We start from the raw sequence: 144,179 nt of genomic DNA, 5'->3' as shown, positions 1-144,179 counted from the left end.
ATCTTTCTAATTGTTCTTACGAAAACAGAAACCGCCGACTTGTCTTTTGCCACATGTTTGAGTTTCAGCATCACGAACAATATTCACCACAGATTAATTTCAAAATCATTACGTATACAAGAATGTAATTAGCTGAAATGCAAATACGAAATTTCTTTGACTGCTGCCACTGCATCATATCACCACTTTACATATAGCAAATGTAATTACCTTTTGTCATGTCCTTCACGTTTTACATGCCAAACTGTGAAAGCTTATTAGATATGCAATTATACATTAGCTGACGCCAAAATACAAGATATCTTTCACTACTATTATATAATTTTATCATCAACATACATAGCACTTTTATCAACTTTGGTCTAGTTCCTCGAGTTCCCTAGTTAGGAGAGTTCGCTAAATATGCAAATTAGTATTTAGTTGATCTCAAAATGTTAATTGACTTTCATTAAAGGTATACTGTCACCTGTTCCAATTTTACCAGTTACCATGGAAAGAGAAAATCTAACCAATCACAGATTTTAAGTGGGTGGTCGCTTTTTAAAAACAGCGCCCTCACATGGGCATTTTGAAACTCAAGGAACGCCCCTTTGACTATATATGGGCATATTTAGATTACAGGTGACTGTATACTTTACATTACAGTATCTTACTGTGCATAGCAAGTTTTTGTAAACTTTAAACAAGTCAATCCAGATATAGATCCGTAGTTCATTAAATATACAAATTAGTAATTAGCTTGAGTAAAAATGCCAAATGATATTCAAGAATGTTAAATCATAGTATCTTTGATGTATGTAGCAAGTTTCGTAAACTTTTATCAAGTCAATCCAGATATATATATCCCTAATTATGAAGTTCATCAAATATGCAAATTTGCAATTTACTTTTATGTCGCCCTTTAATATCTATTTTTCACAGCTGATATACCCTAGTGTGCATGATCAACATTAGTAGCAAATATCATCAAATTATGTGCAGTCGTTCTCCAGTCGTGCAGTCGTTTGTAAAACAATCTGCTGTGCAAATGATCAAATATGCAGCCATGCCGAGCAAAAGCTAATCAGTTCTTGTCTTTTTAAACAGAATCGTCTTTTTAAACAGAATCATTGTACAAAATTCCAATACTAACCGGCGTTCTTGAGTTATCACGCCAACAGACAGACAGACAGACATCGATGCCACATAAGCTCACATGTGTAACCGTGAGCTCTGCTGTTGAATTTAGCCAGCGACAGCCAATTATATAGCGCTTCTATTTAAAAAGAATACTTCCCGCAAAATTTAATTAAAGGGTGTTTCTCTGCAATCTTTCACGTGACATTTAATGATTTGCTGATGCTTTTCCTTAGCTATGTTTTATCTATATCTCTTGATTAGTTTCAAAACCAACAATCTTCCAATAACTAACTCAGGAGTTTAAGAAGGTCATAATTTTTTTCAAAAATAATTAAACAGTCAATTAAACAACAAAGGAAATATGACCATTGCCAGTAACCGCGGTACGCGGAGGAACGATGTTCAAATTGTCATACTATCAGCGTTCCATTTTCAAATCATAACTTTCAGAAGTGCACGCACCGTGCAAACATAGACCTTAAGGGTACTAAAATGCATCGAAAAAAACCTATATTTATTGTTCCACGGCAAAATGCTCGTGATTTATTTCTTAGTTATTTGACAAATGTTTGTTTGTTTGTTTGTTTATCTGTTATAATTCTACCAAATAAATAGGATGACCTTGCCAATTTGTTATATTAGCTTTTTCTGTTTCTGTCTCTGTCCTATTTCTCTTTATTGGTGTAGTCACAACGAATTTGAATATATTTTGGGGTTTTTTGCATTCACTACAACGCAATATGGCTAAGATCTCCATGGATTATCCCACCTCATTAGCAACTAGGAATCATTAAAACACACGCACGACTATTCAAACTTATCCTATATAGTGGGGAGGGATTTAGCTCAATGCAGATCATATGCCACGGTTACACCATGGGATGCGTCATACTCAATCATTGTTCAGATTTTCTTCCTACCGGTAAATGTTTTGCTGTTCAAAAATATGTATCATATGTACAACAACCCTAGGAAATTCAGATCATTATTTCGTCCTTGGATGTACGCACCTCCTAACTTTAATTTCAGGGGGCTATAGTGTAAGGGTTGAGGTCACAGCCCATGCCCTTCGTTTGCTGAGCGTATTTCAACAATCCTAGCGCCCTATATAAGATCTATTAATCCATCCAAAAGTAAGAACCGAACAGTGCACACAACGTTTCTGGCTATTCAAGCCTATTTAAACGAAGCTACAGAGTTTGTCATCAAAATTGCCATCACCGAGTCACGGCCAAATTAAAATGACAATTGAATTTATGATAAACAAGCCAGGAGTGTTACGATGGTAACTCATTCCTTGATAATTTTTCGCAATATCTTACATCTAGGTACATAAACTAAGCGGTTGCACACATCTGAACATCGAATACGATAATAAAAAAAATAAAACATTTTTATTTAGGGTATCTCAATAAGCCTAGCAAATTAGATTGGTAGGCATGGTCGGCTTCTTTCCATTGAGGCCCTCACACAATAAAAAACAACATACACTCTAGTCAATATACATGTACAGACAAATCACAAAAACAAACCGAAAAAAATTACAAAACTGTCATAAAATAAAATAGCACCATGTTGTGAACTATACACAAGAATCTCTGTAAGAGGTTTTAAAATGTCTAAAAGTTTTGGCCTGCTTTACATATTCTGGCAATGAGTTCCATAGGTTTCCACCTCTGTAGGTGAATTTACGTGTTGCATAATTATTATGAACTGGTTGAATGTATACACTGTTAGCATTGCTGAAACGTGTATTGTACTTATGAATATTGGAAACCCATGTAAAGCAATCTAACAAATATGGTGGGGCTATGCCGTGGTAACATTTATACACCATCGAACAGATATGAAAATTCTGTCTCTCTACTAGCGAATACCAATCTAAAGTTTGCCTTACTTTACATGACGGGGTGTGTGGGTGACAATTTAGAATTAATTTACCTGCTCTATTATGTAATATTTGAAGTTTTGACAGTAGCTTACTAGTACAGTTTGACCAGATGATATCCCCATAATCAAATATTGGCAATACCATAGATGTAACTAACATTTTGGCAGTTTTCTGGGGTAAAGCAGACCTGATTCTGTGAATTATACCAAGCCTCTGTGATATTTTTGCACTTATTTTGGCAATGCGTGACCGAAGTGAAAAGCTGGCTAACCCATAAACCCAAGTATTTAAAAAAGTGTCAACCTGTTCCAATGTTTTATCACTGACTTTGATATTCAAATTATTTGTAACATTATTCATTTTTCTCCTCTGCCCGAACATCATACACTTTGTTTTCTTAACATTATCTGTTTCTTAACCAATCATTGATTGAGATCATGTCCTCTTGCAATTTATTTAAACTTCTTTGATATCTTTTGATGCATAGAACAGAGTTGTGTCGTCTGCGTACAAAACCACTTTTGAGTTGCTAACATATGTAGATCATTTATGTAGATGATAAACAAGGAAGGATCCTTGTGGAACCCCATAATCAACTGAAAGAAGATCAGATGTCACACCATTGATTGAAACACACTGCTTTCTATTGGATAAATAGTTTTTTAAACCAGGTGTACTCATTATCTTGCAGACCAATAGCTGAAAGTTTATTCAAATGAAGTGAGACATCTACGGCGTCGAACGCTTTCTTGAGATCAAGAAAAACGACACCTGTGTATAAACCCTTATGTGTATTTTATGTAGTCAGTGACATCTACAAGAGCAGTAGCAGTAGAATGAGATGGACGAAATCCTGATTGATGAGCACTAAGAAAATTATTTGAAGTTAAATAAAAATACAGTTGTTGGTGAACAATTTTCTCAAATATTTTAAGACATACAGACAATAATGAAATAGGTCTATAGTTTGAGGTTATTTGACTGAAATATGAATAATTAACTGAAACACCGGGATCTCGAAATTGAGTCGATTTACATACAAAACAGACACTATCCATGCAGAGAGACATGTAAGCTGGTGTGTTTTACCAGCAAATAAGTGACTTCATTTCGTAACTATGTATTTACGGACTTGTCATCATAACGAACGAATATGAGAATTCCGCGTCGTGGTTTGGACGCGTCTGTTATAAATAATTGTGACATGTAAATTGCGGCCTTTACGATCATTTCAAGAGCTTAATTGATATTTACGATTGGTTGAGTTCTTTTATCTTAAATTGTTTGTTTTTTAAATTTAATTCTTTAATCTTTAATTCATATCTATTGTATGGTTAAAATGCACCTTTGGCGTATTGTTTAAAAACCAATGCACGAGAGAAGCTGTATGTCGGGCGATGGTTTGTGTAAACTTGGCCACTTGGAAATACATGCTATGTTTTTGTAACAGTCAATGCTTCGGAGAAGATCCCTATAGTACCTCTTAGAAGGCCAAACGAGTAATTCCCAAGAAAGGAGAACACCCCATGTGCCATCAAACTGAATTGTAATTCATAGCATTTAGTAGTATTGGTGAAAATATTCAGGACAGCTTTTCCTGTTGAAATAACAAGACGATACCAAAAAAGAAAGTTTGTCAGACAGAAGTTTAACCGCGGAGTGCCATCCCGATCCTCGGGTACCTCATATTATCATCCTAATCATCGGGGCAATATAACTCATATTGTCATCTTGGACAAGATTTTAATTTTACACGAAAAACTAATGAACAATCATTCTCAAAAACTCAACTCAAAAAGAAACAAATGAAACGAATTTCAAGTTTATATTTTCAAATACCACAAGGTTTATTGGTTATTCTTAAAGTGACACTGAATGAACAAGTGAGAGATCGTACGTGCACAAATAATTCTGTTAAGAAACCTTGTGTGTTTAATATAACACATCTCTACTAGATAACATGCTCTGAAAGACTAGTGTTAATAAAATATATATAAACATGAAATATGTACAATAAAAACGACGTAATATATAGTATTTAGTAGTATTGGCGAAAATACCCGGACGGTTTTTCTTGTTGAAATAACAAGAATGGGCTCCATACCAAAAAAGAACGTCCCCTAACGAAGGCACTACAAAAGAATAATAGCATTTTTCATTATGACAAACAAATAGTTATTGCCATGAATTCGAGAGGTGTCGACCACTTTGAAATGACTATCGGCTCGTCTCCAAAGTTTAAAAAACTTACAATATTGTGTCACCTAAAACGTAACGTACATAATATATATATATATATATATATGGACCAGAGCGAGGCTTACATGTCGGTAAAGTTTAAACTCACAAAGTGTTTAATCAAAGTACACGACGCGGAGTTCGAAATAAACAAGGAAGTAAACAATTTCACCTCGTGCATTAAATATGTTGTGCGTACCTGTGTGTTTAAAAAGTCAGTCATTATACATGTATATGAGATAAACATAGTTTCTGCGCCGCGGGCGTGCCATATTAGCAGCAGCAATAATCCGCTGTCGCATACTTGTATGTAAATATGAATTTTCTGGTTTAAGAGTTTTTGTGTCTCTCTTTATCAATTACAGTCTTTCTCTTACGCACGTGCAAGCAAGGGCGACGTCGACCTGTACGGCGTTGTACTGATACACACCGCCAATACACACGTTGCTGTTACGTAGTACCCACACTCTTGTCGTCAGTTTCTCGCAGCTCCACAGCGGATGGAACTCACTGTCGTCGCGGAGATCGGTGATGCATTTCTGGCATTTGTAACACTCGGCTTCGACAAGAGTCGGCGGGTATCGGCTGCCATCGGTGTTTTCCACGTTGTAGTAAGGGCAGTTGGATCTCATCGACAAGGGAGCGCTGCTTCCGTAAGACACCGGGCAATCTGTAGAAGCCGGGGCGCTGTATGCTCCTGGCGACGTAGCGAAGGAGAGGGCGTTCGGTACATACTGACCTAACATTGCTCGGAGATCGTCCTCGCCCGGATGTCGACATGCGTCTCTCTTGACGGGGGTCGCCGTCGTATTACGTATGAACAGTACAAGGACAAGGCTTACCTGAAATAATATATAAAAATATTTTCATAATGATATTTGCCGACAAATGTGCAGATCATCGCGCCGTTTACGCCACAATGACAACTATTAAAAGGATAAACACGTTGCGTATGTTTTCATGCAGAAACGACCATTCTCATGTTCCACTCCGTGGCGCCTGAAGACTACCAGACGCGGAAATGCATTTCGCAACATGGTAGACTTTGTCATGGTCATTGAACCGTAGCGTTATAACTGCTTGTCGCCAAAGGCTGTCGCAATCATACATCATTTCTCTTCACTTACTTAAGTCTGGGTTTTTTCCATTCGTCTGTCATGCAGACCGAAATACTCCGATAAGAACTTAACTGCAATTGTAATGCATTGCGTCGAGTAGTTGTTGCAAAAGTTGGAAAGAAAATGGTTTAATGCAGTGGTTGTGTTTTTTTTTTGTGTGTACACACACATTCAAAAGCATTCATTAGTATTTTGAGAAAAGCCATCGTAATGAAATATAATTTTTGTGTCTTTAATAATAGCAACTCTCGATATTTCCAGTATAATTTGTTTCACTGTTAGAAAGTAGAATTATTGGACACATAACTGTTGCCATGGTAACTTCATTAGTTATAATTACTCGTCGCGTTTAGATGAGGCACTGTTTTAACACTGAGCCTCGAGCTGCAATCTTGATTGTATTTCAATGAAGGGATAGAAATGTAGGAAAATGCAACGTCTCCCGTCATTTTCATCTGGTAAACCCCCTTCTATATATCCTGACACCGATGCCAACACCGGCACTTTCTCCATCAAATTCAGATAAAAAAGTGTTCCGCTCAGCGTCCAAATGTAGACTTGTTTTGGAGGGAAAGTCGCCGCCCAGTTTTAAATGATCTGATCTAGGTCGATCTCACAAGCGACGTCATTAATCACGAAATGTTTTCAAAAGCTGACTCGCAAAAGATTTGCACGAAAATTCTTCTTCTTTTTTTGTATTTAAGATTGGATGTAAAGGTAATGTAATAGTCTGTGTTTCTTACCGTTGTATAGACCTGTTGCTTCAAAGATATCATGTTGATTTTCGCCGAAGTTAGTGCTCCGAATTCTCTACCGGGTGAAGATACTCTGAAAATCGAGTTCGTAAGCCTCTAGAAAATGCCTACAGTTGACAGCTTCTTGACTTTTGGCTAGATGAGCGATTCGGCATCACTTTTAAAGGCTATCGGAGGCTAATTTCGGAAACTGCAGTAACTTTGGATTTTTAAGCACGTGGACAACATGTGTAGGAAAGGTTGACTCCACCTCGGCCCTCGACGATTCCCGGGATTTCCCCCCAGGAAGCGACAGTGCTCGCTAGGTGAACGACGCAGCAGCGACAGAGATCTCTTCATTGAGAGTACCACGCGGGTAAACTTTTCACCCGTTCAAGAGGAGCCGTAGCGTAGTCCGCTTTCTGCATTGTTGCCTTCCGAAAAGAATCGACGACATCCGAAAATTTGTCACGACGAACATCGGGGTGGTCAAGCCAAACCAAATGTCACGAACTAATTTCTATGAAAATTTAAATTTGTCTTCTCGACAGCAGCAGGGCTCGAGTGCTTCCGCTATCACTTTATTTTAAAGATTCATTAAACTACCGTACAATAAGGATTTCGAGTATTATAATTTACCGGCTCAAACTTTTCACAAAGTCGATGGGTGCGGTCACTTTCATTCTTTTTTCTATAAGACAATATGTAGATTCAGGACTCCAGTCTGAATTAATTAAGGCTTTGGAGCACTGTAATTTGTTTACCCAAACTTTCACAAAGCCAATTTGGGTGGGGTCGTTCTTTAATTGTTTTTGTTTTCTAAGTAACAATGTGCAGATCAAGAACTTTTGTTCAATTTATTCATTCTTTGAACGCAAGAGTATAAGAGCGTTGACCTTTGTTCATGTGCCAACAACGCGGAAGAGAGTTTGTTAGAAGGTTAGACAAGCTTTTGGAGATTTCTCGTACACTTTGCTCACTAATCAAAACTCAAGATTTATTGTTCGAATTAAGACGTTTTCAGGGAAATTTTCTCACAATTAAAACATTATTTTAGATCACCCAGATCGATTTTAATTACAGTCCGTATTTACATACAGTCGCCTGGGATTTGATAACTGTGTTTATTGGACGTTCACCTGTACGCGGAAGAGGGGCCTGGGCAGTTTTGACGTCACGTCCAATCAATGGCAACCTGACTACAAGTAACGGGCGGTTGTTCATTTTCCACTCGGGTATATCTATGGGAGCAAAAGAGCAGTTTTGCGGGCAGAAATAAAGGTGGTTTCATATCACGATTGGGAAAGATATTAAAATTCAGGTACATCGCCCACCCCTCCCCCCATCTCAACCCCGACAAAATTACGTTTCCTGATTACTGATTCAGGGAAAGGGTGCTTTGCGGTCCGTCTTCAAAGATCGCCATGACCTACCCAATTCCTAATGGTTAGTCCGGTACAATATATGAAGAGAAAGACAAAATCAGGAAACTGAATCCAAGTATAAATGAACACATGATTTATATGCTCGTTCTAGACGCGGTTCTTATTTTCATCATACAATGGCCATAAATAGATACGATTCTTATTTTGGCACGATTCACTGTTTTATTCTCTAGGGCAACAGCACATATCGAGCAGTACATGCCTTTCAACTTTCCACGTCGTGATTTAAAAGTTTATTTTTAGAGTGACTGAGTAAAACCGCGAACTTTCTTAGGAATGCAGAACACCTGGGCATGGTGATACGACAGTCTTTGTTACATAATGGTCCATTTTGTCATATTTTAGGCAGACGAGACTATTGCTTGTATCGGCGCTTCATTCTCATGTGACGATCGGTGATAGTCCTCCACGTCAGGATTGGCAGAGAGCCGAGCTCAATGCTGCTTACCGTTGGCGGCGCCATCTACAGCCCCAGTAAGCCATGCAGAAGTTACATAGCAACCCGCGGGAGAACTTTTCTCTGATTATTGGCCGACGAGGAGGAGGGGTAGACGGGTACCCAGGATGTAAGAATAGAATGTCATGTAACATTGACGTTGAAAAAAAGGTATTTGGCAACGAGCGCGCAAGCTCATTTCCCCCCAATTTTGGTTGATAATGTACAGTACTTGACATACCTCCATTCTCAGAAGGGGATCGGACCACCCATTTAAAACATAAGATTAACTTCCGTGATGTAACTGGTAATGAATGGAACGCCTGACAGCACAGCACATCACATGTAAAACAGGGCCTTGGGTAGACTTGGTTCAAGTCTGTGATTTGTAAATGTTTGAGTGGAGTGAACGCAATGATTTGTGTTTTGCTCTCATGTGAAATACGCACGTGAGTGGAGTGGACGCGATGAGTCGGGTGAACGCTATACAGGGGAGTTTCACTTGGTAGAAACTAACTCACTATAGGCCTACTGCGAAGACTCAAAGGTAACGCATTCAATGGGAAAACTTGGCCTAGGCTACCAAATACCGAATAGGTTCGTACGAAATAGGAGAGACACAAGAGCAACTATTATAAGTGATTTGTTTTTTAAATTCAACGACTTGAACCAAGTCTGGGCCTTGGGATATCACGCTAGCTTTATAGATTCGACGGGAGAGTGAAAGATTTCTTACTCTGAAATATATCGTGAATAACAGTTGCGCGAGAGTTCTGCCTTTGCCATCACCATGGAGATCAGCTTAAACGCGCTCTGAAATATTTGCTAAGCTCTCTGACATCCATGCAGTAAGACTTTCTTCATTGACTGTGTACTATGCCTTCATCATAAATATCTAATTCGTTTGTTTTGCCTTAACACACATCCATCTCTAAATCTGATTGGTCTAACATGACAACAGTGTCAGAGACAACGTACATTGGAAAAGTACTTGATTTTTTATATCCGAGAAAGAAAATAAAATCAGTTCATGACTAATATTGCTTCAGCCGTAGAATATAAAAACTCAATGTTTACTCTAGTTTTTACAACTTATTCTGCTATTTGGGGAAAAGTTCTTACAAAATCGAATTTTCCCTAGCTGCAAGATATATTTCGTACACACCGTTGAAAAATGTTTCATCAGTATGGGGTAGAGAAACTTTGCCTTTACATGTATCATAAGGTTTGGAAATGGTAATGGAATATTTAACTCACGCAATGACTTCAGTGCACTTATTTCCGTACTGTAGTTCAATTTTTTATGAGACCACGAGCCGTGACGACACAGGAACGTTCCCGGATTAATTGACAGTCGTTGCTTTCATATACCGCATATCCTGGTCTCAGCTCACACATCCATGTAATATGTATAGTTAACGCACTATCAGCCGTGATTGTTGTTTTTCTTTTTGAGTCCCATGGGGTTCCTCTCTGTAAAATGCAGTTTATTGTTACTATTACAAAAATAACGCCAACTTCCCTAGTGTTCAACCTATACAGTCTGCATATTAGACTTGGTTCAAGACGGTGAACTTTTAAGAAATAAAATTAATTGCAATAGTTTCTCTTGTGTCTATCCTATTTCATATGCACCTTTATGATTAGAATTGGCAGCCCAGGTCTTGCCCAGGTCAGGTTTTCCTAGCAATCGAACGCGTTACCTTTGAGTCTGCGCAGTAGTGAGTAAGTTTCTCCGGGTGAAACTCCCCTGTATCGAGTACATTCGTTAACTATAATTTATCCCGGGTCGTTTCTGTTCGCACATGTGTACAGTATATACCTAGACTTGCTTCGAATCTATGGGCATAGAAATATCAGAGTAAATTGAAGGAATATACATTAGCAGACTGTCGCGTTGGCGGTACTTGCAGGCTGTTGCGTAGATCATGGGGTGAAAGCGATGGCTAGCCCAGCCAGTGACTACTGCCGAGAAAACCCGAGCGACCGGGGTCAGTGTAGATATGTTCAGAGCGATATCATTGGATCATCGGATGGGATAACCGCTCTCCCAGCATAATCAAATCGCAGTCAGAACTTCAATTTTTCAGACCACTTTCTGATATCCACATGCTTTGTTAATTTATTTAATCAATAATGTACCAACTCCCGGCCTATAGTGGAGGACTCAAAGCAAACTTTGCACTACATAATGTACAAGGCGAAGCCGAGTAATTATATGGTGTAAAATTTGCTTAGTCCATCATGGGCGGAAAGAGGGTACGTTATTGCCATCGTATTTTAGATTTGGCAATGCCAATGAATTTCTTGATGCAGAAAACATCTTTGGCCACAATGCTGGATAATCGGGTACATTATCAGGGATGACATCACAAAATCCACTGGTGTTGTCAAAGTTATGATATAATTATCCTTTTTTCTATATTTTGTAAGATTTATCAGTTTTGTTTCCGGTTGATAGGTTTCACAAAAAACGAAGTTTTGTAAGAAAGCAAAACAAAAAAAACAAAAATAAACAATACATACTAATATGATTATAGACGGAAAACCTGCATTGATTGCGACTTAGGTCGCCATCTTAAAGTATGCATAACTTTAACAAAATGCTGCATTTGTTCCAAGATTATTTCATTAAGAAACACAAAGTAGACTATTGACTAGAAAAGTCAAAAGTTTTAAAATATAGGCGACGATGCTTTTGGAATTTGTGAAGTTTAAAGCCCAGTTAGCTTTGCCTTTTTGCATTTATTTTTTTTCGATAAGACGTTTTGAAATTAAATGCAACTGATGTAATATATACCAACACGTGTGACCACAGAACGTACGTTGTTCAAACGCTGGCGACGAACGCACAACTTAGATTCAACTTGACAACTAAATATAATTTCCAGTTGCAACTCAAATAGGGCGGCTGTACTGATAAGCGCGTGAATCGACCAACCCCAGCTCCATGCAATGATTGGAATACTGACATTTTCAAAAACAATATGATGTAATGACAGGAATTCAAACCATCTCTATGAAGATTTGATGTTAGTTTTTTTGGAAAGTAAATAGAAAAAAAACCTAATGGGGCTTTACATGTAACTGGCAGTGTCCTTCATTTTGACGCTGTCGCGGGATCCGGATGCGGCATTCTACGATCAAAGCAAGCCTTGGAACCTTTGTACCCTGAGAGCCCTCCGATTGGGAGATTTCCCCAAAGTCTACGGTGAACTCATTAGTGTTTTAATTTAATAAATTTTATGGATAAATTAATTAGAAAATCCATTGTTCCGTGGCATGAGTAGAATGCATATCATTGCCAATGGCTTATTGTGTGGCACGGTCACGGAAAACGAGCACTAACCCGAGCATACACCCAAACAAGACAAATATTGTGATCCGGAATATTAGGGTGTGTCAAAATTTTCGCCCACGACGACATAGGGATAACTGTGATATGGTTATTTTAGCACGTGTCAGTTGATAAATTCTTTTTTCCTGTCTTTTTATGCGACAGGAGACTGACAGCCAACCTTGCAGAGGCAAGATATGGCACTGCGTCGTTGAGACGCGACAAAAGTTACTCCAGCGACTAAAAATTTACTTTCGCAAAGTAAGTTAGACTCTGTATTCGTGTCTATACACTCTGTCATACAAAGCACCAATGTCCGAGACACCTACAGAAATATCAAATTGAACAATTTTATGAATGCCCGATACTAGAATCAATACATAGCGAAGAACGGAAACGATTCAAAAATCGAAACATTTGTAGAAAACCGACTGAGACTTGTCGCGGACTCACCCAACTCATACCCGCCGTATTGAAAATATAATTTCTTCTTCGGAATTCATAACTGCAAGAAGAACATTAATTAAACTAATAACGACGTCTTTGGCGTCTCCAACCCGGCACGAAGTTCCTGTCACAATTTAATCGTTCGAGCGATATAAAGAACATGCGATATATCGCATGTCAATACGGTATACGCCCTTTTTTGAAGCGTCCCATCTTGTCGCAGATTTTGAGCATGGCAAGTAGGAAATTCTATAAACTTTCTTCGGCGAGAGTGGAGATAAGAAACTACAGACAACTATTCGTAATTAATCACTACTAATCGGGAGTCGTTCGGGTTAGGCTCATCGTGCACTACATAGCTTGAGACCAGGGAAAGGCTGTTATGAAAGGCAATGTTACTGAATCCAAGAAAACATTATCCAGGAAAACATTATGCCAGGCTTCACATCTAATTGATAAAGGCTGTCAGTGTACAACATAAACGTTCGTTTTAATTACTTTGCCATGATTTTGTACTTGAAAGTCATTTCATTAAACCCATGTTATAATATTATCATTACCTGATATATAGCAATCGGTACATATAGCATACAATATGCCGTGCAATATCCTCATCTAGATAGAGCTAATAGCTTCGGTGAACAGTAGTAAGCTTGTGTAGTTTATGAACACACGCATACCTAGTAACATTCTCTTACGAGTGTTACTTTTATGCGTCACCTGTTGGTGTTCATAGTAAGCTTACTGTTTAGAGAAGTGGATGATTATGGGTTAAAGGGAGGCAGACGTCGGAACTCTGCTCAAAGGTTGCCAGGGACCCTATGACCGATGTAAACACTGTATCGAGGGTACGTTGGCGATTGATGAAAGTTAAAGTATGTTTATTAACAATGAATATCGTAAATCTTTAATGTTGCATCTATGTTGACGTGATGCATCTAGATATCATACATGAAATGCATTGTTTGTAAACAAGAAAATCGCACACGCGCAGTTCCGACGACACTCTCCCTTTAAGCAATTCCGGGCTCCCTCCCCTTAACCCTGTGTAACCTGTTATTTTCTATAATGTGGTTGGATCGATGTCTGCAGAAATAAAGGGGAGGTTAAAACCTACATCGTCGCACTGACACGTGGCAGAGTAGAGCTTTACGCTGACCATGGTGGGCGCTCTTCTGTGATCACTCTGGTATGGCCGGTCCTTCGAGCTGATTGCGTGGGCAGCGAACAATGCCAACTACCTTGAAATTGTGTTTGTGTTCGCCGGCGTTAAAAGAATGGCTTGCCGAAAAAGCATATGACAGTGACGTCGGTTTGCATTGTTGAAAAGAACGATTCACACGCGTGCATCGTTGGTCCTCAGTTTAAGAAAGTATCGTTTAGTCGGCGTTTCTGATTTTCCCGATAATGTCATACCATTTACACTATGACAACTATTTGTGAACATCCTCTTTCACCGTTATAATAGCATTGCACATGTAGGTTGATTGATAAGTTGTTCCTCGTAGTTTTGGTGATACACCCATCGCTCTATGCGAATGTTTGACATTCTGCAATAAAATTACCATGTATCAAACATTCTTCGTGGGAAATACAAATTTCGAAATATCGCGGAACAATTTTACGACTTTAAAATACCACTTATTGACTGTCCCACTCTTTGCTTGGCTTTTATCGGGTGTGAACGATAGTTGCTGGCCGTGGGTTTCAACTTTTGTCCCACCATTTACGCGACAGTCCGCAAAAGTATGTTACTTTAGTTTCGCGATCACCTCACCATCAGCGAGTCGGCGAAGTTCATTCCTTTAGTCTACTCTGTTTTGATATGTATTTGCCAAAAGAGTTGGCACTGGTCTATACTACATAGCGTATTATCAAAGTTAGAGGGGAGACTGTGATAATATGAATTTACTCTAAATATCTGGAATCTTGGTCGAACATATCAAACAGTCCGAGCTGTAACACAGAAATTGACGCGTTAAAGTCGGAACTCTGCTCAAAGGTTGCCATTGGCCCCTACGACCGATGTAAACACTGCATCTAGGCTATGTTGGTGATTTATGAAAGTTCAAACATGTTTGTTAACAATGAATATCGTAAAATTTAAATGTTGAAGCTATGTTGACATGATGCATATAGATATCATGCATAAAATACTTTGTTTGTAAACAAGAAAGTCGCACACGCGCAGTTCCGACGACACTCTCCCTTCAAGCAATTCCGGGCTCCCTCCCCTTATAATCTGGTTTGATCCATATCTGCGGAAATAAAGAGGCGGTTGAAATTTACATGGTCGTATTGCATGTATTGGTACGTAGCAGAGTAGAGCTTTTACGCCGATCATAGCGGGCGCTCTTCTGTGATTACTCTGGCATGGCCCTTCGAGCTGCAGCTGATGGGCGGAGAACAATGCCTGCTACCGTAAAGTTGTGCTGTATGTTCGTCGGCGTTACAAAGAATGGCTTGCCGAATAAGCGTATGACAGTGACGTCGGTTTGCATTGTTGAAAAGAACGATTCACGCGCGCACATCGTTGGTCCTCAGTAAAGAAAGTATTGTTCAGTCGGCGTTCCTGATTTTCCCGATAATGTCATACCATTTACACTATGACAACTATCTGTGAACATCCTCTTTCACCGTTAAAATAGCATTGCACAAGTAGGTTGATTCATGTTGTTCCTCGTAGTTTTGGTGACACCCTCGTAGCTCCATGCGAATATTTGACATTCTGAAATAAAATTACCATATGTCAAACATTCTTCCTGGGACATACAAATTTCGAAATATCGGAACAATTTTACGACTTTAAAATACTACGTATAGAATATCCCACTATTCGCTTGGCTTTTATCGGGTGTTAGCGATAGTTGCTAGCCGTGGGTTTCACCGTTTGCCTCGCCATTTACGCGACAGTCTGCAAAAGTATGTTACTTTAGTTTCGCGATCACCTCACCATCAGCGAGTCGGCGAAGTTCATTCCTTTAGTCTACTCTGTTTTGATATGTATTTGCCAAAAGATGTGTTGCTGGTCTATACGTCATAATATATTGTCACAGTTTGAGGTTGGACTGTGGTTATATGAAATAACTCTAAATATCTGTAATCTTGGGTGAACATACCTTGTCAACAATGAATATCGTAAACTTTATATGTTGCAGCTATGTTGACGTGATGCATGTAGATATCATGCATGAAATACATTGTTTATAAACAAGAAAGTCGCACACGCGCAGTTCCGACGACACTCTCCTTTAATCAAATCCAGGCTTCCCCCCCCCCTAACCCTGTGTAACCTTTTGTTTTCTATAATGTGGTTGGATCCATGTCTGTGGAAATTCGGGGGGGGGGGGGGTAAAATTTACATCGTCGTACTGGTGGCAGAGTAGAGCTCTACGTCGACCATAGCGGGCGCTCTTCTGTGACCACTCTAGCATGGCCCTTCGAGCAGATGGGCGAAGGACAATGCCTACTACTGTAAAATTAAGTTTTGTGTTTGCCGGCCTTACAAACACTGGCTTGCCGAAAAAGCGTATGACAGTGACGTCGGTTTGCGTTGTTGAAAAGAACGATTCGCGCGCGTGCATCGTTGGTCCTCAGTTTGGGAAAGTATTGTTCAGTCGGCGTTTCTGATTTTCCCGATAATGTCACACCATTTATACTATGATAACTATCTGTGAACATCCTCTTTCACCGTTAAAATAGCATTGCACAAGTAGGTTGATTGATAAGTTGTTCCTCGTAGTTTTGGTGATACACCCATCGCTCTATGCGAATGTTTGACATTCTGCAATAAAATTACCATATATCAAACATTCTTCGTGGGAAATACAAATTTCGAAATATCGGAGCAATTTTACGACTTTAAAATACTACTTATTGACTGTCCCACTCTTTGCTTGGCTTTTATCGGGTGTGAAAGATAGTTGCTGGCCGTGGGTTTCAACTTTTGTCCAACCAGTCTGCAAAAGTATGTGACTTTAGTTTCGCGATCACTTCACTATCAACGAGTCGGCAAAGTTCATTCCTTCGGTCTACTCTGTTTTGATATTTATTTGCTAAATGAGTTGGCACTGGTCTATACTACATAGCGTATTATCACACTTAGAGGGGATTGTGCTAATGTGAATTTACTCTAAATATCTGGAATCTTGGATGAACATACCTAACAGTCCGAGCTGTAACACAGAAATTCACGCGTTAAAGTCGGAACTCAGCTCAAAGGTTGCCAGTGACCCCTACGACCGATGTAAAACACTGTAAGCTTATCTAAGGTACGTTGGCGATTGATGAAAGTTAAAACATTTTTGTTAACAATGAATATTATAAAATTTAAATGGTGCATCTATGTTGACATGATGCATCTAGATATCATGCATGAAATACATTGTTTGTAAACAAGAAAGTCGCACACGCGCAGTTCCGACGACACTCTCCCTTTAAGCAATTCCGGGCTCCCTCCCGTTAACCCTGTGTAACCTATTGTTTTCTATAATGTGGTTGGATTTGTGTCTTGCGGAAATAAAGGGGAGGTTGAAATTTATATCGTCGTACTGGCACGTGGCAGAGAAGAGCTCTAAACTTATATGACCACTCTGGTATGGTCCTTCGAGCGGATGGGCGAAGAACAATTCCTATACTACCGTCAAATTGTGTTTTGTGTTCGCCGGCGGTACAAAGAGTGGCTTGCCGAAAAAGCGTATGACAGTGACGTCGGTTTGCGTTGTTGAAAAGAACGATTCACGGTTGTGCATCGTTGGTCCTAGTTTGAGAAAGTATTGTTTAGTCGGCGTTTCTGATTTACCCGATAATGTCATACCATTTACACTATGACAACTATCTGTGAACATCCTCTTTCACCGTTAAAATAGCATTGCACAAAGTAGGTTGATTCAAGTTGTTCCTCGTAGTTTTGGTGACACCCTCGTTGCTTCATGCGAATATTTGATATTCTGCAATAAAATTACCATATACCAAACATCTTTATGGGAAATACAAATTACGCAAATTAAAAAGTCGGAATATCGTAATTATCAACAATTTCGCGGCGTTAAAATACTACTTGTAGACTGTTCCACTATTCGTTTGGCTTTTCTCGGGTGTAAGCGATAGTTTCTCCTTGTCTGTGGTTTACCCTTCTATCTACGCGACAGTCTGCCAAAGTATATTGCTTCAATTTCGCGACCACCCCGCCATCAAAGTGCAGTCTGCTGGGTGAACATACCTAACAGTCCCAGCCGTAACAGAAGTTGAGGCGTTAACTGTATGCTGGCGCCCTGCCACGTTACACAGAGAAAGCCCATGACAGCTCTAACCCGATACACCTGAATATACACCGTGGAACTAACGTACATGAATGCCTACCTCCGCATATCACGTTAGTCAGCAGACTGGCCACCTCCATTTTGGTATACGTCGGCATGACCTATTTAGACCAATCAAATCGCTCATTAGATATGCCATACCTAAACAAGTTCTCATAAAGCCCATTGAAAGGGAACTTGAGTATTTGAAAAATCACAACATTGCAGAAATTATTCTGAAATACCAGTATTGCTGTAAATAACATGCCTTGCATTCAATTGTAATTGTTTTTGAAATACTAATATTTTTTTATCTGGTTTTTTTTAAGGAATCTGGTTACAATAAAATATTTCTCCTGGTTCATCCCTTGATAAGCTTTTTGACGACGGAGGAATAAAAAGCGTAGAATGTAAAGGCGAATTTGCGAATTATCTTAGGTGAATAATAGGAATGTACGAAAGATATGTAACAATATTGTCAATTTCAGACGTTTTCACTAGGGGGATAATTTGTGCGTGCTTCCTCGTTTCCGATCAGGTTTCCGATACCTCTCGCATCCACTGAATGTTGACAGTTTGTGAACATCAAACAATGCAAGCGACACGTACAATATGTGATCGGCGGGCGAATTTACACAATAATTATACCCTAACGATTGGCGAAAGTAATGCTTCTCTGATTTTTCAGCAAGACTATGTCAGCGGCGTGCGACTCTCTTTTACTTTTTGCATTAAATTATATTTCCGTAATAGTTCAATACTATTACAGTCACTGTTCGTGTTGGCTGCGGTACACATCGAAGAACAGAAACAAATTTAGAGCATAGACATCCCTCTAGTGGCTGTGTTTATCGTACCGACGGAAGGACAGAAAAATTGCAGTGTTCGTGACTTGCTGTCGAAAACATGTCACCGTTGTCCATAAGGGGGCGATTTTGAGGAACAACATAGTCCTCCATGGTTCAACCATAGACCCCGAGAAAAACTATGGTTCAACGTCGTCTATTATACTTTCAGGAATTGGGTTCAATTCTCGGCCAGTCAGAATCTTTGTAACTTTCAGAGAAGTGCCTGTAGGATATAAAAGTTGCCAAAAGATCATAACCAAAGGCAGGCAGGATTACCATGCCAGTTTACTAAATTTCTGTCGACCATTGAAAACATAATAAAGTAAGAAACAGTTAATATAGCCGCCCTGTCCTAGAGTTATTTTGAAAATGAGTATCTTCCTGGTTTTAGTTTGTTTGTTTGTCTGTTTTTGTTCCACCACTGTCCGAATGTCTCGCCGAAAATCGAAGTTGTGATGGATGATGGTACCTGCATGGTAACAAGTGGTTTCGCTTCCTCAGGACGGTACTAAGCTCATCGTTCCACAGTTTGTCACAGTTTTGGCGATAACTGGCCCTTTTCTCCCCGTTTCGTTTGTCGGCGAGAACTTTGGACAATGGTGTGACTCGGTCAAAAACTTGAATATGCAAATGATGTACGATCCCAATCAACGTCTCGTACGCACTTTTCAGAGAAGGTTCACACCTCATTGAAGCGGTCCTGTGATGTCTCCGCCCAGCTTGTCGGCGATCTGTCAGATATGGAGATACGACCATATCATTGCGGGACCGTAGGGTAAAGTTTTCAACATTTTAATCTCATAAAACTCTCTAAATTTCTCACAATTTCGGCAGAATCTCTAGTTTCAGATGCACAGAAAATGGATCCATTCAGGGAATGGTCCGAATCTTGCATAGAAACAGCCTATAAGAAAATAAAAGTCAACGAATGTATTAGAACCCTCCCCTCCAAGGGAATGGAATGGTCCAGGCATTCGCCTGTGTCTCTTTTGTTACTGAAGTTTCTCAATAATTGCCGAACTTGATCGTGCACATAAATAGATCAAGGAACTGTCCATGGTAATCATTTCGTACAAAATCATTTCGCTCACAACAATGTCAAGCACAGCCTGGCTGTTATGGTCCTCTGCCCTCATTTGTGTCTTGCACTTCGGTGTCTCGTCAGACGGCAGGATGGGCGGGAGCCGACATTCGCCCGTGCCTATGGTTTTCGGCAGACCTGACGACGTACTTCTCTTCGACGGTGACGAAAAGAAAGAGAAAGCGAGGAACAGCGGACTGGCGGGCATGAAGCACTACGGCGGATCCATCGACATCTTCACGACCGAGTTCAACGTGAATCGTTCAGCAGCAAGGCACAGCATGCCATCACCGACCTTCATGCTGGAGTTGTACAACGCTCTGACCAGCAAAGATTCTGCCCCCAACGACTTCGGTTTTGAGAAGAAAGCGATCAGACAGTCTGACACGATAAGAAGTATTACAGCAAAATTAGTCGGTGAGTACATATTCAATTTAAACGAATTTCATCTCCAAGAATCATTTGTTGTTGCTTGTTTTCCTTGCCAACGAAGAGCAAATTAAAATACAATCTATTTTATTTTCTGGTAACATTAAATTGGGGTATCTTTATTAGGGCACCATCCGTTCGTTGAAATGAACCACAGTCGTTGAGTGACTGTGGATTTCAAACTGATTGTTGAATTCACTAATTGATTGGGTGTTTACATTAATATTCGATATAGGTCCACGGAGGTGGTGCTTATTCCATTATAGCTCTAACAGGACAGGGGAATTCTAAACGTCGTATCCCGGCAGCTCGCAAAAGTAGAGAAAGTTCGACCTTGCCGATCTACCGTATTTTGCGGCGCGGTGTTTTGCCATTTGATTTAGGTTATATTTGAAATATGTAAGGTAGAGAGAGGAAGGGTGGGTGGACTGTGCGAATCTGTGCGCAGCTAAATTTGGTAAACTTAGCAAGATTTGTGTAAGGTCAGTGACAGTAAAGCCATGCACGGGCTATTTGGTCATTTCACAAACTAGGTGCAATTTTCCTTCTAAAATATGGTACTTTCTGGTGCACGACTATCGCTGAGCGAAGCTGGAGTTATTTTTTCGCAAGTCGTTGGTTGTTTATCACCCCTCTCTGGATGTAATCTACCTAATTTGATAATAGGGACAAAGACAACAGTGAACAGGGCGATACATTGTGTGTAAACAATTACTACGCCTATTAACAGGTCTCTGTTGACTTAAGAGTCACTTGGTTAAAGTGATTACTCAAAAGGCCACTATTGGTCTCTTTCAAGTCCAAGGCCAGGTCTGCATGATTCCCAGACGCGGACGTGTGAAGTTCTTCGACCGGTACAAACGTGTAGGACATGGCTCAGGGCGCTGTCTGGCAGCTCGCTTCAGATCAATTACACAGTTGACTTGGTCCTAAAGTTCACTGTCGATTCCCATTCAACAGGAATTGTCTACTTTGCCAGTCTGGTTATTTGAAATGAAACAGGCGTATCCAAGAGCTGCCAGACGGTTGTCTAAAAAGCGGATTCTACTCATCCTTTCTTGCGTAACAGGTCACCGCATCGTCGAAAAAAACATAGCAAGTTTTGTGAAAGATTTTTTGTCACGTACGGAATCCATTAAACAGAAAGCTCGATATCATGAAACTGAACACAAAACACCCGCTGATCATTACTTGCACAGCGTTCTGGCACGCCTATGTGAATTTTTTAAATGTGAAAAATGTAGCTTTTCTTGATTGTTTATTGTATATTTATTGATAACGTGACAAAAGTTTCGTCTGCGGTACGGAATGGTTAAACCAAATGCGTTGGAAATTCTCTGCGTGGTATCGCCACGGAAATTGTCACGTTGTGACCGAGGAGAGTTTGAGCTAAAGTTCTAGTCTTTCATTTTTGAGGCGCATGTTACGTTAATCTTCTCAATTATTCAACGAAATTGGACTCGCCATCGTAACGATCGTAATTGTTGAAATTTCTGTAATACCAGTCAGTATATTGACCAGACGTCTGGTGATCGGCTTAACACCTTGGTATCGCGTGTTTCTGATCAAACAGCCCAACGTAGTGCTAGAATCCCGCCCAATCTAGCTGATTTCAATATTCACTATCGGTTCGTTCCGAGTCGTTCATCAGCTACTTTACCCGTCTAGGTTTCTGCAAAACCTTGAAAAGTTCGTGTATACAGGGCATTTTCTTACAGGATGTCTAGCCATAGAGGGCGTAATGTGTTTGTACAGTACAGTATCGCATCATCTTTGGCTAAATCTTGCTATCCCGTCGTGTTAACTAGGTGATTTAATCCGTATAAAGCTGAACGAGAATGTGTGAGAAACATCGCTTCCTTGTTGATATATACTTAAAATGACCGTGGGAAGATATAATTGAAACAGAACTTTGCAAACAAATCCAACAGTCGTGATAAAAAGTGTTAAATGTTTTCGGTATAACCATCAAAATTAAGTCCTGGTCAATTTCACACCTGATATGTGTCCAAGCCTGTTGATTAATCACTATGCGTTTTTTTCTGACAGATTTGTCCCACCACGAGCCATTATCGCAAGTCCTTCAGAGATAGTCTTCGATCTAACGGTCATCACACGGTCGGAGCGGCTGCGACTCGCCGAGCTTCGGATCCCCGTGCCCAGTCGCAGCCCGCGAAAGTCGAAGAAGACAAGAGTGACGCTGTACCAGCTTCACGAGGTGGCGTGCGACCAGGGCACCACGGCAGGTACCTGCTACCGGCGGGACGCCGTGACGTCGCAGAGGGTGAGGCAGGACCACGTGGACCAGAACGACGGCAGCGTAGTGTTCCAAGTGACCAAAGCCGTCAAACACTGGATCAAGTCGACCCGCGGGAGGCACGTCATCGAAGTTGGCATCCCGGAGGACCTGGTGGATGACGTCATCAAGGTGCGGGAAGATCTCATCGACAGCGAGGCGCAGCTGGTCACTTTCACCTTCACCAAGGTCAAGGGCGGGAAAGGGAGCAAGGAGGGGAAAGAAACGAAGAAACGGCAACGAAGCGCGAGGGCGACAGATGCAGAGGCTAGACGACAGAAGAAAATACGCGACAGGAAGAAACAGCTGCGAAAGAAAAAGCTGAAAGAGCTGGCGGAGAAATCGAAGCGCCAGCACCCGTGCAAGAGAGAGGACCTGATCGCCGACTTCGAACAGATCGGATGGGGAGACTGGATCATCTATCCGAAGCGGTTCAACGCCTACCAGTGCGTCGGCAGCTGCCCGGCTCCCATGGACAGCCAGCACAACCCCAACAACCACGCCATCATGCGGGGACTGCTGCACCTGAAGAACCCTGATCTCATCCCACTGCCGTGCTGTGTGCCCACCAAACTGTCATCACTCAGTATGCTATACTACGAGCACGGTAAGATCGTAGTCAAGGAACACGAAGCTATCATCGTAGAAGAATGTGGTTGCAGATAGAACTTACGGACTCTGTTGGAAAATATATAATTTTGTGTACAAATTTGTCCTTATTTATTACTGTACAAAGTATTTGAATTTGTAAATTATTTTGTATATTTTTTTGAAGTTTAAGTTTTACATGAATTTTGCAAGGCCCTGAAACTTCTAGATTCATATGTTGGGCTACAAAACCATTGCCTTATGCACCTTTAGTCAGTAACTGACGTCGACTGTCATCCTTGAAATTGCCCGTTGTAATGACTGAAAATTGACAGCAACATTTTGGTGTGTACTGACAAAATAATTGAACAAATGTCTACAGCTTTTCGACAGGTATCCGGTTTATTATTCTTTCACATTGCAAATAAATGTTGTACATTTAAACAGAAAACCACAAGTGTTTGAAGAATAAATAAACATTGTGATAATTTATAATTATTTCTCGTATGTTTCATTTATTGTCAATTTACTTGTACAGTGATCAATACACTGTCCGTCTGTATGGTTATGTGCACCCATGTGTGCATATAAAGATGTAATTCGTCAAAGGGCTTTACTTTTGCGATGGGATTTAAGACAAAACACTTTGACATTCCTGAACTCAACTTTTCTCTGTGTAAAGCCATAATATTTATCTAAGCAGGTCATAAATGAATTTTCTGATGGAAGTTTTAAGAAACCGAATGACATTCACTGAATATATGTCAGATCATTCCGCTTTTGAGCACACTCTTAACTTTAAAAACTTGAAGAACCACAGCTGCCTCTCATATTAAAGCCCCATCAGCTCTATCTTTTTGTATTTTACTTTACCACAAAATACCATCCAATCTTCAGAGAGATGTTTTGGATTTCTGTTTTAAGCCATATTGTCTTTGAAAATGCCAGTGTTTCAATCCTTGGTGATGGATTTGGTCGATTAAGCTTATATGCATATAATTGGGATGTCCATATCTGATTTGCATCTTGAAAAATTATTAAGTTGTTAAAATCCACGTCGCACAAATGTTTGAAACACGTTCTGTGTTCATTTTTACATAAGTTATATTTGATGTCAAACTATCTTCTCTGAAAAATATGCAAAAAGATACGGCTAACGAGGCATTAATATATCTTTTTGACATAACACATCAAGCCCTCCTTGGCAGTTGAATCTTTGTGAAAAAAAAACAACTGCCTTTTATCAAATTTTAATTGTGAAGAAATCATTCTTGCTAAAATCTAAACAATCACTTTCAACGATATCGCTCTCATCAAATAAATAAATCTTGAAACATTTTCATGGATTGTCAGAGGTATTATGACATATCAAAGTCCAAAATTTCCATATTGCATATGGTATTAAAAAAGTATTAAAACAATTTTACAAACTTGAAAAAAAAAATTTTATTTATGAATTTTTCCTCATTAAGATCTACACAAACTTGGTTGTTCTCCGTTGAAAAAATGACAGTAACATTCCAAAATAGATGGGAGGGAGTTTGGTTAAGGGGGGCTGATATTTACATCATCCAGTGGGGGTGCTTACTCTTGATAAATGCGACGCTTTGGCATCATCAGGGGGTTGGAGTTGCTCTTTGGGATCCGGTAAGGATGTCGGGAGCTGCTGGAGTTCCACATCTTGCTTCGGGGTTGTGATGTTAGTGATGTTGGGCGTGGTGAATCTTGGCGTGGACGGGGGCGAGGGGGAGGGTTGGATGCTGCTTTGTGGGCTGTGTCCCCAGACGTAGATGTCGGTTGTGATGCACTGGAAAACGATTACAGATGCAACTAGGACCAGAAACCACAACTTATCAACTGCCTATTTGGAAAAAAAAAATTGAAAAATTAATTATGTGAGAAGTGATATTTAAGGTAGGAAGTTCATTGAGACTCAAGGAAAATAATTTATTGAAAAAAAAAACAAATATGCCATTCAACCAAAGTTTGGAGTTTTTGTTGTGAACTTGAAAATGGAAACTTGATTCTGATTTGATTTGCCATGACAAATAGGTATAAAAAACTTGTGTAAAGTTCAGGGTTAGGAATCAGAATGGAGCTGACACAGTCAAAAGAAAGAAAATTTGTGAAACAAGGCTTGCAATATAGAGGCAAGATTTTCAACTCACCAAATCACCTCTCTTGTACCACCATGTCTTTTATGCGAAAAAAGAGAAAGTAGACAGAGAATCACTTCTTGGTTTTTAGGAAAAGTGACAAGACAGGTAAAATTGGAAACAAAACATTGTGAAAGCTGCACGCACTTTGGTACACAAAGGTGATATATATCAAAAACAAATTTACGTCTACATTTTAAAATTCCATCAAGGAAAGAATATATTTCTCTCTCCATATAGTACACCGGATCAGACTTGTCAGCTTGATATTACACATGCTCTCTATTGTAACAAATAATTTTATGAAGAATTTGATAACCTTTTCATATTAGCTGCATTATGTTTGTTCACTGGTCACTTCATATTCCATTTGGTAGATTACCTTGCTTAGATGATCTCCACCATAGAAAATACAGAAAATGTTAAAATAATTGAGGCCCAGTCACTTTAATTGTATGCATCTAATCTGTAAGAATGTACTGATAGCAACCTGATGGCATCAATGATTCAAACCTTTTTAAAGCACTTACCACTGCTAAACCCACAAGACTGCTGATGATCAGGTTGACCAGAAGGAGAAAATAATGAGTGTTTTGACTTCCTTTGGCTATACAAAATATCATTGCAAGCTGAAGAAGAGATCAAATAAAGATACATTTACAGATGTACATTTTTGTGAAAACAATGATGAAATTACATTTTCGTAATATGTAAATATTTATTTGGTACTATCGTATGAAATTGAAGACACTATATGTGACAATGTTTTGCCTTGACTTTTAAAAGTGTAAATGCATTTGGATCAAGCTGAATGATCTTATATTCAAGACTATAATAGTGACAGCTATTTCTTGTAGGCTGAGGGCTGTTTGTCTTTGGCTGTTTGTCACATTTTGTATTTTAGATACTCTTGTTTTGTAGCCATTATTCTTTTTTTCTTTGCTTTTTTATCTCCATTAAAAACTTGTGGTGCATATTATGATAGAAACTTTATATACACATGTGTCCGAGGTTAAATATAAAATAATTAATTTTCGTGTTTTCATAAAAGTAAGGTCTGTTTCTAAGCTGGAATAAAAAATATTTTGTCTGATGTTGTATGAGTTGATCGTGCGATTGGAGAATTTTTACTTACGATAACCATGAGGACCGTTACAGCTCCATATATCTTGACGGCCAACAGCTGCAGGCGATAATAAAAACAAAGGGCAACGTATGAATGAATGTTAAGAGGGCGCTGTGCTTAAGTGGCATCACGTCCGAGTATCACCAAGGTATGGCGCATGGCGCGACATCAATGTGAACATTCTGCAGGTACAACCTACGTCACCTCACTCTTCGATACACTAACTAACATATGCAATACTATTTCTTTTCAATTGATTCGATCCTGACTGAGTAAGTAAAACTGTGGACATGGGAAATTGAGGTAGTACCGTAAAATTCGCGTGCCCCTCCTCCTTGCCTTATGTGTACATCAGTCATGTGATATTGACTTGCGAGTGAGATGCCTCACTGCTGAGCTGCGAAAAACAGCATAAAACTGCGATGGTGTCAAATTAGGCAAGCTTCAAGTATAAAATGCAAGGCACAGTTTAGAAGGAACACAACTTTCAGTGATCAGGAAGCGAAAATAGGTACCTTCGTCTTCGAAACTTCGTGGTATATGGCATCTGTCTCCGATGACTTTTGACTACCTGCCGAACTGTCCGCCATTTTTCTGATATTGTTTACACATTGGCAGATCAGATGACCAGGCAGTATTCTTGCAAGGGGTGTTCGTATCTGGAGTTGCTTTGTAATGGTCATAAAATACACTGTAATTCATAAAATTATGTCGGCAAAATGAATTTTTACACTAAATTATGAATATCAAGTTTCTCCATCATAACTCTCAGGTTAAAAATTTGGTTTGATCAAATGGGTTTGAATACTCCACCCCTATCATTCCAATAGTATAAACCAGGAAGTGAGGAGAGTCCCGTTACTATTTAACCTTTCACAGACAGATATTTCGGGTAACGGCCAGGCTTCTGTATGTACGCACAGCGAATGTAAGCAACAAGTAGCCGGATGGGACACAAGTAAAAACTGCAAATCAACATGTCAGATAAGTCGTATTTATTGAGCAAGGACCAGACGAAAGAGGACAAAGCTCCTCCGGCCGGAGAGTCGACGTCACCGCTTTACCACGATAGCTCACAGAGTCCACAGGCTGTAAGTACACATAGGATGTCTGCAGACTACATTCACTTACATGTACTAGTTGTGAACTTGAATTCCGCCTCGGATAGATGTAGATGCTTCGTGAAATTAGCAGAGAGATACACTCTCATGAACTTCAGACTGCCACAATCCGGTTTGTCCCACGTGTATATCAACCCAATATTGTGTGATATACACGTGTTTCCCACGTGTGAACTTGAATTCCGCCTCGGATAGGAATAGATGCTTCGTGAAATTAGCAGAGAGATACACTCTCGTGAACTTAAGACTGCCACAATCCGGATTTGTCCCAGACTGTATACAATATTGTGTTGATATACACGTGTTTCCCTACAGCATTTTATAACTTTATAACCCAAACATTAATTTTCTATCATTTCAGAAAATATTGCAAATTGCGTTTATTGGTGTGGTTGCAGTGATGGTCTTGGTAAGCCCATTTTATTCAAAATTTTACATGTCTAAAGTGAATCAGCTACAACTTCTAAATAATCTTGTGTTCCTTTGAGCGTGGAGGTAGTAGGGGAGACCTTACCTCCATGCTTTGAGTGTGTGTCCGTTGGCCAATGATTTCCTTTTGTACAAGGTATGCACAACTGCAGATATTCGGGGAGGGGGTCTTTACAAACAAAAACATCCTGAACTAGATAGCTAATATGAAAAGAAATCTAACCATAATTCGTATGATGAAGGGAGAAAATATAAAGGCGACAAAACATCCCCTTTGTGCAACTACTTTAAAAAAATTTATGCGCCAATTATTGTAGACAAATCTGCCAAAATTTGAAAATTATCTTTACAGCCGATAGGATATTACGTCAGGCGCTAAACATTCACACTTGTATGTTGTAAAAATAAGTTAGTGCAGATGATACAAAACAGTGCCCCAGAACACAAAGCACATGGGATGCATAGTTTGTGTGAAACTGCATCTCTACTGTCTAATCCTTTATTTATTTATTTATTTATTTATTTTAATTTTTTTTTGACAAATACATGTCATTTTCATTTGTGCAACTTGATAAATACCACCAAACATTTTGAAGCATTATTTTTTAATCTATGCAATGTTTGAATAAATTTATCTAAAGCATTACAACAGACTTTCCATCGCCTTTATCACAATATTTCAAATCTTTATATCGGTATGTGCCCCCACATCTTGATCCAACAAAGGATTTTTCCTGTCAAATTTCTTGAATATTTTGATATTTCTTCAAAAATCATAACTTTCTTTGACTCTTTTTTCCATTTTGTTTTTGTTGACAGATAGCATTGTCATTGAGTATTTATAGATGTGTTGCTGCCAGCGAGGCCCTTTATATACTACTAGCTTTGAGCTTACTAGGTTTTGTTCTAATTCAAGGAACATTGGTAAGTTTGAAGTAATTGGAAAATAACCACAATCATTTTTTCATATCAAGTCAAAATAGATATTTTCATAATAGTGAAAATGATCTTTTTCATATCAGGTGGAACAAAGAGCCGTAAAACTACTCCGTACAGAATTTCTCCATAGATTTCACACATCCTTAATATCTTCAAATATTTCTTTTATCAGAGAATGGTAACATTTGAATTTAACTTTACCATGAAAGAAAAGTAAAGTTGGTGTTTTAAGAAAAAAGGCATTTTGTATTACAACAGGAATTTTTTTGAGAAGACATATTTTACAAGAAATGATATTATCAACTAATTCTTTCAGGCTATGGGAAATAAGCTATAGTTCCTGCAAGCAGTCCCTCAGTCAGTTATTGATGGACCCTGAAATCTGTTTTATTTAAGGACATGAAAATAATAAATTCAGCAAAAACCTCAAAGAGAAACGACTGAAAAAGTTAGAATAATCCTATTGTGCATGAAAAGAGAAATAAAACACACAGTTTTGTTCAGTTTACCCAATGACTTCATCTGATTGGTTGTTATTTTATCTATTCTTTACCCCCACACACATGCAGGTGTACTTTGTGCGTACTGGTGATCTAGCCAAGGGCAAGACCTGGTTCTTCTACTTCACTGGGTTCTGTACCATCCTTGAAGCGATATTTACATGTGTGCTGGTCTTCAATTGAACAATGCAACTCCTTCAGTGTAGGAATTAAACACCAACAAAGACTTTTATTGAAGAGTCATTAAGAATTAAAAAACCCATTTAATCAGTAAGTTTTTTGAAGACATTGAAATTCCACGATGGTACAAGAATGACGTGTTCAAAAAAATGCGTACAGTATCAAGATTTTGAAAACTTTTTACAATGGATGTTAGAATTTTGTAAACATTTTTAAAGCAACATTCTGTGGCCTGTTATAGCAGTATTTTGTTTAAGGATTCAGTTATTACAGGGAATGTGAAATAGATCGACAAAAAATTCTAAAGCCGCCGGAAGAGTTGTCGTCAACTGTTTAGGTATGACAGGTGTTTTTTTATGATAAAATACCAGATGGAAAATTCAGCTTTGAGGTGTAGAACAATAACAACATGCAAACATTAGTTTCAAAAACTTTGACCCTGGAGAAGAGGTGAGGGGACATTGCAGCTTTGTTAGCATGTAGAGATTAAAAACACTTCATCAAAAATTTATTAGAATGGTATAATTAGAATAGAAAGTGAAACAGTGTTACATGTTAACAAGGGCGCTGTATGGACGATGATAAAGTATTTGAAAGTTAAGGTAAATAAGCAACACGAAACAAAAACTTCGAAACATTTCCTCAGTCTTTCCAAAGGTATCACCATTCTCTTTCACAATGAAGACTGAACATTTGCTTAACATGCAAATTTGTAAATAGGAGAAATTAATTGCCAGTACCTAAAATTTACTGATGTGTGAAATTCAAAATAGCCGATATACCCTGTGGTAACTCTATAAGGACAAACAAATGTTTTCCATTTTCACAAAAACAAGACAGCAAAAACTTCATGTGCTCGACAATCTTCAAAATGAGTCAACAGCAGAACAGAAAAGTGTTGTAAAAATCAGAATGACCAGAAAACTGCCGGAGGCACAATCTACCTAGGCTTTTCAGTTTCATGTCTTATCATTTCACCTTTTTATGCTTCAATGCCCAATTTCTTATGTGTAGACTTGTGTTCCTGCTGACTGACATTTCAGTACTCTTTCAGTCAAGTGAGCAATTTCTAGACATTTCTTTGGGTCAGCCGTGTACAGCAACATGTAATATCTAAAATTTCTCTGTATCAAAGACAATCTCATGGAGTTAGGAGTCAATTTGGCTTAGAGGAAACACTGATGTTTATCAACCCATACTATCAGAAATTATGTGATTGAACCAAAGAATTAATTTTGATTTAATTTAAATGTTTAAATATTTTATCATATAACGATGGCTATTGATTGCAAAATTTATTATGAATGAGTGTGAAATATCTTCAGAAAACAGGATACAGAGAATGTTTGGACTGTTACAAGTATTTGCTTTTTACCTTTTTACTTATTGAATCAATAGAAGATATCCACTACCCCAACAAAGAATGTCAGCTTAATTTAAGACTCAGAAAAATTAAAAGTGTTTACATGTAAATAGTGCAATTAATTGAGTCATAGACTTTTTCATTTCAAAGTTTTAGATCTCTCAAAATTTGTGAAGTCTTTCTGGTTATGTAACCAAAACTGTACAAAGTGCTGATACAACAAACTTCACAAGATTTGTCGCACACACTAGAATTAAATGGCACCATCTTTTTGTGACATCATTTAGATGTAATGTTAGATATAATTATGTCAATAAGAAACGAATGACTTTTATAGAGGACCATTGAATGTTTAATTCTGTGGATTGAGTTATGATCACTTGCATTCTTGGAATCTGAGCTTTGGAGTATGGACGCATCTTACAAGTTAACCAAGTTGGCGTACTTTGTAGTCGCCTTGGGTCTCTTTGACTCCCCCCCAGAAAAGTGAAAATCAGATTAATAACACATTGACAACACGCCTTCTGAGGCCTGTAAATATGCAAAACAGTTGTGAAGCGTCATATTCTAAGAGTCAAAAACATGACATCATCTTTTTATTTTTCTTTCAATTTCAGACTCTTGTTTTATTTATAGATTCTGTGTAAAATATTGTTATCATCAAAATAAGATGAACAAAAACTGTTACAAAAAGATGATGCCATTTTCAGGTATAGCAATTATTCAATTCAGTATGATGTAACATTTTTAATGTGAGTTGGTTTCATTTCTTGGCAGTACTATGAGGTGAACTCCTCATAAAATTTAATATCTTGAAGCCCCAGGTAGTGAAACTGTTGAAATTACTCTCCATTCTTTTGTTTTTCAACTGGCCTAGGTTGTGGCCTATTTTCCAAAGCGTGTCAAAGTACTCTTTTACTGGCCAATCAACACAGGCAGTAGGTATGACCATGAACAGTGCAGCGTGCATGTGAGTCGTAAGTGTACAAGCTAAAATACATGGTATTTTAACATGCTTTAGGGAGTGAAGCAACAGAAGGTTAATACAAAAAAATTGAAAAAAAATTGTATGAAATATCAAAATCATTCAAGGCACAAGGTTTACGTTTACATTTCATCAGTTAAGACAAAAAGTATTATCACTGAACCCTATCAAAACGTTCAGGTTTTCTCTATCGGAATACCCTAGTTGGGAAACATTTTGCGCAACTGTTGGGCTGCATGTAGTGTTCAGCATAAGTAATGTGGTCACTCTGTTCCACGGTGTGACATAGCATCAAACTTGGGGGTCATTTTGAATTTTCCGCTTCGGGGGAAAAACTTCACTCAACTGAAATGCCGGCAAAGAATGATGTACAAGGCCATTTGCATGCAAGAGGATTTAAAATGTTCAGGATCTTTGAGGAAAAGTTGATGGTATTTTTGAGCAAAAACCAAAAAATGCAGAGCTTGTGCTTTTAATGCTAGGGCTTCAAACACTACAACCAGAAACTATAGAATTTGAATCATTGTGTTAAATTTTAAATTTTATTGCGATAAAGTGCAGTCATCTCTCTACAATAAAAATCATTTCAAGTTATTTTGAAAATTTTTGAAACTCCTTGAAATCAATAAAAATTTGAAAAGTGTCATACAAAAATTGTACAAAGTGACTGTTATTGACCTGGGCTTAAAAGCAAACTGTACAAAATTTTTGCGATAGCATATGTTAATGGCGTGTCCTGTAATTAAAAATCCTTTGAAAAGAGTAATTCACAATTGGATTGTTCAGTACAGGCATTTAAAGCTGTGATACCCAATCAAGATTACAGGCCTATCAAATCAGTACAAAGGCTTGGAATTTATCACAAACATTGCACTCCAATCTGCCCTGAACATTTTCATACTATCTGACAATGTAGTCACTGGTGTTACATTTTTCTGTTGACTGGCTGGCATGTAATGCCAGGAAGAATGTCTTCGTTCAGCTTGTGTGACATGACATGACCTTTGTGGTGAAGTGCGCCCTCAACCACATCACCGCCATATGCTTTTGACTTCTCAATACATACAACCAATGTTGAATAATTTGCAATTTAAAACAGTACCTGCTACTTCGTTACACATTCAGTAATTAAGTGACATAAACGTCTCAGGTTTCAACAGCTCCAAAACATGTTGAATGGGGAAAATTTTGAAAATATCGCATGGTTTATCGCAGTTGCAACCAAGAATAAGATCATAAGACCCTCCTTTGTGCAGTTAATACCATGTTGTGTTTACATTAGTGGTTTTATGCATGCGCTAATTGTGTAAATAAGGAGATTCCGAATTTCTTACATGATAATAATGCACATGATGAAAAATTTAAGAGTGAATTTTCATTACATTGTAAGCTTTGGCTATGCCAGCAGTGTAATCAATGTAGCCAGACGTATAACCTGAGTGAAAATGAGAGTGACAATTATATCTCAATACAATAGTTTTAGCTACAGGTTCCTTATAAATTTCATGCTTACAGCATAAGCTTAGCATTCTGTGTTGAGGTACTCAAGCCTGAGCGCACTGGGACTTGCAAGAACTGCGTACTCAAAGTCGAGTGCCCTGGGACTCGCACGGACTGCTAAGTTACGCTAACTTCCCTGTGCTCAGGTGTTTACAATTCATCAGTCAAGACAAAAATATGAACACTGAATCCTATCAAAAATTCCAAGTTTTCTCTATGGGAGTACCCTAATTGGGAAATATATTGCTGCTGCTGTTGGGCTGTGTGTAGTGTTGTCGTCTAGACAAGTAATGAAGGTATGCTGTTCTGCTGTGTGACATAGCATTCGAACATGGGGGTCATTTTGAGTTGACCGCTTTGAGGGAAACACTTTACTCAACTGGAATGACATCAAAGAATGACATACAAGGCCATTTACATAAAAGAGGACTTAATGACGGAAATTTAAAGGGTCTTTGAAGAAAATTGGATGGTATTTTTGAACAAAAACTGCAAAGCTTGTGCTTTTAATGATAGGGCTTCAAACACTACAACCAGAAACCATATTTTTGAATTATTGTAATTTTATTGCAACAAAAGTACAGATTGTCAGTAAAATGCAAATCACTTGACAGTCATCTATCAAAAACAAAAACCATTTCAAAATTATTTTAAATGTACTCCTTGAGATCAATAAAAATTTGAAAAGTGTCATACAAAAATTGTACAAAGTGACTGTTATTGACCTGGGCTTAGAAGCAAACGGTACAATTTTTTTGCGATATCATACGTTGATGGTGTGTCCTGTAATTAAAAATCCATTGAAAACAGTAATTCACAATTGGATTGTTCAGTACAGGCATTGAAAGCTGTGATATCCAATCAAGATTACAGGCCTATCAAATCAGTACAAAGCCTTGGAATTTATCACAAACATTACACTCAAATCTGCCCTGAAAATTTTCATACTATCTGACAACATAGTGGCTCGGTACGACATCTCTCTTCTGTTGACTGGCTGGCGTGCTGGAAGAATGTCTTCATTCAGCTTGTGAAACATTTCTTTTAAGGAAAATGCAGTAATTTTATTCACATAGAAATAGACTACATGTCAATAAACACAGTCCACTGTATCATAGCATTACCAGTATGTGAAATTTCTATGATAGGAATACTTCACAACCTACAGGTGAGGCACTGGATGTCATTCTCAAGGGGTAAGATTCTGTTCTGTCAGCAATGTCTGTGACTCGAGTCTAAAATCTTCTCTCAGTTGAATGCTCCAACAGGTAGGTATCTTCATTGGTTGCTGTGAAACACCAACAATATAGTCTGAAATCTCTGCATGTCCTGAGATGTTTCATCAAGCTTTTTAAAACCAATATCATCAGCATATTGTCTGAAACACTGCATGTATAAGTTTAGACTATATTTCCTGATAAGGTCATGTCTGTTACCACATACAGGGCACATCTAGAACTTTGTCTGTACTTCCTTGGATGTGAGTACAATAACCTGTGAAAACTGTGTTGCAAAGCTTGTGTGATCATGAAGTGCCCTCTGTGGTGAAGTGCGCCCTCAACGACATCACTTGCAATATGCTTTTGACTTCTCAACACACAACTAATGCTACATTTGCAATTTAAGAACAGTACCTGACATTTCATTACACTTTAAATAATTAAGTGACCTAAACTCAGGTTTGCACAGCTCCCACCATGTTCAATGGTTAAAATTTTGACAACATTATTGACATATCCGGGTCTCTTGAGGTATGAACCTTTCTACTTTAAAGACAATTTCAAGAAAAGTAAGAAATGTATAACAACATCTTTTGTTCCGACAAGTAACAGAATATGAGCTTAAATGAGCAAAATATATACAGATTCAACATGAAATGGCAAAATCTGAAACAAGAATACATACTACTGATTACAACGACATTTGCTTTGACCAAGTTTAAATGGCCAGTGGCTGTAACTTTTAGTGATTTTTGTCACTTTTTGTTTTGTTTTTATTACCAACTACAGTTTCTTGTTCTATTCCCAGAAGTATATTGAGGTACCCAGTACTGAACTTGTCAACTCAGCCTGTACATGCACAGACATCGTTTTTATTGCTGATAATGAATTCTGGTCATGACTAGAATTCCATGTATTAACCCTGTAATTTTCTCCCGCCAAAACTTTAGAGCAAAATTTTTCAAATTTTTAGGAATTTTTCTGTAATTTTTGATAATTTTGGACCAAATGGACATCACATTTCATTGGCTACAGTTTTTTCTCAAAATTATGGCAAACATCAAAGAAAAATTGACTGTGGTTTGTTTTATAAAGGGGATAAAAATAGATTTTGGTGCTCAAAGGGTTAAAACAATAACACTGCAGTTTACATGTATGTATGCTGTTGATATGCTAAAAAGTTTGTTTCAACATGCTTTGGGGGTAGAATACTTAATTTAGAATATTTATCGCAATTGATATAAAAAAGAAACCTTAAAAAAATCATCGAAAGTTACAGTTGCTGGCCATGTAACAAAATGTACACAAGGTGAATATTTTCTGCAAAATTGACAAAGTACTTCAAAAACATTTAGTTTTATTTAGAGAAATCAAAGAACTGCTCTGTTTGGCAAGAATTTATGTTACACTGCACCAGCATGAATGTTTGACTAATGCTGCCAAAATGTTGCTTATTGCATAGGGTTCTTACTGATTGGCTAGTGAAGATATTATTTTATCATAGTTCAAAATTTGTATTGTTTCAGCGAGAGAAAATGCCATTTTGTGAGGAACTGAGTTGAACAGCGTACTTACTTTTGTTCACCTCTCCAAAAAAGGCATGTAGCTCCATTAGCTTTCACTTTTGATGTATTTTCTACCGTTTTTGTTCTGTTCACAAATATAGTTCACTGTTCTGCTCCTGAAGGTAGTATGCACCTCGAAAATGAAATACTTATTAAACTTTTGCTAAAACTTTCCTCAATGAAACTTTCAACCATACTCTTACCAAATCAAGCATAAAAATCAGGGTCACCGTGCCCAGTTTAGAACTAGAGAAACAAATAACCTGACAATTTCTGAACACAATGATATCTGACTTTTTGTCATCTTATTCACGCCATTTTTACCTGTAAAATGATAACAAACTTTCCTGGATTAACTAATATGGCTGACATAAAACTTCAACTTTTCAAGCGTGAAATGTTAACTCTCAAAAACTAGCAACTAACACCATCAATGGCATCATCATAACATCAAAACAGAAAAACAGGTAATACACACTAGGTTTGAAGGCATGAACAGTTGAATTAATTTGACGTTCTTCAATTACAAAGCACAGATTTTCTTCTTTCCTGCTACTTGAGGTCTAGTTACCTGGCAAACTTCCTTCCTGGACTTTTCTGTGAAGTAAAAATCAAAAGAGAGAAAAACATTGACTTTGAATCTCACCATTGATATTAAAAAGTTTCATGACATAAGGCAGACTTTCAACACATCCTCTTTCAATGTTCATGGTCTGAAAGAGGTAATCTTTGCTTAAAATTTATTTGTGAAATTGCTTTGATCAGTGGTGTCAAATAGAATGGGTTTACAAAAACCAAGGTTAAGTTTGGTGAGTTCTTGTAGTGAAAAGAAAAGTGAGAGGTCAGGTCAATGTCAATAAGTAGTTGAACATTTTGAACCTTTGACTTCATTGATGATATATGCAATTATCTCACTTATGATATCACAGACAAACTTTAAAATGAATTGCAATTTCAGCAATGCAAGAAATTGTATGTCATATACGCAATAAAAGAAAAAAATGTATATTTTGAGGGACACTTTAACCCTTTGAATACTGTAATTTTTCCAATCAAAAATTTAGTGCAAAATTTTAAAAATTTTAAAAATTTTTCTTTAATTTTTTTGATTATTTTGGACCAAACAGACATCACATTTAATTGGCTACAGGTTTTCATCAAAAACTTAGCAAAAATCATAAAAAATTTGACTGGGGTACATTTTATAAAAGTGACAAAAGTTGACTTTGGCACTCAGAGGATTAAAATCCAGATCTCTTCAGATCAGTGACCAGGATAAAAACAGCCCACAAGAGAGCTTTGTGTATATTAGTTGGCTACCTTAATGTCAACAGGTTGAGTGTCAAATTTTGGAGGGGAGCTTGATAATTTGCCAGGATATTGTCTGGTTCTCCTGTCTTTGGACGCATCGGTTGTCTTCACCCTGTGGTTTCGTCCTTCCATTGTTGGCATGGCATCAATTGTGGACACCATTACTTCTGCCCTGAAAGTCATAGGAATAAAAATCTTGCATACGTCACGCTGTCGTCTCTCATTTCCGGTTCATAATAACAAATCCCATTAAGTGAAACATGATAATGTCATGCTTCTCTTTAAAGTCTTGGTACCTGTATCTGTTTGCATTTAATTTACAAAAAAATACCATCTAATCTTTTGGAGAGATGTTTTGACTCCCGTTAGTGAGTGTATTGTGTTTGAAAATGTCAATTTATCAATCTTTGGTAATGGATTCTGTCGACTGTTCACAGAATGTGTGTACTTGCTTGCGGCAGCCGTATTTGACATGTAGATCAAAAATTTAGTTCAATCTCTGTTTTGCTTACATCACTAATTTTTGAACAATGTTTTGTGGTCACACTTCAGAAACATTTTTAGAAAAGTTGTTTTTGATTTTAAACCATCTTATCGAAAAAAATGCTATAAGATATAGCTATTGGAGCTTTTAAACATTTAGCTGACGACAGCTTCAATATAGAATTGATTTTACAAAAATATCTGAATGTGTAGAGATTTCTCATGGCTAACTAGTAAAGTTCAATAACTGCTCTGGCATTTCCTAGACACAATAGCAACAGTTTTGATAGCTGTTCTAAAGAAGTTTTGTTTCTACTATAAAAATTTCTCTAACTAAATCATCACATACAATGGTTTCCATCTGATGTTGGCATTTTGACGTTTAGTGAGGAGAAATGCCGAACAGTTTATGCATGATGGAATTTACGGGACTTTTGTAAGAATTAAGAAACATAGTGAATGGTTTTGGAAACATGATAACATTTCTGGTGTAAAGATGTATAACTGAATGGATATATCAAGGTGATCCATTGCAAAGGGATGACCTAGACAACATCTGCTGTTTCATGTTATATGCATGAGGCAAAACTGTCGTATGCTAAGCTGTAATTGTAAGTGTGCCACATTTTGCCACAAAATTCAAACCATGACAGTCTACAATATTTTTTACTGAGAATTGCATAATGGAGACGAGATTCCGATAAATGCAACAAAACAATTACACAGTGTACAAATTAAGCACTTCATATCAACTAGAAAATTTAAATTGTGTGTGGGTCAAACAGGCAGCGTGAAAACATTAGGATTATGTCAATATCTCTGTGTAAAATTGCTCATTAAGATTTGTACAGTATACTACCGTAAGCTAAAATAGTTGTAAATATTTAATTTTGAGCGTTAACATAATGTTCTTGGTTTCATGTATCATGGACACTTTCCAATTGTTCGCTTGATTGACTCATACTTCTTCAATAAAGACTAGATTATTTTAGGATAGAACGTGCAAGTTTTCAAAACACTTGATTGGTCTACCAATTGCAGGGCCTCAATTTTAAGCTCTCGGAGTAAATAAAGTTTTCAGTGTCCTATATTTTGAAAATCAAAAATTTAATTTTTCCCCATAAAGTTGACATACAGAAGGCGGCCTTTTGAATTTCAAATATCAGTAGTTAAAGGTAATTTGTTTCTCTAGTTCCAAATTTTGCGATGTTGCCCCTGATTTTTATTCTTGATTTCAAAAAGGGAATGGTTTCAAATTTCTTTGGGGAAAGTTTGAGCAAAAGTTCAAGTCTTTAAATTTTAAGGTGTGTACCGGTACAACCTTAAGGTAGAACACGCCTCGGGGACATAAATTTGGACTCTCAAACTTTTACAATTCTTTTCTGATATACCACTTGTTGGGGCTCGTTTTAAAGCTTTTGGTGTAAAAAAAACTTTTCACTTGCTTAACTTTCGAAATTCGAAAACTTCATTTTTCTACATAGAGTTAACACAGGGATGGCGGCCATTTTGAATTTAAATATCGGTAAATCTTGTGTTATTTGTTTCCCTAGTACCAAAAGTTGCCCGGAGACCCCAATTTTATTCTTGATTTTGAAAGAGAGCGGTTGAAAGATTCCTCAAGGAAAGTTTGAGCAAAAGTTTAAGTCTTTCACTTTTGAGGCGCTAACTACCTTAATGTGGAAAAGGTGATCTCTCCAGTACGGTGAAAACTTCATGAGCTAGAGTTCTAATTTGGTTATCCGTCACGCAGAATAAAAGTTTACTGATAACAAGGACAAGGAGTGTCAACAGTGAAATCTTGAGAACTCTAGAAACTACACTGGGATAGCACCACTTACATTGAAGCACCCATGATTGTATTTCCCTTCATGAAGACACTGCCACGCAAGTTAAGGACAGCATTAACACCGATAGAGAGATCTACCATTCGACAGTGCAGCACCTTGCAGTGGCTAGATTGTGCAATTCGCACAGCTGTAGGGTTTCCCTTCAACAAACAATTTTGTAGGATACACTGGCAGCCATTGTCCACACAAACACCTGGAAAAGTAAATAGCAGGGAAAAATTAATGTCTTTCCTCGATGAACGCCGACTTTGTCATGCATAAGACAGGGTAGTGCAAGCAACAGTTGATTCCAACAATAGAATTCATATTTGGCAAACACAGGCAAAAAGGAACCTGACATACAATACTGCTAGAACAAACAAAACTTGTTTAATTTTTGTCTTCTGTTTCATTTGCATTTAAATATACAGGTACAAACTAAAATACAAATTGCATTAGTAAGCTAAAAAAGTTCAAAAATTGTCACAGAGTTGAGGAGACGAGTTAGTCACTACCTAGAAATTAACAAAATTAACAGTAATGATAAGAAATTGAACACTAGATAGTGGGCAAATTTATTATTGTGTCACAATGCTATGTTTTATTAATGCTAAAAAATAATTTGTACGAATGAAATTATAACATTACCTTTACATAATATCATTTGCAACTAAAAAGAGAAACGACCGCTTTTAAATTTAAATTTCACTCAAATTAACGTGAAGCTTTTTTTTTTGTTGAATTAAGGTCAGGTTTTTCCAAACAAACTGATCCATAGTGCCTTATTTGAACAGATCTGGTTTGCCTAGGGTGAAAGCAAAGTTAACTTTTTTGTCAAGTGAGAATTCAAGTCTGAGATTTCAAGAAATCACAAAGACTAAACATAGAATCAAGTACAAGTAAGTTTAACAGGCGGTGGTGAAAATGTTTATTTTCTAAAATTTTACTTTGATATCATTATTGACAGTGTGAACAGAAATGAGCATGGAATCTTCAGGAAACAACAGGCTTCCAAAACCCATCCCATTCAAGGATGGGATTTTTAAACCTACTGGTACCCACTGGCAATGGATCTATTTGGTACGGAAACCCATTTTCAATACAATTATGTAAAGAATGCGATAGAATACAGCACTGATCTTGTAACCAGATTTATTGACACCCCACCCATCCCCTTACTCATTATCACCCAGTATTCCTTATTTATCACACAGAAAAAACAACAAGATGTGACTGTGAAAACCAACTTTCGTCCAATAACTCTGACAACAGATAGGAATTTAACTCTAGATACATCAGGATCACAACACCACCAAGACAATGCTCTTTACCTTGTCCATGACTTTTCAGTATCTCGCAGTCCCTGATGATGTTCTGTCCCGCCGATAAGCTGATCCCTGGGATATGCTGGTCAGATTCATGCCCATTGTTTACAAACTTTGAGTTGAAGACGTGGATTCCACCGGCATTGCTGTGTGAGAGGATTGCTTGATAGCCGCATTTGCTGAACGTGCAGCGCTGTATCTGGGCTTGACTTCCAGCCGATATGTCTAGACCTAATAACACAACAACAAGCAACTATGAGTTCAAGTGGCTTTCAGTACTGTCTGCAGTGCCATTTTTTGGGTAGACTGCGCCTCAGGGACTGTTATTTCGACACTCAAACTTTTACAATTCTTTTCTGATCAACCTTTTACGGGGCTCATTTAAAAGCTCCTGCTGAAAGCAAAATGTTCACCGTTTTAGTTTTTCTAAAATCTAAAATTTTATTTATCGCCACAGAGTTAACACAGGGATGGTGGCCATTTTGAATTTCAGGTATCAGTAAATCTCGGGTGATTTATTTCTCTTATACCAAATTTTGCACGGTAACCCCTACTTTTCATTCTTGATTTTGAACGAGTATGGGTGAAAGATACCTTGAAGAAAGTTTGAGCAAAAGTTTAATTCTTTCACTTTCGAGGCGCATACTACCTAACATGTAGGGATAGAATTTTGAACTGGTCAAACTTTGAAAATGTGAACAATTTACTGCATAAAAATTGGAATATCACACACAATTTTCAATTCATATATATAAATGCACATACATTCATAAGAACATGCACATATACACTATATATATATATATATATATATATATATATATATATATATATATATATATATATATATATCATTTACATTTTATGTGCTGATAAGGAAAGACTATCGCAGAAGACTATCGCAGTGTTTATTTGTATCTTTAACAAAATGAATTTTGGGTGAGTTTACTGGTTGATTTTAACACTATAGCATGAAATATGAACAATAGTTACAATTTTACTCTTACAATAGAAATAAGGTAAAATGTGGTAGAACAATAAATACAGACAAGAAAACATGATCAGATGAAATTGTGAAAGTTTATACTACACATGGACAGTGCTTATTAAAGTAGTAACATAAGATAGTTAACTTTAAAGGAGAGCTTATCAGCAAAACTAACATTAAACACAAATAAAAATGAGGAAAAAATGTGTCCATACAGAATAAAGTTATTATACATTAATTACTTGAAACTTTACGTTTATATTTTTTGTCGATACTCTACTTGGCTTACCAACTTTGCCTGTTAAAAGTGTCTCACTAATTTTAAGAACAGATCCTTCTGTCGCCATGACACCGGACAAGGCACCTTTTAATTTGCAATTCCTACAAGGAAAGGGATTGGAACTGTTGACCTTTGACCAGTTACTTGACAGGGTTGGGGTTTGATGGGAGGAAGGGGGTGTGAGGTATGACAGGAAAGGGAGGGTTGTCATGATCACTACATCACATGGAGAGACCTTAGCACCTCACAGAGAGGCAGACAGGACGACAGTCCCCCAAGTGAAGGAATTTGACCGGACAATTACCATAAGACATTTCCCAATACTTATGATCAACTATGGTAATGACTTGTACTTACACACTACATTCTGCATCATGATTCTTCACTGTGATAATAACTTTTACACACATTGCAAAACTTATTACTTTCACACATATATTTGGATCCTGGTTTTTAATTTATGTATTTATTTGTTTCTTTATTGTCTAGTTGGCTTTTTTCGTTCATTTCTTTTTTCCTTTTGTCTCCATGTTCATTTCTGTTTGCTTGCTTGTTTTTGGTTCAGTCTGAGGCCTGTGTTGTTTAGCACGACCAAAGTAACATGGCTCGACCATCTTTGCTTAAAAGAACAGTAGCTGTAACTTTTGATGATTTTTTCAAACCATTTTTGTTTTAATGTTCACCATATTTTCTTGTTTCACTCCCCAAAGCATGTTGAGATACACAGCGTTGACCCTGTCAACTTTGCCTGTGCATGTGTTGACTGCGTTGTTATTGTTGACAAGTGAATTCTGGTCGGCACCAGAATTCAAATGTAAACGATTTATAGAATGCACTTCACAAATACCATACATGCTAATAAGCTAAATAGTTGGTGGTTAAAATGGAATAGAACAAGAACCTTCCAATTTGACACACAAAACAAAAAGAGTAGAAAGTCATCAAAGGTTAACTGTAATATCTACATTTTGTACCTGCCCTTTACATTTCCCCATATTGATTTGACTGTAACTTGCAAAATCACAAAGTCTTAACTGAAGCCTGTGGCTGTAGAAGAGAATAAAATTTCAACATGTTAAAAAAATGTCAATTAGGCCAAAAGAAAAAATGTTTCTGGTCCTTGACATTCAGAAAAAGTGATGCGGTGACGCGTTTTGTTTTTTTTCCCTATTCTTTTTATGTATTCCCAACAATGCTTTTTTCACGCTATTGATGCTACAGTTATTGTCTTTTATCACTGGTTGCATAATACTTCCGTTTTCGTTTTAGCATTTTTCGACATGCAAACAGGGATATCAAGGATAGCTGTTCTAATGAATACGTAACCCCCCAAAAAAGCCATGATGCACAGGTTCTGAAATGACGTGTGCAGTGACCAGAAACAATCTTTTTTTTTTGGCCTTATGTATGGGCTATACTTTACAAGCTGGCATTTGAATATAAAACATGTCAACACAGGTTGTGATATGATAACTCCTATACATAGATGCATGTTGCCTGTGAGATGACCTGACCTTTGACCTCACAGGTCTTAACTTTATGCTCACCTAATATTGCATTCTGAGCCTTCACCAGCCTTGAAGAACACACCTGCTGCAGCAACACCCTGAACTGAATTCAAAAGACACTTCCCACCTGCAGAAAAAATATTATGACAGTGTAATTATTGCTTTATTTGCTCTTTGTTACATTTTTTGAAACAATCATTTTTAATATTCCACTGTTATGTACCATAGTTTAAGTACAGAACGGATGATTGTAACTTGAAACTTTGACACCCACAAAATTTCTTATGGAATTCATTTAAATTTCATCTTTTTATGCAATATTAATATTTTCATCATGTATAACTTGTTCTAGTCTATGTGCCAGCAAATACATGCCGGACTTATTCTAAAACAACATCCACCAATAAAATTATATTTAAATGGCAAATGCTCTTTACACCATACTGTTGCTCTATAAATATAACTACCAAAAACACCATGCTATAAACTGTTTGAAATTTGTAATGACAGACTACAACACTGGACTCCCTATGTTGCTGATATTTCATACCCACTAAAAAAAATTGTGAAAACCACACAGACAATTAGGGCCGTTCACAGTTTACGTCACTGTTCTCTCATTAATATGCAAAAATAAATATTTGTCCGCATTTTTAGATTACGCTTTTGAAAATTACTCATGCAAGAACGACGAAAATACATCTCAGTGGGCGACTGCTAGTGTAACAGTGAATACTAAAAAACATATTCACGACTCAGAGTACAAGCTGCAAAAACAGCCACGCATGCAACATTGATAAAATTTGTCCGCATTTCAAGCTGCGTGTCCGATGTCGCGCGCATACAGCTATATTTAGTAACAAACCTGTAACCGTGAACAAGGCTATTAGTTAAGACAATACATTAAACACTTTGACAGAGGGAAACCAGGGTGATAACTTATCTTTCTACTAGTTTCTAGTATATGTTTTGCATTATACCTTTCTTGTTTTCAAGTTTTGAAGTTTTTGAATAAAGTTAAAGTAAAAAGAAAGATGCACTGAGAATTTGACACATTTAATAAAATAGCTATTATTGAGTAAAGAATGATGGTGATAGAAGTAATGCTACACACCTTTTAAGTTCTCAAAATATAATTGAAGTCTTTGTACATTACTTTGACTGTTTTGTAAAAGACTGGATCATGTTAGCCTCAGGTTCTCATTCTCCATTATAAACCCTAACAGGGCTGACTATTTTGATATCATATCTGAATCACCCCTATGAATAAAAGTGAAGGCCAGACAAGATTGATAAAACAATAAAACAATAAAACACTCACTATTATACAGTCCACTATTAACTAAAAGCCTTTCTCTAATATATATAGTGAAATTGTAATAAGTTCTATCATAAATCTTTGCTCATGTGTCGCCAGGTATGCATTAGCAAATGACAATTATTACACCAAATAAAGAATGAGTTTACGTTGCCATTTGTAATGTCAACACCACTGCATGATGCGAGTCACTACCGCTGTTGGCATGGCAACGACAAAGCTTACCCTGACTGATGACGATGCCAGGGACTGATTCATGGCTGCAGCTTTGTAAGAGGTTTAAATTAGCTAGTTGTACTGAGCCACCATTCACTGTAATAATGCTGTGACCAGTCCCATCAAAGCTATCTGCAAACAAATAGAGTACAAGTAAAAACATTTTAAATTTATGCTTTTGTGTATGAAATGTCATCGGTTACAGGATGGCATATTTTGCTAGAATAACTGCAGCTTCAAGGCCATCTCTCTTGACATTGATATTGAAAACATCACAGGCATCTGAAGCCAACATCAGCGTGTAGAGGTCAAGGGTCATACGCATCAAGCCATTTCTTCACTGTCCTGACACAGTACTTACTTGAAAGAAGACTCTTGGAAATAAGTCTCTTTTTTTTCAACTTTAAAACAAAGGAGTTATGGCAAAGATTTCTTCAATTACAATATCTGCCTCGACACTAAATTCATGTGACATTACAGTAGAATTGGAGAGCTGTTTCAGTATCATGTATCCATGACGATAATGCATGGAAGGTACATCATCAAACTTGGTGCAATTACAGTCATGATAATTATGCCTATTTGTCTAATGTGCAGGATCTATGACAACGGGTGGGAAATGGCAAAATGTCAATAATACTAGTAAATGTCAATGTCTGGTATCCATGGAAATGAGAGGAAAATGGTGTATGTATTTCGTTACTAGAATGCAAACTGTCCCTTTTGTTTTTTTATCAGCTAAAACTGGTTTCACAGTTAACCGTGATATGCACATCAAACCAGAAACTTTTATTTAGACTTTTCTAAGGGAAACTTTAAACCATTTTCTTTCATGATTAAGAATAAAACTGAGGGGTCACTGTGAAAAGTTTGGGATCTGGGAAACATGTTACCGTAGAATTTACAGATTTTTGAAATCCAAATTGGCCGCCCGGGGAAACAAGTTACCTTAAAATTTAACGATATTTGAAATCTAAAATGACCACTATACCACTCTGAGGAAAATATTAAATTTTTAGATTTTCACCACAAAAATCCCAGGACAGTGCAACACGAAAATCCAAGTGCAAACTTTTGTTTCATCAGTGGCTTCAACATTAGTCTAGACTAGTGCAACCCATCAGAATATTGTAATAATTTGAAAGTCAAAAAATCAATCAGATGTATTCTAGGTGAAGGAGAGTAGGGCATTGAATGGTACAAATCTTCAATGTGGTATAAAATCAGAACAGGGCATCCACAAGGGGATTTTTAGGGATGGGCCACCGTCCTGTTTTTGGCGCAATCCATCCATATGTTAATAATTACACAAAGAATATCTTTTCACAGTATTAAAATCAGTTTTTAACAGTCTGACACATGTAAGTTACCTGAAGCCTCTATCGTCACTGTTTCATTTTCTTCTCTGGTGTCACCGATAATGTCAATATTTTGATGTGACTGAACCCGTAAACCACCGGGAGGTATCAGGTAACGGCCAGGTCGTAAAAGCAACGATGCTTCCTGCAAGTAGGAAGAAACAATGCCATGAATCTTACTTGTACCAATTTGCAAGATTTACTTCTGCGTCTGATGATCAAAAGTCAAGATGTTTCGTCTTCACGCCAACTACTTTGAAAATGATCATATTCCACTAACAAAGTTTGTTTGCTTGAATAAAACAAAGAAACTGAATTGAGCAATACAATGAAAGGACAAATAAAATTATTACGATTAAAGTATTGTAAAAATTATTATTATCTTCATATGAACTTCAAAAGTCTTTTATGATCACTGTTTGTGGATAGTAGTCAGACTTTGTAGCTGAATGGTATTGTATTTAAAACATGAACTTTGATATGGACGCTGGCATGTGTCCTGTTTGGATACAAAAGTAAAGATCCTGCCAATATGCAAATTTTGCATGAACTTTGACCTGTCGATACAAAGAATTATCAAAATGCACTCCACTCACTTTCAGGGTTTGTAGAGGTGTTTGGAGATCTTGGAACAGACCAGCACCACCGGGATCAACAACACTGATATGTTTGCTGAACCTGCAGTCCTTGAACCACAGACTACATTTGACTATGCTATCGTCATTGTAATATTTACATTGCCTGAGTAAAGATAGCAGAGAATGGTCCGACTGAAAGTTTATACCTGGAAAGGATGGAAAGAAAAAAGGCTAGTGCAATATTCTTGTGAGTTGAGTCGAGCCTTAATAGAATATTTAAGTATGTGTACCACCCTGTCATGATGAAAATTAAATACCCTCGGGTAATGATAACATATCCACAAATCCGTAGAGCAGTAAAACAAATTTCACTGAAAAGGGCAGGCTTTCATCAGCTTTGTCTCCAGACTAACTGATTTTAACCCTTTGAGTGCTGTAATTTTTCCCGCCAAAATTTTAGTGCAACATTTTACAAATTTTTAAGAATTTTTCTGTAATGTTTTCAAAAATTTTCACCAAATGGACATTACATTTCATTGGCTACACTTTTTTATCAAAATTTTAGTAAAAATCTGAAAAAAATAGCATGGGGTATATTTTATAAAGGCAACAAAAATTGACTTTGGCACTGAGACTCAGAGGGTTAAGCAGTCAATGTCAATAAGAACCAGGGATTGAGGACTGTTCCTTTATATACATAGTATGTGGACTATATAAGGCCAAAAATAATGATAGGTTTGTTTCTGGTCATTGACATGTGGCACAAATGATACAGAGTATGTGGAGTATGTATCGATATAAGTGTCATTGAGTTGGAGATGTCATTGTTACCATTATCATCAAAGTTTACTGTAACCAATTTATCATCTCAAGCTGCAAAACACTTTTCACTTCAAAACCTCATGTGGGTAAATTTCCAATATGCTCTCTTATCACATTTATTTCATTTATTTTACGTGTAATTTTGATGTAATGTTTATATTGAAAGTGAAAATTTTCACACCTCTATCTTTGTAAAGTTTAATAAGTGTTCTTAGCACCACTATTGCATCAGATTTCTGATTCAGTCCCAACAATGAGGCAGCTTTCCGCATGTACCCGTCAAAGCACCAGCCATCGAGGCTTATCGCCCTTTCAGCGTCTTTCAAGGCTAGGTTATACAAGCTTGTCCGCTGGGTCCCCGTCTTGCCCTCGGCAATCCTACAATAGCAGAGTGATCGGCTACAATGTAACCCTGCCAGGTCATTTCTCGTTCCATCTCGTTCCAGTTTCTCGATGGCGTGATTGTAGCAGTCCACTGCTGGAACACACTGGTAGATTTTCAAATAGAAATCTCCTTTCTCTTTATGATCCCTCCAGCTGCTGTCCCCCGCCGTGCCCGGCTGAGGGGTTCTTAAACTCGTCATGCCATCAAGATGACTTGGCAAGGGTCAAAGTAAAGCACGTTTCATCTATAACGAGAAAAGACAATAACAAATAAACATTAGCAACAACTAACTGTATGTAAAACTAGAAAATAATAGTCTAACTATTTCTGTGCTAAAATATATGCCTACATGTAAATTTTTGCTAATATTCATCAATGCCTAAAAATTAACCGTTGCAATTACCGTATTTCAGTATTTTTTAAGTTTAAAACTCTATTATCCTACTTAGAAAAGGTACATGTGGAAAAACTTTGTAGCCAGAAAGTGTCTCAGTGGCTGCAGTGACAAAGATAGAGCATAATTGTATGAAAATGCTGCTTGCAATTAATTTTGCAATGCAATGAAAAACATGTATGGGCCATGCAGATAAGTAAGAGACTTGTTCTTACGACTTACTCTGTGTGATAAAACAACTTCTTTAATGACAAAAATACAAAAATGTATGACAAAAACTCAACCTAACCTCCTTTCATTCTTTGTTCTAATACTTTTTTATGCTTGAATGGCTGTATGGTAGTTTGTTTGTAGATAGAATGCCCAAGGGACATTTCAAGAAGCAGTTCCTATCTTCAATTGAAGAGAACTACACATAAATCATATAATGTGTTACACAGTGTATATGCAATGACAAATTCAGTTCAATATAATGTCTGACAATATAAAAAAGCTACTAATTGAATAAAAGACTGACATCAACAATTTTACAAAAATTTTACCACGAAACAAGAATCTGATGACCAAATGATAATGATAGAATTTTCAGCTGCCGACAGGTTTTTGAATAACGAAAAATTTCAAAATAAAATCTGAAGTGATTTGATGCATATACACACTATCCATAGTGTAACCATGGCCTATAGTTCATGTGCATTTGCACACAATGGTGGTAATAGGGCTAAACCCTCTCCAGAACATTATCAGTTTTGTTTTCTATGCGCATGTTTTAATTATCCACAACCCCTTCTCTTTCAAGTCTTTCACTCATTGATAATGTATAGTCATTGTCATACACTTTCACCCCTATATTCCAGTAAATAGATCTAATCTTTCCATTGAATTCAACGAGGGTTAAACCACACCTCAGGGATGAGAGGGGAATTTATTTAGTCTCCTAGTTTAACTTGTTTCTGAAGTAAAAACACGTTTTATTGATGCCCTACAACTTACCCCCTTAAATATTTTTCAAACAGGTCAGGTGACGCCAGAACAAAAATTGTTTCAACTACTTCTGATCAGCAACTTTGCACTGCTTTTATTCAGTTCAGATGAAACAATAGTCAGTTGCTCCTGCAGCATAACAATTGCAAGAACTGTGACAATGCATGGCTGCTTTAGGGGTAAATGTTTAATGAACGCAAACCCTAATCCTGTGGTCTGGATGTCAGCCAAGGGGCAGCTCTGAGTCTTTCAGAAGAGAATTTGTAACAGGTAGTGACTTTGAGGCATAACTTGGGTGTCCTTTTGCACTCAAGATTGGAAATTGAAACACTTTGCTTTACCAAAGACATTGTCTAACTCTGCACTATAGTTTTCTACCAAAGTTGTTGGGTTGGATATTTCCATTGTGCAATTGTAGCGTTTCAAATATTTTAGATATGCAACAGTTGGGTAGGGGGTTACATGTACAAGGATGTGAAACCTCTTCACATGGGACTTAGGGGCTTATACATAAGCAGAAATTTAAGTGGAATTGAATCATAACCAAGGATGAAGGATGTACCGTTCGGTATTCAATCAATATTTAAATCTGTCATTTTTACGTATATTTATTGTTGTGAAAGTGAAAACCAGTTACTATTGCTGTTTTTTTATCTAAGTATTTACACACAAGCATGCATAATTGGATCAGTGTATACAGGTAAATGTATGAGTACATGCATCCATATATCAATGAACTGTCAGTTTGAATGGGTATCAAGTTGGCCTGAACTTCTTTCAGTTTCATACTTTGAAGGTATGCGACATGTGTCATACAGGTTATCATTATATTGGTTAAAGGTATACAGTCACCTGTAATCTAAATATGCCCATATATGGTCAAAGGGGTGTTCCTTGGTATTCAAAATGCCCATGTGAGGGCGCTGTTTTAAAAATGTGGCCACCCGCTTAAAATCTGTGATTGGTTAGATTTTCTCTTTCCATGGTACTTGGCAAGATTGGATCAGGTGACAGTATACCTTTAAAGAGAATTAATATTCAAAACTTTGAAATACATTTGTTCCACTAAATATTTCTCAGCAACTGTTTGACTTATTTTCTCAGCTACTGTTCGACTTTTATAGAAATAACTATTAAAATAAAACACATTATACAATAATTTTTTTTAGATCAAAGTTATGCACTACTAATAATTCATTTCATTGTATATGCATTTTTTTCCCCCTTTGTACATTGTTATGTAAAGTTCATAAAGTTAAACCTTGCTTTACAAGCTAATTCAAATGAAAAAGCTAAGAGAAAGAAAGAACGAAAAATCGTGTCAAGAAAAAGAAATCCTACGAAAATTTCAAGATGAGAAACCTTGTATCATTTTTTTTCTATTAGTCAAGTGCCTTGGTTTTTTTTTTGTGTTTTCTTCTGCTTGTCTGTGTTGTGTAGCTTTTATACTCATTATACATGCAGTGATCTACTGGAATAACAGCAAGTTTGGCTGTGTGGTCTTTAACTTGTGCAAATAGCCTAAAGTATATAGACCTCCAAAGTAGTCAAATCAACTTGTAGATTCTGTATTCTGTTTGACTGCAGAACAGAGCTGTTCTGAAATAATGTCACACAGTTCTGATACAAATATATATATAAACAAATATATATATATATATATATATATATATATATATATATATATATATATATATATATATATATATATATATATATATATATATATATATAAGAAACTGTAGGAATTCAGGTGATCCCCAGTGGAGCGTGGAGTGGGGTGAAGATAGAAGAAACTGGTTGAAACACACTACCACACCTGGTTGTTAGGTTCCAAACGTATTTATTATACCTCAAACACAACGTTTAGAGCGAAACGTTGTGTTTGAGGTATAATAAATACGTTTGGAACCTAACAACCAGGTGTGGTAGTGTGTGTTAACCCAAGTTTCTTCTATATATATATATATATATATATAATATATATATATATATATATATAATATATATATATATATATATGATACAAATATATATATAAACAAATTACCTCTAATACAAAGTAATTATGACTAATGATATCACATATATAATTGCTTTGTACTTGAAGTAATTTGTGTTTTTATTTAATATTCTGCTTTTGGCATCAGGCAATGTAATTTCTCATGTGGAATCTGTATGCTTTGGTATGTATATTAATACCATATATACATATATATTTCTTAGAAGATTTTTTCCGAACTTATGCTTACAAGATCGAAGAAACTATAAGACTTTCTTTATAGTATGTCCATAATCACCAGACTGCCTGGGTTTGGGTCAAACCATGCATCAGTGTTGGTGAAAGGGTTAAAATGTGTACATGGATGTGTTTAAAAATAGAATAAAAAGTGCACTTGCACTAGTACAGTTTGCAAAACTTTGGACAGTATGTGAAAGTGGAAATGTGAAAATGCTAGCTCTGCATGGCATGGCAGGGCAGTGTATTGTTACCGACTGCGCCTCCAACCACATCGCGGCGCAGCTGGTATCGCAGCCTAGCCCTGCAATGCAAAGCAAAGGTATGAAAAATGCATGCAAAGTCCACAAACATGCAACACACACGCGACGGAGACGCTCACCAGCAGTATGGAAGTACTGTACGAGTGAGTACCTCCACGCCAGCGGCAAAAGATTGCAGCTGCTACCAGTGTCTGCTACCAGTACTACGAGGACCCTCTGCATCCATGGACCGCGGGCAAGCTGGCTGACAAAAATGTGCTTTTGTACACAATTCACTGCGAGCAAAATATCACTGCTCAGCCACTTGCAAGGACCAGTCAAAGCATTTGCTTACCGATTTTGAACAAAAGTCAATCGATCGTCATTCAAAAGTAATCAAAATGTGGTGAAAGAAAACATAAACAGTCTCACCTGCGTTGTTTGATATGAAAATCATTACCTTAACCTTTGACCCGACTGCTTGAGTGTGTCCCTCGAGTTCCAACATTCCCCAACATTCCCAGATATCAGCACACTCAAAACAGTAGAGACCGCCTTTTCTCAAAAAATGTATTTCCTTTTAATTGTTTGTTAAATTTTATTGAATGTCATGTCCGTAAAGGATTTTTATCACCTCGCGGACAGAGAAAATTTAAAAGACGGAGGAAAATTGCTGAATATGAAAGTTAACTTGCCTAAGGGGTCAAGAGCAAAAAGCCATACAACATGGCGGACAGTGCACGGTCAGTCGTCAAGCATCTCTCATTACATCGGAACCAATATTCTGCGGGCTTTGGATTCTCCATCGTTGGGGGACTTGGTTCTGAATTTCCACCGGTTATATGCGACATACTAGAAGGTTCAGCAGCGGCCCACTGTCCCCAGGTACGTGCGACAGCGCTGTTGCGAAATCTGTTCATCTTTTCTGCATTTGTAGGATCCGAAACATGTATTTTTCCAAGGGTAAATAGACGGGAGTTTCGGATAAAAGTGTGTGATGCAGTACATGTTCGCATTCACGAGTTTTAACGGGTCATCACTCTTGCATACTACGCCTAAATGAACGTTATTTTGCATCAGCAGTTATGTTGGCATTATCAACTCTCATTGATGGAAGTCTATATATCGATCTATCGAGGACATTTGAAATGTAGGCACGAATAGAACACTGTTTAACAATTACATGCATCGAAGTTGTGTGTGTGCGGTCACGGCTGAAATAATTCGGAGGGGGCGGCGTGAAGTTGTCCGTGTCTTGTCGTAGCTATCGGGCGATTAATTTACGTAACATTCCCAGTGCAAGAGACCAGCCCGTTTATATTATGTAAACGCCTTTTCAGAATGTGGCATTGACCAAACAAACTTGTATAGGTCGTTGAATTAAAATTACTGTTGGACTCAGTTAATGATGTTGTGGGGCGTCTCCCATTTGTTTTTGTTTTGTAAAGAGTTTTTGTGAGATGGGGCGTCTGTCACTTTCACCTTCAAGGATTCCTTGAATAAAGTATTGCCTTGTTCCTGTCAGTTGTACACTGTTGATACAATTCGTGGCGACTGAAGAGGTTATCTTATCAGTGAAAAGTAGCTGAGAACTCAAAGTATACTATAATCATGCATAAACCTCTCAACCGCCCACACATACCCAAACATATCCAGTTACCTATCTAGCGTAATGGCTGTTGTGGGGGGAGTTCATAAGTCTTGTATAGCCGCAAGCAGAAAACATTTAATTATGCGTACATCTTGAAAGGGCAAGAATGTGATGCGGCAACGCATTGCAAGGACTTCTCCTGCGACTCAACTGGAAGAAAATATCTCTTGTAAATGACAGCATTAGTAAGTTCAGGGCACAGCAGAGGGGAAAGTACCTCTGCTGTCTATAGTTCTGGGCTATAAGACCACAGATACAAGAGCCAATAATAACACCTCCATAGACCAATAATGATCACACAAAAGTCGTCCATATTCACCGTACGTTCAGTTGGATTTTCTTTTTTCCACTGTGTGATGCGTTATTGCGGGCGTCACACAATTGTTACCCTTTAAGCAATATTTTTTTCGTTTACCCACTAGATATGCACGCAGAGTTGGCAGTATGTAATCAGGATCCTAGTTTCATCAAATTCACAAAATTTTGTGTTATTTGATTCCTGTTATGAATCCTGTTTTGATGTTCAATACAAAGCAAGAATTTCCTGTTCACTGAGAAAGCAATTTAGCATTGATCACAATTGTTGGTTTACAATGTACATGTGGCATTATACTGCCAACAGAAATTCAGACAAATTTTGTCATTTTGCTCCAGTGCTTGATACTGTAGTTTGTGGCCAGAACCCATGACATGTTATCTTTCCACTTTCAACCATAACAGCCACAATTACAAAATTTGAAGAGTTGATAAAAGATTTTAATTTGAAGATTTTAAGAATGGGGATTGAACTCAACTTACAATATTTAGAGAAGGAAAAAAGATAAATACACTCAGTTTGACACTTGATGTCTTTTTGTTTAAAAATTAGTTATTTTATTAAATTTCACTTTTCATCTGTTAAGTCTTGATAGTTCAACTTCCTTTAGTCTTTTCACCCCTATTTCCGATGAAAGGTCCAAAACCATCATTGATAACAATGCATTTGGGCTGAACCACATTTTTGCAACATTCCATACGGATCCCGACCAAAAATTAATGCTATGATGTTACGCTTTTACTTTCAGACTTCTTGCAAAGTTTTAGGTCAAAGGTCAAACAGGGATAATCTATAGGGTACTGTGAGATTTACTTGTTTACTTGTCAGACAACATGTCCAGCTGTCTGTACATGGTTTTCATCATGTCATGCTCCACAGAGTCACAGCCTGTTGACATTGGTCTCAATCCCAGATGTCGGGCATTTCTTGAACGCCAATGGAAACACAAACACATAATCGTAGTATTAATCATATAGCAATTCTGTACCATCATTGCCCAAAATGCAAGATGTATCCTCTTTATATTTTCCAAATTAAAATAACTGTTTCAAGAACATTTGCCTCGTGTATCATTGTCAGCTTAATCCGTTCCTTCAAGCATATCAAAATATCCAGCATTCAGATGGTCTTTGGAATCTACTGTTATTACAGTACTCACAGTTTAAAGTTTACGAATACTGTGTGTTAACAGCATCAGTGTATACTCATATGTGCTGTCTGAATTGACAAGCCTAAGAAAAGGTATTCTATCACGTCTGCAGTAAACTTATGAACTCAAAATGAGTACTGTATTATTTTTGGGTCTAACTGCCGTACAATTTGCATAGAAGCAGATTTTAATGCCCCATTCGCTAGGATATACAGGTAGTGTGCGTATCATCTGATACAACGACTGGCCTCATTGGATGTTCAAATATTGGCGTGCTCTGTAACTGATAGTTTTGAACTTGACATCCTTCATCAAAACACTTATCATCATTCCAGAAAATGTGATGAGAAAACGATGATATAGCCATCTGTGTATGTCTACTTATGTCAATGTGGAATTTAAGAGTGAGTTAGTTATCGTTCCCCTTTCTAATCAATGTTCTAAACTCTCAGGCCTTCAAACATTTGTTTACTCACAACTTAGCCTTTGTGCATGATTTTACTCAATAATGATTACATGTAATATAAATGAGCTGAGCATAATATTATGACTAAAGGTGTTTTAACATTTATAATATGGTTCTGGCCGTGATCAGACACAAAATGCCCCTATGATTATCAAATAAATGTGCTTAATCAAAGTAATGGCAAATATGAAACCATCACAGTGCACTCTCATCGTAATGCCACCAAAGTAACAGATGGGACCGTGTCTGTTTTTGATGGGCTTGTTACTTCCAATGGAACGATCCCATTGAAGAAGTACCAGTAATCAAAATGTGGTATTTGAACTTGGCATCTCAGGAAATCTATGGTGGTCTTTTCAAGTGCAATCAACCAATCTGTTTGATTCTCATTGGTCTTTTGTTTGTCCGTCTCTTTTTAATGCTTTACTTATGGAACACTGTCAATTTTAATAACAAAGAGCAAAGAAAAATTTTTGCTTGAAGCTGTCACTTGTAATTGCAAGTTCTGCGTGATTTTACTCTAAGAGAAAGAAGGTTATAAGTGATACCTGTTTTCTACTCATTTTTCACACCAAAGTAATTGAAAATGGAAATTTCAGTATTTCTTCTCACTGACTTTTAAAACTGTGCTTTCAAGTTCCATCAATATATTTACTGAGCCAAAGAAAAATAAAAAAATGAAATTATTTTTATCTTCCGTTTATTAAAAATTTTAGATTATATTTTATCCCTTGGGGACTTAAGAGCAACATCGGAGCTTGTAATGATAACAGTAATTAACAGAGAGTAAGCTGTTTGTTTTATTTTATAGTCAAGAGAGGCAGTGTTTTCTCTGAAATATCAGTGCTCTATGTGTTTTGCTGTGGTGTAGAATAAATTCAGTGTCAATGTTATCCATTGTTGTGCGTTAATTTGTGTCAATACCAGGACAATGTCGGATCATCCTTTCACAGTTTTTTAAGTGGTATTTAACATTGGCAGGACCTCACACACATTAGCTGTATTGTCAATATTCAATATTATGGTCCATTTTAATTTAATATAATTTATCGTCTGTCACCAATTTTCATTCTCAGTCAGTGTGGAATTCAATTATCAGTATTTACTCTCCAACCCATCTCCATATTTAGATACTGTAGAATTCTGCTATCTGTATGCAATCCGTATCTATTGTCTGTCAAAGCCATCTTGTTCATTTATTGGTGTGAATAATACATGTTCGCAGATTATCATCATAATATGGTTTAATTAATTATTCAAATGGCAATTAAATGAAAATGGATGATGCTGTGAGTGAATGTTGTAGTAAATAGGGTGCATGCTTTCAACATCACTAACCTTTAGCACAAGTACATTATCAATTCACATGCCAAAGTTGTCACCAAGTCAATCACATATTCAACCAAATATATAACATTATATTACCATGCCCTGCCCGTCGCATCTTGATTGGTCAAGCTGAACCACGTGACTGACCACAAATACACAGTTATGGTTTGTTTATATGCCCGTGAATATGAATAATAAGATTAACAACTCAAAGTATTGTAACTTTACAGCTCAATCGTAAATCATAATCAATCAAAAAATAAAATCGAGCTCTTGTAGGTCAAGTTGAGATACTTTTTTCTGAAAACATCTCCGGATTTGCCAATTTTTACAGCGCGCGTGACAGTGCGTCGTGTATTGCTCAGTTTCTGGGACCCACTTGTCGTTCGCTCCTGAAATTTTCGGAAATTTTGACGGTTTTCTTGGGTTCGCTGATGATATAATGGAAATAACAGACTCCGCTCTGACCATTAACATTTATTTGTGGGCGCGGGCTCGAGGAAAGCCAAATTAACGGGCTCGGCAAGCCTCGCCCGTTAATTTTTGGCTTTCCTCTCGCCCTTGCCCACAAATAAACGTTAATGGTCAGCGCGTCGTCCGTTATTTCTATATTAATATTAATATGTTTGTCCTTGTCACATTTTTGAACAAAATTCCCTCAGGACACTTTTTCCACTCGAAAATAAATATTTTCTTTTGTTTTCTGTTCACACTGAATTGTACCCATAGAGAGGAGATGACCTGGGCATGACCCTTACAGTCCCTGTGATGTCGTAGTTATCAGAAGTATCGTGTCTCACCCAAAGTTTTCATGAAATCAAGATCGATTTTCTTCTTTTGCCTCAGTGTTTTGACTTGCAGGCAAAATGTCCCTGAAAGTTCAAGTGTGTCAAGTGAAAAGTGTGATTCCTTACAAGTCACATGGGTAATTCAAGTAGTACATTTTCAGAGTTAATGAGCAATATACGACATGCAATATTGCAGTCAACAGTTTTTACAAGGTTCCATTTTACAATAAAAATGGCACATTTGTATGTTTTCTTTCACAGAATTTTCAGCTGAAAGACAAGCAAGTCATAATGATATTTAGAATTTAGTCTGTATTATGAAATACATATGTTTCATGTTATTTTGCGACTGACACTACTTTTTGAAATTTGAACCACCCAGGAGGGTGTTGCACGGATATATATGCTTACAATATATATCCATAAAGTGGAGGGGGTGTGTCTGTGACCTCACATTATTTCCAGTAAAATTTAGTCTGGGCTACCAACACTTAACTATTTTAGTGTAAACTTGAATTCATTTGTCAACAGTAATATGGGATAGTATGCACAAATCTTTGTATTGACAGTGCTAAATACTCGGTATTTCAACATACATATTGGAGAGGAAGATTGAAAATGTATACGTTTTATGGAACACAACTAATTGAAATATCAAAACGTACACTACAACTATGGTCTCTTTAACAATGTAATGCTTGCATGTAAAATGCTTTGAAAACCATGGTTTATATGAAATGCAGTAAAAAGTATGAAATTTTCCGTGCACCATGGTTTCAGTCAGAAATGTAAAGCTGCATTGAAGCCTACGCAAGATAAATTCACTCAATAAAGTGACCCTTTACAACACTTTTTCGGCATTATTGGAAAGAATTTGATGCTTAAACATATCCATAAAAAATTTTTCTCATAATCTTTCAGTTTCACCACACAATGCTGAACTCACTCTCAGGCCAATAAGCCCCATAAATGTGTCTGTATTTCCTGCCTGGTTCCCCATGGTACATCAGGGATTTTCCGTATAAAGGGGACTGCAGTTCCATGTTTTTATGTGGTACTGGGATTTTCAAACCCTAAACCAAAAGAGAAACACTGCTATAGAAAGGGTCCAAATTATGTTTCATGTTGAAGCAAAGGTATAGAAAATTGACACTGATAATATACTTTATCACTGTGTTCAAGCCATACAATTCTATCCAGGCTATCTAAAAGACACTACAAGCAGTTTATGATATGAATTTGTTACATTTTCCCACCACCACCACCAGTTGTTATGTATATCCTTTAGATTTCACTTTCTTGGGAACACTTGCCAGGAAAGTCAATCAAAATCAATTTATGTATCACAATTTCTGACTCTGAATGAAAAGAGAAATTTTAAATTTCGTAGTTTTTTACTCCAATTTTCTCTCTGTATAGTAAAGAAATAGAGCAACCATGTGTGATCCAGTTGGATTATACTGATAGCATATCACAATAGTTCTTGAGTGTCCATTCATTGTTCAACAATTAAAGTTCACACACACATGAGTATCTAGATCCAAGGTTCAGCAATCGAGGCACTCTGAGAGAATATCTCATCGAAAAATTTTCAACAGTTGTCACCCAGCAAGAGCGTGACTGTAGGTGATTTGTTTGCGACGTATTTACTTTGTTGATGGCCTCTAATGCTTATTTACTTAACCCCTTTCGATCCCTTTGGTTCACCCCAGCACAATTGTTTTTAATGGACGGATCAAACCATTTTGACTGTAGTACGGGTGAGAAGCGGAAACTCTGGACACCAAACAGTATCATTGTTAAACAATAGACGATATATCTATTAAGATTCTTTTTGAACAAAACAGATATCGTATAGCAAGTTGCTGGCTTAAGTTACTGGCTCATGAGGTAATAGATTATTAAGAAAACTAAACTACTGTCACGGACAGTTTGACAACACAGCCTATGATCAAATGTACTGTAAGTGTTTAGTCGCATCGATCAATGATATCACAACTGATTCTATTGACAAAGTAATTTTCAGAGCCATTGTTCAAACTTCAGGCCATCTGAGTGCAAAGCGCACATCTGATTCACACTGTGTATAAAAACTGAAATTAAGATGACTCATATATCAATTATCATTCCCCGTCTCCCGGCAACAACACTGTTCCTGCATCAAGGCAGCACCCACCGTCCTTGACCCTGGTTGACTTCATAAATGAGAAATGATCTGAAATTTACTGGTAAGCAGAGCGGAAAATTGTTTTGTCATTTTAATAAAAATGAATGAATCATGCCAGAATTAAATATTCAGAGATAGTGAAAATTTTTAAAAATGTAAGTCATTGACATCCAAATTGACCCGCAAAATGTTAAATAAGAGATATTGTAAATGATAAATATGAAATGACACAAAGTTTCAGTGTGATTTTGGTAAAATACTAGTGAGGGACCAATAGGATCCTACATTAAAGCTATTTTGGCTGAAAGGAGATACATGAAAACCTCTGTACAGTTTCATTTTTAGCACAAAATTTTATAACAACTGCTTTCATGAATTTGTAAAAGAACAGACCCGAAGGTATTGAAAAATATACATACTGTATATGCACATAAAATTCAAACCACAATCATAGGTCACTGAAATTCTATCTAGCATTATTAGAAAGAGTTTTGTTCACAGATGTTTATGACTATGATTACAAATGTCAGCATGAGGATCAATAATAAGCCTGTGTTCAATTTATTTTGTTGAACAAGTTTGATGAATTGAAAAAAATAAAAGTTGCGGTTGTACTAAGGAAGCATAAAACAACAGGTGGACACTGACAACCCTTGTGTTTCAAGATTGTTCAAGTTTTGAAGTAGTATCTTGTACTGGTACATGCACAGACAACATGTGGCTCCAAGCTCGTCACTTGAATGTATCTTGATTTGGTTACAAATTATAAGTACACATAGAACAATGTTCGGTACAAAGCAAAGTGACGTCACGCCATTTTACAATATGACATGCATCATTCCATAATTCAAAACTCGGTCACATCAGCATGCTAATGCGTCACCAACAAAAAACAATTGAATGTGAATTTTCATATCAGTAGAGAGTTATTTGTGTGTGTTACGTCATAAACTCTTTTGATAATAAATGATCAACTTGCTGTAGATGCAAACAACAGTTCATTTCATGTAAGTGTCTATTCACATTAATCGATGATAAAAATCCCTTATATTATAGGCTTTTTTGTCATGTATACGTATGATATTATACTGTCTACAATATGGCCAATTCATTATGCAGCTCTTGATACGTGTACTGTATGTTGTCTCAGTATGTAGTCAATATAATTCAATAAGTGAAACTACAAATATGAGTGACAATTATTCAACCAGATGTTACTTGAACAGATATATTAGGACTGAATTTTACATGTGCATGGTGCGAAATTGGCAGTGTGACCTTTGACCTTTTGCACATGGTGTGTATGGCATCAGGAAAGTGAAAGACTATGGTCATTTCAAATCGTGTGTGGAAGGTAGTTTTTAGACTTTCATTAATAGACACATGTCAATGACGTGACTGGTACTGCAGATATCTGCTTTGTCCACTCTTTGGAAGTACCACTGTATTTACGGAGTTGACAATTACCTCTTGTTTGAATGCGCGATGTCCAATTGTGTTCTGGCTCACCATTGGGTGTGCATATGTTCACTATACCGGTACATGTACATGAAATCATTCCTAGCTCTGCATTGCATAGAGTGTATCTTTCTTTAACTGTTGTATGCCATAGTACATGTAGCTGTATTTAATATATTTTTGCAACCTTTTTATGTTACCCAGTCACCTAGCGTAGAAGCCACAGACAAAACCGCTCGGCCAAATCCCCAATCTCAAAAAAGATTTGTTCAATAACCGAGCTAAGTTGTTGCTATGATTTCATGCATAAAGACCTCGTGTCATTCAATTCTACATGGAAATTTAGAATGTTGGCAAGTCTGTTTTTCCTGTTTTGTTTGTAATATGTCATATACAAGCACATAATGTATGTATTTATTATAAACGTGTGTTGTACATGTACGGGTATATAATAGATTCTTGCGTGACGAGTAGAATCACTTGAAATGTTATGACACTACTAAGCTAAGTCAAGAAGCTAAAATGGCAAAGTGGCCATCAAATGATTGATACTGTCTACCGCTCAGTCCAAAGTTTTTAGCGACTGGTACTAAATTGTCTATAACAATATGCAGCTGTCAATAGTCTATGTGGTAGTCATGCTAATAAAACCACTGGCACTGGTTGTTGCATGTTACAAATGCATACTTGAATAATTATTAGATGTTACGTGCCCTTGTGTATGTAACATTCAGCCATCATTTTGACGGGCAACATGTCAGAGCAACAAAATAAAATTATTTAGTTGTGAGTAAACCCAACAGAAAAGTTTCCAGCCGCAAAGGATTGCTGTGAGGGTGCTGAGCTCAGTGTGTTGAGGTTCGTGACTGATGTACACAATCGATGTGGAATCTTATGTGACCTCTGACCCCAAAGATTGTTTCCTTTTGCACGCTTTAGTCATGAAATTTACATGTATTCTGGTCATCAGCTGGCGTAGATCTAATCCTTACACATTTTGACAGCTAAATGTACATGTGTGTGTCAAGGCTTTTGCCAGAAATGACACATCTTCCTATCAAAACATTTTAACTACTGACTTAGAATAGGAATTCTGCACTGCTAAGGATTTCTGTGTCAGGGGCTCATGTTCAGGTTCTTTCTGAAGGTACTCTAATGAACATTCATAAAAATGAAAGCAAAAAATGTAATCTTCATGAATAGAATTTGAGGAAATATTAAGTTTTATTTGTTTCAACCAAGGAAAAATGCTGTCATTTTATTTTCTCAATATTTGTTCATGAGAAAAAAAATGTCACCAATCTTTTAAACTACAAGTGCAATAAAATATTAAGTTTGACTGGAAACTAGGTCCCTCTAGACTTTCTAGCCTTCAGTGACTCATCTTTCCATTTTAATCAATGATCAAATGACAAAACAATACTTGTTATCTCATATCACTGTGCCCTTTAACTTACAAAAGTCCCTACATGTAGAGTCACTTTCTTGAAATTATCGATATGTTATTGCAATACCAGTATGAGTAATCTCTATGTAAAATGTTTGTGTGCATCAGTAAAACTCTTCTCAAGTCAGTGGCGAATCAGTTTACCTTGGATGGGCACTGCTACACACACACTGTTTATAATATGTTTATTTATTTATTGATTTATTTATTATTGATATATTTGTTTGTTTGTTTATTTTTTCAAATGTAAAACATTGCATCAATTTTTTCTTCTGTTCTGTGAAGATATTTTGGCACATAATTTGTGGAGACTTTACAGTCGGGCACAGGACTGTTCAACTTCCAGACTTTGATAACACTACCCAGTGTTGTTGCTTGATGTGATAATTCCCTGCTAAAGGTTAGAAATCTGGCAGAGTTAACGTCAACTAATGTCTAATTTGCCCTATTTAGTGAAAATCTGTCTCTTTTCATGTGAATTATCGGAACATTAAGATGTTCTGTGTTGATAGTCAGATCATGGACAAGTCTGTCAGTTGTAGGCACTATCTGAATCATAGGTTCACAGCGTATGTACATGTACTGTACATTGCATGTTTCGTTTACATGGATGCCTGCATGTCCAAATAGTAAATTTTGAAATATCATGAGTGCATCTGTCTCTTACTGTGTATTTCCTTCTTTATGTCCTGTTTGTGAAGTAGAGTTTCTTGTCCAGTTTCCAAATCATGTCATCGATACAGCCAGTATGTGTGAAGCATTCATTCAAAGTAGTAATATTGTTGACAACTGAATTTGTGTTTACTAAACTTATAAATTTGTCAATAATAACATTGGGTTTATAAGGCAAAGCTTTGTATACTAACATACTTAAGCTCGCTTTAGCTAAGGCAAAGAGTCTGTTTCTAGCACAAAAATTATGGAAAATATTATAAAAATGACTGTAAAACACACAGCAAGTGTAGTAAACAAGAAATAATACAATGTCATATTTATCTGTTGCAATACCATCTTCAGTATTAGCATTGTCATAAAACCTCGGATCTTTGGCACAAAACGTTCGTGTACATTATTCCGCCAATGTACATATAGATACACAAGGAATACAGTCGAGTGCATTTTGAATTTTGCCCTGAGGAAAAAACAAACAGAAAATTTCGCTTTGCTTAACTGATAATCCATGAATCAGGATTTTAATAGCAGAGTACCTGCTGTTCTGCTTGCTAAGCAACAAAAAGCTGGATACTATAAAAAGCTTTTCCAAACTGCATATATTGTACATGTGAAGGTACATTGTATGTACATTTGAATTTCTGTCAGAGCATATTTTACATTCCAACTGATGTATGGCCTCCAGCAAAGGTACTGGAGTCAAGGTGTTTATTCAAAAATTGGGTAAATTGTCAGGGGCACACCTGGTAGGGTAACCAACACCCACTTTACTCACAAAAGCTTACATTTGAATTGAGGCTCACAGAAACAGTGAAAAATAAAGAGTAAGATGTTGCAGAACACCTTTAAATGAGTTTTTTTCCCTTTATGATCTTTATCCCAACAAAGTCAAACAAATCCACCTGTGCCTCAGAAGGAAACAATGTTACACTTTTTAGCTACTATAGACTATAGTCTATAGAAGCTATTGGGATGGGTATCCGTCCGGCGTCCGTCGTCAGTCTGTATGTATGTATGTATGTATGTCCGTTTGTGAGGCGTCCGTCCACTCAAATATCTTGAGAACCGCAGTACTTACTGATTTGATATTTGTTGTGTAGATGAAAAATACGATTTTGAGAAACTATTTTTTTTTAATTTTTTGATATTGTTGAAAATAGGCAAATTAATGCCAAAAAAGGTGTTTTTGGTAAAAAATCTTCTTCTTCATAACCGCTGGTCAGACAGCTTTGTTATTTGGTATACAGGTCCCTAGGGGTAACCCAACTTAGACTTGTTCAAATTGTGATGAAATATGCAAATCTGTATTTTTAAGGAATTTTTTTGTCATTTTGGTCAAAATTTGACTTACATTGTATGTAATTCTTGTACTGTATAAACCCTATCAATTCACCCAGAAAAAATAATAATATGATTTTAAATAATTGAATTAATTAGGAAATCATCAAAGCCAAAATAATTTTAGTGTAGAATTATCAGAAAGTTCAACTTTTTTTGACAGTTCATAGTGAAATTCTTACCATCTTGGAGGATTAAAACATGTAAAGGCAACTTTCCTGAATCCCAACTTTGACATATTCTGAACCGTCATTTATTGTGCCCTGTATGTTATCTAAAAGAAATTGCTCAAAATAGTCAATAGAGATAGAGATAGAGATAGAGAAAGTTCTAATTTCCATTTATGGTTGACTTGGTAAGGATAAATAAAATTACTTTTTGAGAAAAAAATAGAGTGGTCAATTAAAGAGTGGTCAAAGTGATAGGGTTTTTATGGTAAAGCTGGGCTGTATAAAGATTCCTCATGTGCTATTTATAGCAATTATGCGATCTGTGTAAACAGTGCAATGAAAGCGTAACACGATTCCTTATAATGCTTTTGATGACCTTGAACTTCTTAAGTTTCAAACCGTTGTCTCTTCAGTGTGCTTTCTCTGAGTATGTACAGTCTCAACTTATTAAACAGAACTCACAATGTTATTCAAAGATATCCACCTTCTTCATCAATACATGTGTCACAAAAGGTTATTCTCTACATAACTCAACAGAGCTCTGTCAACTGTTGAGTTGCTTGTTCTTTCAAAACCGCTGGTCAGACAGCTTTAATATTTAGTTTACTTGTCCGTAGGATGACCTTAGTGAGATAATTTCATACAGTAAGGAAATACTAATTTTGTATCCATGTCTATAGTAGCTTCAGGGACTTTGGCCCTATGTTTCTGATCTGTGAATGACAAGTACTTTGTTCACATTTGCAATCCGACTGAAATTTAGGCCGACATGAAATAATTGTCCTTTTGGGAATAGATTGGGTCTGCGTCCGCACTTATCCACACTTACTGGTACCAGAATTAGGACCGACATAAATTTACCGTCTTCTGTGACCTCTGACCTGTCAAAGTTCAAAATGGCACATTTGAATAATGCACGCTGTTTCTACTGTTCATGATTTTCCTGAGTCTTTTACACACAAGAAGGGCAAATATAACCACCACTTACCCTTTTAATCATCGGAGAGATCTTCACTATTTATTGGATGAGTTTTGGGTATATGTAAGACGGCGATGGAGAAATAACCAGTGCGCGGCACCTGTTGTTAACCAATGCGTCTCTAATTACATGCACTGTGAATTGAATGACATGGTCTCGCTTGCAGAGCAAAAGTTGGTGGGAAGATATAGTTCTGTGTACATGGAATGATAAAGACTGAATTGAAAACTTTTGATAAATGTAAACTTTAGTTTCAGACGCCGTTTGTTTTGTGTGAATAGGGTACTGACTACTTTAACTTTGATCAATGGTGGAGGCCTGATCAACTGGGACCATGGCCGACGCAACATGTCCACACACGTGAATTTGCATCGGCCCTGAACCCCCTTCTTGCCGGGACCAAACTGCGTCGGCCCTAGGCCGATGCAGCGTGTCCACATTGGTTAGGGACGGACCATTAGATCTTGGGAGGGGGGTGGTCAAAAACAGAAAAAAAAATTTTCAGAGCAGAAAGTTAGGAAAAAAAAAATCTTCAAACTAGTTTGCAAAAAAAAAAAAAATAAACAAGAAGACAAAGGCGTAAAAAAAAAATCTGCAAAAGTCTTTAAAATTTTGAATTTTTTTTAGATTTTACCGACAGTAAGCAACTTTCTGTATTTTTAATACATCCTCCCGGCACATTTTTAATTTTAATTTATACATTTAGAGTGACTGTATCCCTTATACTGGAAGTTGTGATTATCTTATCTTTTCAGGACTTTTGTATTCTGATCACTTGAAAATTATGAAATTATAGAGCCTGTTTTCTACTTGTTTCCTGCGTACAAACCAAGCAGGTACACTAGGTAAAACATTGAAACTATGGTATGGTTGTCAAGACAGAAAGTTGTATTTGCCTTTTAAGATCAAGGTAAACAGATGCAGGCCACATCAGTTTCATTTTTTTCACAGCATTTTATTACAATGATGAATGCAACAATGGGTGAACAAGTAGAAACACGTCAATAATGATAAAACAACATATCAAGTCATTATGTATTATTTTGCTTTTAAAAAGGCATTTTCAATTCTTTTTTCTCAAAAAACAGCCTCAAATAACAACAGCAACACATGTTTTTACATTCAACAATACACTACGTAGAATGCCATCTATCCAACATATCCCAACACAAAAACACATAAAAGGGTTGAACTTTGAAAGTTTCTCGATAGCAAATACTGAATAAATCTGCATGGTTAATCGTTTTTGTTTAGCAAATTTCAAAGAAATTGGACAAGCCCTTTCAGAGAATACAGATTTTTTGACCATGAATGGCATAAATTGCCCAAAAAGACAAATATTGAAATTTCAACACATCTATACACATACAATCAATTTGGACATGCTGCTACAGAGAAATAGATGTTTTGATCAAAAAAGGGCAACAATTGCTCTAAAAACACAAATATGCAAATTTCACTATATTATTTAGCTTATTTTAGCTTCTCAGCTTGTCAAAATCAATTGTAAATCATGAGATATGCATGATGTTTGGTGGGGTGAATGTAGGCATTTCACCACGCAGTAGAAAGGGAAGCCAGGAAACCAAAATAGTCAATTTTCAAAACTATACGAAGCTACTGAGGAGCAAGAAGACAATGTTTCAGAGGAAGATGTGTAATCCGAAAAAAATGCTCCCAAAGTGCCACCAAATAACACCATTTTTATCTCTATTTTTCAAAAACTCCAACAGCAGGAGGGGGGACACCCCCCTCCTGACCTCCCCCCGCAAAAATACTGTCCAAGTGCCACCAAATAACACCATTTTAATCTCTATTTTTCAAAAGCTCCAACGGCAGGAGGGGGACACCCCCTCCTGACCACCCCCCGCAAAAATACTCCCCAAGTGCCACCAAATAACACCATTTTAATCTCTATTTTTCAAAAGCTCCAACAGCAGGAGGGGGGACACCCCCTCCTGACCTCCCCCAGCAAAAATACTCCCCAAGTGCCACCAAATAACACCATTTTAATCTCTTTTTTTCAAAAGCTCCAACGGCAGGAGGGGGACACCCCCTCCTGACCACCCCCCGCTAAAATACTCCCCAAGTGCCACCAAATAACACCATTTTAATCTCTATTTTTCAAAAGCTCCAACAGCAGGAGGGGGGACACCCCCCTCCTGACCTCCCCCCGCAAAAATACTCCCCAAGTGCCCCAAATAACACCATTTTAATCTCTTTTTTCAAAAGCTCCAACAGCAGGAGGGGGACACCCCCTCCTGACCTCCCCCCGCGAAAATACTCCCAAGTGCCACCAAATAACACCATTTTAATCTCTATTTTCAAAAGCTCCAACAGCAGCAGGGGGACACCCCTCTCCTGACCTCTTCCCAGTGACCGCTTGCGTGGCCGCTTGTGGTGCTTGGCACCACATGTTTGCCCTCGTTATATTCAGACAGCGACGAACGAAAAAAAAATTATAAATCTGAAAATTTACTCTGAAAAAAAAAATTTGCACGGCTAATCTCAATTGGAAAAAAAAATTTCAGAAATTTACAATAGTAAAAAAAAATTTTCACAATTTCATTGTGACCACCCCCCCCCCCCTCCCAAGGTCTAATGGTCCATCCCTTATTTTACGTCAGCCCGGGCCCAGCAAAGTGATCAGTCTGAACGACACAGTACACAACACATTCTTACACATACATACATAATACAATACAAAAAGAGGTCTAGACATAAACTGCTACAATGTATCAATGTGTGTCTCAGAATCATTCCCTTTGCAATTATTTTCAGTACAGTAGGGGTGTCTGATGTAAATGACTGCAGTCAGGAAGCTAGAAAAGACGAGCACATGATCAGTCACATGTCACAGTTCATTACCATTTTGGCTTGCTTGTGGCGTTTACTATATAGTTCAGGCTCATGCTGTAATCAGTTACTGTAGTTATCTTCTTATATTTGTAAGTACAGTCCATGACTCTCAGTCAACCTTGTATAGCGCTACTATACTAGTCATGTGTTGTTGTTATTGATTCCGGTTTGCAAATTGAATAAAAGATGATTTGCATATGTCTCTGCCTGTTTGACTGATTCCTAATATTTTTATTTTGTTCTCTACAAAACAGTCATTTCATTACTGTAACAGCTCATTTATAATTTTAGTGTAAAGGGCAAGGCAATCAGAGATGTCTTTGGTAGAGATCAAGCAAAACTAAAATAAAAAATAAGCGCCTAACCATAAAATAATCACCCACGGGCGTTTATGTAGGTGTGCCTATTATCTGAAAACTCCAGTATCATGAATATTTTTAGTCCAGTCAGTAAAACTGAAATTTTTCATCTCCACAGAAGACTCAATGCAAGGCTTACATGAACTTGTAGTTGGTATGAAACCGAAGGATGAACGTAATTTTTTTGGTGGGGTATTTGACACAGTTTCTCTGCATCATTTGATAATTTTCATGTTCCTACGACGATAGTGTTGACGAAGTGGGACAAACATGAATGATACCATGTAACAGATGTTGTCAAGTGATTTTTCATTCAGTACTGAAAATTTCTGACACAGAATTCAAAATTACATCACTAAGTGACTTAAATCAATTTTATTACAATTTTCACAAAGCTAAATGCTACGTTTTGTTCAATACAGTTCAATTTTCCTATTGATACCTGTGTACAGTATTGGTGTATCATCTGCAAAACAAAGAAAAAATATAGCAACAGTTGGCGGATTATCATGAACGATTACGAACATTGTCAGAAAACCTGATACGTGTAGACTGTGCATGTAAATGATGAAAAGAAAAGGTTAAATTGAAAGGAGAGTATAGCTACGACATTCAGTGCTGATGATGTACATGTAGATGGACAAGATAGTCGTCATGGGAATGAGGTCACCAAGGTCAACTTGCTTACTGTGTCTCAGTGTTAACAGTTCGCAACAGATCTTAAAGGCTGTGTTGGTACAATGTTATATCTCTGAAAGGTGAGGATGCTATTTCAAATTTGAATTAACTAGAAGCCTCTGCTCAGGAATGGGACAAGAAACTGCATATTATTGTTTTGATGATAAATTACAAATACTTTGAAAAAAACAGTGTTATCAATATCACTGCTGTGATGTTAATCCTTCAAAGGTCAGAGATACAGTAAATATATTACATGGTGAGCAATGTGCAAGTACACTTACATACAAATTTCAGCAAGACTATAGATTACTCGGCCCCCTGAACAATCTTACAGTCCTACCTAGGGGGTCCAGATGCTTCAAAAAGCCATGGCAGGGCCTCCTAAGAAAATGATAGTGTTTAAAATTTTACTCATTGTAATATTGTATTTATCCTGCAAAGTTCATGTATCACCATCAGGTGAAGGCAGTTGTAACCATGACACATAACAGGTCCCATATATTGCATTTTAATAAAAACTTGAATGTTTGAAGGCCCCTGAATACCTAGACACTGAAAACATGAAACATAAAAATTCTTACTGACCATACCTGCTGCAAAAAGTAATTTTGCACTTTTATATCTTCAAATACTAAAGACTTTAATAAAGACACTAATTACAACATGACAAAAGGAAAGCTATTATGCATGTAAATTTCTGTTGTGGTTGCTGCTATTTTAATACTCAATTGAGTATTTTAAATACTCAATTGAGTAATTGCCATTTTAAAACTTGAAATGGGAGCATTACCGATATTATCCACATTACATGCTTGGTGAATTTTCATATGGCTCTGTGGGACCTATCATATTTAAGCTTCAGTATTGAGAGGAAATTTTGTTTATTTGTGATACATGTAATTACATTTGTATCATAATGATATTTGTATATCCATGACATGACACAACGCCAGCAAGAAACGGAGTCTAGTATCAGAGCCATGCTGTAACACATTCTTTATCTTATACAGAGATTCTAGTGTTTATTGAAGTGAACAGAAAGTACATTCACCATGTAGATGTGTGAACATATACTGTATCTTGCCATGCAAAAATGAAGCATACATAATTTATCACTTCCAAAAACAAATGGTGAAATCGTGTCACTTCATGTAAACAGATCATCAGTATAGCAGTCACTCTGCTTGAACCTCATTCCAATACTTTCCTTCTGTTTTGTTTGAACAAGATCATCATCATCATTATCTACACTGGCCCTCCAGCTTGACACAAAAATCCACAACTTCAGGAAATCCTGTTGCATATGGACAACCCTGATAACCTTGGGACGTCTGTCTCAACTCTCTCCGGCATAACCTCTTGAAATAAATATCATAAATGTTTATACATGCATAGAGACATTAACATTTTAAGAGATCAGGTCTGACATCCAAGATGTTGAAACTTTATCAAGTGTACCACATGTGTCAGCATAGCAAGAACCATCATTGACTTGGTAGTTTCATACTGTACTACAAGAAAACATATATAAAATATTCCATAAGTAGAAGGGAAAGAGATATTGTGTGTTATAATTTTCATAAGTTTTGAAAGATTTTATAAGTATGTCTAAAAACATAAGCCCAACAATGAACAGATATCAATGCATTTCAGTTTCAACTGCTACCTTTGGAAGTTAAATCCATAGATCCTCAATGAAGGGACTCGCATACGAGGACTTTGAGGTAAGGGGTCAAAGTTCAAAAGCGCTGAATATCGTTTGTAGGAGGGAACCATTCAGTACTATTACAATACTACAACGTTGATTTTCAAGCCTACTCCTTTCATATTCAAAAGTGTAGTATCTACCCATTGTGCAGAACAGTGAAACAAAACCCATATGTGTGGGACAAGGGGCAAAAGATTAATCAAACCCGAACCGAACTGTTAGGAAGAAAGCTAGTACAATCTGTATAAGAACAAATGGTGCGTAGTGAATATATGGAGTTCTGTCATCCATAGCATAACGTACCTATATATATCTACATTACGCTTGAACAGCTTCTATCAATACCATGCCTGTATATGTATGGTTTTTCCAAAACTAAATTTAGGCAGGAAGATATGGACTATGCCTACAATACAATGCAATCCCACTACCAGCACTGCCTCATAGAAATCTATACTTCCTGTCTATACATGTACTTATACTGGTAGGTGTTTCTATAGATCTGTACTTTTGTTGTGTGTGCCACATTAATACATATGCAATTGTGACCAACTAGTTCCACTGGTGTGATGAGCAAAAGTTCAGCTTTTCAATTTTACTGTAAATGTGAGTAACTCCCTACATTCTTGCAAAATACTACTAGTAAGTTTTATATGTTTGAAAGGAAAAAGATATTCACATATTCCATGTATGTCAAGTGAAAACATTTAATGACAGGTTACAGGTTGGCCTTTGAAGTTGTCTTACATATCCTATACTGTATGGAGTACTTTTGGTTCTTTAACTTTGAAAATGACTCCAAATTAGAATTATAAATACTAGACTTATACAGTAAAACTGGTGTACAAGTTTATTTTACCAGTACATGAATGTACTGTTTTGTTGATGGTTAACCCACTGATAACTGAATCCATGTACAGTAATACAAGTTACCAAAATTGAGCTCATCAAAAGTTGCCCAAAAAAGGAGGACATATAGATATATAGAAACATAGCACTGGACAAACAGGGTGATAGGTTAATGTATTTAGCAAATTGATTTACATATGAAGGGGATGAATCTGGCCAGGCCAATTTAATTGTGGTTTGCTAAATAGTTTGGAAAAACCTCTTGTGACATTGTACAATATTAATATTTTTTTCTTAAATTTCAAGAGTCATACAGAAAGACACAGTCACTTGGAGCATTCTGTGAAGGTTGCAAAATTTCCGACTGCATAGCGACCACAGTGTGCATAGAGATACAATTTCCAGGTATTTTTCATATGACTAACTTCCAAATTTGTTTTGAAATTAAAGGATTGCTGTTCTGCTCTAGGGAAATCACTTTGTATAACCCAACTGCTTTGATATGAAACACTCAGAAGTAAATAACCCGAATGGAATGCGTTCCTCAATACAGGCAGACAAAAGAATATGATGGCTCGCTTCAATGAGCTTGTCACGTCAACTCTGCCAACTGAAGCAGAAATAACAGAAATTTTTACAGAGTGGACATGAAGCCGCTATTAATATCCATAACGGGGTAGAGTAGGAGCGTTGCACTCATGTGAAATATTGCAGAAAAATCAACTTTTCAACAAATATTAATCTCTGTAATAGACATTACAAAAATGTACGAGAGGAGGATATTTACTCCGTATGCATGCATTAACAGTTACTGCCACCACAAGTATTATGATTGATGGTATGAGAATTTAATCTGCAGGCGCTTTTCCTGTTGGTGCTGTGTACCCATGCTTCGAGGAGTGGAATTTATATTGACTTTTTCCAGTTTCCAGGAACTAATCAGAGCAAATGGCTGGCCAAATTACAGTGATCCTGGTATTATTTTTCACATTTCAATGTTTCGGCTACGAGTTATTACATCATAGACCCCTGGAGTGAAATGTATTTATACGGAAAATTTTAGGGTATCCATTACCAACTGTGTTTGTGTATATGGGTACTTTGCATTGAATTACAGAAAGCACTTAATTCTCCTCAACATTTATTTGATCGTATTCACCCAAAACCTTCTGTTATTCTCGTCCATTAAATGGATTTTATGATTTTTAGAAGACCTCCTTCCCCCTGGAATAGGGCTTGTATGGTTTATAACTTTGGATCATATTGTTTTATTGTTTTTAGTAAGATGACTAGTATTTTCTGTTGACTCGTTACAGGGCGTTTGCTGTTGGTCGAAACTATAAGTAACGTGCCACACTTGTCTTGATACATCATTGACCTGTGGTAATGTATTAGACGTGGCATCAGTGGTTTCAATTGGCTGGAACGTGACCATGTGGTGTGTGCCATACATCGCAGGATTGGTTAAAACTTTGGCACATTTCCTATAACCTTTCAATGTTCAATGAAAGTCTGTGACAGTTTCCCAATTGAAAAACAACGGCATGTTTTCTTCTGTGCCTTACAGTTTGATGAGATAAAAATGTTAGCCTTACCAACGTGATCATGCATTGTTTACAAAATGCAATTTTATCTTTGATAAAGAAATTCTCTTTGAGAATAGGATTGAGAAGTCAGCCGTAACTTAAGACATTACACACACATATATATAATAGAGGTTATGTATGCATACTGGAACCAGGCATTTAAACCTGATGTAGGAATAGAGCATAGTGTTCTCCCAATGAATTTCTGATAGCGTAGATGCTAATTTGTATAACAGTGCATAGACAGTAGAGAAACCATTTCTCAACTGTCTATGAAGTGTAATTCATTGTTATGTCAATGAATTTCTGACGTTTTACCAAAATTAGAGAGTAGTGGCCACTATGCTTTAATTGCTAGAGGACGCTGTAATCTCCCAAGAACACAAAACTACATACTACAAACAGTAAAATATAAGTTTCCTATAAGAGCTTTTACCCTGTTCACCCCAGATTCCACATAGCAGGTCCACAGTGGCCATTGATAACATTGGGTTTGGGCCAAAAATTTCATCTTTTTTCAGTGATTTGTCTCAAAGCAGGTGAGAATAATCTAATCAACGGTGTTGATAAGTAAGGTTGGTTAAGGATGGAAAACCTTGAAATGTTGGACCAGCAATGGTGGGGCTGAGGATACAAAACCTTGAAATATTGGCCAATACCAGCAATGAGGGGAAATGGCCTTGATTACGTGCATGAAACTACCTGCTACATGTATGCTAAAACCTGGTACTATAAATAATTTCTGCGTAGGCTTCTACAGATGACAAAAACCTGTTAAAGGTATTTTTTGCTTGAGGGTGCACGAAACGAATATGCATGGTATGTGTTTACGTATACCAAGTCCTGCTTTACTATTCAAACACTGAGTGTACGCTTCACGTGATTCCGTGTCCTTCTCAGTGAATTTTCCGACCTGCTGAAAAAATCTAATTTTCCATCGGTTGGATCGTAGCGTGAGAGTTTGTTTGTTTTCCACTGGCATGAAATACAGACATTTTCTAATAGTATCACAGAACATACACTGGTATTATTCATCAAAATTTACCTCAAATTTTTAAGCCCTTCAAAGTGAATACAACAGTGTTGAAGAATTCATGGATAAAACCATTCCAAGATCACTTCACTACACCTAATTATTGCAAAGTATTACAATTAGTGGCAGTGTAAGCGAATTCTCATTGGTAAGGAATCACGACTTTTATCAATAAATCACAACTGATTTTCAAGAGCTGTACATGTATGTTTTCAGCTTCACATGTACCAATCTATGAAAGTTGATACAGGTATAGAAACACTCTATACTATACACATGTTGTTTTATATTCTTTGTCCAGACTATGGTTTTTATGTCTTTATACAGAGTTCATCACCATTGCTATATGTATCTGTATCATTATGTAACATTCAACAATTCCCAAGGGAACTAAAAAAAGGGTTATGCAATAAAAAATATTCAGTACATCATTAACAAAATACAATATAAAAAGAAAAGAAGAGTTACGAGGCTGTTGGTGTTTCTGTGTCGGATACTTTTTCAGAAATTGGGCACTGTGACATTTTTCCAATAATGTTGTAAGTTTACTATTCAGGTGAAATGCACTACAGTTAGTAATTGTTGATTTGACGTTATTAAACAGTGTTGCATTTCTAAATTGTAAAGAAGACGTTTCAGTGGAGAATGTTCTTCATCTTCCAAATCTGCAGTTTTACACAGTAATTGTGATTTGTCAGTTTTAATTTTGTCCAGAAATGAAATTTGCACTCTATATATATATATATATATATATATATATACTTGTTTAGTTCAAGATCAGCTGGAGTAGAGTGCTCAATACTAGAGTAGAGCTAAATACACAACTGAGTTGATCAGGATAATCTAAAATATTACATTTCCACTACAAATTTGTTTCGTATAGGCTGCAGAGCCGCCTACACTCATCGGGTGGCTGTGATCGACTGAAACTTTAGGCGGGAAACGATTTCTTTTGTTTTGTTTTTGTTGGCACCTGTTTGTTGCAAAGGTTGAATAATTAGTGACTGCACAAGAGAAATTTTCTCCTGTGTCTGCAGGTCGATACTAATTCGTTTCTATTGTTGAGGGAGCAATATCCAGAAATGTGCTCCCTCAACAATAGAAACGAATTAGTATCGACCTGCAGACACAGGAGAAAATTTCTCTTGTGCAGTCACTAATTATTCAACCTTTTGCAACAAACAGGTGCCAACAAAAACAAAACAAAAGAAATCGTTTCCCGCCTAAAGTTTCAGTCGATCACAGCCACCCGATGAGTGTAGGCGGCTCTGCAGCCTATACGAAACAAATTTGTAGTGGAAATGTAATATTTTAGATTATCCTGATCAACTCAGTTGTGTATATATATATATATATATATATATATATATATATATATATATATATATATATATATATATATATATATATATATATATATATATATATATATATATATATATATATATATATATATATATATTACAGTGGATACGCAAGTCAATGTATAATGTTTGTGTCTGTTAAAAAAGTGGAATGTCCACGTTGCTAACTGATTTACTGTAGCAGTCACAGATGTGGCCTCACCTCAGTTAACCTCTACTCATTTGCATTCAAATTGCAAACAGCATTTAGCCTGTAAACATCCATTTTGATTGACCTATATCAATCACTGAACCCCCTTGAAGCCCACTTGAATACAATCCAATGATTTCCCACGCAGATCCAACTAAGCCCCCTCCCCACCCCAATTTAATGGGGATAATACCCCTCTCTGAGGTAGCAAACCCTCCAATACACTGCTGCTTGTAATGTCACAGCCCCTCTGCCAATGCTGCAATAATTCCATTCTGTACCAACAACATGTATACAACAGACTTGCAGTCACCTCATATTTTACTCTTCTTAGGTTCAACTTTGTCTCCAGTTTTCAGCCATATTGGCTCGAGTGAAAATAGCTGGACATAGTCTGTACCTGTAATGGAGGGAGTCTTTACAGTTTGGGTTAGGGATACGCAGTACAGGTCTACAGCTGGAGGCCCCCAGGAAACTTCTTTTGTTTGAAATGTTTTTTGTTTCCATGAATCTTCACCGATGGCCAGCTTATGTCCCAGTCTTCAATAAGTAGAGGAATTTGAGAGCTCCACTGTTTCTCAGTATCTCCCAGACCCATCAGAAGATATAAAGCTTTCAGGTTTGAGGAGCAATCTCCTTCCAAGACGGCAGACTGTGTGGCTCATCAATATGAATTATAAATAGTGTTCTGCAGAGTGACCAGAATAATGCATAGCTCAAGTGGGATTATAGCAACACTAGAATCAGTTGTCTGCCAACTCCTCAAATTGCATTCCATCAGATACAGTGAGCAGTCAAAACAAGATATGCCCGGCTCTGGCTCAGGACTTGGCAAGAATTGGGGAGACGTAATTACCTTGGGCAGATATCTGTAGCATACAAATTTTGTGTGCGCCAGATTAAGGTTTGTTTATACTCTGACTTTTTCTCAATAATGCAAAGCAAGGATCAGTGTTTGTGATAGTGCAGATCAGGACACGTGAGCTGTTTGCTGCTCTTTGTAATGCCTTCCGATTTTGGTACAAGTTTTCCAGAGCCAGTGGGACTTAATTGCATTGGACATAATTGTGTTCTATAGAGATGTAGGTTCTAGGATGATAAGGGTCTGACAATACCACTGTACATATGGATCAGAGGTTCAATGGTGATACAGAACATTCAACCCATCTCTTCAATGATCATATGAGATGCATGCCAGAAATGCATCTCACGTCAACATTTTCAGAAACTACCTTTCCAGTGTTCTTATTTTTACTCTGCAATTGCTGTAGAATATGGCAATTAAATTTAATTACAGAGATGTAATTAAAGTTAAAATCAAACGTGGATAGGCAATGTGATTAAAATCTGATGAAGAGATTGTGATATCTCTTCCTTATGTTAATTCTAATGTTTTCATATAGAAGCCATCAAGATGAGAGACCTCACCATTGCTACAGCACTTCTGATTGTAATCAGGTTGATTAGCTACAGACATGTACATATATGTGATATCACTCTTCAGGCTCTTGCTCATCATCAAGGGATAATAGATAATAACTTTTGGTAATATTTTCATTATTTTTGTTCATGGAAACACACAGTGTCTGCTTCATACAGTCCGTGTAAATGCATGTTGACCTAAATAGTATCAGTCCTGGAAATATAATGCATTGTGTGGAATGGCAAAATGTTGACAGATGAACTCTAGTAGAAAATTCAGCTCTTAATAATCAAAAAAGAACACCATCCATTTACAGGCTGTGCTGAGCAGTTGAATCCTTGGCATTTGAACGTGATTTCGGAAGTAAAAAGAACAAAATGAAAATGATATAAAATATATCAAAACCTAGTGCCAGTGGGGCTTTAATAATCGTTTCAGGAACATGAAATATTGTCATCCAATTTTTATCTGGAATTGGAGAATGCTTGCATCTATCATCAAATATGATGGCTTAATTACCATTGTGTTCAGAGTTACCATAGTGATTGGTGCCTAGCAACAAACATTTCAATAGCATCAAGGAAATACAGGCAGGAAGATTGCCCGTTGAATATTTGAATTTTCATAGTTCAATTTCCGACTCAAACAAAATTATGTGATATTAAATTTTTTTGATTTTATCGCAGAATATCTTGACTGCAAATAAATTACTACCTGTCATGTGTGCTGTCCTTTTAGGCTTTCAAATATTTCTTTCTCCGAAAAGTGAAATTATCACAAAAAGTGAAGATGCCACAAAATACTTACATAAACATCAAATTTAAATCGGTGACACCCTAGGATTCTATGGTTGTATTAAAAGTCTATAATTTCACCAATGTAGTTCATTGATAAGTTTCATCAGTGACACAATCTGCTTTTGGTGTGTTTACAGTACAAACTTACTTTCATATTGAAAGCAAAAGAGAAAGAGGGTATCTTCATTCTCAGTATTAAGCTCATTTTGAATTTTTTGAGAAAAGTGCAGCACCGCAGGACGTAAAAGCATGGCATTGCTATGAATCAAATTGCCCAGCAGATATCAGAGCATTGATAAAGTATCCTTTAATGTTGTATCTGATTTTGTTGTCTGTAGCTTGAAAAGCTAGCCATGTATGTGCATTGCACTGACAAAGAATATATCGTGTTTCATCTAATGTATCTTGTATCTATATGTACTGTACATTAAGGTAGGGTGCGCCTCTGGCATAGATATTCGGATTCTCAAACTTTACGATACATTTTGTTCTACCTCTTGTGGGAGCTCATTTTGCAGCTCATTGAGTAAATATTTTTTAGTTTTCACCATATTATTTTTGTGAAAATCAAACATTTAATTTTTCAACATAGAGATAAAACACAGGGGTTACAGCCATTTTGAATTTGAAGTGTCAAGATATATTGGGAAATTTGTTTCAATAATACTTAATTCTGCATAATGACCCCTTATTTTTATTTGTGACCATGAAAAGGAATGGTTGAATGTCCTTGAAGAAAGTTTGAGCAAAAATTTTGTTGTCTTTCAATTTTGAAGCACGCACTCCTTCTACATTAAGAGCTAATATTGATACAGTTTGAGAAAAGAAAACTGATGGAATATACTGGGTATGTACAGTGCATACCAAAATTGTATTTCCTTTGGGCTGAAGAGGGCGCTATAACCATGGAAAAACATTTAGTGAAATCAACTGTGGCGGTGGGTGATGACCTGGCTGTGGATATGGGATTGATAGATGCGTGACTTCTGTATATTCACCATTTTGAAATAGGTAATTACATGCCAGTTGGTTAAGGATTCTAAAAGCTTGAATACTACCCACATGTAGTATTCATGCTTTTTTGAATTGATATGGTTACGTGGTAGTGATAAAATGGTCCATTAAATGTCATGGTGAGTTGGACTCCATAAGGGCTGCGGTGATTTTTCATTTCAATGATCATGAATTATACACCAAACAATTATGTCCTCTGTACAGCAGGGCTAGTTTTGAATTGTAAAGACTCTTTGGATGTGTGCACGGTAAAGCCCCCCATGTCATGGTGTACTGTCCCTGTTCAACACAAGGAGAAATATCAGGCAACCATACAACTAATTACACATTTATTTGACTGTACATATGTAAAGCTTTTTATCACACTGTCACACTCATGTACAGTTTGTGAGGTGGCAATGGAAATTGTGCCCTTTTCATTTTCAGTGTGTGGGGGCGCTCTTCAAGTTGGCTATATGAGTAAAGTTGCTGTTGGATTATATATTGTAAATGGGAAAATGCATAAGTAGCTTGATTTCGAGTTTAATTCTGTACTAGATGGTACATGTATTTATAATGCTAGACAAACAATACAAATTCTTGACAAACAGCACAAATAATTCCTTGAAATCCAGTGAAATCAAAAAGTTTTTTGATTGCGCAATACACTGTACTACTGTGGAATGTGATAGTGCACAAGTTGCTTGCACAAGTATACATACATGTATGCGTCAGTCAAATTTCTGGAGAGTTGATGTCAGAACTCATCATAACATAAATTCAATACATTCATATCCATTGTATCCTAAGTTCAAAATTACAACGAATTGAGAAAGACATTAATTAACTTGAAAGTTACCGCAGACAAATTTTTATCAGAATATGATCAAAAGTATCAAGTCTCTTGGGTCTGTCTGTCATTTCTTATCAATGAGGAAATGTCAAAGCATTTGCTGATAACAAGTTGGCTTTTTATGTTCAAACAGAGTTTTGACTTTTATGCTTTCCATGTATGGTATGTACTTTGTTGGTAAGGGTAAAATTGCTCATCTCAGACCACACAGTATCAACTGTCTTGGTAAATATAAAAGTGTGTTTTTCAAATTACAAACAAATTTAGTTGTATATTAAATAGCTGTACAAAGATACACATGCGCATACATACATACACACATACATACACATACACACACACACACACATGTACTAATACACACATACCGTACCCCACACTACTAGTATAGAGCCCAAACAACAGTCACTTGGTATCAGAATGACAGTGTTCAACCACTCTGTGAAATTAAGACTGGGTACTTTCTTGTCGAGTGCAACCATTACCCATGCATTGATTGTCCCAATACAAGCTGGTACATGTGTCTACTTACACCACAAAGGATCAATTGTAGCATAGGAGGCGTTGGAATAATAGACTTTTAACGTGTACCTGTTTTGAACTCCTTATTATGGATGATCAGCGATGTCAGGTCAGAGCTGAGTCACGTCACAAAGACTTCTTTCTAGCTAGCTGTGAACGCTGCAGGACGTCTTTCTTGCTATAGGTGCCACCTTGTTGACACTACACACATATTTTTAGCAGATTACCGGCCATATCACTTTCACAGTCCATACAGCAGAGTGGGAGTGACGTGGTTTCAACACAAAACATGCCACCATCCTTCTACGTTAAATCGATTATAATATAATGAATTTATTAAATGTGCCCCTTGTTTTGGAGGCTGCCAGAATATGACATCACGCATGGCGACAGACTCGCAGCCATAGTAACAAGGTCGCCTGAGGTGAAAGGTCGTGACCTGTGCATTCTTTCCATTGTAGAAGTGGGCAGTCAGTTGGGAGTCATCATAGTATTTTATCACCCGCATTCAGTCTGAAAGATGCAAACAGGCATGACATACGCCAGTGTTGTGTCACCGTGTAATTAGTGTTCTAGTATGTAGGTAAGTACTGAGTGGTTTCTCCGTGATACAAGCTTTATACTCACACTGTTCTGATCTATGCTGGACGGCTGACATGTACACAGAGAAGTGTAAATGACTTTCCCTTCTTCGGGTTCCATTTCTACATGTAAATACATGCGTGCTACGTATATTGTAAACTCCACCGAGACTGTGGCTTCATGCATGCAAATATATGTGTATCCCCAATGGTGACATTTCAGGGCTTGTGAAAGTTAACATTGAAATTTGAGCATTGTGTCATTGGTCAGTGTTTGGTACATGTATGTACAGTGTTTTGGTTCCTTTGTTGGGGTTTGGCTCTAGGAATGTACATTTATACAGTGTGAGATAGAAATCTACAGAGGGCCATTATCATATAGTAGATTGTATTGTGTCAGTCGTTGGACTGAATGTCGTTGTGCTGCACAGTGCACAGGATTGATATGCCAGCTAATACACACAATAAACCAATGTAGGAAGTAGTGAATTAGCCACTGAAAAAGGATTGGTAAGTAGCCAGTAGTTATCTGCTGAGTCTAAAAACCTATAACACGATAATCGAGGTGTAAGGTAAACCACACTTCCGCATACATGCCATGCTGAATAGGCCCCTCTTTTGTATTAAAAGGTGGGAATACGGAGGTATTGTATTTAGGTCCTGCGTGTTGAAAGATTTATGCATGCTGCATGCTGCTGTACGTACAGACAGGGTTTCTTTTTCAGCTAGCTACCCAGACATATTTTTCCTGTGATAAATGACATTAGTGTTAAAGTTTGTACAACAGATGGTCCTGAACACTGCACCATTAGTAAAGGCTGTTTGTAAATGTATATTCTCTTCCATGATGTCACACACATATTAGTCTAGACTGTTGATGGTGGCAGGTGCCGTGAAGTACGCTTGTCCCCACATCCAACGTACTGTTGTATCATTTTCTGGGAAGGAAAGTTAGAAATATTGTCTCTTTCAAGAACTGAGCCAATTTGAACGTTTCACTGGGCACAAGCTAAATGTTTTAACTGCAGGCCACAATGACACAAGCCACTGTTGACAGTCTATTCATAGTCCTTTCAGCATTCTCATTCCAGTTTAATTTGTGTCTAATTTTGAGATATACTGGTATATAATTAGTCATTATCACTGTTAAGTGACAGCTATAAGTAATGAAATGTTTCAGGCATTGTGTGTAACATAATGAGATATCTGTACAACCATAGGACTAATGAATTACCGGGTAATTATAAAATGAACTTTAATTAACGGCAGAATATTTCATTAACCATTTTGAGTGTTCTGCAATGTTAATAAGTTCCATTTAAACTAGAATCGAGGACAGGTCAACTGAGAATACAATACACAATGTATGGCTTAGCTCTGGAAAGAGACAATATCTGAAATTCTCGAAATTTTTTTCATTACTTTGTTGTATAGAAGTATTACAACAAATTTAATTTCATCTCCATAAGGTATTGTAAAATACAAAATGCTGTCCATACCCTACAAGTTGTGAACGATATGAGGTATTATTGTCAACAAAAGAATTATCATCTTTACAAGAATTAGGTTGTCAGTATAATAATATTGGATATCATGTATACTGGTATAGACTGTTAAGTTGAACACAGGCCATTTCAACACGGTGTCTGAAAGAAAGTCTATTTGACCAGTAGAATAAAATACTACAAAATACCGGTACATGGAGCTGGTAGGCCAAAAATTGTATTGTAAAAGTTTGAGAGTCAGGATATCTGGCCTCGAGGCACATTGTACCTTTAATAGGGTAGAATGCGCCTCTACTACATGTAGGCTCTCGGACAGATATTTGAACTCTGAAATTTTTAGTTCTTTTCTAATCTACCACTTGTTGGAACTCATTTTAAAGCTCTTGGAGTAAGAAAAATTTTAACTTTTTTAGTTTTTCGAAAATAGAAAATTTTACTCTTCCCCATAGAGTTAACACACGGGGATAGCGGCCATTTTGAAGTTCAAATATCAAAGGTGGTAGGTAATTTGTTTCTCTGGTACCAAAATTCGTGTGATGAACCCTAATTTTTTATTCTTGATTCGGTAAGAGAATGGTTGCAAGTTCATTGCAGAAACTTTGAGCAAAAGCGTAAGTCTTTGCAATACTACCTCAAACGGAATATCCGATATTTGTGAATTTCCTTAAAATACTTCCTGTTTCGAAATTGCATTAGAATTGATGTATTACCCAGTACTGTACTGACAAAGACAGTACAGGTTTCATTGGAATTTTTATCAAATTGTTCAAAATTTATGTACTGCTGTACCTTGCAGTCATTTTTGTGCGTTCAATACCATTCACACTACAGGTACATGTATTCCATATCACAACCATCGGCTATTGTCAGAATCACTTTGCACACCACAAAAACCTGTTATTAGAAGCATTCAAAGTGTAACATCAGACTGACAACAACGCATATAGCAGTACAAACTCATCATTTGTAGTGTGTCTGAATTGACCTGAATTTTCATCTCTTGGCAAGATATATTTGGATCAGTTCAAAATAATTTTTGTAATTTTCTGCAATTGGCAAAAAAATGTTATAAAAGTGAGTTTAGTTGAAAAAGAAGCAGAGACAATATACTGTTAGAGTTTCGACAGCCATTGCGTCCCATCAGGCATTTCCGCAAGAAATGAAAAGTATTGGCCCAAGCTTTCAGCACCATACCATGTACACATGTACAGATACCCAGTGGGTTCAACAACAATCATCTGTGATCTCATACCCACTAAGACACAGACTAATCAAGGTGGGATGGGCTGTGCCACTAATCTAAACAAACAAAAAAAGACAAAAGACCGTCAACACTCTAGTTGAATGTGTGCATGAAACTATGCTTGTATATGGCACATACACCTGCAGCTACTGAAATTGCAAATTTACATATATGTAAATTATATGCTAATTGACAGTGATACTCTTAAGAGTCAGGCCAAGCTGTGTCACACACGTCTGAAGCCACGGAACAGAAATATGAAGTACTTGTTGCCAAGTTAGTCTTCTAAATTTATAACATTCTCTTCTTCACGATATTTGGGTCTAAATTTTTCTATTTTCAAACTATATTGGCATTAATATTGATAACTTGATCTTAATTGATGTGGGTATCAAATATTTTTTTACAATTCATTACTTATATGTATGGATTGTCATCATTCTGAACTCCAGTCAACTTTACCACGGTTTAGCATGATTGAACATATGTATTGCAGTTATAAATACATGTACACTGCATACAATGTATATTTTAAAAGCAACACCTTATTGAAAATTATTTTCAAGTTTTGGTTGTCATCGTGGAGGCTGAAATACTGTAATTACCACAAGTGTGTCATTTCAGTCCACTTTGAATGTCCTTAGTTGTTAGAATTGAATATTTTTTATCCTTCTCAATAATGAGCTTGGATCAGTGAGAAAAAGAAGGCTATTTGTCCAATTAACAACAAGTCCACAAAATGAGTGACAAGGAGCCCGTTACAAATATTATTAATACACAAATAATTTCCAGTATGCCCCACCATGATAAACAAATTAATTATTTCATTCATATGCAAACATGTCTTTGATCTCTGATAGCAGTTGACAAGGCATGAATTTACATCATTTTTAATACACATATACACTATAATATAGGTTCTCAGTCAGCTGTTGGTCACCTGTGTGGAAATGTAAAGTCATCTCTATGTAACACCATCTCTGCGTCTGACATTGATCAGATCAGTCAAGGACGTTGGTAAAAAAATAGAATTGTGTACTGTGTTCACATTGACATTGAAATGCTGTAGAAATGCTGCACCATTAGATTTTTATATCAGAATAGTTTATTACAGCATTCTCGTATGTATTTACATTTGGACACGCATTTCACATACATCTGCTTGTGTCCTCCCAGGTTGACGCATATGTTCTGAATTGGCAAAGGGATATATTAAAAGCTAAGATAAAGTATCAAGGGAAAAATTTTCAGAGAAAATGGTTAATGAAATTGAGCAAAGTATTAAATGAGTTCAGGAATGGGTGTGAAAGGAAATGTCTTTGCTCTCAGCTGTTAGTGTTGAGAATCTAGTAATACTGCTCAAAACATTGCATTTTGAAATCTTGATCATGCTCTGTAATGTGATCCAAAAGACGTTTTCAGACAGAGAGATATAGCACCATCAGGTTTTCTTCTAGAGAGGAAAATGACCCATTTTCTAAAAAAATACAGAAAAATTATCAGGACATGTATTAAAGTTTCTCACCTTGACCATGAAGGCTATATGAGTGGTTTTGAATGACCTTGTATTTGTGAAAGTAGGAGAATTAGAAATTTTAAGGGAATCAGAGAAATTTGATAATTTGTTGGAATTTATCAATAATCTGATACTGGGTATGTTGAATCATGTTGTGATATTCAAATTCTACATAATACACATCTCTAATTGGCCAATGAATATCATCCACCCATTTCAGAACAACTCATTGGTTGATTTACAAACTCAAACGTCACTCATGAATACAGTTTGCATGTATGAATACCATTATTTAAGAAATCAAGAATTTCATAAAGATTTAAAAAAAACATTAGCACTGTCCAGATCAATATTTCCATCAATATCCCAGCTACATTGCAATTTTATAATAATGCTTTCTCCCTTAATATCTAATCATACATTATCAACTAGCTGTGAATTTTTGATTGTGAATAAAAATATTTGATGCGATGAACAGAATAGTATTTTTAAACCATCCAGTCTTTTGGCTTGAAAAAATCTTCCACCAATCATAAAGCTGAATGCATTTGAGATAAACCAATCAATGACTCCGTAACTTGTGATGTCACACCAACCTGTGATGTCAGGTCTGTGATGTCACATTTCTGTTGTGACATCACACCTGTAGTGTTACATTTTGCATACATCAATCCTAGCTCATATCACCAAATCTATAGTATGGTCTTCTATACTTGTATTTTCATTGACATTGCTCATGCTGTATGTACAGTAAAGCCAAGTGTGTGCAACTTTTTTGAAAACTTTTTTTGCACAGCCTACTTTGGTAGGTAGTATGATAGTTGCATGAGCCCAATGCAAGATTTTGTTTCCTTTAAGAGTACTGTATGTATTCAAGCACAGACAGTAGAAGGGGAAGATTCAAGTTAACCAGCAAACGGGGTCAGACTCAGATCCTTAGGGTCAGATAGTAACACATTAGCCCTGGGACTAACAGAACTGATGAACAAGACAATTCTTTGTACCTTATATAGCTTTTGTCTTGTGCTAAGGGGTCAAACTGCATGTTGAAATGCATTATGGGTAAAAAGTTGACTTCACATCACAGTAGGAGTTTTAGACAGTTATCTGAAAAATGCTTTAAATGCAACTGCAATGGAATTCATGGCAAAAAGTTCCATTTTTTCATGAACCTAGCTAACTCTAAACTCTTGTATCTTTTTATCTTTTTCGGCATTTCTGGTATGACATTCCAGTATAATCCAAAAAATTACGCTGACTTCTGTAATCTTATGTGTCTTACTTGTAGGAATTTGTCATGTTGAAAATATGGTTGATCCCTGCAGAGTTTTATGACTCACTTAGGTGGCAAAATTACGTTTAAGTACAGAGATATCCTAGCAGCGGTCGAAATCATTGAATAATTGTGCTCCGATGCTGGCAATGTAAACTAGCGATGAAATGTCAGAGAAACAGAGACCCATATCAAGATATCTGACACAATATCATATTACCTGACAGCTCAGAAATAAATCATAACTCAAATATTTTAGAATCAATATGTAGCTTTGTTGTGTGAACACTTAATCCTACTTCTGAAATAGGAACTTTAGTGGTATTATGACTTTCAAGATCATGACCCTGTCGTTATTAAACATAATAATATGATGTATTGTTGTTACCGCTCACCAGGGCAGTATTCTTTAAAGGCCTACAACAAGGGGCATCAGATGATCTCAAATGTGCCTGGAAATCACTTACGATAATATTGCAATGTAAAAACATCCTTCTAAAGTCATGGAAATTAGGCCAGAACAGTTTATGAAATGCCATTCCGTGTGTGACCAGTACTGGGGCAATATGTCATTTCTTGGATTGAATTTTTATAGACTGAAATTTGATCAAAAATGTCTGTTTAAAATGTGAACATACCTCAGTATGTGAATGGTGTTTTGATTAATTTTCTTCACTAGCTTGTAGCGTATCAACTACATTTAACAGGAATTTTTTATGAACCTTTTGCAACAGATACAAACCTTTACCCAGCCAAGTTCATATGTCACCATCAAGTCAACTTGGTTAAAATTAGCAAAGCACAGATGTCCCGTATGGTGCATTTAACAGAAGTTTGAATATTTAAGAGGCCTGTGAAAACAGAGACACATGTACTGTACATATTTATGGACTAATGCTGCAATAACAGATGAAGCAGAGTGGGTGAAAATATGTCTGGTTTTGACTCAGTGTCGCTGTTTACTGACTTGACATATGGGAAAGTGATATCAAATACATGTTGTTCAGAATCCGCATCCAAAAACTTATTCTGCCGTAGTACTATTTGTAATTTGCACTCTAATGATACTCATTACAAGTGGCATAGTGTCAAGAATTAATTTAACTTCAATAAAATGATGCTGCCATTGTAATTGCAGTCTTCAGAACCGTTCACCATGTTTCCAATAATGTGCAAGTCATCACAGCACTAAGCACGATAGGATGGTATGCAATACAACATGTTGAAAAAATACTGAAAATTATTCAAAAAAGCCCACAGCAACCAAACCGACTTTGAATCAATTAATGCACAGCAGCTATGAATTGTTTTTCATTTTCTAACTCTTCCACATGTTCCAAGAAGAGTAAAACTTAACAGGAAAGGACCGTAACTAAAGTTAAAACAAACTGTACCAGTTGTTTTTTTTTGTATATTAACTGTAACTTTCATGTTGTACTCCCTATAGCACATTGAAATACCGAGTATTCCAACTCGTCTACAGTCTTTATTGATATACGTGTGTATGACATACTTTTATCTTCAACATCAACAGAAATTCAAATTCCAATAATAACAAATGATAGCCCTATATCTTCAGAATATGTTGACAAACCAAATACTAGGTATTTTGATATCCCTATTGGGATATACTGTTTTAAAAGAAACAGTAGTTGTTACAAGGAAAAAATACTGGTGAAATATTTTTAAAAGATAAGCGCTTTTGCCCCATGAATGATTACAATTTGTGATGGAAAGGTCAACCTGACCAACCCTGCTCAGATTACAGACTTGTACATGTATCACATAGCTCAGACTGTGAAACCATATTCATGTCCTAGGGAATATCATTCTTGTAACAAAATCACCATATGATATGAGTGTACTCTATTTGGCGTTATAATGTTAAAGGGGCAGATCATTTGTCAATGTTAAAGGGGCAGATCATTTGTCAATGTTAAAGGGGCAGATCATTTGTCAATGTTAAAGGGGCAGATCATTTATCAGCTTTATCTAAAAGTGAATGGAAAACAAAGGGCTAACACCATGTAAATACTCAATGTCAACAACAACTAATGCGAGAACCAGGGTTTAGGCTGCGTTCACAAATAACGATTGGGGGGGGGGGCTGGAGGAATCTCGATTGAAATCGTATTTTTTTTCAGATCCCCCCCTGAGTAGCCTAAAAAATTTTCAAATGCCCCCCCTCTATATGGTCAAATTTTTCAAGTCCCCCCCCCCCCCAACTATCACAGGCCCGCATATTTGTAAAGGATGTGAGTGCAGAAAAAACAAACATGTATTGCGCCGTTCTGCTCACAGGTGTTCAACACTACCTGTATTAGCACTTTGTATAGTCATATTCCCAAGGCAAGTTCTTTAAATGCATCAGTGAATTTTTTAGATGTGTCTAAAAGCCAACTTGAGTTAATCCAACTCTGGCCAGGTCAATTGCTCCTGTTGAAGAGCACACAAAATGCAATCATGAGAGAGTAGGAAAATTGTGAATTCTGGCTAATTGCCGTATTGCACAGTGACCTACCAAAAATTGTTTCAAAACTACAAGACCTATATGAATTAGATGCTACTCAAAGTTAAAATATTCGATCAAATAAATGTTTTAATCTCTGAAATTTTGGGTGTGATAATTGCAAATTTGGTTAAAAAATAAATAATTCCATTTGGTCACATATTTTTTCTTCGAGTCTTTACTATTCAAAGTTTTACTTCTGTATCATTTTATAATAAGAGTGTGAAAATTTAGAAAATCAAGCATGGTGACCCCATCTTTTTTTTTTAATATTTGATTATTCTCATATGCCAGAATTCAAACATTTATATGTTTTCTTCCATGTGTTGCTCTCTGGCCTGATCTTGTGTACAAGTGAGTTTCACTGTCATGAGTGTCATTTGACCCAAACCCTTCTTCAACTACCATGTACATCAGAGCTGTCTCTGTCACTGTTCAGGTATGCAGTGACAGTGACACTGCAGTAGCAGGGTAGTATCTGGTAGTGACACTACCCGTAGGCTGTATAAACTTTGATAATTTTGGCAATATTTTTGTTCAGTTTTACAACTGCGTTCTTGTTCTACTTCCTACAGCATGTTGAATTGTCCATGGCGTATTCAGCTTGCTATCACAGCCTATGTATGTGTACCATGCATTTGTATCACTGACAACTGACTGTCAGTCTGGACTCCAATTAAATTATCACCAAATACATATTTATATTTATATATACAGGCTTTGTCGACAAACTAAATATTGTGTGTTTGAGCATGCTGTAGGGAGATAGCAAGAAACTGTAGTTGTTATATTGCATAGAAATATTGCAGAAATCATTAACAGTTGCAGCTTCTGCCCTGTTACGAGGCTCAAGTTTGTTTTTTTACGACAAATCACACTTTTAGATTTTTCGAGATGAAAGTCATGAAATGTGATGGTACTAGATGGTTCTAGATTTTGTAAAATTATTACTAACATTACAACATTATGATGACATAAAAAAATGATATTCATTTTTCATTGAATTACCTAAAAAAACTTGGAATTGGAAAATGTAAAACTCAAAAGGGACCCAAAAATTTTCAAGTCCCCCCTACAGGTAGAGCAAAATTTTCAAGTCCCCCCCCTCCACTACCCCCAAAATTTTCGAATCCCCCCCTGAATTCCTCCAGCCCCCCCCCCCAACCGTTTTTGTGAAGGCAGCCTAATAAGAACTGCCCCTTTAAATGATGCCTATGACAGTGATCTCCCCAGGATTTTCTGATCGAGTGGCGGCTAATTTGCATAACAATAAATGCAACTGTTATGGTAATGAGTTTCTATCGTTTACCAAAAATTATAGAGTGGCGGCCACCACTCTATAATAGCTCTGGGAGAACACTGCTATGATCAGGCAAAGCTAATAAATGGACTTTGGAAGCTGTTAGACAGAGATGCACTGGTACATACACTAATACAATGTAATCCTGTTGGAGACTCCACACAATATATTGTAATCCACAAGCAGGCATCGATGTGTGTCGTCAGAGATGAATAATTCATAAAACCTACGTGAGCACATATATACAGAAAAACTTGTCACCTCATGATCTTACCATGGATTGTGATGAAATTCATTAAATAAGCATGGGAAGACAGATTCAAAACCTATGACTTCAGACGTCATGTTGTCAGTATTGGTCTATGCCAATAAAAAAATCAACAAGACGTCATGAAGGACAAGTCGAAGACCGAGAAGTATTGATCCGTTATTGATCACCTACATGGCGTAATTCATAGTACCCTAAACACACAAGGATTACAACAACCAATGTTTTGTTGTCTAGATTTTCTAGTACCTTAAGAAGGTTATTGGTTTGTGTGTCATTTAATACTGTGGAGGATCCATGCACAGAAGGGCAGAATTGTTGTCTGGTTTCTTCCCCGGCACAATAACAAACTTGTAAAGGAGATTGGCTTACAATTTTTATGCTGTAGTGAAGTATAATGACACGTGGCAGTGGCTGTGTATCAGAAAGTCTCACAGATTTCCCACTGTCTTGAGTATAGCAGTGACACAAGGATCTAGGTATACATTGTTTATCGGGTAAGTATACCAATTCTGAGTCTGGTTTCATTAATCGACTATACCCATCTCAGTCTGCATGTACCTGTTACATGTATCTCTGATTATATAGGGTTTACTTCCTTCATTGTTGAAATATATTTTGAAGATGAGGAAATTACAACTACTGCATGTATTGGTTGCTAGTTCAAAAGGTGATTCCTATTTGCAAGAGATGACCTATGCCTTGTAAATTTAAATGTAAAGTTTAAATTTACAGGGCATAGGTCGTCTCTTGCACATGTCTCTATCTTTCTGTTTACAAACAATTATTCTACCCTGTGGCCATTAAGTTTCAACTATAATGCTAGAGTGATGGCAAGTTTTGACCCTTGAGAAAAGGAAGTTCCTCTACCTACATGTATGTACATGTACATCATGTATTTAAAAGTCAGACTAGTACCACTTATGGAACCATAAGGGAGTTATGTCTGAAAACAGAGACAAGATCAGTGTCAGAGAGACAATTACTTGTAGTACAGCAGTCGGTTGGATCTGACAGTGAAATTACACATTTACATTGTGAGCAGGAAAGAAAACGCCTTTTCAAAACAGTTTATCAAAAATCAACCTTTTTAAAAATAAAATGTTAATTGTTATCAACATCCTGTACACAAATTGTTATGTTCAACTTTTAAGCCACTCCAGTGACGATTGATGTATGCCCTTGAAGCTAAGCACCCTGCCCTTCCAGAGAAATTTCTTATCTGTACAGTTTTACATGTAAATGTCATTCAGTGGCACTAAACCCAATCAAGCATAGGGATGAGTTACCATTTTGATGTGGCCTTTTACCCTTTCACCACCATGGTTTGTCCCAAATCCATTGTTTTCTATGGTAAAGTTCGACCTGTATACAGGGAACTGGGGGTGAAAGGGTTAATACAAAAAATCTATCTCTACACTTTAGGTTCCTCTTTGGATTGGCAAAGTAGTCACCTGGCTTTTCTCAGGGCTGCGCCACAGTTTCACCTTAGCATCTATGCGACAGTCTGCCAAAGTATAATTGCTTCAATTTTGTGATCACCTAACCATATACATGCAACAGTCTGCCAAAGTAAAATTACTTCAATTTTGTGATCTGTGAATCTGCCAGAGTACATTGCTTCAATTTACTCTGTATTGATATTGAAATACCCATAGATTTAGGGCAAGTCCAGTTCCCATTAGAGACATCTTCATCAGCCAATCAGTGTTTATTCAGGCTAGGATCCTCCCTCAAAATATCAGGAAACTCTACCAGGCCCTCCTTGCCAGGCTGTGCAGATTGGATGCACGCCCTTGGAATTGAAATCTAAATACTGACAGGCAGTGTCCCATCTTTTACCATTTATCCCTTTCACCACAATGGTTTAGCCCAAACTGATTGTTTTCAATGGTCAGTGTGGACCAGTTCATAGGGAATAGGGGTGAACAGGTTAAATGTTGACAATTCACTTCAAAGCTTCGCTACAAACCTGTTGTACTTTGCAAGTCACTTTAGAAAGTTAAAGGTCAAAGATGTGAAGGATTATAATCTTTGACAGATTTGTTCACTAGATCAAAAATATGCACACATGCAATGTACTGTACCAGCATACATGTAGCAGTAGATCAATGGTGTATGAGCATATCTATTACTAGGGTATATAGGATTTTGACTTTGGTCATTTCATCCCAATTCACCCCTATTTCCCTAGTTCAAAGATCCATCAGTAATGGGATTGCACCATTTGGTTGTGATGATAGGGGGTGAAAACCATGTATTTGTTAGTCACATCAGTTGCGCTGTCACTAGAAGATTTAATGGCAGAATATGGTGATAAAAACAATTTTTTTCTCTCATTGGAGTTGAACAAAAATCAGACATCCAAAGGCTCCCAATAATTTCATAATAGTGACATTATTACAAAATTAAGTCCTCCGTAAGTCTGGTCTATTTTGTGTTTGCACCGTTTGCCTTTCATCTGCTGTGTGTGAATTTTCTCTGTACATTTTTTTGTCAATTGCAGGAGCAATCAATTTATTTTTGGATCGGCTCTAAGCATGATCAAGTAATCAATATCTTGATAATCTTTATTATTTCCTTAACAATGCAATTCTATCATAACTGGGTCTATTCTTTATAATATTCTGACAAGGCTTCCAATTGCTATTTGCAGTCACACAAACTTAGCTTTTCAAACTACAGATGTACTGTACAACTTCTCTGAAAGTATTGAAGATGTCTCTTGATATTTTAGTTTCATTTTTTGTTCAAGATAGCGCAGTGAATGGCATCAGAGTAGATCTTGATACTAAAATGTAATCCAAATATAAGCCATGTACGTAATAAAACAGTTTCTATTTCAAGATGAAATGATACTTCAATAATCAGATCCAGGAAGATTAGGGAATGCATCAGACATTTTTCACTTCATTTGAGATTTCAGCCAATGGGGTGCAGTGTATGTGTGTTTGTGTGTGGAATAGTTTGTAGTGATTTAGTGGTGAAAGAGGCCCTCCTAAGTGATTGCAGCATCGGGCCGTTCAACCAAAGGGGTGGTGTTGACATCCACTGGAAAAGCTGACCTGTTGCTTGTCAAGACACCGTGGCATGTTTACTGTTGCTGTGTGTGGGAGGTAAAGCCCCTTCTCTCAATGTCAAGATACACAAGTGTTCTGTCAGACCTCTGTGCTTGGCATTACAGACAGGTGCCTGAGATTCCCGACTGGTAAGGTTAATATACATACCTATTTTTGTCGAGAAAATCATGAAGGCCGCTGAATGCCTGCTGTGGAATTAGGAGCAGATTTATCTCTGTAAAGATTACATGTACCAGTGTGTTCAAGGAATTTCCTTTCCTAGTTGTTATGTCTTCTGACTGGGAATAGCCATGTTGTATAGATCAGGACCCCTAGGAGCTATGTAAGTTCATCATTGGGCAAGCTACATCCGAACAGGTCAAACATTGGCCACTCCATTGTCAGGCCCTAATTGAGTAAAATCATTTGGCTTCCACAAGTACCGTGTGAATATTTCAGTCTCAATAAACACGCCACCTCATTAGTGAATGCTCTTCACACTGTGTGCATATAGTGTTAATGCTCAAATTGACACAGTGATGGCATAGCTTGGCAGAATGATTTAAGGTTCACATGATGGCAAGTGCTTCATAAAGTGGATTTAATTTCCTGATTTGACAGGTAATACAGTTACTACTATTGTATTGTATTCAACGCTCAATCATTTTTACCATCTCGGCCGAAGAGCAATTAATTAGGAAACTTGTATTATGCAATATATATATATATATATATATATATATATATATATATATATATATATATATATATATATATATATATATATATATATATAAATATATATATATATATATATATATATATATATATATATATATATATATATATTATATATATGGACACACACATACCGTATGTACAAGAAGGGGTACTTGTTGAGCAATAGATTTCCGTCCTTTGCCAGAGATTAACTACAGGAACATTCATAGCTCAAAGATGAAATGTATGGTTATGAGAGACAGATACAACACTTTCATTCGAGAGTCATAGGATAACATATACATACAGATACAGTACGTACCATAATTTCAAGCCTTTCACACATTAACTACAGGATCTGAAAGTCAGTCAATTTGATATCTTATAAATTCTTTTAGGTCCTCCCTGTATCAATAATAATAGGGTATTGCATATCTCTTCCACAGTTCTTTTAAACATGAGTCGATATGTACTGTTGTTGATGATGGTTCTTGTTCTATGTGTGATTTTGTACTGTTGGAGCTCTTTAGTGTTGTCTCTTGTCTTTTATTCAATAAATGAGTAGGTGTATTAGCTTCAAAGTCATTTTCTGATCCTACGTGTCATGGTTTTCAGTAATGACCTCAATTTCAAGGTTGCCATGAGCACACTGGAATCTGTACATACTAATAATGCTATATTTGAGATCTATTAATGGGATATATCTAGCTCCCGCAAAGCGTGTTACCATGTGCAGTAGCAATCTATAATGGTACAAAGTGGAACCAGCGCTTTGCCGCAGTTTGATCTCAAAATAGATCATTTGTAGAAGCCTGTGGCATATGCTCATAGCAGCTGTTCACAAATTAGGCAAGGCATAGCCGACACTGGGGAGTGAAAACCAGTATCGTTTTCCTAATTGTTCCATTTTTATGGCATTTTGAAACCAAAGAAGCCGGCACAGCTCAGCCACATTCACCTACGTGCGAAGTCATTGAGTTCAGGGTGTTTTTTTCAGATGTCAACATGTGAATGTTGACCTTCACTGAGGTTACACAGAGGTCAGAAACCCAGATCAGAGAGACCAGTTTTTGCATACCATTGTAAGACATAGCTAAGTCTGTGTTCCTGTCTTGCATATCTCTGGTGACACATTGCTGTCAACACCAACGAAAAAAAACACTAATTTTTTTTGTCGTTTGTATCTTTCTGCAGATGAGAGTTGGAGATGTCATTGTTGAAGTGAACAGTCACCCAGTTGAAAATAAAACTACAAGAGAAGGTAAGAAATGTCGGTTGGAAAAAAAATGTAACCTGTCATTGGTGTATTTGTATATATGGACACGAATGCATGGTTTCGACAGAATGTGCACAAGAGTTCTCTGTTTGAAGTCAGTTTCTGTATTGTTTGTGTGTACATGGTATGGGTAAGCACATTTGGTCTATCGATCAAACTCAACTTAATGAGTCCCAGGTCACACAGGAGAATTTTTTACAGCTGCATAAAATAATGTACACATTGCACACTAGTGTCTGGAAACTGGTACAACACATTCTCAAATCCACTTTTAAAATAGGGATAATGCTTTGCTGATAGCACAGTGATGGTTTGCCTGTTTCTGCCTGACTGAAGAGATTTATTCCAATAATTGATAGTTTTCTGGCCATGTATCTGTAGATGTGTGTTGTATCCAAACATTTTTGTCCTCCAACACATATTTTACTCATGTTATTACCATACCCTATAGCTGCATCTCTTTTATGTCTTTCCCAGAATTCGTTTCCCTTTCAAGAAAAATTCATAGCATGTTATGAACTTCAAATCAGCATCTTGTATATTACCATTAAAATATCAAAATTTCCAGCAAAGTGTCTCTCGCAACGAAAAACAGTTTACCATATACATCAGGTCTTGACAAAGTATTTGTTATCTGAAAGCACTGGGGTAATGATGGAAGTGTAAAATAAACATGCGGAGTTTTAAAAAAAACGCCAGCTTTTTTTATAAATAGATATTTACATTCACCTTGTCAACCATGACTATACAAATAACCAATGCTGGGAAGCCGTTTCTCGCACATCACTTGTTACCATGGAGACAGTGCGGAAAAAAGTATTACCTCAAATATATTGTGAAATCGTCCAGTTTAGGTGAATACATTTTTATTCCTGAAAATCCAGTGTGTGTCATATTTCATCTCCCAGGCAATATTTCAATGAAACTATCCATAGGTACAAACTGATGATCATGATGTATTCTGTGCTATATTACAGTTGTACAGCTCCTTCTAAGGTCGCCCAGCACATTACAACTCACCGTCATTGAAGGTAAGCAAAAAGAACTCATTTCTGTTCCGTGTCATCGGAAAATGATGTCCATATATAGAACAATCTGTGTTGCATCGGTATTGATTCAGTTGGATTTATGCCTCGTCACGTAGTACTCTGCCTGTATGACAGAATGCTACCCTGCAGGCAAAAATTAACATTCCCAGTTGTTGCCATGCAAAAGCAGTATTTTTTCCTTTATGGGATAATCACAACTTCACAAGCATCTGACCATGTCCCAGGGCTCATGGACAGTGAATACAAGTACATCAACATACCGTTAATGAACAAGTTGAAGTGAAAAAAACAGGTTTTCATGTGTGCATCCGTCATATAAGCCTATTCTTGTTCAGAAGATAATATATATGTGTTTGCAGGGCTGATGCAATATACCGTATGTAAGATTAACTTGAATGAGTCAGTGTAGAGCTTATACATCCCAGGTCTGACAGTACACCTCCTTCAAGGCATATTTTCATTTCAAATGAGTAAACTAATCTGATGTCAATATGGTGTGTGAACATTTTTCACTTCATCTGAATCATTATGGAGCTCTTCATTTTGTTTGGGCAAACAAATAGTCAGCTTTATTACTAGTTTGTCTCTCTCTAGTCAGAATATGCTGTCGAGGCAAATAACAGAAATGTTCAATGCATAATACACTCATTGTGTATATTGCCGTGTGTGCCAATAATTGTAGAGCGTACTATTTTTAGAATAATATATGACCAAATATGCATCTGAATCCAAAGAAGGATATTCGAGTACACAAGCACCAATAGTTGGCAGACAACTTACATGTGCTGTCCACCCCCATTTCAAGTGTAAAAGGCCCATCACTGTATTGAAAACAATTTGGTGGAACCAGAGTTTATTGCTGTGCAGGGTTGAATTGTTGAAATTTGCAGTGGGTTACACACCCCTTGAAGGATAGTCTGTGCTGATGGCTTGAACCACTGATGTGAAAAACAGAATTTGCATTTCAAACTGTAAGGCAAACAATATATAGGACTAGATTTTCAGTGTAACTCACGATTTGTACATTGAGCCATTGCCTCACACAGTAGCAGAACTGTAAGAGATGTGTACTGGCACATTGTATGGTATACTGTGAACGGAATTTTCTACAGCAGGTGTAATAGTTAATTGTTTAAAGTTTTGATTGACAAGGATAGCTCATCATCACTTGGCTGGTCTGTGCACCTGATACAGTTTTAGTATCTGAATTTTTATAACATACTTATTTCATAAATACCGTTCAAGTGTTTTTACACTATGATATTGTTACTAAGTGCCTGCAGTTCTCCATTTATCACTACAGCTAATACTGGTACATTTGATGAGAGAGTAGAATTAACCCATTGAGTGCTGTAATTTTTCCCACCAAAAAATTGATACAAAATTTTATCAATTTTAGGATTTTGTCCGTAATTTTTTTATAATTTTGGACCAAAAGGACATCATAATGAATTGGCCACAGTATTTCATCAAAATTTTGACAAAAATCTGCTAAAAATTGACAGAGGTATATCTTATAAAGGTGACAAAAATTTACTGTCTCTCAAAGAGTTCATTAATACAGAGTCTTTAGTTGTAATTGATTCAATGTTTTGATTTTTTTCCCGACAGATCCAATAGTCCGACAAAAGGTGGAAGACTTCCTTGGTGGGCCAGAAACTGTAGAAACAATTCAAGCATCTCTCTCTAAAGAGGACTTATTAAGTGAAAAAATTCAACAAAAACAAGCAACACATAAAAGGCACCATGGCGAAAATTTTGCCAGGCATAACGGACCTACGATTGAAAAATTAGATAACAGACCTCGGGAAAGGTACAAACCTGCATCATTGATAAGGTCGAGTAGTTCAGATTCGAATCTGTCAGACTCGCCAACTTCCAGGACGTTAACTACAACTGTTATGATTCACAGGGAGGATTCCTCTCTGAAATCCGGGTCAAATAAAGCGGAAGAAGTTGTGGAATCACCGCAGGAGGACAGCGGTGTGTGGCACAAGCAGCAGGAAGCGACGGGGAGCCAGTCGTCGGAAACGGAGTGTTCAACAGATCAGGATAGCCAGTTGACGGATAATACGGTAATTATGGTGAACGGGGTAGAACATTTCAGCAGCAGCAGTAGCACTGAACATGTAAGCAGTAAAGACAAACCAGACGGGCAAACGGGGGATACGTCGAAAGACGAAACTGACAGTGGGGTCGCGGCTGTGGATTTGAGCGCCGTCGAAGTGGAATTCAAAGATGAGACACTCGAGGGAAATGATGATCAGAATTTTAACGGAAATCTTTTGGAACATAATGGGGACTCTGGAAGCAGTGAATCCGGCAGCTTGGACAGTCTCACGGAATCGGAAGTTTCATTAGAGACGGAATTAATGCAGCATTATGCTGAGAATTCTTCCAAACTTGGAGGAGCCACGGGGCCTGTGTCGCCAGGAGCTGTCCAAGGTAGTCTGGACTTGCCTTCAGCAAGACGACTCGCGAAAAGGTTGTACATGTTGGATGGATTCAAGAAATCAGATGTTGCCCGACATCTTTGTAAAAAGTGAGTAAAATTTATGAAATCAGATCTTGCCTATAACATCTTTGCAAAAAGCACATAAAATTTGTTGAGGTAAAAAATTGTCAGAAATTTTTCAGAAAAAGCCTTTGTTACTCCCCTTGGTATACCAGTATTAAATGGAGTTTCAATATAACTCCTCCGTTCAAAAGTTCCACATCATCATTGAAAAACAGTAATTTAATCCGTAAACCCTTGTTCTTGAGAGTCTGTACTTAATCACAGCATGGCACAGTGTTAAACACTGTCATCTCCGTGTATGTGACTTCTGTCTGCATCTGGGTCAAACCTCTCCACTGACTGTAACAACCTGTGCAATACACACACACAGCCACCACAGTGATTATAATAACTCTTCCAGCTCTCTTTTCTACCTGCTACAATTACCAGCCTCAACTTCAAAATAAGGTGAATGAGACCTGAGCTCAGTAACTGATAGCTGTGCACCTTACTTAGTACTTGCATAGTCAATCTCACCTCCGACAGCGATAGCACAGAGCCCTGATACAGAAGTTGTGAAATACACTACAATTCCAATATTCTAGTTAAATGAACGTATGACCTCAATACCCCTAAGAGGACATTTTTCATTCATTTGCACACAAGCAAAACCACAAAACATCCGTTCGAGGCTGAAACGCTTTGAAAACACAGAAGTATCAATTTTCAAAGATATCAGATTGCCAACCAGCTTGAATGAAAGGTACATTTAGCGGAGGAAAGAAAATACTCCAGAGCTGTCAATATCCGGAAATCCCTACAATTCCAATAAGCTGAAAATGGAGTATTCCCTTCATGGAATTACAAAGGATGCTGTTACAGTTATTAAACGCCAGTATTCCATGTTTTGTTGTCGGCTGTCAAAAACAGCTGTTATCAAAGTGTAAGCAATGCCTATCATAATAATTTATCCACCCTTCTCTACTGTTGTACAATCCATTATCTACTTACAACAATATCCACAAGCAGTAACTATTGATTTATAATTCATCATTTTTGTTGAGTTGTGAAATTCAGTTTCTTGTTCCACTCCCAATATCACACAGAAATCATGCCCAGTGCAACACAATCTCAGTATGTGTGTGTCTATTCTTATTGTTGACAACTGAACTTTGTCAAGACTAGAATTCATTAAAACAAAAACACTGTATATTTTACAAGATGTATTATATTTGCAATCGTTTAATCCCTTGCATTTCAAGATACTTAAGATAGTATGCGCCTCAAGGATGTGAGACTGAAACTTTTGTTCAAACTTTCCTCAAGAAATATTTCAACCATTCTCTTTCAAAATCAAGAATTAAATTGGGGTTACCATGCAAATATTACCGTAGTACTAGAGAAACAAATTACCCACGATTTACTGATGTATTTGAAATTCAAAATAGCCGCTATGCCTGAGTTAAATCTATGAAAAAAAAAAGATTTCTGAAAACCTAATACAGAAAAAGTTTTCTTACACCAAGCGCTTTAAAATGACCCCCAACAAGTGGTAGATCAAAAAAGAATATTGTAAAAGTTTGAGAGTCCGAATATCTGTCATTCTACTTTAATTAAAAAATGGGAAGAAGAAAAAAGTATCAATACTTGTTTCGCAGAATGGTGGAAATATCAAAACTGTATAGCCACTGCCCCTGTATGATCGTACAACCATATTGCAAGTAAATATTTGCTTTCCTTCTCATCAGAAATGATTTTAGTCAAGCAGTGGCTGAGGAATACTTGAAATTCTTCGATTTCACGGGAGACAGTCTAGACGAGGCATTGAGAACATTCCTCCGAGCGTTTTCCTTGACGGGAGAGACGCAAGAGAGAGAACGCATCCTGATGCATTTTTCTCAGCGTTTCCAAGAGAACAATCCCCATGACTACGCATCAGAAGAAGCGGTGTATACGCTGACGTGTGCAATGATGCTCCTCAATACTGATTTACATGGACAGGTAGGCAACCCATCAGCAGTCTTCTCTCAAATTAGACAAAAAATTGAACCAATAACACACCAAGTATTATTTCGATATGACACTTCTGAATACTGATTTACATGAAGCAACCAATCAGCGACTCTCTTAACCCTTTTACCACCGTGGTTTGGTCCAAACCCATTGTTATCAATGGTGATTGCGGACCTGTTTACATGGGATTGGGGTGACCTGATCGACTCAGATAATTGAACTAATCAATAACATGGCATGTTGTGATGGAAAATTTGGGGAAATATTGTAAGCTACATGTTAAAGATGCATTCACCGGGGAGAGTAAATAACATGATGTGGTGTAAGGTGTAGTTTGTTAAAATGAGTGATCAAAGAATTATTTGAAAGTGATAGTGGCAGGTTTTTGGTTGTAATGTGTCACTGGCTTTTGCTGTTGATGCAGTTTTTTAATTTTTTAATTTTTGTACCTGATTACGTGTATTTTGGGCACTCCTCAATGATTGTCGTACAAGAACCATGAACACACGACCTTTGAACTTTCCTCTATTCTGATTCTTGATTTAATTTTTCTTCATCAAAGATACATGCGCAAACAAACATCACTGACCCTTCGAGAGCTTCCGCAATATTCTTTCCCGCAGAACATCGGCAGAAAAATGACACTGCCGGAATTTTACCGCAATCTAGAAGGCCTTAACGATGGAGACAACTTCTCAAAAGATTTACTCAAGGTGATCTACCACGCTATCAAAACAAACCCAATCGAATGGGCTGTGGACAGCGATGAGGATGACTACGATCACCAACAAAGTAAGCCTGCAGCCCCCATCCGGGGCAATGGTACAATCCCTCCAGCAGCAACTCTCGGTGGCAATCCATTTGTTGAGGTGAGTGGGACAAACCATTGAACAGGGATGTATAGAGTATCTCCTGATGGTGTGTCGAGGAATAAGTTACAATATCCATTTTGACATTTTATGGAACAGTGTTTTTCTCTGTGTAAATTGTGATAACTTGAAACTTTCACCCAAGTCAAACATTTTGGTTGAAGTTGTACATGCACTTCATGTATGATTCTAAGAAAGTCAGATGCATGTGTAGCTATAAAATTTTTGTTGCTAGCTACCACCTAGTGTGAGACATTTTGAAGTCTTCAGTCACTTGCTCTGGAATTTATATGCAGCTTTTACAGTCGGCATTGATAACACATGTATCAAATTGTCTGTCATATGACAATAAAATTTTCCTAAAGTTGCAAGTTGTAAGATTTGTGGATGTGGCTTTTAATCCAGGTGCAACTTCAAAAAAAGAAATTTAAGATACTGGTATCTTCTAGGGCAGTGTAGATATTTGGATTATTTGCATCATCAAAAAAAAAGATGCATAAAGCCCAGGTTATCGCTGAATTACTACTGGGAGTTCTGTTTGTGTACATGTCAAACTATTGCTATCTAATTTTCAGAATGTGAGGATGGTCTTGCTCAAAAAATAATTATGGTGGACTATTATTTTTAAGCAGCACGGCACCAAAAATATCTGAAATTTAGAGAAATTAACTCACTCGAAAGAGCGTTCTGCCTATCTGAGTTGGGCAAAAATGTAAAATGAGGCAGGGGATTTTCCTTCGTAGGATCTTGTATTGCATGAAATATTTATGTGGTTACCATGGTGACATTTTCTTCTCTCAGGCCCAGATTGATCCAAACGCAACGGTTTACATGAAAGGTTACATCATGAGAAAATCCACCAAGGAAGCCAATGGAAAGAAGAGTAAGTGTCACTTGATCATATCAAAAACACCCCTTCACTACTATGGTTTGACCTAGAGTTACCCATAGTTATCAATAGTGAGTGCGGACCTGTTTACGGGGAATTAGGGGTGCATAGGTCAAGGATGTTAAAACACTAAGAATACCCTGCTGAGTTTATAATGAAATGGTGAATCTATTTACAATCCTGAATCTATTTAAAATCCCATAATGAGAACTGAGAAAGTAGCAATTAGTTTTCTTAAACCAGCAACACGATTGGCATTGGTGTTTTGCAGCTTAATTGTTGCAACTGGGTTTCTTTACACAAACATTGTTCTCATATGCCTCCGACATCTACTCTAACATTTTCACTCAAATCTCATGAAAATTCTATCCAACACAATCAATTCACAACATTTTGTGACTGCAATGTTTAGAAAGTGCTAAAGTCAGGTCAATTTCAAGAAAATGTTGCCAAATGGTAACTCAAAGAATCATGATATTCTTATCTAAGCCTCTCAAAGTGTAGGACTAACTTCTCTATTTCTTCTCTCATTCATTCCCTCTTTCTTTTAGCAGGTAATGTCCACTTTGCCCTCTCCGTGTTAGACGTACTTCTTGCAAAAGTTTTCTTTGCTAGGAAATGAAGCACATGAATTTTGTTTTACAATGCCATAATTTTTGTCCTGTCTCCTTTTTTGTATGTTTGTCCACTGTATGCATAATGCCTGTATAATGTTTTATTTTTCTTTCAGCAAAACTCATACACCAGTTTGTTAAAGCCGGCAATTTTTAACTAAATTGTACCATTTAGATTTTATGATTTAGCAAGGGACAAACCCGCCCTGGTCCCACTTTGTTAATTTTTGACTTTATTTTCTTGCATCAAAGTTATAACAATAACATATTTTATTATAATAATTGTTAAACAAATGTCATTGTATATTTCCATCATTGGGTCAAAGGTCATTTTTTTTTCTTATCATTTGGAGATCGATACTGTAATGGCCATATTTGGAGATGTTAATGATGTTGATGATGAGGTTGCTAAGCAATATTGTTTTAGTCTCAAATTGTTGCATCTTTGTACATGATGAGGATCCATAGTCCATTCACATCGGTTTTTCCTTTTCCTATTCAGCTCCTAGAGGGAAACGAGGCTGGAAGATGTACTATGCCACATTGAGGGGGCTATTCATGTATTTCCACAAGGTAAAGAATGATAGAATGGTCTCAGTTGACCTTTTATTTGACCCCTGTGTGACCTTGCATCCTTATATATTTATATTCATGTATCCATATTTGATTGGAAACCCTTTAATGTTTTTTTGTGTTCACTAAATTGTGAAATGAATTGTCAATGTAACTTTCTACAGCAAATATTTTGCAATTTTCGCCCAGCAAAATAATGAAATTTCAATAGCACAGTTCACTCAATAGGATGAAAGACTACATAAGGGCTTCAAAAAGGGTCCATTGCATGGTTGTATACTTTGAATACATGTAGCTGTGTTTTCAAATTTTATTTCTGAAAATTCAAATGATCTCTCGATATTCTAATTCTATCATTTTGGTAATATGGACCTAGTGGCATGGAGTGAAAAATACTCATCTGTTTAATAGAGAGTAAAAAAGTTGCAAAATTCAAATGCTTCCATAACTCTTCAGATTTGACTCAGTTAGTTTAAAGCGCAGTGGTCGTCGCGCTACGCGTGCGTGATTTTTTTGTTGATAAACATAAATTTTTGTAAACATAATCTTCTCAACTTCAATAGGAGTGAGATGGGAGCAGTCCCCCACTTTGTTAAGGCCTTTGTAAGACTCAACATCATGCAATAGTAAAATATTAAGATCGGAAACGAACTTCAGTGGTGTATTTCTATCTATAAACTCATGTAGAGCTACGAACATTGGGACACTACACTCAGCACATTATGTTGCTGAGTTTACTGCACGCAGACACAGTGAACAAAAAGCTTTGATCGCGCGCGATCACGCTGGTTGTACACGATGCTATGTACAGTACAGTGAAAATACATAACTAAAATGATCAACATTGCCTATATATGTAGACCAGCAACAAGCACAATGCCTAACACAAAAATTACACTCGGCAAGCCAGAGCAGGACACGGGAGATGTTGTTGGGAGACGGTCACCGCGTTGACGTACACGGATATAGAGAATCCGGTCCCACAACGTACCGGCCCGCTACGACTTGGCCCACAACCAACTGTTGATCACCATGTCTTACTTCTCCTAGTATTAGGTGGTAAGAAATAGTAAAATGACAGGAAACAATAGACAAAACTAGCGGGTTTTCGCGGCATTTGGCAGGAAAATTGCACGGCTACACCGTGCATAGACGTATCGAGAGATCCTGTGCCCCGGTCCTCTGCACGGTCATGGCAGTGATCCAACCGCTAGCTGGTGTAGGCCTACCGGTGCTGGGCAAACTTCGTTGTTGTACCTCCTGATTGCCGGGTAGGTCTGAATCCTCTTTCAAGTGAGATAACCCCGACATAACAAGAAGACCTATGAAAGGTCCTTCGCTTGACTTGATACCTGTACTCGGAATTCTCGTTTGCACCCCCAAACGGGTAAACTTTGTAGTTGAGTTGGATTCTCCACAGCCGAGTGTAGCGGGCCATATACCCGGTTTGACACGCACGTTCATACAGACCACGGAACGGAACAGATGCAGAGATGCTTCTTGCTGCAGCGGGCATTGCTCTGCGAGCTGTAGATTTCTGTAGTTTGGGTTGTTGTCTTTGTACTCCTGTCGGGCCTCTTGAAATGAAAGCTCTCGTCTTTGCTAGCGATGTCGAAAACTGCGTACATCTAGCTCTATGGCTCGAGCGATAACAGTAGCCGAGCCCCATTCAACTGATTCAAGAAAATCATGAGCAAATGTGATCTCAATCCAGCGTGCAATTATTGTTCAATATTCAGCAGATATTTAACTTAGATTAATTGACCTTTCATTGCGTGTTACATTTGGTTAGTTGGTATGCTTGTGACAGATCAGCCGCCATTTTAACAAGCGGCAATATCGCAAACATTACAATCAACCCGTAACATGTGCGGCGTTCTTGGATTTGTTTACAACAGAGGGGGACCCCCTCAGGAGGATGCGCAGCGCGACGACCACTGCGCTAGTTTAATTATGTGTGTCAGAACACTGTTTTATTGCCTGAGAATATTCAATCAGAATCTAGATATTCCCTGTCCATTACAGAGGTACGCTATCTATCATCCATATTTTAAGATGTCCAGGACCAAACCTACTGCCATGCAGAAACAAATATAACTGAAATACAGAACTAGGTTTACCGTATTCTTTTGTTTGACTTATATCTCGTCTTTTTTCACTTTGCATATTTTAGCAGATTTCCTATAGCAATAGCAAATTGGTTATTTTATTTTCCGAGGGTGGCAAGATATGCAAACAGCGCCCTCCCTTGACCACATCGGCCTGGGAAGTAGTATAATAGTATTGTATCACTGTCATTGTCTTTTCTAAGTTACTCTTTTGTCAGTTTCATCCTCATTTGTAATAAATTGTACCATAAGCTGTTTTTCACTGTTTTTATGGTATTTTGGTTTTTTCCATTGTAGTCTGAAATTGCATGTCAGCACCGGTTTGAAACCATGTGTGACATGATTTGCATACATCACTCACTGGCAACCAGAGCAACTGACTACACAAAGAAACAATTTGTACTTCGCCTGAAGACAGCTGATTGGAGCGAATTCCTCATGCAGTGCGGGTAAGTTCCAAATATCACACACATCATCACTAGAACATGTAACATTTTTCACCCATTTTAGTGTTGTTGAGTTCAAAGTTTGTTGCCAGGTACATTGAGGTTCATTCTTCAGTGATAATAGCCAACAGCGCATCAACAATATTTATACACTTTGCATACATGAATATTAATAAGTCAAGGTTTGACCATTAGATGCAATCTCAACACCCCTGTCTATAGTATCTGCTGTAAAATAAATTCTCAAAATTCACTTTTGGTGAATATTACATGTAACAACGGCTGATAACAGCAGTTGCATGAATCTTTCATTGTTAATACATATATAGCCAATAACAGCAGCCCTACTGTAAACTTTAGCCAATGACAGCAGCTGTACCAAACTTTAGCCAATGACAGCATCTGTACCAAATTTTAGCCAATAACAGCATCTGTAATGTAAACTTTAGCCAATGACAGCAGCTGTACCAAACTTTAGCCAATGACAGCAGCTGTACCATAATGAATCACACAACTGACAAGTTGAAGAAGTTTTGATTCCATACCCTGTGATGGAGCTTTCAACAATTGTTTTATCTCTGCTCACAGGGACACTGCAGAACTTCAAGAGTGGATGCAAGCACTGAACGTTGCAGCAGCCACTTTGTCAGCGCCACCACTGGCCGCTCCGTGTGGATCCCAGAGACGATTCATCCGACCCTTACTACCATCAACTCAAACAAGATTTAATAAGGTAAAAAAATATGAGGCAGACAAACCTTGTCCCAAAGTGACCCAGAATCTAATCATAATAAGTGTCCAAATTGTCTGTACACGTAACTCAACTGACAAATCCGTGGAAATAAGGATAAAAGCAAACCATAGGACAAATGGATATGGAATGGAGTTTTATGTCCTCAAGATTTGCAGCTATGATTCCTTTTATAAATAATGTTTTTCCTCAATATTCATTCAGAGAACATACACATCATACAGTTTTACTGTGTGCAGGGTTCGTACGGTCCTGGAAAACCCTGGAATTTTATTTTAGCCCTGGAAAACCCTGGAAACCCTGGAAAAATGTGATTTAGCCCTGGAAAACCCTGGAAAATGAAGATACTTGAGACTGATGTAGTTGAACTTAACAAATCTGATAATAAATATTCCAAGAAAGCTGAATCTACAGGGAAATGCCTCTTGTCGCAAAGTTAAATAGTCTTAGGAGTGCAAATTCTAAGACTGCAAAAGAGAAAAACAAACTGAAATACAATCAGTAGCTATACAGTTAGAAGAAAAAGCTCAGGAATTAAAGCAGTAGATAGGTACGGTGTGTCGATAGAAGTCGAGTATAAATTTGTTTTCATGATCAAGAGCCCTGGAAAATTACTTGATTTTAGTTGAAATAGCCCTGGAAAACTGGTCAAAAAACCTGGAAAGCCCTGGAATTTTATTTGTCCCAAGGTGTACGAACCCTGTGAGTGGTAGGATAAAGTTAGAAAGTAATCTTTGCAGTCATGTGCATGCAAGAGTTTAAACTGCCTGTAACATCCACACTTTTCTTAAACTTCACAGAAAGAACAGCTGGCCCAGCACGAAGACAAGGTACAGGAGTTAGAGGCCGACTTGGAAGACCATCAAAGCCATCCACCAGAACGGGGAGCCAAAGCCTTTGTCATTCAGTATTGGAAAGAAAAGCTAGAATATTTACAGTATGAGGTAAGTCATCAAAAAAAATCAAGACGATGTACAAGAGTGTTATTTTCTCATTCACCGTAGAGTTGTATTGTACACCCATCCCTGTCACCAACTCAAATAATTGTCTTGGTGCGCAGTTTTGCTTTCAGATATTCATTTCAGTGACATCTTGGTGATTTTTAGGTGGCCACCATAACTGACATACTTCTTCAAAGGGATCGTTGTTTGGCTACTGAAAATTTTGTTGCTTGCTGTAGGATGCAACCATTTTATAAGAGTCAGTTGTCCGGCAGGTACTCTGCCAGGAAGATAAACAGTAATGACAGTGTTTGTGTACAACAAAAATATTCCTCAGAACATAGACCTAATGACATTAACCCATCCATGGATATAACATGCATTCCCATCTTCGATACTTGCCCATACGGTTTAGCAGTGTGAGTCTTTACTCAAACCCACTTGCTATGGATGGTCAACCAGTGCAGTCCCAAAACTGCACAAGTGTAGCTCATACAGGTTATTGCTTTTTTAACCCTTTCATTACCATGCTTTAGCCCAAAACTATTGTTATCAATGTTTAAGGTGGACCTCTTTACAGAGAATTAGGGATGAACAGTGAAACTTATAAGCACCGAACCTTTATGAATGTTAATATATCAGTTTTCATGAGGATGAAATATTATCAAATATATTTTTTTAAAACAACCCAGAAAGATCTTTGCTTGGTTCTTTGAGATACTGAGCATATACAGTTCTCTAGCTATGTAGTTATGCAACAGAGAGCACTGTTACATGAGCTGTCCATGATGTCTCACAACTTTAAGCTTAATTTTAAGTTCATTCATGAGGGCACTGTTACATGGGTGATCCATGCTAACTTTCTCAAAACTTCAAGACACTAAGCTCAATTTTAAGTTCATTCCCGGACCCAAATAAATTGAGTCACCCCTCATAAAACATGCTGTCATGTAATAATTAGCACAAATTTGAGCATGCCTGCAAATGGCAAATGCACATGGCTATCCTTTTTCAAATGGTGCTGTATGTGTGCGTATTGCCATGGAATTGTGAACACACAGATGTTTACTAGTAATGGTTACTACATGTGTTATATAAAGAAATTCAAAAAAGTAGAGAGAGCAAAGGTTATGAGTGAGAATTTTAATCAGAGGTCATTAATCAGCAGATAATTATGTACATATGATGTTCATGCGCAACATTTCATTCCATGTATCTCAACTTAAGTTATCATTATGTAATAACCTGGGAGTTGTATCATATAGACTTGTGCTAACCAATTATAAACAACAATTTTAGAGATTTTAATATAACTTGAATTTAGTTTAATATGCATCAACTTAAATAGATTGAAATAACTAGTAATGATTGAGACTATTTGCAGTAACTTTCCATTGACACTGAACAATAGCGGTGCAATACCCCTGTTAATCTTTGTCATGTGGCCCAATTAATCCCCCAGTTTTCCATGTGGGAGTCTGGCCCATTACACAGAATAGCAGAGTGAATGTTTTGCATTCAATGTGGTTCATTGTGATAGGCAACATATTACCCATTTCATACTGGCTGTAACCTTTTGGTTTCTATGTTAGAACTCCATTTTAGCCTATCATAGTAAGTACGGTAAGTTTCTCTGTAATGTATATGATCACGGAAACTGACAACTTCCAAGAAAGTTTCCTATTGTTCTTGCTATTTTATAGCGCCCTCTATTGTCATGTATTCCTGAGACAAATCAACAACTCCATAACTATAAAACGTTTTAATAGAGAATTTTTGTGAAGACGGTTTAAAATCGAAAGCAACTTATTATTATTATTATTATTATTATTATTATTATTTATTTCAGGCCTAAACCCATACAGTAAAATGTACAAAAATACATCAAATCTATGAAATAAAGCTAGAATAAACTTTTTTTTTATTTTTTTTTTTTTTTTATTTTGTAAAATGCTTACTAAAATGTGTAACCACAGAATGTCTTTCAAACATTGGCGACGAACGTACAGCTTCGATTTTAGCAACTAAAGTTTCAACTTTGCAAGTTGTATGTGGCTACTGCGAGCAAGTACACGAAAACTGAACAATCTGCCAACTCCATCACCAACGATTGAAATTGTTACATTCTCAGAGACACTATTACTTAATAACTGGAATCAAAAACATCTTTTCGAAGATTGGATGGTTTTCTTTTTTGTAAGCAAAATGCAAAATGATACAGCCAACAGGACTTCAGTACTCATCTGTGGTCAGCAGCGGAGGGTTTGTAAAAAGTAAAAAAATCCAAAACCTTACAGTTCCAGTTCATATGACTCAGCTATCATCAACATGGAATTCATCGACATATTCATAATAAATGAACATTTCAAGATTCAGTAAACTTGACATTGAGACACTCTTGACATCATTCACTGAATTGAAGTGCTGTAACATCCTCATTCAAAACTTGAAATCTTAATCTTAATCTTAATCTTAATCATATCTGATAAAGCAATTTAAAATGTGCACAGACGTAGAAAAAAAATCATCACACTCTTGGTTTGTGAAGTAAAAAGTTGTAATTCAAAGTTATATAAATTCTGCACTGCATTGTGTTAACCCAATATGAATAAAAGCATTAAAGGTGCACTGCTCCCTTGAAGTATAATATCGCACTTAAAAATCTTCCTCACTACGTGCCCAGAATATTTGCTTCCTTTCTCACCACGGCAACCGAAAAAATAAATGTAAAGGACTAACCAAAATTTAATCAATGTATAGCCGTCAGCTGTCTTCTTTTTGTAGTTGTAACAATTATTCCCTCTGATGTCTTCCCAATGCATAAAATCACTCACCAGATCCCCTCACTCCAGTCCTTCCCCGAACCCAACATTTTACAAAATAACCATGATACCACTTTTCCATTGACCATTCCTTTGCATGTTGCATGTTATCTAACTGAGGTTTCTTTTTTTTTCTCCAATTTTATTTTGACGGACGCAGATTGCCAAGTACAAATTCTACTCTTACCTTCTGCACTACTACACTCAGAAATGAAGATAACACTGAAACGTAATCACCTTTGAATTTCTTGTTTGGGTTTTTTCCCACCTAATGTGTTGAGGTTTTCAAAGCTGACCTTTGAACTTTAACCCATGACCTTCACTCCAACATGCAGTTGTGTGTAAGCATCACTTATTTTGCTCAATTGCAAAAATGGAACCCTGCGTTATAGCAGAGGATTCTAACTTAAGGGTTGCACAATATACACAGCTACATCAATTACTTTTGAAGTCAGGGTCAAGGTGTTCTCTATTATTGAAAGAAAAATTGCTAGACATACTAACTTTTGAACATTACTTTGAACATTATCATTTCAGCTCATAACATAACATAACATAACATACACAATATAACATAACATAACACATTTCTTAATGTGCCATGTGTCATTAACTTGTATCAGAGTGAAAACTAATGTTCTTTACTTTGATTTAAGATTGCTGTTACCTCTTTGATGGCATCTCATAATAAAGAGCTCCGATCAGAAATGCAGTGTGTAGTTCATACTGTGTGAAAATGTTTACATTCTAACATACTAATATTGCCACTAGAGGGCGTCATTTGTGTCGCCTGCTCACATTCGACAAACTTGCTCTTCCCTTGTAGTGCAGCCCTGCCTGCATTTCAAATATTTATGAACAAAGTGGGCGTATTTTAGTCGTCAAGCTGTGAGATTTTTGGCTCTGCCAAATAGAAAAAACTCTGTCATTGGTCACTTCTGCATCACATGACATGATGTACCTAGAAGTACCTGTAAGGTCAGCATTTCCCTGCCATCTTGATTCTGGCAGTGTCACAGGATTTTAAAATGAAAGACAAGATTTTATGCACAAAGCACACTAACCATTGCAAGTATCTGTGCAAATAACTCTTTCCTTTATCTAGAACTAACATCATCAAAGAAATATGAACACGTTTGCATTCTGTTTTTGAATGTACTGCTTTTTAACTTGCAACATATCTTTCCTAAGAGTGTATTAAAAAAAGTGTGAACGATGGAAATATCTTGAATTGAATAATAGGACAGAAAATTCACAAAATTACTGAAAAAATTTTGTGAGACAATGATTCGACTATATTCTGTGTGCTTAGTAATGAAATAGTCATATTTTAACGTCACTAAACAACATCATGGCCATCATTAGGGAATACAAAAGTATAGTCCCATAGATAATGAATTTCACTTTGAAACTTTAACTCTTCTCAAAATACATGTAAGGTAATTCATGATTTGTATTCTGAATCATAGTAATAATTGTAATCCTTACAGTGGTTCATTGGTAAGAAAGGTAATGTGAAATTCCGATGTAATGCTTTGTTTGTCGATATGCTCACACTGTCTCCACAAAGGGACTGTCCTACAGTCAAAACTCACTGTACAAATTCTGCAACAGTGACTGCCTTCACAAGAATGATTTGGCCCAAGTTCTGCAAAACTCTCAATCAAACTTGGTGCAGGAAAGGTCTCTAATTTTCTTCAAAACATTACTTTAGCCCAAGTCTCATCTCATACCTGCATTTGGTGCCAAAAGATTCAACATGAACCAGAGAAATAAGCGAGAATACGTAAATGACATGACATTACATGTAACTACTAATTCTACCGAGAAATAATCAAAAAGGGATTGAAAGAAATCATGTTTTGACAATCAGTTTCAGAATTTCTGCAAATTCCATACAGTTTACCCTGAGATGAGGACGTTTTACAATGTTGGCTCATCAAGTCTGTTGAACTAACAATGGGAACATTAACCCTTTGAGCACCAAAGTCAAGTTTTGTTCCCTTTATAAAATGTACCCTAGTCATTTTTTTTTCAGATTTATGCAAAAATTTTGATAAAAAGCTATAGCAATGAAATGTGATGTCCGTTTGGTGCAAAATCATCGAAACAATTTCAGAAAAATTCATAAATTTGCAAAATGCTTCATTAAATTTTGGCAGGAAAACCTTCAGCACTCAAAGGGTGAAAGTGCTCTACAATTAAAATTGTTCACTGCAGTTGAGGGCGTGTTACCCAACTCAAAAATTTCATGAGCATAGCTTCTTCTGAAGGCAATACTGTTGCAGAACATGATCCAACAAATTCCTCTTCAAATTTTATAAGTATATGATAGTGGGATGGTGCTGAGTGACATCTTGAAGGAGAGTGTTGACAACATGTTTGAAATATTAATCACTCAGCCAACAGCTGAATATAATGGGGAGTGAAATCTGCTCTACTGTGTCAAGCAGCTTCTTAAATCACTTGCATTTGATACCCCTACAGTGATAGCACATTTCATCAAATGAGATTTAAAACCCTGATGAGCAAAGGTTGTATCAGTGTGAGAATAAAGAATAACAAATGCCAAAAGTCATGTGGTTCCTTAATAATCACATCACATGGAAACACAAATTACAGTATAAGATGGTCTGAGATGTCAGAAGCATTCATCCCACGTAAATCATAAATGTAAATTCACCCAATCATTTTCGTGTCTTCATTTCAGGTATCGAGATACAAAACATACGTGTATTTACTGGAATCCTCAGCCAGTCCTCCTCTTGATCGCCACGTGACCCAGGTCAACGTTCAAAGGTCAAATACCTCAGTTGGAACTCACAGCGATATCCCTGAGCGATCCGCACCCGTGCAAAGGAGTCTATCTGACAGGTACAGTTACAGGCAAGCTATTTATAACAGCAGACCTGTCTGACTTTGAATGCTGCCCACCCCTGCATTTGCAAATAGATGTGTCTGTGATAATAGGAGGGGCACTGTAACCACGTGTTTATAGGGGTTACCAGGTTGCTCCAGGATGTGTAAAAGCATGACCGAAGATCCGACAGTGTAACTTTGAAATGTTAGTAATGTTTTAACATGTATGATAAAGTTTTTTCTTACAAAATACAGAATTGAATTATTTCTGATGTCACTGCCATATTTGTTATGTACAGTTTCCAACTAGAATTCATCTCAAGTGAACTTGACTTGTTTCAATTAATATTGTATATTTCAATATTTTTGTTTCTGTACAGAAAATTTTATGAATGCAACAAACGTGTACATTGCAATAAGAGAAAAAGAGTATATGCCTCTCAAAATAAAGCATGCTGTTTACTGACCCACTTCCTTGTCGCCATGGTAATTTTGTAAAGGTAGATTGCGCTTCAGGGATTTTTTCCAGAAAAAAAACCAAAAGTTTTTACCATCTTGATGCTGTATAGAGTCATTTTGATAACCAGGGAAACAGGAAAAATGTTCTCTGTCTTGTTTCTATGGATATTTCTAGTTACCAATAGTTTTGAAACACAACACAGCAGCCATTTTTTAAATGTGAATTTCAAATATTACGTAATGTTTGAAAAAAGTGGTTGCATGAGTTACGAGTGGTTCTGTAAGTTAAAAAAGCATTTGACATTGAGTCCTCAATTTTATTCTCTTGGAAGATTTGGAGTTTTGTTGCAAAGTCTGCGCAAATGTGTTAAGACTTTCATTTTAGAGGCGCAGTTTACCTTATTGGCCTATCTTGGTGTAGTTTTTGTACCCTTCACAGCATTCTCTGGGAGCGACAGTTTGCGGTCAGTTTATCAAATCTGATGATCGGCAGTTGAACTTCAAGTTTGTTTGAAAATGGCAGACATACATCACACTTCTACAATCAAGGAAAGACTTTCAATCTGAAAGCTAATCACTGAATTTTTTCTCACTCCAAAATGAAATAAAACCTTGACAATGCCAAACAGTGTCAAGATTTGGTGTCACCTATGAAAGAGTTGTGATATCTTAGTATTGTCGTGAAAGAAACAAAAACTCAAAAGCTCTCAGCATATGTGCTAGATCACTGTGTACGGGATCAAAAAGCGACTTGGAAAATGTCTCACTCACAGAATGTTGTAGGGTGACCTCACCAAAGGTGAGCTGTATTCAGCTGTCTGTCTGTGCATTTACTGTAAGTGTAGTAAAAATGAGAAACCTCTTTTCCAGATAAAGCATGTAGCTCACTGAATGACAATATTTTCTGTGAAATTTTTGCAAAGCGTATAAATCACCACTGCGCTGTTAAATCTCATGTACTTTGCTGTAATATACATGTATTTTCCATGCCACGTTATTTTCATCAACAGTGTTTTTTTCCTTCGCTGTATATTGCTAATTTAGTCGTAAAAGTTGTCTTTGCAGCCTCAGATAACAAATGACAACAATACCTTGATTCCACTAACTTGCGTGTGTCAACTCTCTCCTGCGTAACTGTAAGTTGCTGTAAATTTTGTAATATTCTCATCACACCAAAGTCTCTCGAGACTCTTGTGTGAACAAAATTCTGTATTTTGAAGAATATCAGTCCTCTTGGTAAAGTTTTGAGAAATCGGAAATGATTGTTGAATCCAAAGATACATCTACCTTAGGGGAACCATTTTAAATTCATTTTAGGGTATTTGAGTATTTTTAGGTGCCGTGTTTGATAGTTAAAGAGAAAGAGAAATTTTCCAGATTACCCTCCTGAATAGTAAAAGAATCACAGTCCAAAATTATTGGGACTTTACCTTGTAATCCCAGGATTGATTATCCATACCCCTTTCATCATGGAATTTTGGTATAATCCCATTGTATTCGATGGTGTAGATGAATCTATTCGTAGATAATTAGGGGTTGAAGAGTCTTTGCTTACTGGAATTAATATTGCAGCTTAACAACACCATGAAGCAGTTGCCATCTAGTCAATACACACAATGAACACGTAGCATTGTCATTTCACTGGGTAAAGGAATTACATGGTAGTTTGTTTAAATGTTTTTAATCAAATTTTTCATTTCATTTGGGCAGTAAAAGCCAGCATAGTGCAAATTTTCAACAAGTCATGAAATTATGCTGTGTGCCATATAGCTTCGTTTAAAATTTGGTTTCTGATATTGTTATATCTGTGATATTTGGGTTTTTGTACAAATGACCTGCAACACAACAGTGGTGAGATCCAGTGATAGGTTTACGGTAGTTCAATTTACTGGCACCCGACTGATAACCCAAAACTTTCTCATGTATCCATCTGGTCTTCAGTGTAGCAGTGACCCTGGTGAGAGAGGGTGTATGTCTGCTCTTCAGAAAAGCTATAAATAGCCCGCTCTAAAGAGAACCTTGATAGAACAGTGCCCTCTAAAGTCTTCAAGTGCCATCTTAAATAGCGCCCTCTAAAGTCATCTTAAAATGAATTCTACAAGAAAATACGAGAATCAGTATAAGCACAGTTTATGGAATGGGAAACCTTTATCAGTGGATCTTACTCAGAAAAATATGAGGGGATAACTTTTAAGAGATATATGACCCAATTATTCAATTAGGAATAATCAAATTACCCTTCAAATATTGCTTTATTGTATCTCATTTTATTTACAACGAAAATTTCCTTTTTAATGGAAAACTCACTCAAAAGTTGTTATTCTTTGTGTTATTTATAGGAAAGAATAGCAAAATTATTTAAGTATAGGGGAACCCACGCAGAGCAGTAGAAACTGCAAAATTATTGTGTTAGATGTTGCAAATTTTTAATATTAGCAGCTTATGTGTTAAGGCATATTCTATTTAATTTTTTGTTTGATATTGACCATGTATCAAACACACGTAAGTTATAATTATTAATTTTCTCACATTATTGACAGAGATATGGGAGTGGTATTTTGGCTGTCAACGCAGTATAGTACACTTCACTGTTAAAGATAGCCTGCTTGATATACAATGCTTAGGCAATATAGTCTGCTTGATAGATAATGCAATGCTTCAACAGCGTACAATGGTTTTGCCATTTTGCCTTTTGAAATCCACGTAAATTCTGCTCCTGTTTGGATTTCTCACACCAGTAGTAACCACCGTGCAATTTTTAGTCCTATTGAACTGTCTTCAAAGTAACGTTTCTGTTCTGCCATTTCCCCCTTCTCACCAAGCCACCGGTCAAATTTGCACGCATCATCATTTTCCCGATGCAGCAAAACTAACAAAAAAGAGTTTGAAACACCGAGCATTCATCGTATGAAATTCACTGTGAACTGATCATATATCTCTGGGAATATTTCATTCAATACTATAGGGATGGGGAAATACGTGATGCCACAGCACCAACCCAGAGTCAGCCATCGTAAAGGTTCTTGACAGGTCAAGGACTGTGTTAGGTCAGACCAAAAGGTCATGTCAAAGTTCAAAGGTCAGATTTTTGTATCTTCTATTATTTGTGAAATACGCATACTATGTATCATTATTTACATGACCATTAAACTGTTAACAGATGTTTGTGGGGATAAATTTTGATGTATTTATTTCTTTTTGACTACCTGCATGATAACCCCTCATGGTAACGAAATAAAGATAAGGTATTTGAAAATGGAAATGAGCAGGACTCAGAGAGTATTTTTCACATGATGCATAATCACTGTGTAGATGACTTGGATGTTTGAAATTTGCTTGAAATTGTGAAAAAAACTTACTTGAGGTGGCAACAATTATTGTTGATTTCCGGCTTCATCAAGAGGGGTAGCCTCCATGGAAACTCCCTTCACAGCAGGACTCATGTACACTGTATATGTATATCAATTGTGGTTTAGGCTTTACAGGACTTTTTGAAAATGCGCTCGCTCTGATACTTAAACTCTGATATGTGAGCATGGTGAGTAGGAATTTGTACAATTGACACACAGTGTACTTAGGGCCTGCTTTGAAGAAGATGTTTGATGAATGCCAGTCATGGACAAATTAAAAGAAACTGATGATTGGTAGAATTTCAAGTAAACTTTCAGCAATTTTATGGAAATTTTGAAAACATCAAAGCCTTCACACAAAAAATTTAGAATAATTTCGCGTGTACATGGGATTCTCACAAAACCATATCTTCATGAATCTACTCTGCAATTCAGAGTATGTTTATTCAGAGGCAAGACTACAAGAACACAATTGGAACTCATTTGGGATAATATGATGGTGACGTAATGTTGATTTAATCTACAAATGTAATCTCATGTGCTTTTCTCTTATCACATTACACACTTGTTTTTATTAGTAATTCACAATATTCAACATTCAGCTATATGGCACCTACCACTTTTGAGAAATTTGAAAAATATGAAAATTCAATTACCCCAAATTAGTTCCAATCGTTTTCAAAGCAACTTGTCAAGACGCATGTGAACACAAATACTCACTTAAATTGAGGATTTTGTGTCATAAATCTTATAGGTTGTCTCTTGACTTATTGTCAAGCTCCTAAGACATGAAAACTAGAAAATTATTCACTGCCATTTCATTAGCCCATGGCATTGGCTACCCCCAAGATCAAACAAATTATCTGTTGACCTTTAGAAATCTAGCTTCATCTTGCTAAGTAGCATGGGCAACTTGATTGGCTCTGCCAATGTATGATACATCTGATATCACAGTGTATCAAAACTATTTTCTGTTTGAACTGTTTCTGTCTTTCAATGTGCGTGTAAGTTTTAGAGCTTTCTCTGAGATCAGCCACCAGCAGACCAATAGTCACTGCATCATCATACAAAGGTTTTTTTGAGGTTTCCCTAAAAAGAATCACAGCATATTTGTATAGGACTTGAGCGCTTTGCCTTTGTGACAACAAATCCTTTTATTTACAAATTTTGTAAATCGAAAGTGAAAGACTTCAACTTTTGCTCAAACTTTCCTTAATGAAACTTTCAGCCATTCTCTTACAAGAGCAAGAATAAAAATCGGGGTCACCTGGCAAATTTTGGTACAAGAGAAACAAATTACCCAAGATTTACCGATATTTAACATTCAAAATGGCTGCCATCTCTGTGTTAACTCTACGGAGAAAAATAAAATTTTCGAATTTCGAAAAACTAAGCTGATGAAAAGTTTTCTTACACCAAGAGCTTTAAAATGAACACCATAAGTGATATATCAGAAAAAAAATGTAAAAGTTTGAGAGTCCGAATATCTGTCCCCGAGGCGTGATCTACCTTAAAACACCAGCATGCTTGCAGGATGTCACATGATCGTATAAAGTATGGAGGTAAAAAAGAAGATTCTGCTTTGATTCTTGAATGGCCACCCGTATTACATGGAAACAATCAAGTTGATATAAAACTTGCATGTGTAAAAATTTCCCAGGAGTGTTTTTGAATAATATTCATCTACCAATCAAAATGGACGCAAAACAATGAATTAAATTCTGATATATGATCATATCAATATGTAAGATCAAGATGTTTTCACCAAAGCAACAGACTGCAAATTTACCCCTTCACAGGGTTGTTATTTTTACCCCTTAACCCCTAAACCACAATAGTTTAGCCCAAAGCCATTGTTTTCAATAGGTGGTGTGGACCTGTCTACAGGGAATCGGGGTTGTCCAGCTTAAAGAGGAAACTCCATCCCAAGGGGTGAAGACGCCCACAGTGTAGCTGCTACTGCCTTGCCAAACACCAAACAAACAATGTAATAAGTCCCCTGTGTTTTCATTCGTGCGAGTAGAGATTAAAATTACATTTTTCTGTTTGAAATGACATCACAAGTCTTGTTTTCCAACATATATTTTGATCATTTTAACGCCAAAGCTGTTTAAATGTCATATGTTCACCAAACAGGTTTTTGCAGAGCGTTACAAGGATATTCTTAGCAAAGTCCCAGAGAAACATAGACAAAGTCGCAACGCTTGCATGCCATTTGTTCCATGGTCATCTCGGTAGACTATTGGCTTTTCATATTAAAATGAGCTTCAGAGGTGTTAAACTTTTTGGAGGCTTTGTTTGTGGTTGATAATTACACGAAATTATGCGAAAAATACGACGAAATGGCACTGCCAGTCGCGTAGCAACCATAGTTACTTTGTGAGCTCTCAGGCCAGAAACACTGCTTCACGCCAATCAAAACATAACACGCAAGCAGTTTCATAAACATGTCCTTCCTTGACGCACGTGTAAAAGACGATATGACTGACCGTAAACTATTGAGTAAAACCAGACAGTATCGATAAAAGACTTTCAAATTTGGTTCAAACACACTCATTATATATTCATAAAAACATGAGAGGAATTTTTAAAACGGTAAAACTCACTTTCCTGAAGCTCAAAACACCCCCGTTTTTGCTTGCACGTCAATTCCGCTCAGCACCACACGACAACAACAACACAAACTTTGCCGAACATACTTTTGCTTAACAATTTGCGAAAATCCGAAAATTACCGAAGGATGCATGGTCGGCACTCTTCGGAAAAGAGAGGCGAGAGCAACCTGAGGCGAGGCGAACATTGATGGGTTACGTAACCGCTTCATGCCTTAAACAATACCCGTTGCGACTCTGGCTATGTTCCTCTGTGGCAAAGTGTAGCAGTATACCATACTCTGACTCACGATCAGGCTGATTTCATAAAACTTAAAGTTTCACTGAAACTTCATGTATAAATATTCCCTTTGACCTTTTGCCATTTGATGAATGCATATAATATAATGTTTACGTTATATCATCCACAAAGAAAAAAAAGCAAATTCCACATTTCTGTTCTGTCAGGGAATCATATACGTTTTAGCATTTTCCCAATACTTATAGCGAAAGCTTTATTAATAGTTGAATGCACCTCGGGGACAGATACTCAGACACTCAAACATTTACAACATTTTTGGTCTACCACTTTTGGGGTTCATTTTAAAGCTCACAGAGTCGGACTTAAATTTTCACCAGCTTACCTTTGTGAAAATCTAATTTTTCCCAAAAGAGTTAACACAGAATTGGTAGTCGTTTTGAATTTCAGTGTCGGTAAATATCGGGTAAATTGTTTCTCTAGTACCCAATTTTGCACAGTGACTCATTTTTATTCTCGATTATGAATGGGAATGATATAAAAGTTCCTTACGGAAAGTTTGAGCAAACGTTTACATTTTTCAATTCGCGGCGTGTACTCTCGTTAATATTTATTAACACATTGATCTGTGAACAAATAGGTTGAACTCCATGTACCTTCTGAAGAATACCAAATAATGCACAGTACATCATAAATTTATCAAAAAGTTCGTTCCTAACTGTACTGCTTCTCTGAACAAACTGCAAGAAATTTAGTTTGAACACACACAAATAGAGAAACAGACTAGCAACGGGTATTGTTTAAGGCGTGAAGCGGTTACGTAACCCATCCATGTTCGCCTCGCCTCAGGTTGCTCTCGCCTCTCTTTTCCGAAGAGTGCCGACCATGCATCCTTCGGTAATTTTCGGATTTTCGCCAATTGTTAAGCGAAAGTATGTTCGGCAAAGTTTGTGTTGTTGTTGTTGTGTGGTGCTGAGCGGAATTGGCGTGCTGGCGAAAACAGGAGTGTTTTGAGCTTCAGGAAAGTAAGTTTTACCATTTTAAAAATTCCTCTCATGTTTTTATGAATATATAATGAGTGTGTTTGAACCAAATTTGAAAGTCTTTTATCGATACTGTCTGGTTTTACTCATTGGTTTACGGTCAGTTATACCGTCTTGTACACGTTCGTCAAGGAAGGACATGTTTATGAAACTGCTTGCGTGTTATGTTTTGATTGGCGTGAAGCAGTGTCTCTGGCCTGAGAGCTCATAAAGTAACTATGGTTGCTACGCGACTGGCAGTACGATGCCATCTCGTCGAATTTTTCGCATAATCTCGTACAATTATCAACCCCAAACAAAGTCTCCAAAAAGTTTGACACCTTTGAAGCTCATTTTAATATGAAAAGGCCATAGTCTATTGAGACGACCATGGAAAAGGCATGCCGCGTTGCTAGTCTGTTTTTCTATTTGTGTGGTTTGAAGTATCGTTCAACTCTATGAACTCACAAAACTTTGTGCAAAAGAAGTTCTTTCGGTTTCACATCTCTCCATTATACAACCAAATATCACTCACCTCAACTCATACCTGCTCTACAGCAGTGAAAACAATATTGTTGCATTCAATACGTAAATAGATTCATTCTTTTCTAAATTACTCTGTTTGGTTTCACACATCGCCTTCAAAGTCCACTAGACCTGCTAGGCAACCAAACACATCTGAGCGGTTCGATCATACTTGATGACTTCACTGATTTAATCAGGCTGTCGCAAATTGCAACTCTGTCGGCCAATCAAGGCATGTAACCCCAGGCCAACTTAGCTCCGGTAATGGAAATCTAACTGTTTAAACATGGAAATAAAAACACATTCCAACACATGCCCAGCAAAGTCCTGTATTTTCAGATTACCTGCCTTCCACATAACTGAGAGATGTTTTCATAATCATAATCTTTTTCAGCATATACCATTGTACAACACAATGTCATGTCTTTGTATGGGACACAGTCCAAAGATTCCAAAAATAGGAGAGTTTCTGCAATTTTTTCAGAAATTTTCTCATGATCATTATCAATCTTGCTTATTATTGAAACAGGAATACCATGTGCGTGTGAAGATTACAGTCTAGTTTTGTCCTGCTAGTCAGCTGTGCGCTATATTCTATACACTGCATTATCCACACCTGGTTTTAGTCCCAACGGACATCGTCCGGGGAACTTATTAAACAAGGATTTCAGCTTTTTAGATGTATGTTAATTTACAATTATCCCTAACAGACATTAACCTTTGACCTGCATAGATATTTTGGGAGTGAGTATTCATCGTGTACAATCCTTCCTTGCAATAGTCTTTTCAAGTTACGTGTGTGGACTGTGCTCTTTTATCAACAACAAAATTCAAAAACGCTGAATAAGTATATGTATGTATGTATGTATGTATGTATGTATGTATGTATGTATGTATGTATGTATGTATGTATGTATGTATGTATGTGTGTGTGTTGTGTGTGTGTGTGTATGTATGTATGTTTGTATGTATGTATGTATGTATGTATGTATGTATGTATGTATGTATGTATGTATGTATGTATGTATGTATGTATGTATGTATGTGTGTGTGTCTGTGTGTGTGTGTGTATGTATGTATGTATGTATGTATGTATGTATGTATGTATGTATGTATGTATGCCCATCAACAACAAACTTAAGAACCACTGCATGAATCACTTCATCACTTATTGTGCATATGAAAATAGGTCGATTGTGATGTTTTTGTTATAAGTGGCCAAAATAAACATGGTCTTCTTAACCCACCAGCTGTGGTGTATTTTGAGACATCATGGCATATGCACATATCAGCATTTAAGCAGTCATGGATTCACCTCTACTCAGGCTAGTCATGTTCATAGAGTAAACACAGTTGACTTATACCTATCCAAGCATTTATGACTTTGTACTTTCATTAAAGAAATCTAACAAATGAAAGTAAGACTCAAAAACTCTAAAAATATAGAAAAATGATGAGGAAAGTTTATTCAGTTTATTTATTTAATTATTTATTTATTTATTTATTTATTTATTTATTTATTATTATTTATTTATTTATTTACTTCAATACAAGTGATCTTCAACCTTACATCTTTTATAAAACTTCCAAATTCATCGCAGAATTCCCACTTGCCATTCAACATCATCGTTAGTTTCTTGGTGATTCAAAAGGGAGACTGGGCTTCTTCAACTCCAGTAATACTTTGGAAAGACTGCAAAGTCTTCTGTATTGGAAAAAAAAACATTTTTCATTATTATGATTCGGTATGAAACCAAGCTCAATTACTGCAGTTTTCAGTGTTCATCTAGAAAATACAGAAATGAAAGCCACTGTAATGGAAAGCCCGTCATGGCCAGTAAGCAAGCCGTGATGTGTGTCAGAATCCACCTGAAACTGGACAAACTTTATTCAAATTTTGCTTTCACGATAGAAACATTTACATTTGTTTAATAAGAAGAATTTCGATGAAATTCCAACAGAAGTTCAAGTTGTTCACGTTTGCTTTCAGAGAGGGATATATGGGGTGATTCAGTCTTATTCAATTCAACACAAGTAACTGAACATGGTCAACACAATTTTTTCTGTAGATATAATTCTATTTGCAAAAAGCAGCGCAATTACGCGGACGCTATAGACTGACTTTTAGAGAAAAAGGTTCATTTTTCTCTCTTTTTTCGCGGTTAGCTGTCCGCGACATAATGTTTACACAATTACATAACGTGATCTTGACCTTGAGTTCATACAAATTATTACTTTAAGACTAACAAAGAAACCCACAGAATTGTTCTTCCATCAAAACATTTGTCCAAAAGTTTATTGCAACCACCAAAATAAGAGAGACAATACTATACGTAGCTGCGACTCATCTGATCCAATATCGCTGAAGCGAATATCGAGTATCCGAGTAATTACAATGAAACATTTATTGTATCATTTGATATATGATACATTTCAACTTTCCTATCAGACTTGGAGCGCTGAAAGAATCCAATTATTATTTTAGCAAATCCGCAGAGATTAAATTGTTCTTGAAGTTATCAGAACTAATTATTGATTGATTCTGAAACCTAAGTAAAGTCCATGGAAACCAGCGCGATTTGGGTTTCTTGCGAGAAAATTAAAATTGAAATCTAAACATCTGATGTCTTCTATAGTCAATTATTGAACGATGATTGCCGAAAAGAGCCGATTTATTCCGATCAGACTTTTTTCAATGTGACTGCAATTGATCATGGTTTTGCCTTTTCGCAGAGGGAATGCACAATGCACTCATCCACAAATGTTCTCCATAGGCTGGAACAATACTGCAACGTCCACCTTTAAACTTCTCTGTACAGTTATATTTAGATATAGCGAAAAACTAGCCAATAATGGGAGACGTTAGAAGGTTTGAGTAAAGGTTTAAGCGTTTTCGGTATTTCCTCAGCGTGTGCATCAACAGCCAAATTTTTTTGTTTCACCTTCAAAAACACAAGAAACTGATGTGCAGTAATTTTGTCAAAACGGCCTTCAACAGGGCACACGACAAGGCTCTTTGATGTTCTATCCATAGCGTGCATAACCATTGATGCGGGAGAAAAATTCTCCGTCTACATCCACCATCTCCATAGCAACATATCACTCCACTATCTGAAGCCAACATGAGCTATATTTGCACGATTACTGCGCTGGAGTTCTTTAAACTGTTTATCTCTATATGCGATTGACATTCACAACAGTCCTGTACTCGCTTTAAGTCATTTATCTCCCGTATTTTGATTTTGTCTCGTGCAAATGGTTCTGAGTGAAAAGTTCAAGTACTTATTTTCGCCACTTTTCTTCCCCGCGACAAGAAAGAACAACTCTTGACATTAAAATTAAGGATGTAGAACCTTAATGAAGTGCGTCATTTATCTGTTTTACTTATTACCAACATTCGAGGGAATTAATAAGGTTAAAAAGCCATTATAGAGCTCGCTCCCTCCCTACCTCCCCCCCCCCCCTCTCTCTCTCTCTCTCTCTCTCTCTCTCTCTCTCTCTCTCTCTCTCTCTCTCGTTTCGATCTCCCCTTCCCCGTTAATTCCTCTCTTTAACGGGCAATTTTCCGACTGCACAACAGTTCACAGCAAATACAGATATTCGCAACGTAGACGAAAATAACTGCAAATATAAAATATATATATATAATTTCTATTTACTCGGCACCATGTTAACTATGTGGACGCTATTACTTTGTATTAATACAGACTGAGGTCAACCTTTACTTATTTTTCAATCATTAACAACTTTTGTTTTCATATGATGCCCTATCTTACCACGGAACTTCAGAGTATGTTATGGTTTTACGTTTCTCTATATAAATCTCTCAAGATTTGACTGATGAAAATAATTTGTCTTAAAAAAATGAAAATGCCGGTGATGGGTGATGGATGGAACCGGCTTGATAAAAAAAACCTTACGATTTATCACGATTAAGATTGGAGCTATTTAGATCATTCGACAGAGACGAAAGGCAGAGAAAATGCTATATGTTTAGTTTATTCTGTCTCCTGCTGTATCGTAAAATGGTGTTTCTGTTGTGTGTGTGTGCAAAATTTTATTGTTCTAGCTGAAAGACCGCAGATATGGCACACTATACTCTAAACATCGTCTCTGACATGACTCTCATTATGCCCCCCCCCCCCTTTCGGTGGAGGTACATCGTTTACGCAAGGATGTTTTTGGATCAATTAAACACACAGTTAGGGACACCATCAAAACGTCATCAATTCGTACAAAAATTAAGTCAGGCTCTCCTAGCTTCGCCCTAAAAACTTCTCTACTCATCTGAAGCACAATCTACTAATATTGACCAGATTACTTCCAAGAGTGTGAAAAATGTACCTCTACTAGAAATGTTTTGCCCAAACCCACACCCCAGAACTCAAACTATAAAGTAACTATCCTATACTTGTGTGTATCTCTAATTTTAGTTGCTAGATCTATATCCTCATTCCACCATTCTGGAATTGTTGGATATTTGATACGATTTTCTCTACTCATAAACCTAAAATACGATAATCCTTTCACTAAGAATTTATTATACATTTATTTTATCCTACACAAAGAATGCTATAAAATAATAAATCAATTGTTCGGCTATTTATATATTCGATGAAATCTGTACAGTGGACAGTACTTTACCAATTATGTAAAATAAAGCACAGACTTGACTAAAGGGATAAAGTTTGACGCAAGATAAGTGTAGGTAATACTGACAAGCCTGACATAGAGACAAAATATGTGATTATTTGATTCTCATGTGTGGACGTTCAAATTAACGAGGGAGTAATTGGATACATACATACATACATACATACATACAACAATACATACATACATACATACATACATACATACATACATACATACATACATACATACATACATACATAGTGTACATGAACTATGCAATTGAATTATGTTCGGTGAATACTTGTCGCTACCGTCATAGATCTAAAATTCAATGCAGACTCTTGAGGAATCTATCTGGGAGCAGCTGACACGGAGGGCAGGCGTGTTCTCTCCGCCCACAAGGGGTAAGGTAGGTCTCTCAAATAAAACTTGTAGACGGACCACGACAGGGGCTCAAAAACTAGAAGAGTTACGATACCTTCGAGGCTCCCAATCAAAGTGACTCCACGTGAAGGGATTTGCTCCTGGTGACCATACTTTGTTCTGGCGAAACTAAGCACAACGCGAATACTATGTGAAGAATGAAAACAATGCTGTAGCAAATTCAGAGCCTCTAAAAACCCATAGAGCTCTTCGCTTTGGCATAATATTTGGCACCAGTTTCGGCATTGTTAGTATCTGAATTTCAAATTTGGACCCTGGGAAACTTTTCGCACAGTTAGGGCAACAGCGGGCAAATCCTGCCTTTCACAAATGAAACGTTTATAATCGATATGTTGTCTATCTTTTCGACGTACTCTCTATACTTCTTTTTTACCGTTTGTAAAGTACAGATCTTTGTGTTTCTACCTAAATCATGACCAATGCTTGTGTTCAGAATCTAAACGATATGCGTGTACATATCCGATTTTGATGCAACTGAATTTTGATATTGACCAGAATTAAATTCGTCAAAAAAAGTCAAAAATAACACTGCGTACTGTGCACAACGCGTTGTTTTTCAAGGCTAATACTCTGTATTTCAAGAAAGTTCAGGGACAAGAAGATGTCAATGCACTTGTCCCCCAGCAAAGAAATAAAGAAGATATCATCAACATTTATAGCGATCTTCTCAGTCTGTTAGAAATGCAGACGTGACTGAGTTTAAGTCCTGAGTTAACTATAATGTATTTATAACACAGTGGGTAGACGAGTCGGCGCACAGTCCCTCAACCAACAATCGGTTGAGGGACCGGGGTTATAGCCTGAAAGCAAACAATCAAGAAACATGGACTTTGCAGAGCGATATTTTGATGAGTATATGCTAACTACACATATTCTCTCGAGCAAATTGTACCCGCAAATTCAGAGGACAAACTTCTCTTACTTTAAAACTGAGAGTGATTACACAAAACTGTTTGGACGACGTATAAATCATGATCACATTTAGAATTTCCAAGAACAAACTTTTGATACGAGAAGTAACTTTTGATTATATTTTTGCTATTTTTGTTCCAGAAAACAAGTACAATACAAGCACATTTTCTTCTACGTCTTCCTGACGAATGTTGAAATAATCAGTACCAGTCCGCACTAAAACGCACCTGCCAATAATGATATTATGGACATTAGACGCACTCAGGTTGTGATAAAAATGAGCAATATGCATTACGACACGTGTTCGGTAGCAGTATATACAAACTGTATTTCACATATAAACAAATAAACCAATATGAATGGAAAACACGCCAAAAGTAACTAACAATTGAGCTTTGACGTATCCTAAGTTTGATATTAAGTTTACTCATCCGTCTGTCCGTCCGCATGTTTGTCTGCCTGTTTGTCTGTCTGTCCGTCTGTCTGTCTGTGTGTCCGTCTGTCAGTCTTTCTGTTTGTGATTTTGAATCTATGCATTTTGAGGTCTACTTAATACTAGTATGTTCAACTCAGACCTGCGGTAAACACATGTACCAGCGACTTCATGGTTCAAAGCACGTACCTCGCTAAAGTGATAACTGATTAGAGGTTATCGCACCGATAAATCCCAATTTTCCACACTAATTAATGAAACCAGACACGAGAGATGACGTTTGAATACCAAATAACATTCTATTACATCTTGCGCAAACTTGGATTGCAATTGAATTTACATAAACTGCAAAATACAACGGAACATGTAATCATTTATAAAGCGTGCATCATATATTGAACATCAAAACAAAAGTTACACTCTGAGATTGACGCAGCTAAAATTTGCATACATTACGTCACTGTACTGTAACAATGACGCTGTGAACATGACAGAAAATACAAGTTATCGCTTACAGAAAAAACATACAGATACTCTCTCGTCCTTTTCAAGGTCAGCACATCAAACTCAACCTATGTAAATGACGGATCCCTTCTGCACAAATACTGAATTCTCTGAATGTTTAATAGAACTTATCCTGCCTCATATTCTGATATGTTCGTTATACAGTATTTTAAAGCCACGCCTTATATGTTTTGTCATTCCGGTACTCAATAGTAGCGACAAAGTACAAGTAGAATCAAGTGATAGTATGGAAAGTCGGAGCTGTCTCAAGTGAAGTAAAATCACGACATGGTGTGCATTCGTTATATTGTGATGGGCATTTGTAATAATTGTGAAATGCCAATACACGTCACAATATAGCGAATGCTCAATATAACGAATGCACATCATATCATAATTTTACTTCATTTAATACAGCTACGACTTTCCGTATGATACTTAATTGGTGCAATCTCTTGAACCGAAAAATCATATCTATCTAATATCCTTTCGTTATAACATCGACTCCTTCGTATTTACAATATATTTTATTCGTTACTATATCTCTGTTTGTAAATGAATATTCATACACATATGTATATGTACAGTTGATACCTAATCTTATTTCATATATTGGACGTATATGTATAAATACACCTAAATATATCTATTTATGCATATAGTGTAAATATACATATATATATTCTATAAATTTAACCATATAAACGTAGAGTAGCATTTAATGTGTGTATACATACATACATATATGCAAGCAGTATAAGTTTACATTTATACATAATTATATGCAGTTAATGTATACTCATATGTATACAGACGTGCATATATATCGCAATGCCATACGTGTCTTCGAAAATATACGTTATGTCTATCATGTGTAGTCTGATGTGTACCTGGTACACACGTATAAACTATAATATTAAATATTATCATCTTTATCTTCCTTTTAAAAATACCTCTCCAAAACTTAAAGTATGAAAGCACGAATTTGAAACATGAAGATAATCAAGTACGGATGGTCAACAATTCTATACGGTGACTTAGAAATTTACATAAACTAGAGCTCGGCAATGAACACACAAAAAAAATAGTTAAAAAATTAATTACAATATTCATGTGAAATCTTGTTATGGCGACACTGTCACGAAAACACCGGCGGTAAGCTTAGAATGGGACCGGTCTATGTCTGAGGTAATAGAAATTAGCATCATGACGTCAAGTTTTTGTTATGCAGGGATTATCTCAGGAGGCGAGACTGACAGCTGATTGGAGAAGATCCTAATAATATGTTAATAGGTATGCATGTTAATGAGTCCTCGACTACATAAAGTTTACTGGCAGTGAGCAGCGCCTCAGACAGTTAAATCTGATTCGTAGATTTTCATTATATACAACAACTTAAGGAGTCTAAAAACTAGGGCCATTCTCTACATAATTGGCTGTTTGAAAATAATTCAGGAGGAGCAATGCCAACCAATTGGCTAAAGGTTTCCGAGATACTGCACAATTGGCCTAAGGTTTCCGCACATTAGACCAAATTTTATACAGTAGGTCGGCAAACAGTTACCGAGGCCTCTTGGCATGTGATGTGGAGGCTTCAGAAAATTAACATATAACCGATCAATGATGCTCGACAAAGTATAAAACTTGTGTGTTAAGGGAAAATACACAAGAAAACCAGACATCTCCAGAATCAATTTGACTATGAATAAAAATGAAATCTTAGGCAGTGTCTTTTCTTCGTTCATTGAGATCAGTTAACGCGTGAAAGGAAGACATTCTTGACAACGTTCTCGATGGATTTCACAAATTCATATACCTAGAAAATTTGAAAGAAACATGGGAAGTTTCAAAATGGAGATGGATTTCGATTTAATTTGAAATAAATTACCAATGTGGCGCCCGCAGTCGATGAAATTGAAGAAATTGATGTAAAGATTAGCATCATGGAGCCAAATGACGTGGTTAAATGGCAATGATATTAAACTGGTAAGCAGTTTGACCATTAAATATACTTATCAAATAATTGACGGTCATGAACTAGAGTTGTATTAAACGGAGCATGTGAATGTCTTCGATCTTTGCTGGAAAGCGTTTCATTTCGTAACGGTTCACTGTCAATGTCACGAATTCGTTGCTCTCTTACAATCTGTACAACATCATGTGTGCGTATGAATGTTGTGGTCGTGTGTGCCCGTTCGCGTAATTCTGAAGTCAGTACGTCTGTTGTTGTTACAAATTGATAGCTATGCCAGACTATGCCATAAATTACCCTAAAAAGACGTTGATGACTGGCGAAGGCAATTTAAACCATGCGCAAGGACTTTGCCTGTATGGATTCTATAGTCGACAACTGACCAATTGCATTCTGTGGCTTCTTAATCTTCATCTGACTATGCGTACATGTTGCGTTGGCACGACATCTGTCCATCGTAACACTGAATAAATTACCAAAAACGGCCAAATCCTCCCCTTAATCCCCCATAACCTGGTTGTATTAGCATACACTACGTGCAACTTATGTAAATAACTTACCAACGCTAGTGGACAACCCAAAGGCTTTTGCCATCTTACAATGTGCTATTGACTTAAATTATATTTTCACTTTACAACTGTTCACTCCGTATGTCTCTTTTTAGATGTCTTAAATTTCATATCTGTACGTTTATCTAATACAAAATACAAACGCATGAGGTGTTGTTCATATCTCTCTCTCTCTCTCTCTCTCTCTCTCTCTCTCTCTCTCTCTCTCTCTCTCTCTCTCTCTATATATATATATATATATATATATATATATATATATATATATATATATATATATATATATATATATATATATATTACGATACAGACACAGACACCAACAAGCACCAAATAATGAATGGTATGAAAAATACTAGTTTTTCCCCCTCAAACCTGGCGAAGACAATTTAATCGAAGGAATGATTCGAAGATATACACAATATTAAACGCCGGTTTACATAAATAGTCCTGCAGTAGTGGGGAGGGGGTCTAAGAGATAGTACAGCGAGCTAGTGGACCCCGTGTGTGAGGTAGTATATTAAATTTACAACTACCTATAATAAAATACCTCCAACTTCGAATCTTAATACTGTTGCATTTTTCTTCACAGCGAATTACTTAATACATTCAAAATATTTTCTACATCTTTACATACTTGCAAATACACAAGATTCAAACCGTTTAACATAAATACTTCATAGATTTTAACAAATCATGACTGTAACAATACGCCGGCTGATGAAATAGTCATATTTTACAGTCAGACAGGTAGCCAGTTCTGTCGGAGAATTTCTGCACGTAGATGAGTCACAAGTTTATGATTTGACGATTTGTGTAGGCAGGGTGGACTGACGGAAGATTTACAACTCTAATAATTGAAATTTCTTGTGCGGAACCAAAACAGGTTACATTAGACGGGTTGGATGAATATAGAGTGCAACAGCGCCCTCTGCAGCCCAAGAATTAAGTGCATCCGTAAGTAGCGATCTTCCTCCGGCACACTGAGTGGTAATGTCACAAAATTTACATGAAATTGTTCGGTGATTTCAATGAGTGCCACTTCGTGACAGTTGTTTTAGGCTGGGTCATCATCTCCTGCCAATGAACCAAGGCTTCCCCGCGAGCGAACATGAACGGACCTGTGAGCACCCTGGCATACTCCACCCCGGGACCCAGTCGCGTGCTCCCGGTCGTCATGATGGTAATCAGTATGCTGGTTCGTTCCATTTGCTTGGAGGTAAGTGTGAACGAGAACGATTCGTTGTAGGCCGGCTCGCAAGTACCTTTCTGAGTGGCTGTTTTCTTCGACTTGACGCCTTTCCGTCCGTGCATCAGTTGAACTTTCACATAAATACCTGAAAATCAAAGAAAATTTATTAAACACAAACTGCAGGTACAGTCACATAAGTATATATAAAGAGATTGTATGATAGAGTGCCACGCTATGATGCCCTTGAGGATTGGCGCATCACGATGAACAAATTCTCCCTTGGGAGTGATATTCTGAGAATAAATCTCAGATACTCTATTAATGTAGAGAAGTCTTTTGTGCATGATCGCTCGAAACTACTTTCCCGACCCAATCATGTACAAACATTAATTCACGCAAGTCTGCTCATAAGTAGACGCGACGGCGATATCTACTTCATGCTCTACTCCGCTACTGCGATAAAAGAAAGACCGAATGATTCTCGGCCGACAGCCTAGACAAATCAACATATTGCAGTGCCGACAATAAAATGATGTAATTGATGTGAGACTCGGCTGTTTTCCTCGCTGAATTTATGTTTTTGGTGCTTCGGAATTTTTACAGCGACTCGAGGTAGTTAGGCGAAGCACTAGGCGTCGACAGCGCCAAGGAGAGTGCGTCGACAGCGTCAGTGAGGGTGGGACCTGATTGCTAATTTCGCCACTACCATCCCATAATCACGCATGGCGCCAAATTTACTACTTTCTCAGTCGCTATGAATTATCAAAAAGTCGAAAAATTCGTAACCTTTTTAACCTCGTGTCATTTGGTCGTTGCCAAGGCGGTCGTTTGCTTTGATTTGGCCAAAGGGAACAAGATTTATTGTTCATGCATTTTGTTCCGCTCGGGGTAGAGTGCATATTTGAATAAGCGCGTTTTGTGAATTAAATCACAGAGGGACTGTGATTAAATCAATTGCGGTCAAATCGTCCATTGGCAAACTTGTTCAGAGCGTGGTAATTTGTTGAGTATTTGCAAACAAAATGCATTCTAAATACTGATTCGTATTGCTATTCACACGTTCTCTTTACGCTGCCTTCGGCGCGTATCAGGACGCCGTGCACGTTTGGGACACACGAGAAATCACGAGATAAGCGTCAGCATAGTAACCAATCAGAGAGCTCTTTGGGACTTTGAAATTGTCAAAAGGTTTGAGAGGCGCAGTTTGATTGGATATACTTCCCCCCACTTTTACACGCCCATCGAACTTGCCATTCCAAATGGCGCAGGATATTACGCGAGGAGCCGCAAAGAACACTGTAGTTTTTACGATCATGAAAATACGACAGCCTGGGGGGTTATTGAAATATAGATTTTCAATGACTATTAGTTTTTACATACGTATGCCTATATTTTATAGAAAGGGTCCTATCTTCCTGGATTCCGAGAAAAGCAATTCTCCTAATGGCATACTTACTAGGCTATCTGGAATAGTTTTGTCTTTCGTTTGGTGATAAATTTAAAGAAATAAGTCTCGCTCGGTGTCAGACTGCGTCAAGTCTAACCGTATTCCAAGCTTCCACAACATTAAATGTTATATTGCGGCTCATACCAACAGTCTGGCAAATAATCCGAACTACACAATTTCTTATTCTTCTTCGAATTTTAAAGCAGCTGTGACCTACATATTTGAGATCGGCTGTTCAATAGCCGTTTTTTATACTGTGTGAATCGCTTATCGACTTTTAAGTCATCTTTTCAAAAGCCCGTGACAAAATACCCTATATACAGTTCCTGTATGCACAGAGCTACCTCCATGCTGTATCCGAGTTTTCCATCGATAATATGCAAATTTATGTGCGATTTTGAATTCCTTGTAAAGAACCAAGATCGTCGCAGACATGTTTTGTATACAAATTGTGCGTAACAATACCCTTCAAACACGATACACTTTTAGTGAGTACAGGTACAAGTACATGACCAGACTTTTGTGTAAATGATCACACACAAACATTACAGCTCATGGGATTCTGATCCACTCTTGCTATCAATTCGTGAAATTCCCCGTTCCAGTATTCTGTATACTAGCCTTTGCCAAGCAAAGTTTAAAAAATCTTGTCGATCAGAAACTGAAAAATACTATTGTCAAATATACATATTCGCAATCCATTCGATGCAAACGATAACTAGTTCCCTTGGGAAGTCCACGACCACGTTCAGCTGATAGATCTTTATTAGTTTTTCACAAACGCTGTAGCTCCCACTACGCGGCAGAAATTACACTAAAATGTGTCTCAAATGACGCTGTACTGAAAAACCAACCAATCATTATCATCCCTCCACATCTCAGCGCTAACTCTCGCTTTCCTACACTGCCTCTCTTTTTTTATCAACATCGATTGCATGTTCCATGAACGTCGAGCGAAATTTGGGTTTGTTAACGAAAATCTACCGGCCTGACTCAGACGTAATGAGGCATGCGTATTACTCTCTGTTATCAAGACATTTCATCGTCATTAAATTGTAAAATTTTATGAAGCAATCTGTTCTGTAGCGAGATGCATAAGCCACAGAGTGAATGCTTTTCCCTCAGAAATATAAGAAGGAGGATATCGATTTCCATCCAATTAGACAAGGTCCTAATTGAGACAGGCGTTGCTATTGGCAACTCGTTCACGTCAGCGAGAGAGACTTGCCTTGCAAGGGAAAATAGTACACAGCGTACCTGGGCTGTGACACGGGTCTGTTATTTTGATGTGTTGCTGGAAAAGTGACAGCGGCAACGATAACAGTCATTAGACAAGCCGCGTTCATTCAAAGCAAATCAGGAAATTAGAGGAAATAGTCGTGAGAGCAGCTTTGCAGCAATGGGTTACCGGGAAAGGTCTTGTTAACAAATGTTGTTTTGCTTAATTGCAGGGATACCAAGTCAATGGCCGTGGAATACTGCCAAGTACGAGGTTATTGTCTGTTGATGCGTACATATTGATGTGATTTCAGCGAGAGAATACTTAGGGACTGGTCAGTTTCTTCAGCCTGGGGGGCCGGTGGATTCATGGGGGGGGGGGGGTCACCCTGTTTTGACTTTGTGATGTAGGGGGGGTCACCTGTTTTTGAAATGCCCAATAGGGGGGGTCAGGTGTGTTTTTGAATTTTGACACAGGTTCATCATTGCCTAAAATGCTAGTGTCAGCCACAAAATTCATCATTCAGTTGTATTTTTCGGCGCGCCCTTCGGGCGCGTAACTTTAATAATCAGTCATATTTTTCAGCACGCCCAACTTTAACATATCAAGCATACATACATCAGAGATATCTGTATGTTCAATATTTTTCAGCGTGCTCTTCAAGCTCATTACTTTAATATATCATACATCTTTCAGCATGCCCTTCAGGTGCATGACTTTAATATACAAGGCATATATATCGAGATATCAGGATGTTTCATGTTTTTGGCGCGCCCTTCGGGCGCCATACTTTAAGAGATATCTTGATGTTTGCTAAGTGAAAGTGTACCATTATGAAATCTGCATTTCATATGAAAAGGATGACAAATTCCTGATACTTTTCTGTTCTCTCTGTGAGAATTCAGTATTCACAGCTCATTCAAAATACAGCTCTATTCAAAATGTACTGTATTTAAACTTTAAGATTGACACTTTGAAATTCCTATCTTACAACTGACATGTCAACAATTTCACTAAAACATAGAATGACTATTTAAAATATAAATATATGTAAAATGTAAAATATAATATATATATATATATATATATATATATATTATATATATAATATATATATATATATATAATTTCTGTCCATCTTTTGTTTTACCTTTGTCGCGCCCGGGGGGTCACCCTGTTTTAGAAATTTGGAATAGGGGGGGTCACCCTGTTTTCAAAATTTGGAATAGGGGGGGTCAGCCACTTTTTGACGTCGGCAAAAAATAATCCACCGGCCCCCCCAGGCCGAAGAAACTGACCAGTCCCTTACCACTTGTTAACCTAATCACCAAAAACCCTGTCTACGAGCATGTATACTATGCGTGTTATTTTATTAGTATGCGCATGCGTGATATATACATATAGGCCTATATAAATGTATAATATATTTATATATATATTTATATATACATATATACAATATATACATGTATATATAATATATATATATTATATATAATATATATATATATATATATATATATATATATATATATATATATATATATATATATATATATTATATATATATATATAGTTTTTCAAATGGCGTAACGGTGAATCACACGTCTGAAACAAAGCAGTTTGTGAGAAAAACAGTTGCCTTTCAACTCGCTTTTAAAGGGAAACGGTCGGACTTGCGTCGGGACTGCGCCTATGCTAGTTTCTTGTTTACAAACAATATATTTCATGCATAATATCTAGATGCACCTCATCATCATACCTGCGACATTAAATTATACGATGTAGATATGAGAGACATGTTTTAACTTTCAACAATCACCATCATACGTTGGATACAGTGTTTACATTGATCGTATGGGTCCCATACCACCTTTGAGCGCAGTTCCGACGACTGTAACCCTTTAATATCGGGAAAGCAAAGATTAGAAACGCTAAGACAATTTTACATACAAGTAATAACCATTTAGAATGCAGCCACATGTTGAATCTATCACAGTTCTCAGTTTCGAGTTCCTTTAGTTTTTGCATCAACCATTGTTTCCGCCGCTCCTAAAATGTCGGTATGTCTCACCATGCGTCCAGTTTTCGATTTCGCTGATGTACGAGTCTGAAGTAAACGTGACGTTGATTGGACCGCTGCTATCGGTAACAACGACCCAGGTAAGAAATTTGCGTAGAACCCAGGCTGTTATTGCGAGAACATTGTTTCACCATCTGCGCATGTTGGTCGCGTCTGACATGCGTTAAGTACCTTATGGACACTTTCGGATTTTTATTTTTTTCTCAGTTATAGAAGTCCCAAACCCCATAAAGTATGTATTATCTGAAAGCCCTGATATTGGGAAATCCGACCGTGCACGTACACAACCATAATCACGTCGCAAGCGTTTTGCTAAACCTTCCAAACATCGGTTTACCCTCCCTCTAGCGCAAACGCTGCAGGATTTCCGGTTGAAATTTGTGCATTCCAAAGCCTTGATGATATCCTTCAAATCCGTGTCTGGGATTTGCGTTAAATGCCTTTCTTTTGTTATGCACTATATGAAGGTGTGACTAAGGTGCTTTTCAAGGAATTGTAATTGTCGCGCCATATAATTTGAATGGAGACTTGGAGAAAAAATCGCATTCCCTAATATCAGGACCTTCAGAAAATATATACTTTATTTGGGTTTGGGACTTCTGTAACTAAGTAAAAACAAAAAATCTGAAAGTGTCTATAAGGTATATCGCTACCTTAAGTTAGCGGGATTGGATCCCAGAAGGCTTTGAAGATAACGGTAGTAAAATTTTTAAACCACGCTTGGTTCGCATCATTTGTTTTCAATCAGGTGATTCTCGAATTTACGCTCTGACAAAGAGCTATTAATGACTTCTGAACAGTTTGTCAGCGTGACCTTGACCGCCGTTGTATGAACAACATCCTTCCAAAGCTGTGTGAGTTACATTTGTTCTGGTTGAAATGTCATCCTCAAATTTTACAAAACATCAAGCAACACAAATGTCAAGCCAAGTCATCAACGTTTGCCATCAAAGAGAATTTAAATCTGTGACTAAAGCCCCCTAAGTCAGTGAAATTGTGTCAGAGCCGCTTTCTTAGTCCGCCATGCACGATGATGTTTCGGGATGGAACATCCATGTCTTTCAGGGACAATTTAATGGTTACAAATGACACTCAAATAGCTGGAAGCACTCTGGTGAGATGAATTATGTGGAACTGTGAAAGAAGTTAAACGGGGAAGATTGAAAAAACGGCAGCAAAGTGAGAACCAAATGCACAAGAGACAACAAGTCTGGTGGATCGTGATCGTCAGCTTCGCATGGTTGTAGACTTCAGCCTACCTAGATTTTCGCGGTCATTATTCTGGGGACATTGCAAGACAATTTTAATAGGTCGCAGGAAATATATCATGTATGGTAAAACTATATGACTGTTAGTGTGTTTGTTTGTTTGTTTGTTTGTTTGTTGTCGAGTTAACTCACCACTTTCCTCGTAATCCAGTTTCCTGAGGTTTCGGAGACTCAAAATGACGACGCGAAGTTTATCCATGTGTGGTTGATACGTCAGAGAAAAGTTGATCTCTCCAAGAGCTGCGGAAGCCTGAAAGAGTTTGAGAAACAGGTGTGAACCAACTGTAACTATTTTAGTCATGGCCAAGTGTAGCAAGGTCAAAGGTTAGTTTTCCAGTGACACACTTTCTTGCGTCATTAGCTCTTGGGGAAGTGAGGATGCTGAGGTGCAATTTTTTTCGGGTTCAAAAATGTGAAAAAAAATCGAATTTTGCGAAGCATACATTTAATTTTTCAAACTTTAGATTTTGCTATTGAATTTGTTAGTAATTTATTGATCCACTTTTTTGTTATTGGCCGTAAAGCAGCTAAATTTTACCTCGGATTCAAGAACGTATACCAGTTAAAAGAAATCTTATTATTCAACTTTATAAAAATATCGATAATCAGTGCCAAGGTTTACGAATGCACCTCGATAAATATTCGGACTCCCAAATTTTAACGATACTTATTTTGGTCAACCACATGAGGGAAGGGGGTTTCATTTTAGAGCTCATTTTTGAAAATTATATTTGTTCCTGTAGAGTTAACACAAGGATGGCAGCCATTTTGAATTTCAAATGTCGGTAAATCTCGAGTACTACTTTGTCTTTCTATCACCTACCTCCATGCTTTTACCAAGGTTTGCACGTAAACCTCCACCCCGATTTATTCATGATTTTGAAAGTTTCCTTGAGACAAGTTTGGGCACAAATTTAAGTCTTTCAGCTTCGAGGCACCTACTACCTTAAGTAAGTTAAAGGTATGAAGTTGGCGAGTATTTACGTAAAGACGAATGTGGGCGTGCAGGTATTGATAACCTAAGAAGGAGGAGAATTTTGTGCAGAAAGACGGTGCTGTATGAAGAGGTGTGCGTTTGATTGTGTTGATAAGAGAAACCGTAGATGTGTGAAGGATGAAGATTATTAATTGGTAGGATGGGTCAATGCTTCTCTAAGCGTAATAAAATGACTCCAAAGCGTGGGTGTGAAGGAATGTGTTGATGTCACTCAGAAAAATGAATGTGCATGAGTTTTTAGTGAACTGAGGTCATGCGTTCAGGCGCAGCAGGAGTTGTTTGCAGGAAGGCATGAGGAAGTCCCGATGAAAAATGGAGAGTGGTAAAGGCTGCCGATGTAGACTTAATCGTGAACAATTGGGGTATACTGTACCCTTTGATTTTTGAGTTAGTGAGATTAATTGACGGAGTTAGGGACAACTAGCTAGTAGTTTAGGACGAGTTCACTGAATGGGTAGGGGTAATCAGTGGCGAAAATTAGAGAGTAAGTGAGTGAGTGAGTTTTTTGCATGTCTATTAGTTAGCAAGTACACGTCGTCTTGACTGGGTGGAATGACCGACTTGCAGTACTGTTGCACCGAGTATTAACGACAATTTCAACAGGTTCCCAATCTCAAGTTACCTGCGTCTCGTTATCGAGATCTCTCCACATGATTTCTTCCTTGTCCAATGGAACGTCGGCGAGGTTGACCAGGACGTGCCCCATTGCATGCCGGACTCGTCTTCTATCGATATCGTACACTGTCATTCGAAGTGTCCGCTTGCGAACGTCTTTCGGTCCAACCTTATTGCAAAAGAGCAAATATATTCAATGTTGTTAGAAACATATCCGTTTCAACGGCCAGGATATATCTCCTTCAAGATAGGTGTGAAGATTTCCTATATCCATTAAAATGGTTCATTGTACAGCATACAGGGCAGTCTTATTTATCGTGCCGTCATTGATGTCAACTTGCAAATAGTAGCAGAATTATATTCCGTATTGATATGCCTGTTTGTGTATGTCTTTGCCCCCGCTTCTGTCTGTCTGTCTGTCTGTCTGTCTGTCTGTCTGTCTGTCTTTCTCTCTCTCTCTCTCTCTCTCTCTCTCTCTCTCTAAATGTCATAAACAATTCAGCCATTACAATTTTCGATAATTTCAAAAATCTGATAATTTTAATTCAGTAAAGACAGTAAAGATGATTTTTCATCCCACCTGAAAGATGAACGTTTCGTTCCATTTCGGTAAGTTGGTTTTGCGTCGCACTTTGGACTGCTGGGAGGCACGCTCGTCCGGTAAAAGGTAGAGTTTCACGAAAGGATCCCTGGGAAGGTTATTCTTGCCTCGCCCCGGCAGGTGTTTGGCTTTCACCACCTTCACCGTCAGCTGTTCCACGGCTGCGTCGTAGATCATGGAGAACCAGATGCGACCGTGCGGACTTGGCGGCAAAATGTCGTCGTGATCATCGTCGTCTGAACACCTAGAGATTGACAGACAAATAATTTATCAAATCTCAACCGAAACATTTAAACATGATGAGCTTATCTTTGAGTCATGTATAAAACAGTCACCCACTTCACAATCTGTATTACATTCTTCGCAACCCTTCGTCTGAAATAACATCATTGCGCCTAATCTTACCCTCAACTCTTTTATGATGTGACACACACACACACACACACACACGAACTCATATATATATATATATATATATATATATATATATATATATATATATATATATATATATATATATATATCGTGTGTATGTGTGTGTTGCAACTAATATATATAAAGCAAAACGTCAAAGAAGTTGGTATTTTTATGCGATTTTTTTATTATTTGTCTTTCAAAAAAATACACTGAGCATTCTGAGAGGCGAACAATCAATACACTGGGCTCGTATGCACAACCAAAGCAAATATTTCAGTGATAAATCCAGCCGTAAAATATTTACTTTTGAAAATAACAGCATTCTATGGACATTAACCATTACACTGAATTAGATTAATCAGCGCTTAGAATGGTAGCGTAATTGAGTTTTAAGAAATAAAACCTGTCAATTGCGGGCATGATACATCGAGTTCAGGAACTTTGACAGCGGATGACGTCAAGTGGTGACATCCATTACATGGCGGCACGACAAGGCGCAACGGTTTGGACGAATACATGCGAGCCTGGCAGTCGACCCCCACGGCGAGCTCTTTGGAGGGTGACGTAAAAAACTTGGAACGCCGGTAATCAGTCAACAGACCGCACACATGTAATTTCCGTCATTAGGTATTGAGTGTTGTGACCTTTCAGTGATCGGAAAAAGGGAAAAGACGAATTATTGACTATCTACACTGTGCAAATTTCACTATTCACAGTTGTTCATATATAGATGTGCCGCTCACCGTTTTTCGAGTTTCTAAAGGGATAACAGGGTAATCCGCACTGGTAGCGTTTCATGGTCGATGAAGAGCTTTCAAATTCATTTGTTACGTCGACATTCATGTTTGAACCTAAGGTAGAATGCGCCTCAGGGACAAATATTTAGACTCTCAATTTTTTTCGTTTCTTTTCTGATCTACCATTTGTCGGGGTTCATTTTGAAGCTCTTTGAGAAAGATAAAACATTCGGCGTCTTAGTTTTTTGGAAATCGAAAATTTCATTTTTCGCCCTAGAGTTAATACAGGGATGGCGGCCATTTTGAATTTCAAATACTGATAAATCATGAGTAATTTGTTTCTCTAGTACCAAACTTTGCACGGTGACCCCGATTTTTATTCTTGACTTTGAAAGTGAATGGTTAAAAGATTCCTTTAGGAAAATTTGAGCGAAAGTTAAGTCTTTTACTT

General features: G+C 37.1%; 6 protein-coding genes across 16 annotated transcripts in view; 2 read left to right on the top strand and 4 right to left on the bottom strand.

The window, feature by feature from the left end:
• Positions 1–4,919: 4,919 nt before the first annotated feature.
• Positions 4,920–7,452, bottom strand: LOC139122897 (uncharacterized). The gene is made up of 2 exons (XM_070688751.1): positions 7,110–7,452; positions 4,920–6,090 (listed from the first exon to the last, which is right to left on the bottom strand). The coding sequence occupies exons 1-2, from the start codon at positions 7,140–7,142 to the stop codon at positions 5,608–5,610; spliced, it is 516 nt and encodes a 171-aa protein (XP_070544852.1). The 5' UTR covers positions 7,143–7,452; the 3' UTR covers positions 4,920–5,607.
• Positions 7,453–19,669: 12,217 nt separating this feature from the next.
• LOC139122895 (nodal-like) lies at positions 19,670–23,805 on the top strand. Its single transcript, XM_070688748.1, is given in 4 exon segments — positions 19,670–20,046; positions 20,048–20,411; positions 22,473–22,511; positions 22,514–23,805. Coding segments are annotated over 4 exon segments (1,290 nt in total). The 5' UTR covers positions 19,670–20,031; the 3' UTR covers positions 23,386–23,805.
• A 356-nt stretch (positions 23,806–24,161) lies between these two features.
• LOC139122896 (uncharacterized) lies at positions 24,162–27,834 on the bottom strand. The gene is made up of 6 exons (XM_070688750.1): positions 27,721–27,834; positions 27,105–27,280; positions 26,599–26,646; positions 25,994–26,092; positions 25,476–25,502; positions 24,162–25,168 (listed from the first exon to the last, which is right to left on the bottom strand). The coding sequence occupies exons 1-6, from the start codon at positions 27,797–27,799 to the stop codon at positions 24,875–24,877; spliced, it is 723 nt and encodes a 240-aa protein (XP_070544851.1). The 5' UTR covers positions 27,800–27,834; the 3' UTR covers positions 24,162–24,874.
• A 6,317-nt stretch (positions 27,835–34,151) lies between these two features.
• LOC139122894 (uncharacterized) lies at positions 34,152–82,172 on the bottom strand. Of its 4 annotated transcripts, none has more exons than XM_070688746.1 (11): positions 81,869–82,172; positions 48,589–49,036; positions 47,604–47,791; positions 47,020–47,152; positions 45,659–45,781; positions 44,155–44,242; positions 42,617–42,708; positions 41,346–41,570; positions 40,027–40,228; positions 37,712–37,874; positions 34,152–36,988 (listed from the first exon to the last, which is right to left on the bottom strand). In XM_070688746.1, exons 2-11 carry the CDS (start codon positions 48,989–48,991, stop codon positions 36,959–36,961), a joined length of 1,647 nt encoding a protein of 548 aa, XP_070544847.1. In that variant the 5' UTR covers positions 48,992–49,036; positions 81,869–82,172; the 3' UTR covers positions 34,152–36,958. The 4 variants fall into 4 exon arrangements, with proteins under 4 accessions (XP_070544847.1, XP_070544845.1, XP_070544846.1 ...); XM_070688744.1 differs by lacking the exon at positions 81,869–82,172 and adding an exon at positions 53,084–53,160; XM_070688745.1 differs by lacking the exon at positions 81,869–82,172 and adding an exon at positions 52,792–52,886.
• On the top strand, positions 53,353–119,201 carry LOC139122893 (PH and SEC7 domain-containing protein 1-like). Of its 8 annotated transcripts, XR_011549547.1 has the most exons (14): positions 82,249–82,382; positions 96,968–97,034; positions 98,027–98,080; positions 99,710–100,640; positions 102,344–102,596; positions 103,232–103,477; positions 104,279–104,360; positions 105,483–105,553; positions 107,959–108,110; positions 108,696–108,840; positions 109,659–109,802; positions 112,782–112,850; positions 115,332–115,495; positions 118,905–119,201. XR_011549547.1 is itself a non-coding variant. In XM_070688736.1 (13 exons), exons 1-13 carry the CDS (start codon positions 53,378–53,380, stop codon positions 118,954–118,956), a joined length of 2,520 nt encoding a protein of 839 aa, XP_070544837.1. In that variant the 5' UTR covers positions 53,353–53,377; the 3' UTR covers positions 118,957–119,201. The 8 variants fall into 8 exon arrangements, 7 of the variants coding, with proteins under 7 accessions (XP_070544837.1, XP_070544844.1, XP_070544843.1 ...); XM_070688736.1 differs by lacking the exons at positions 82,249–82,382; positions 112,782–112,850 and adding an exon at positions 53,353–53,536; XM_070688743.1 differs by lacking the exons at positions 82,249–82,382; positions 118,905–119,201 and adding an exon at positions 53,353–53,536 and having other exon boundaries at positions 115,332–115,472.
• Positions 119,202–130,384: 11,183 nt separating this feature from the next.
• LOC139122892 (synaptotagmin-15-like) overlaps positions 130,385–144,179 on the bottom strand; it is a 57,090-nt gene continuing 43,295 nt past the window's right edge. Inside the window, exons 4-7 of the mRNA XM_070688735.1 lie at positions 142,554–142,818; positions 141,981–142,142; positions 140,494–140,611; positions 130,385–134,489 (exon numbers count right to left, since the gene is read on the bottom strand). Coding sequence (XP_070544836.1) covers positions 134,158–134,489; positions 140,494–140,611; positions 141,981–142,142; positions 142,554–142,818 — 877 coding nt within the window. The 3' untranslated portion in view covers positions 130,385–134,157. The remainder of the gene's footprint in view (positions 134,490–140,493; positions 140,612–141,980; positions 142,143–142,553; positions 142,819–144,179) is intronic.

The sequence above is a fragment of the Ptychodera flava genome, chromosome 22 (assembly GCF_041260155.1).
Source record: "Ptychodera flava strain L36383 chromosome 22, AS_Pfla_20210202, whole genome shotgun sequence".
NCBI lineage: Eukaryota > Metazoa > Hemichordata > Enteropneusta > Ptychoderidae > Ptychodera > Ptychodera flava.
The sequence above is the reverse complement of the archived record's forward strand: the minus strand, read 5'-3'. Positions and strand labels throughout refer to the sequence as shown.

Bases quoted from the DNA above. Each gene is read 5' to 3' on its own strand.
- LOC139122893 (XM_070688736.1), top strand. From the start codon at position 53,378: ATGGCGGACAGTGCACGGTCAGTCGTCAAGCATCTCTCATTACATCGG. The intron at 103,478-104,278 runs GTGAGTGGGACA...TTCTTCTCTCAG, and splicing joins GTGGCAATCCATTTGTTGAG to GCCCAGATTGATCCAAACGC. The intron at 105,554-107,958 runs GTAAAGAATGAT...TTTCCATTGTAG, and splicing joins TATTCATGTATTTCCACAAG to TCTGAAATTGCATGTCAGCA.
- LOC139122897 (XM_070688751.1), bottom strand. From the start codon at position 7,142: ATGATATCTTTGAAGCAACAGGTCTATACAACG. The intron at 6,091-7,109 runs GTAAGAAACACA...ATATTATTTCAG, and splicing joins AGCAACAGGTCTATACAACG to GTAAGCCTTGTCCTTGTACT.
- LOC139122896 (XM_070688750.1), bottom strand. From the start codon at position 27,799: ATGAGAGTGTATCTCTCTGCTAATTTCACGAAGCATCTACATCTATCC. The intron at 25,503-25,993 runs GTAAGTGCTTTA...TTCGCATAAAAG, and splicing joins GTCTTGTGGGTTTAGCAGTG to ACATGGTGGTACAAGAGAGG. The intron at 25,169-25,475 runs GTGAGTTGAAAA...TTTTCCAAATAG, and splicing joins GGTACAAGAGAGGTGATTTG to GCAGTTGATAAGTTGTGGTT.
- LOC139122894 (XM_070688746.1), bottom strand. From the start codon at position 48,991: ATGACGAGTTTAAGAACCCCTCAGCCGGGCACGGCGGGGGACAGCAGC. The intron at 37,875-40,026 runs GTAAGTGGTGCT...TATGACTTTCAG, and splicing joins ACAATCATGGGTGCTTCAAT to GGCAGAAGTAATGGTGTCCA. The intron at 36,989-37,711 runs GTAGCCAACTAA...TTTACTTCACAG, and splicing joins CTCAACCTGTTGACATTAAG to AAAAGTCCAGGAAGGAAGTT.